This window comes from Rattus rattus, chromosome 2 (genome assembly GCF_011064425.1).
Source record: "Rattus rattus isolate New Zealand chromosome 2, Rrattus_CSIRO_v1, whole genome shotgun sequence".
In the NCBI taxonomy this organism is placed as follows: domain Eukaryota; kingdom Metazoa; phylum Chordata; class Mammalia; order Rodentia; family Muridae; genus Rattus; species Rattus rattus.
The window spans coordinates 199,518,281-199,662,459 of NC_046155.1; the positions used below are offsets into that span (position 1 = coordinate 199,518,281).

The following is a 144,179-nucleotide window of genomic DNA, read 5'->3' on the forward strand; positions in this document are numbered from 1 at the left end:
ACTGCAGTGTGTAAGCGAATTCTCTTCGTTCCAAGCGGAACTCATTTGTCGCAGACGTAGATTTCAGGATGTAGAGTAAGGAAGCGTTTAGCGAATGGAATCGCAGTTTCTTGGTGAATTAACTTCATTCCAAGTGGGACTCAGTTGTAGCAGGCATAATTTTCAAGATATAGACTAAGCAAGCATTGGACGAATGAAATCACAGTTTCTTGTTGACTTAACTTCGTTCCATGCGGGACTCATTTGTAGCAGGCGTAGTTTTCAAGATATAGACTAAGCAAGCATTGGACGAATGAAATCACAGTTTCTTGTTGAATTAACTTCGTTCCATGCGGGACTCATTTGTAACAGGCATAGTTTTCAAGATATAGGCAGGGCAAGTTTTTGCGAATGTACTTGCAGTTTCTAAGCCTATTTTCTTTGTTCCAAGCGGGACCCACTGGCTTGCTACAGGTGCGTCCAGCTTGGAAAGAAGAGAATTCTACTCAAAGTGTAATTCTGTATCTTGAAAAGTTTGCTTGCTACAAGTGCGTCCTGCGATTAATGAAGAGAATTCGCCTAGAGAGTGCAATTCCATTCGGGAAACGATTGCTCTGTCTATATTTTGAAAAGTAAGCTTGCTACAGGGACGTCCTGCTTGGAAGGAAAAGAATAAGCCAAGAAACTGCCACTGTGTATGGGAAAAAATTCCTGTGTCTATACCTTGAAAAGTAGGCTTGGTACAATCCTGTCCCTCTTGGAACAAAGAGAAATCACCAAGAAAGTGTGATTCCGTTCAGGAAATGCTTGCTGTCTGTTTATCTTGGAAAGTACGCTTGCTACAAGGGCGTCCCACTTGGTACAAAGAGAATTCGACAAGAAAGTGGGATTCCATTTGGGAAACGCTTGTTTGTGATAATCTTGAAAAGTAAGCTTGCTACAAGCGCGTCCCATTTGGAACGAAAAGAATAAGACAAGAATGTGCCATTTTGTAAGGGAAAAGTTTCCTGTTTCTGTACCTTGATAAGTAGTTTTGCTACAAGCATGTCCCAGTTGGAATGAAGAGATTTCGATAAGAAATTGCATTTCTCTGTGGGAAATGCTTGCTGTGTCTATATCTTGAAATGTACACTTGCTACAAGTGCGTCCCGCTTGGAAAGAAGAGAATTCGCCTAGATAGTGCGATTCTGTATGGGAAACGCTGGCTGTGTCTATATCTTGAAAAGTATGCTTGCTACAAGGGCATCCTGCTTCAAACAAAGAGAATTCGCCTAGAGAGTGAGATTCTGTATGGTAAACGCTTACTCTGTGTTTATCCTGAAAAGTACGCTTGCTATAAGCGAGTCCCACTTGTAACGCAGAGAATTCGCCAAGAAATTGCGATTCTGTTCAGGAAACGCTTGCTGTGTCTATATCTTGAAAAGTAAGCTTGCTACAAGGGCGTCCTGCTTGGACCAAAGAGAATTCAACACAAAAGTGTAATTCTGTATGAGAATCGCTTTTTGTGTCTATATCTTGAAAAATATGCTTGCTACAAGCGTGTCCCACTTGGAAGGAAGAGAATAAGCCAAAAAAAGTGCCATTCTGTATGGGAAAAGCTTGCTGTGTCTCTGTCTTGAAAAGTACGCTTGCTACAAGCGTGTCCCACATAGAACGAAGAGAATTCGACAAGAAAGTGCGATTCTGTATGGAAAAACCTCGCTGTATCTATATCTTGAAAAGTAGTTTTACTACAAGCACATCCCACTTGGAACGAAGAAATTTAGCGAAGAAAGTATGATACTGTATGAGAAACGCCTGCTGTTTCTATATCTTGAAAAGTACCCTTGCTACAGACGCGTCCTGCTTGGAATGAAGAGAATTCGCCAAGAAAGTGTGGGGACTGCAGCAAAGAATTTGCTAATCATTATACCCTTTCTCAACACAAGGCAGTTCATTTTAGATGAAAATCTTGTAAAGGTCGTATAAATCTTGTAAAGGTCAATAAGTTTATACTTATTCAACCCTTAAAAGCCATCAAATAATTCATTCTGAACTGAAGTACAAGTGTGTGTGTGTGAAATGTAGTAAGGTTTATACTGATCACTCAGAACTTACACATCACATGTTTGCCCCGAATAGAGGGGCCATGCACACATGAAAAATGGTGAGTACTTTACCACTCAACAGGAAAGTTCATTCTGGAGAGTAACTATCCAAATGTGAAGGGAATGATATGTTTTAGTGTTTCTTCATATCTTAAATAATGATGATCTTCATCCTAAGCATCAGAGCTGTAATGTGAAGGATGTGGTGAATGTTTCAGTTATCATTCAATCCTGGTTGAATATATTCTAGAAAATATTTCATCTCAATTAGGGGCTTCTACCCCACCTTTGATTATTCTGTTCCAGAAACAAGAAACACAACCTGTTTGTTTATGTTAAGCCTCAATAAGCACTAGAGCTGGGCAGATATCTACCCTCTAGGCTATGAAAATCTATTTCCCCATTAATAATCCCAAGGGATAATTTGACATGTTCTATCTGGGCAGCACTTAACTAATTGGCTAGCCCTTGTGAATAGGTTTTCATGATTCACCTACCCCTGGTGGCCTCCTCCTGTTTCCACGGAGTAGAAACAAAAAGGACTATAAAAAGTATCAACAAAACCAAGGGCTTGTTTTTTTGAGAAAATCAGCAAGATAGACAAACCCTTAGGCAAACTAACCAGAGGGCACAGAGGGTGTGTCCAAATTAACAAATTCAGAAATGAAAAGGGAGACATAAAACAGAATCTGAAGAAATTAAAAAAAATATATCAGATCCTACTACAAAAGCATATATTCAACAGAACTGGAAAATCTGGTGGAAATGCACAATTTTCTAGACAGATACCAGGTATCAAAGTTAAATCAGGAACAAATAAACCAACTAACAATCCCATAACTCCTAAAGAAATAGAAGCAGTTATTAAAAGTCTCCTAACTGTTGGGGATTTAGCTCAGGGGTAGAGCGCTTGCCTAGGAAGCGCAAGGCCCTGGGTTCGGTCCCCAGCTCCGAAAAAAAAAAAAAAAGAACCAAAAAAAAATATCCCTGCAACAAAAGTCTCCTAACCAAAAGGAGCCCAGGACCAGATGGGGTTAGTGCAGAATTCTATCAGACCTTCATAGAAGACCTCATGCCAATACTGTCCAAACTATTCTACAAAATTGAAACAGACAGAGCACTACCAAATTCCTTCTATGAAGCCACAATTACTCTTATACTGAAACCACACAAAGACCCAACAAAGAAAGAGAACTTCAGACCAATTTCCCTTACGAATATTGAGGCAAAAATACTCAATAAAATTCTGGCAAACCGAATCCAAGAACACATCAAAACAATCATCCATCATGATCAAGCAGACTTCATCCCAGGGATGCAGGGATGGTTTAATATACAGAAAACCATCAATGTAATCCACTATATAAACAAACTCAAAGATAAGAACCACATGATCATTTCCTTAGATGCTGAGAAAGAATTTGACAAAATTCAACACCCCTTTATGTTAAAGTCCTGGGAAGATCAGGTATTCAAGGCCCATATGTAAACATAGTAAAAGCCATATACAGCAAACCAGTAGCTAACATCAAACTAAATGGAGAGAAACTTGAAGCAATCCCACTAAAATCAGGGACTAGACAAGGCTGCCCACTCTCTCCCTACTTATTCAATGTAGTACTCAAAGTCCTAACCAGAGCAATCAGACAGCGAAAGGAGGTCAAAGGGATACAAATTGGAAGGGAAGAAATCAAAATATCACAATTTGCAGATGATATGATAGTGTACTTAAGTGACCCCAAAAGTTCCACCAGAGAACTACTTATCCTTAAACAACTTCAGCAAAGCGGCTGGGTATAAAATTAACACAAACAAATCAGTAGTCTTCCTCTACTCAAAGGATAAACATGCTGAGCAAGACATTAGGGAAATGACAACCTTCACAATAGTCCCAAATAATACAAAATATCTTGGTGTTACTTTAACCAAACCAGTGAAAGATCTGTATAATAAGAACTTCAAGTCTCTGAAGAAAGAAATTGAGGAAGATCTCAGAAGATGGAAAGATCTTCCATGCTCATGGATTGGCAGGATTAATATAGTAAAGATGGCCATTTTGCCAAAAGCAATCTATAGATTCAATGCAATCCCCATCAAATTCCTACGCAATTATTTATAGAGATAGAAAGAGGAATTTGCGAATTCATTTTAACAACAAAAAACCCAGGATAGCAAAAACAATACCCAACAATAAATGAACTTCTGGGGGAATCACCATCCCTGACTTCAAGCAGTATTACAGAGCAACGGTGATAAAAAACTGTATGGTATTGGTACAGAGACAGGCAGATAGATCAGAGGAACAGAATTGAAGACCCAGAAATGAACCCACACACCTATAGTCACTTGATCTTTGACAAAGGAACTAAAACCATCCAATGGAAGAAAGATAGCATTTTCAACAAATGGTGCTGGTTCAATTGGAGGTCAGCATGTAGAAGAATGCAAATCAATCCATTCTTATCACCATGTACAAAGCTTAAGTCCAAGTGGACCAAGGACCTCCACATCAAACCAGATACACTTAAACTTACAGAAGGAAGAGTGGGGAAGAATCTCGAACACACGGGCCCTGGAGAAAATGTCCTGAACAAAACACCAATGGCTCCTGCTCTAAGATCAAGAATCGACAAATGGGACCTCATAAAACTGTAAAGCTTCTGTAAGGCAAAAGATACTGTCATTAGGACAAAATGGCAACCAACAGTTTGGGAAAAGATCTTTACCAATCCTACATCTGATAGAGGGCTTATATCCAAAATATCTAAAAACTCAAGAAGTTAGACTCCAGAGAGCCAAATAATCCTACTAAAAAATGGGTTGCAGAGCTAAACAAAACATTCTCAGCTGAGGATTATCGAGTGGCCAAAAAGCACCTACAGAAATGTTCAACATCTTTAGTCATCAGGGAAATGCAAATCAAAACAACCCTGAGATTCCACCTCACACCAGTCAAAATGCCTAAGATAAAAAAAAACTCAGGTGACAGCAGATGCTCTCAAGGATGTGGAGAAAGAGGAACACTCCTTCATTGTTGGTGGGATTGCAAACTGGTACAACCATTGTGGAAATCAGTCTGGAGGTTCCTCAGAAAATTGGCCATTGAATTACTTGAGGTCGCCCTCTCCTGGGCATATACCCAAAAGATGCTCCAACATACAAAAAAGACACATGATCCACTACGTTTATAGCAGCCTTATTTATAATAGCCAGAAGCTGGAAAGAACCCAGATGCCCTTCAACAGAGGAATGCATTAAAAAATGTGGTACATCAACAAAATGGAATACTACTCTGCTATCAAAAACAATGACTTCATGAAATTCATAGGCAAACGGAATGAATTAGAAAATATCATCCTGAGTGAGGTATCCCAATCACAGAAAAACACACTTGGTATGCACTCATTGATAAGTGGATATTAGCCAAAAAGCTCAAATTATCCAAGATGCAATCCACAGACCACAGGAAGCTCAAGAATAAGGATGACCAAAATGCAGATGCTTCTACTCCTTATTAAAGGGGGAAAAATATCCATAGGAGGGGATATGGAAGCAAAGTTTATAGCAGTGACTCAAGGAATAGAAGGAATGGCCATTCAGAGCCTGCCCCACCTGTGGCCCATATATCTTCAGCCACCAAAACTAGATAAGATTGATGATGCTAAAACATGCTTGCTGAAAGGGACTGGATATAGATCTCTCCTGAGAGACACATCCAGACCATGTCCAATACAGAGGTCAATGCTCGCAGCAAACCACTGAACTGAAAACAGGACCCCTTTGTGGGTGGAATTAGAGGGAGTATGGAAAGAGTTGAAGGAGCTTGCAACCCCATAAGAGCAACAATGCCAGCCAATTAGATCTTCAATAGACTAAACCACTACAGAAAGACTATACACGGACTGACCCAGGATTCCACCTACATATGTAGCAGAGAATAGCCTTGTTGGGGCCCTATTGGAAGGGGAAGCCCTTGGTCCTACCAAGGTTGGACCCCAACTGTAGGGGAAAATGGGGCGGGAGGCAGTAAGGGGGATGTATGGGGGAGAGGGAAGGGAGAGGTTGGGGACTTATGGACAGGAAACTGGGAAGGGGAATAACATTTGAAATGTAAGTAAAGGAATATATCTAATAAAAAATTAAAAATTAAAAAAAAAATCCAGGGTTGGGGATTTAGCTCAGTGGTAGAGCGCTTGCCTAGCAAGCACAAGGCCCTGGGTTCAGTCCTCAGCTCCGGAAAAAAAAAAAAGAAATACCCAGCTTTCCTTGCCATCCTTGCCATGTGAATCTCAGTTCGGCAATCTGTCTGTACTCCTTGAGATAGTGCTTTGCCTTCTCATAGCTGAGCTTCCTCCTTGCCTTTGGCAGTGTCTTCAGGGCAAACTTCTTCCTCAGGCGCTTCACCTTCAACTCTGTGAAATTCCTTTGCTTTTTTTTAAGGGTTCCTGGCGCAGCAGCAACCTTCTTTTTTTTTCTCTGGTACAGGCCCCATGGTTCCAGCAGAAAAAGAGAGTTAACTTTGCATTTTTGTCAAGATAGATAATACAGCTTCTTACATACACTGGGTTTTAGAAAGGACTGATGAATTAGATCAGTCTATGTATGTGTTAACTTCAGAATGGAAGGAAGGAAATGTGTTGCATTGGGAAGAGTTCTGTCTTTGTTTCAACAGAAGAAATGGTATTAGTTCCATCAAAATTAATAAAAATTAGACTTGATAAGGAGAGAAATCCTAAAAATCTTGGCTGCTGACAAGAAGGAAATAAAACAAAAAACAAGAACAACAAAACAGGTAACATGAACACTGATCCCTCTAGATGAGAACAGCTCTAACTTTAGTATGTATAGTCAATAAATCTGTTTTCCACAGAGTCCTCAGGACTTACCATGTGGCATGGATGAAAATATGTATTATGATTTGCTTATATAGTCCAAACTAACTTTCAAAAAAGGACAGATGCCTTTCCTGCTCAAACAAGGATGAGAGAATCATCTTTAGTTGATCTCCGTACACTGTACATTTCATATGTGTATTAGTGCTGAAATGTGTATTACCTTTAAAAGTTTGTATGTTTACAGAACGAACAACCAGACATCAATGAAGTTAAAGTGGCCCTGACAATATACAAGATTCATCTTCCAGGATGCTATGAAGGATGCTGATGCTGATATATGTATACATAATACATGTATATACATATTAAATATATGTATATGATGCTCACACACACACACACACACACACACACACACACAGCATCATACTTTATGCAACCTCAGACTGCCTCAAAACCTGCTTCTAGGGCAGCTGATCCAGCCTCCCAGTTAAGCCCTGACTTTTACATCACACATTGAATAGTAAATGTTACAGTAACTTTCTTAAGACCAGTCAATTTCCTATGGGCCCCAAAAGATGCCTTTGTCTGGAGATAGCTGGAAGTAATTTTAATAGAATGATGCTCCATTCCAAAAAAAATGGATTGTATGATTTTTGGCCATTCAATCGGCGATGGATGTTCGCCATTGTTTAAGGGGAGCTGGTCACTAGTTGTTAATCATCTTGGTCAGAGAGGAAACAAAGTATAAGAAGTTAGATTCAGAGATCACTTTTTCTTCTATCCTTTTTCTCCAGTAGCTAGCATTGGGGGGAAATGGGAAAAAGTGATAAAAAGAAAAACAGCAGGATATAGGAATGATAGGATGAAAGGTTAGATTATTGAATATACTTTAGAACTTGAGAATTTCAACAAGCAAAACATTTTTGCATTGGTATGGAATTTTGTGTATTTGATATAAATTTAAGTTTGATTTTTACAAAGTGTATATATATATATATATGTTTATGTTTTAACTTTTAAGGTATTGCACCTTTAAAATTCATTTAAATATGCAATGTGAAGTTCTAGTCTTTGAAAGCTGTTATTGCAAACTGTTCAGGATAATTAAATGCAAGTTAGTAGTCAATCAAACCTTGTGGTCATGCTAGGTAATAGTTTAGTCAATTACAGAAATAAGTTTCATTTAGCTTCCTATAGAAAATTTCAAAGTTAAATAGATACTAGATAGCTAGAAACAAGCAACAATTTTCCATTCAGATGTACGGATAGGTGATCTTCAAAACCTCAGAGATCTACAAAATATGATATTTAACGTTTTTTTGTTAATTGAAGGCTTCACATGGTAGTAAAACTTCTGTTCCTGTCAGCACCCCTAGAATACTTAAAAGAAGATGAAGAGCATCAAAGAACTTCCTTATGGAGTTTACTTCAAATGTTGCAAATCTACCACTGGGCAGAACTGCCCTTGCCATGACTGCTGATCATAAACCTAATGGAGGTAAGTCAACTACTGAGTTTTTCCAAAACAAAGTACGCAAGTCCTACAGTGTTCCTCCTTCACAATAAAGCCTGACAAACATTCTGTGGCAGAAGGCCAAGGATGATTATCCAACAACACAGAGAAACCTATGGAAACTCTCCAGGTGTCAGCAATCTCTTTCATTTGTATAGTTTTGGAAGCTGCTTGCTCTATTGTACTTCCTGCACACTCAGGTAATATTTATTCTTTTCAAATCTCTGATGGGGTTGAAGATTAAATAGTTATAGTTTCACACTTAAGCTTGTCTAGGATTCTCCATCCAGACTCAGAGGAAGTCTATGTATGAAACTAAAGAGAGGTATGTGACAAACATGTGAGTTTATACGTTTTATTAAAGATTTATGTTAATTTTCTGTGAGGTTTTGTTGCTTGCATATGTATCTGTATATTACGAATATGCATTGCCTGAAGAAGCCACAAGTGTGCTTCAGATCCCCAGGAACTGGAATTACAGACGGTTGTTAACTACCATGTTGATGCTGAGAATAAAACCTCAATATTCTGGAAGAGCAGCTGGTGCTCTTGACCCCTCCCTGGTTCATCTCTAACTTCCTAAATGTGTAGCCCAGGCTGTCCTTGACTCCTAGTCTTTGTTCTTCCATATCATTAGCATAACCTAACAATGAGCACTATTTCAACTGTATATATTTTTCTTTGTTCCTCCTAAAAATTAATATTTCTTTTATGTTTTGAGATTATAACTACGTTGTTTCTCACTTTCTGTTTCTCTCTGCAAAGCATCCCATATATCCTTCCTTGTTATCTCAAACCAATGGCCACTCTTTCATAAATATACACATGCATATGTTACTAAATACACAATACAACCTTCCAAATCTGAATTGTGCTGTTTGTGCTTACATGTTTTTAGGGCTGATCATTTGGTTTTGGATAACCAGGTAGTATGCTCATCCCTGAGGAAGAATACTCCTCTATCAGCATTCCATGGTTGCCAATAGTTCTTTCTGTAGGGTTGAGGTCTAGTGAAGGTTTTCTTATGCAGGTTAGAATGTCCTTGATGTCCTCCTTCAGGTCATGTTTAGTTAGTCTTGTTGAGACTATGTTGTAGCATCTGATATTCCTAGGAAAGGATCTCACAGCCAGTTCCCTGTCCTATTGACTCTTAGAGTCTTTCGCCCTCCTCCGGAAGGATAGCCTTAGGTATGAGAGTTGTCTTATAGGTGTAGCCATTGGTCTGAGTTCCAAGTTCTGCATGTTGATTCTGTCTGTTGAAAAGGGAGTTTTCCTTGATGAGGGGTGATGCCTACACTACCAAGCCAGCTCAGTCAGTCAACAGGGTTCTCTAGGGCAGGAGTGAGGAATAAAAAGTAAATGGACAATTAGACAACACTGTAGCAAGGTCCAGACAGTTCTGAGGCTGAAGTGGGTTTTTTTTTCAGTCTGTCTTTATACCACTTTAAGTACTTGCAAAATGATAAGATCAGTTCTGGGTCAAGAAACAAGCAAGGCAATAAACAAAGTCCTATAAACAACTTTCTAGGGACTACTAAGGATGACTGAGACAAGAGGATTGTGACACATACCTCACCTGAGTCAAATATGAACTTTGCATTAACTTAAATGTAAATGTTCTTAATCTGGGCCTATTTCCTGAGTTGTGACCCAAAGTCAGATTCCCATCTTGAGCTTACTTGTCCTAGGCCCAATGTCAAATTCCTGTCAAGTTTCTAGAATCAAGTGACCCTAAAAAGGCTCTCCACAACTACACTTCCCTGTTGGTGTACTGACAAATAATTAGAATGTAGTTAGAGATTATGCTGCTTTAGAAAAGTGCTGGTTGTAGATTCTCCTCCATGGTTTCCCTAGGTAGTTGGCTAGGTTTCTAGCAACAGGCATAATTTCCCTCCTATGGAAGTCTAATTAGAGTTGTGTGTGCTACTACTACATATTGTGGGTTATTTTGTCATGCTGTTCATTGATGTAGTTTATAGGCCTCATACCTGTATATGACTACTGGTTGCTTCTATTTGGAAACTTATGATGCCTTCTGTTACCATCAAAGCTAGTCCAAAGGGTAGAGGCATTCAGGTTCTATGTTAGTTGTCTCTTGGCCTTGTGTATTTAAGTACATGATGTTTGGCTTACTGTCTTAGGTTTTCTGTTTCTGCAACAAAACACCATGACAAAAATACAAGTTGGGAAAAGAAGGTTTCATTTGGTGAAAAAAATCTGGACAGGAGCTCAAACAGGGTAGGATGCTGGAGGTAGGAGCTGGTGAAGAAGACATAAAAAGGTGTTGCTTTCTGGCTTGCTCCCCACGGCTTACTCAGCATGCTTTCCTCTAGAACCCAGGATGGCACCACCCACTATGGGTTGGGGCCTTCCCCTATTGATCACTAATTATGAAAATGCCTTACAGCTGAATCTCGTGGAGTTTCTTTGACTGCGGTTCCTTCCTTTCTGAGGACTGTAACGTGTCAAGTTAACAAATAAAACTAGCCAATACATTACAAGCAATCATAATAATAGCCTATATTAGGAGTCTGTTGGATAATCTTGATCAATAAGTGAAAACAGGGCTTCCCATCCCCAGTGTTGGGATTTTTGTTAGATGGTCTTTGGGTTTTGAAGAAGCATTAGTCCAGATGGGAAAATTTCCTTTAAAGTACTATTTTGTATTTATGCATCAACTTGGGTGTATTATAGATATTATAAGGTGGAGGGTTAATAGTGTGATGCTTTATGATGTTTTCAGACTTTATTACTGGTATCCTACCTGCCTTCCTCGTGTATTTATGGGCCCCTTTCCCTAGTTAGAGTCCACTTCCCGATCAGACTACTTATATCCTGCTATTTTCCTCTCTGTTGCCTCCTGTCCCTTCTCAACCCTAGGAATGGTCCCTTTTAACTTTCCTCATTTCTGCAGTCAATCCAGTATATGTACGCACATCTGATCATCTGGAATTAGGACTCCAGAGAAAACATATGATATTTGTTTTTCCAGGTTTGAGTTACCTTGCTCAATATAGTCACTCTTTCCTAGTTCTGTTTACCTGTAAATTTCATTATCCTTTTTTCTTTTCAGCTGAACAGCATTCCACTCACTAGCTATTATGAATTGAGCAGCCATAGTTGCGGATGAGCAAGTATTTGTGAAGTAGAATGGAGAGTCCTTTAGACATTTGGTAAGAATTAGTATATCTGAGTCATTTGGTAAGTGTCCTAGTTAGGGTTACTGTTGCTGTGATGAGACACCATGATCATAAAGTAAGTTGTGGAGGATTGTAGTTCACCATTCTAAAAAGCCAGGACAGGAATTCAAACAGGGCAAGAACCCTGGAGTCAGAAGTCGATGCAGAGGACCTGGGGAAGGGAGTGCTACTCATTGGCCTACTCATAATTGCTTGCTTACCCCCCTTTCTTATAGAACATAAGATCACTACCCCAGGGATAGATCCAAGCTCGTGTCAAGTTGACATAAGACTAGTCAGGACAACTGTCCCATTTCCTTTTTCATTCCTTCCCAAGATCACACAGTAACATTAACATTACCATATAAAACATTTTATAAACTTAAAAGTCCCAAAGTCGGGGATTGAGGAGATGGCTCGGTGATTAGGAGCAATGGCTGCTCTTCCAGTGGACCTGGGTTCAATTCATAGCACCCACATGACAGCTCACAACTGCAATTTCAGTTCCAGGAATAAAACATCCTCATACAAAACACTGATGCACATAAAATAAGAATAATAATTAAGAAAGTCCCAGAATCTTTACAAATTCAGATACTTTGAAATTCAGAGTCTTAAAAATCTAAAGTTTCTCTTAAGCCCTAAAATCTTTAAAAAATATTCTCTCAATTATGAGCTCCTATAAAATAAAAAATGTAAGTTAAATATGTTTCTTCCTAAGAGGAAAAACTAGGGCACACTCATAACAAAGCAAGAGCAAACTCCAAAAGTGTAAATAACTTAATTTCCAATTATCTGAGATTCATTTCCAATCTTTGGGGTTCCTTCAAAAGGTTTGTGACACTTCCCAGGCTCCTCCTCTTGTAGCACACAGTTTGTTTCTTAAGCTTAGGCAGCTCCACTCCACACCTGATGCTGTCCTTGGGGGTCATCCCATCCATGGTATTGGCACTTTGAAACTTCTGGGGCTGTCTGCTGCAACTGGGCTGCACTTTCACCAGTAGTATCTCCTAGACTGTCTTCATGATATCAAGCCTCAAATTTTCTTCATGACCCCGTCAATCTGAGGCTTCAATAGCTACTGAGACTGCACCCCTCTCAAATGGCCTCTCCTAGTCTTTCACGGTGCCAAGCCTCAGTTGCTCTTCATGGCCTCTTCATGGCTGCAAAACCAGCAACACCTGGGTGACTCTTACCCTACCACGTTCTGCTGCCAGCATGAGGTACAAGCCATGGCCACAACTCTCAGGAAACACTAAATTTTGTCTCCATGATGCTGGTCTCTTGTTAATCACATCAGATTCTTCAGCTTCAGCTCCAGCTCACATGACACCACATGTTCTTGGTTGCTTGGTCGAGTCTTTGTTTCTCTCTGAAACTCCACAAGCCATGTCACCATCACCTGTACTGCTTTCAACATTCTTTTTTTTTCTCATATCTGTCTCTATCTTATTTTTTTCCTCCATCTTTATTAATTTGGGTATTTCTCATTTACATTTCAATTGTTATTCCCTTTCCCGGTTTCCAGGCCAACATCCCCCGAGCCCCTCCCCCTCTCCTTCTATATGGGTGTTCTCCTCCCCAACCTCCCATTACCACCCTCCCCACAACAGTCAAGTTCACTGGGGGATTCAGTCTTGGCAGGACCAAGGTCTTCCCCTTCCACTGGTGCTCTTACTAGGCTATTCATTGCTATCTATGCAGTTGGAGCCCAGGGTCAGTCCATGTATAGTCTGTGGGTAGTGGCTTAGTCCCTAGAAGCTCTGGTTGCTTGGCATTGTTGTTCATATGGGGTCTCAAGCCCCTTCAAGCTCTTTCAGTCCTTTCTCTGAATCCTTCAACAGGGGTCCTATTCTCAGTTCAGTGGTTTGCTGATGGCATTCACCTATGTATTTGACGTATTCTAGCTGTGTCTCTCAGGAGAGATCTACATTCGGTTCCTGTCAGCCTGCACTGCTTTGTTTCATCCATCTTATCTAGTTTGGTTGCTGTATATGTATGGGCCACATGTGGGGCAGGCTCCTTCTGCTCTGTTCTAAACTTTGCCTCCCTGTTCCCTCCCAAAGGTATTCTTGTTCCACTTTTAAAGAAGGAGTGAGGCATTCATATTTTGGTCATCCTTCTTGAGTTTCATGTGTTCTGTGCATTTAGGGTAATTCGAGCATTTGGGCTAATAGCCACTTATCAATGAGCGCATACCATGTGTGTTTTTCTGGGATTGGGTTACCTCACTCAGGATGATATTTTCCAGTTCCATCCATTTGCCTATGAATTTCATAAAGTCATTGTTTTTGATAGCTGAGTAGTATTGCATTGTGTATATGTAACACATTTTCTGTATCTGTTCCTCTGTTGAAGGGCATCTGGGTTCTTTCCAGCTTCTGGCTATTATAAATAACGCTGCTATGAACATAGTGGAGCATTTGTCTTTGTTATAGGTTGGGGCATCTTTTGGGTATATGCCCAAGAGAGGTATAGCTGGGTCCTCAGGTAGTTCAATATCCAATTTTCTGAGGAACCTCCAGACTGATTTCCAGAATGGTTGTACCAGTCTGCAATCCCACCAACAATGGAGGAGTGTTCCTCTTTCTCCACATCCTTGCCAGCATCTGCTGTCACCTGAGTTTTTGATCTTAGCCATTCTCATTGGTGTGAGGTGAAATCTCAGGGTTGTTTTCATTCGAACATTCTTATCTTCAAATCTCAGAACAGCTCACTGAGCTCCAAACACTCAATGGCTCTTCTAGGACAAAGTTCCAAAGTCCTTTCACACTCCTCCCCCAAGCAATATGGTCATATCTGACACAGCATTATCCTACAAGCCTAGTACCAACTTCTGTCTTAGAGTTACAGTTTCTGTGGTGAAGCACTGTGTCCAAACGCAAGTTTGGGAAGAAAGGATTTATTTGGCTTACAATTCCATATTACTGTGAGTCTTGGAAGGAAGTCAGGCTAGGAACTCAAGTAGGGCAGGAATCTGAAACCAGGAGCTGATGCAGATGCCATTGAGGGGTGTTTCTTAGAGAACCCAGGATGCCCAGCCCATGGTTGGCACCACCCACAATGCCCTAGGCCCTCCCACATCAATTATTGAGGAAATGAAATGTCCTACAGGTTTGTCTACAGTTTGATATTATAGAAGTATTTTCTTACTGCACCTCACTCTGATGACTTTAGCTAGTGTCGAGATGATGTAAAACCTGGCACACTGTGTTCCTTCTGGTGATGAAACACAAGAGACTAATCTGATCTTCCCACTGTCTCATCTGAGAAGTGATCTCATTGTGAATCAATGACCATGACACGAAAACAAACTCTTCTCATTGGGTTTGTAGTTGGGTCTCAGATGTTACCAGTACAGGGATAAACACACACATGAGATGGGTGTTCCATCACTCCATGGTGTCAGTCTAGCCCCTTTCTTGCAATGAGCTCATTTTACATGATCAGGAACATATTTCTTGGTAACTTTATTTTAAAGAAAGAACCATTCCTGTGTTATGAAATGGGGGAGTAGAGTGAACTTCAAGTACAAAACAAACCAACAAAAAACCCTAAATACTTCCATATGGGAGTCAGGAGTCCAAAAAGAAACTGGAAGTTGAGTAGGGCAGATCTGACTTAATACAGAGAGAAATGCTATGATGGATGATGAATGATGGGTCAGGAGTCAGTTCAGACACCATGCTGATGCTGAGACCAGTTTTCCCTCCCAGTGGTAGAGGAACAGGGAGCTGAGAGAACACCTGGCAGTGAATAGTTATCTGAGTTTGTGAAAGAGAATCTGGTGAAGCTGTGGTAAGAGGCATTTGTGTCCCCTGGCTCACACACCAAACTGGGTACATACTAAAACTGTTCACTTTTTTTTTCTCATTGATTTGGTGTCATAATGGGTGTTAAACCAAGGTCGTCTTCACTCTAGGCAAGTGTTTTACCAGTAAGTAGCCCCCTATCTCTTTTCTTTCAATACTTCCTCTAATTCTTTTGGTACTTTGAATTTGGCACATAGACTTGTGATTCTTCTGTCTCAAGCCCCAGAGCGTAAGACTCTCAGAGAGAATCTTCCCTCAGGAGGGAGATCCTCGAGCCCAATGACCAGTCCGAGTCCACAGGCTGCAATCTGCAAGAGGATTTTTATTGATCAGGATACACAGGTATCTGTGGCAGTCAATTTGGAAGACTGGCGCGCCTAACAGAACCAGGGACGGGTTTTTATAGGGCTTGGGGAGCAGAAGCAGGCTTACAGAAGCAGATGCATGGTTATAGGGATGTGATTGGTGGAGTATATGAGGCATAAGTGCATGTTACCTAATTTGGCTATAATCATAACAGTGAGTTAGCAAAAAGTACATGGTGGTCAGGGCGTCCAGGAAGTCAGGGACTTTTTCTTTTTCTTGTCAGGTGGCCTATGGAGCAATGTCTATAATTTAGTCTGGTTCCTGTATTTTATTTCATTTTCTGGGCTATTTTGTCTAAATGTTGGGTCAGCTTGTCCCACAAGGCTTGGACACATTTGAACTTCTTGAACTTTCTCACAAGGCTTATTTTAGTTCTGAGTCTGTGTATCTAAAAATTTACTTTTTACTTCTATAGTTGAGGGCCTTGGGCTTGTACAATTCTCTTTCTGGGAGGGGGTCTTTCAAGAGTAGCCGAGATTCGAGATTTCAGAACATTTCCAGGTATCCTAAAGAGTTTATGGTGTATCCCAATGTAGCTTCTTGCTCCATTATTTAAAGTAAAATTGAGTCAATGTGATTATTTTTTCCTACTTGCCGTAAGATTCTAGGTACACCTGAGCTTTTTAAGTCACAACACTGATCAGAAAAAGAAGTAAAGTTAATACACGTTGCAGTTAAAGGCTGGACTCGTACTCCCACAACGCCCTTTGTAAATTTGGGACTTTAAAAGCAGCTTAATTCCAATAATAGTCCATGGGCAATGAACTCTTTGCCTTCTTGGGTTCAGGGCAGTCCTTCGCATAGACTTCTGGGAAATGTAGTCTCTCTCAGCATGACCTCGCTAAACAGAACTCTGCTCTCTGTGCTTCCGGGTTCATTTTGCATTTGTGTTTCTCCAAACTCTGCGGCGTTCTCAAAGTTGGGACAGTGTGGCTTGTGCTCAGCGCAGGACATGGAGGTTGGTCCGGGGTGCAGCCCAGCCTTGAAGACCTCAGGAACTCTGCGGGTGGGCGGGTCCGGTGTGCAGGGAGCGGGGAAGGGCTGGGCGGGAGGCGAAGAGAAGCCCGCTGGATGCGCAGTGCAAACCTACACGTGACCAGAATGCCAGGGAGGGATCGCACGCATGGTGCAAGGAAAATGCTCTGCTAGGACAGAGCGGCTGCCAGAGTCAATCTGGTGTTTCAGCGATCCGAGAGATGGCTTGCTAGTGCAAGAATGGAGATCAGAAAGCAGTGTCCTGCCTAGTGACGTCATGATTAGAGAGACTGCATCTCCCACAAGTCTATGCGAAGAACTCCAAAAGAGGACTGTTGCCCAAGGATTTTCACTGGAATTAGGCTGCTTTTAAAATACCAGATTTTAAAAGGGTGTTGTAGGAATATGATTCCACCCTTTAACCGCAATGCATATTAAGTTTACTTCTTACTCTGATCGATAATGTTGTGACTTTAAAAGCTCGGGTGAATCTTATGGCAGGAGGAAAAATTCAGGTTGACTCAATTTTACGTTAAAACAATGGAGCAAGAAGCAACACCGAGACACACCACATGCAGGATGACTTGGCTGACCGTGTGGGAGGCAGGCTGTGATGAGAGCTCACATTCCACCTTGGCTGGGGAAGCTAGCTGTTTTTAGCTTTCAGATTGCTGTTGTCAGATTTCTCAGGACATCTAGAGCAAGTGGGTTTTTCTGGGCTCTCCTGTGTTCTACGACTGGCATAGATTCTGGTTTTTTAGTTCATGTAGCGCATAGTTTCCAGGACAAGGAGTTCCGTGGGGGAGTTTGGTGTATGGGATGTTCGCCCCATTTTCTTTGGAGTAGTTAGTTTTCTGGGCGGCTTACTTTGGATAGGAATTCCTCGTTTACCCACTGCGACCAGAATCCTCACACTCACACACCCGCATGAGGCAAAAACAAAAAACAACCAACCAACCAAACAAACAAACAAACAAAACTTCATAAAAGGGGACAGTCTAAGCTTTGCATCATATGAGCAATCACTGATCCTATACTGTAGAGTGGAAAATACTAGAAAATGTTATTACATACAATTGAGACTGCGATGTCAGAAATTTGGACTCCTTTTGTGAAAGGAGAGATTTAGTTGGTGTACAGATTGTTAGTGGAGGGGGCTTGAATGTCTCTGGGGAGGAGAAATAGTCTTGCATACCTGACAGGCCGTCTACATTGCTCCCTAATCACATTTTTTTCTTGGTGTATCTAGAAACTGAAACCAACAACTCCAAGTGCCGTGATGTTCCCTCTACAGTTATTCCGGGGTGGGCGGTGCCCAGGATTTATACTGTGTGGAAAGATTGAGAGATGAAGTTGAAGAGCTGTGGCTCATTCAAGGTCCTGTGATTGTACACTCAAGCTTCACCCTGACATTTGTACTGTTTTTGCCACACTTCAGTCAAATTGATTTGTGTACTGGAGACTGACTTACAGCATTAAAACCTCTCCTAAGAAACATAGGCTTTAAACTACATTGCGACAAATACCAATACTTTCTATGTATTAGATAACTATAATTCAAATAATAGGGACACTCTCTGGTTAATGTCACTAATGTTCAGGAAACTAAGACTCTGCCATTTTACACTGTTTAAGGTGTGAAAAGTACATTTCCTTGTACCTTAAGCCTGTTTCTTAAAAAGTAGAGGTGATAAATCAATATGCTTATATCACTGGTCACACACACATATTTAATATATATGCATACACATTTATATTTTATATATATTATCAAACAGTCCTATTTAAAAAGAAACCGCCAAATTCAAAGCTACGTGGGCTAAATGAGATTGTCAAAAGAATTTATTTTTTGAATAGAAACACTTGTTTCTCTAGCAAAGGAACATTGTTCCGTCCCCACCACACGCATAGTAGTTCATAACTGTCTATCACTGCAGTTCCAGGGGAACCACTACCTTCTTCTGGCCTACCAGGTTGTACACCAGCAAATAAGCTGGAGACAACTTATGCAAATAAATAAATAACCAGAAAATTAAACATCACAAGGCATAGAGAGTTAGCTCTAGGGTTGAGAGTTCTTGTGTTTACGGGTAGATGTATGCATATGATGTATAGTGTATAATTTTTGCGAAGTATGAACTAATATGATTTCGTGAGGTTTGGTGTTATTTGTCCTTCTGACCCCTTCTCCATCTGTGTTGACCTCCTTCCCTCTTCCCAATTGAAGCACCACCCCCACCCCAGGTTTTCCCTTTCCCACTTCAGAACACCTGCATCCCAACTCCTCTCTCACGCCCTTCCCCACATGCTCCCCTTATACATTCCTGGTTTCCATGGTTACTTTGTGCTTATATAACTCACACCTGAAAATTTGGAGCGAGAAACTACTGAGAAAGAACTTGTGGCATTTGTCATTCTGAGTCAACATAGTCTTTCCTGGGTCCACAAACTTACTTTCATTTTGGTTTTTTTTTTTTAATTAAATATATTTCTTTTTACTTACATTTTCAAATGTTATTCCCTTTCCCAGGATTCCTGTCCAAAATCCCATCCCCTCCCCTCCCCCATGGGTATTCCCCCCCACGATCCCCCTTACTTACCCGTCCCATATTCCCTGCACTGGGGGTCCAACCTTGTCATGACCAACGGCTTCCCCTTCCACTAGTGCCCCAACAAGGCTATTCTCTCCTACATATGCAGGTGGAATCCTGGGTCAGTCCATGTATAGTGTTTCAGTAATGATTTAGTCCCTGGAAGATCTGGTTGGTTGGCATTGTTGCTCTTATGGGGTTGCAAGCTCCTTCAACTCTTTCCATACTTCCTCTAATTCCCGTCCAAGGGGGTCCCGTTCTCAGTTCAGTGGTTTGCTGCGAGCATTGACCTCTGTATTGGGCATGCTCTGGCTGTGTCTCTCAGGAGAGATCTTTATCTGGTCCCTTTCAGCATGCATTTTTCAGCATCCTCAATCTTATCTAGTTTTGGTGGCTGAAGATATATGGGTCACAGGTGGGGCAGGCTCTGAATGGCCATTCCTTCTATTCCTTGAGTCACTGCTATAAACTTTGCTTCCATATCCCCTCCAATGGATATTCTTCCCATTTTAATAAGTAGTGGGAGCATCTGCATTTTGGTCATCCTTATCCATGAGCTTCCTGTGGTCTGTGGATTGCATCTTGGGTACTTCGAGGTTTTTGGCTAATATCCACTTATCAATGAGTGCATACCAGTGTGTTTTTCTGTGATTGAGTTAGCTTACTCAGGATGATTCCATTTGCCTATGAATTTCATGAAGTCATTGTTTTTGATAGCTGAGTAGTACTCCATTGTGTAAATATATCACATTTTTTAATGCATTCCTCTGTTGAAGGGCATCTGGGTTCTTTCCAGCTTCTGGCTATTCTAAATAAGGCTGCTGTGAACATAGTGGAGCATGTGTCTCTGTTGTATGTTGGAGCATCCTTTCAGTATATGCTCAAGAGTGGTATAGCTGGGTCCTCAGGTAGTGGAATGTCCAATTTTCTGAGGAACCTCCAGACTGATTTCCACAGTGGTTGTACCAGTTTGCAATCCCACCAACAATGGAGTAGTATTCCTCTTTCTCCACATCCTGACCAGCATCTGATGTCTCCTGAGTTTTTTATCTTAGCCATTCTGACTGGTGTGAGGTAGAATCTCAGGATTGTTTTGATTTGCATACTTCTGATGACGAAGGATGTTGAACCTTTCTGTAGGTGCTTTTTGGCCACTCAATAATCCTCAGCTGAGAATGTTTTGTTTAGCTCTGCAACCCATTTTTAATAGGGTTATTTGTCTCTCTTGAGTCTAACTTCTTGAGTTCTTTGTATATTTTGGATACTATCCCTCTCTCAGATGTAGGATTGGTAAAGATCTTTTCCCAAACTATTGGTTGCCATTTTGTCCTAATGAAAGTATCTTTTGCCTTACAGAAGCTTTGCAGTTTTATGAGGTCCCATTTGTCGATTCTTTATCTTAGAGCATAAGCCATTGGTGTTTTGTTCAGGACATTTTTCCCCAGTGCCATGTGTTCGAGACTTTTCCCTACTCTTCCTTCGGTAAGTTTGAGTATATCTGGTTTGATGTGGAGGTCCTTGATCCACTTGGACTTAAGCTTTGTACATGGTGATAAGAATGGATCGATTTGCATTCTTCTACATGCTGACCTCCAATTGAACCAGCACCATTTGTTGAAAATGCTATCTTTCTTCCATTGGATGGTTTTAGCTCCTTTGTCAAAGATCAAGTGACTATAGGTGTGTGGGTTCATTTCTGGGTCTTCAATTCTGTTCCACTGATCTATCTGCCTGTCTCTGTACCAATACCATACAGTTTTTATCACCGTTACTCTGTAATACTGCTTGAAGTCAGGGATGGTGATTCCCCCAGAAGTTCATTTATTATTGAGTATAGTTTTTGCTATCCTGGTTTTTTTGTTGTTAAAATGAATTCGCAAATTCCTCTTTCTATCTCTTTAATTGAGTAGCAATTTTGTTGGGGATTGCATTGAATCTATAGATTGCTTTTGGCAAAATGGCCATCTTTACTATATTAATCCTGCCAATCCATGAGCATGGAAGATCTTTCCATCTTCTGAGATCTTCCTCAATTTCTTTCTTCAGAGACTTGAAGTTCTTATCATACAGATCTTTCACTTGCTTGGTTAAAGTAACACCAAGATATTTTATATTATTTGGGACTATTGTGAAGGTTGTCATTTCCCTAATGTCTTCTCAGCCTGCTTATCCTTTGAGTAGAGGAAGGCTACTGATTTGTTTGTGTTAGTTTTAAACCCTGACACTTCGCTGAAGTTGTTTATCAGGTTAAGTAGTTCTCTGGTGGAACTTTTGGGGTCACTTAAGTACACTATCATATCATCTGCAAATTGTGATATTTTGATTTCTTCCCTTCCAATTTGTATCCCTTTGACCTCCTTTCGCTGTCTGATTGCTCTGGTTAGGACTTTGAGTACTACATTGAATAAGTAGGGAGAGAGGGGACAGCATTGTCTAGTCCCTGATTTTGGTGGGATTGCTTCAAGTTTCTCTCCATTTAGATTGATATTGGTTACTGGTATGCTTTTTACTACATTTACTGCTTTTTACTACATTTAGGCATAGGCTTTGAATTTCTGATCTTACCAAGACTTTTAGCATGAAGGAGTTTAGAATTTTGTCAAATTCTTTCTCAGCATCTAATGAAATAATCATGTGGTTTTTATCTTTGGGTTTGTTTATATAGTTGATTATGTTGATGGATTTCCATATATTGAACCATCCTTGTATCTCTGGATGAAGCCTACTTGATCATGATGGATGATTGTTTTGATGTGTTCTTGGATTCAGTTTGCCAGAATTTTATTGAGTATTTTGCCTCAATATTCGTAAGGGAAATTGGTCTGAAGTTCTCTTTTGTTGGGTCTTTTGTGTGGTTTCAGTATAAGGTAATTGTGGCTTCATAGAAGGAATTTTGGTAGTGCTCTGTCTGTTTCAATTTTGTAGAATAGTTTGGACAGTATTGGCATGAGGTCTTCTATGAAGGTCTGATAGAATTCTGCACTAACCCCATCTGGTCCTGGGCTCCTTTTGGTTAGGAGACTTTTAATAACTGCTTCTATTTCTTTAGGAGTTATGGGATTATTAGTTGGTTTATTTGTTCCTGATTTAACTTTGATACCTGGTATCTGTCTAGAAAATTGTGCATTTCCACCAGATTTTCCAGTTTTGTTGAATATATGCTTTTGTTGTAGGATCTGATATTTTTTTTTAATTTCTTCAGATTCTGTTTTATGTCTCCCTTTTCATTTCTGATTTTGTTAATTTGGATACACTCTCTGTGCCCTCTGGTCAGTCTGGCTAAGGGTTTATCTATCTTTTTTATTTTCTGAAAGAAGCAGCTCCTGGTTTTGTTGATTCTTTGTATGGTCCTTTTCATTTCTACTTGGTTGATTTCAGCCCTCAGTTTGATTATTTCCTGCCTTCTCCTGCTCTGAGGTTTATTTGTTTCCTTTTGTTCTAGAGCTTTTAGATGTGCTGTCAAGCTGCTGTTCTCTCCTGTTTCTTTTTGCAGGCACTCAGAGCTATGAGTTTTCCTCTTAGCACCGCTTTCATTGTGTCCCTTAAGTTTTGGAATGTTGTATCTTCATTTTCATTAAATTCTAAGAAGTCTTTAATTTCCTTCTTTATTTCTTCCTTGACCAAGTTGTCATTGAGTAGAGCATTATTCAACTTCCATGTACATGTGGGCTTTCTGTCATTATTGTTGTTATTGAAGACCAGTCTAAGTGTGTGGTGATCTGATAGGATGCATATGATTATTTCTATCTTCCTGTATTTGTTGAGGCCTGTTTTGTGTCCGATTACATGGTCAGTTTTGGAGAGGGTACCATGAGGTGCTGAGCAGAAGGTATATTCTTTTGATTTAGGATAGAATGTTCTATAAATATCTGTTAAATTTATTTGGTTCATAACTTCTGTTAGTTTCTATATGTCTCTGTTTAATTTCTGTTTCCATGATCTGTCCATTGATGAGAGTGGGGTGTCAAAATCTCCTACTATTATCGTGTGAGGTGCAATGTGTGTTTTGAGCTTTAGTAAGGTTTCTTTTATGAATGTGGGTGTCCTTACATTTGGAGCATAGATATTTAGGATTGAGAGTTCATCTTGGTGGATTTTTACTTTGATGAATATGAAGTGTCCTTCCATGTCTTTTTTAATGTCTTTTGGTTGAAAGTCAATTTTGTTTGATATTAGAATGGAAACTCCAGCTTGTTTCTTCAGGCCATTTGCTTGAAAAGGTGTTTTCCAGCCATTTACTCTGAGGTAGTGTCTATCTTTGTCTCTGAGGTGTGTTTCCTGCATGCAGCAAAATGCTGGGTCCTCTTTATGTATCCAATCTGTTAGTCTATGTCTTTTTATTGTGTAATTGAGCCCGTTGATGTTGAGAGATATTAAAGAATATTGATTGTCGCTTCCTGTTACTTTCATTGTTAGAGATGTAATTATGTTTGTTTGTCTCTCTTTCAGTTTCATTGCAGGAAATTATATTCTTTCTTTCTGTATGGTGTAGTTTCTCACCTTGTGTTGGAGTTTTCCATCTTTTATTCTTTATAGGTCTGGATTTGAAGAAAGATATTGTGTAAATTTGATTTTGTCATGGAATATCTTGGTTTCTCCATCTATGTTAATTGAGAGTTTTGCTGGATAAATAACTTGGGCTGTCATTTGTGTTCTCTTAGGATCTGTGTGACATCTGTCCAGGACCTTTTGGCTTTCATAGTCTCTGGTGAGAAGTCTGGTGTAATTCTTATAGGTCTGCCTTTATTTGTCACTTGACCTTTTTCCTCTTAGTGCTTTTAAAATTCTTTCTTTGTTTTGTGCATTTGGTGTTTTAGCTATTATGTGGTAGGATAAATTTTTCTTCTGGTCCAAACTATTTGGACTTCTGTAGATTTCTTGTATGTTTATGGGCATCTCTTTCTTTAGGTTAGGGAAGTTTTCTTCTATAATTTTGTTGAATATATTTACTGGCTCTTTAAGTTGGGAGTCTTCACTTTATACCTATTATCCTTATGTTTGTTCTTCTCATTGTGTCCTGGATTTCCTGGATGTTTTGGGATAAGAGATTTTTGCCTTTACCTTATCTTTGACAGTTGTGTGTATGTTTTCTATGGTATCTTCTGTACCTGAGATAGCTCTTGTATTCTGTTGGTGATGCTTTTATCTACAGCTCCTTGTCTCTTCCTTAGGTTTTCTATATCCAAGGTTGTCTCCCTTTGTACTTTCTTTATTGTTTCTATTTCCATTTTCAATTCCTTCACGTGTTTGGCTGTGTTTTCCTGTAATTCTTTCAGGGATTTTTACGTTTCCTCTTTAAGGGCTTCTACTTGTTTACTTGTGTTTTCCTGCATTTCTTTAAGGGAGTTCTTTATGTCTCTTAAAGTCCTCCATCATTATTAAAAATGTGATTTTAAATCTAAATCTTGCTTTTCTGGTGTGTTTGGATATCCAGTATTTTCTTTGGAGGGAGAACTGGGCTCTGTTGATGCCAAGTACTCTTGGTATTTTTTGCTTAGGTTCCTGTGCTTGCCTCTACACATTGGTTTGTCTCTGGTGTTTGCTTATCTTGCTGCTTCTGAGAGTGACTTGACACTGCTGTAGGCTTCTGTGTCAGCACTCCTGTTGAACTGTTTTCCTGTTTTCTTTCAGCCTTTTCTGAGAATAGGTGCTCTGATTTCAGGTGTTTTGGTGCTCCTGGAGACTTTCAGCTTTAGGCAGGGACCAGTATCAAAGGGTCCTGCCCCTGATTGCTCCTAGGTCCTTGGACCCAGGGGGCACAGTTGGCACTATGCAATTCCCTCTTGAGTCTGGACTGTGGGTAGAAGGTACTCTCCTCTGACTTCTCAGGAATGTCCACATTTCTGAGGGTCCAGCTCTCTCCCTCAGGGGATTTGGGTGCAGGGAACTGTTTGGCCGGTTCAGTTCAGTTCTGTGCACAGACCAGAACCTCGGGTACTGGCAGCTGTCTGTTCCTATATCCCTGTGTCCAGAGGCACTGTGCAGTTTCCCCTTGGACCGGGGATGTGAGCAGAGGTGTTCAGAGGTGGCAGTTTGTCCTGTGGTCTCAGGATGTCTGTACTCCTGGATGTTGAGCTCTCTTTCCCATGGGATTTGGGTGCAGGGAACTGTGGGATGGTATCAGTTCACAAACTTACTTTCAAAGTACACGATTCATTTTTACTTATAGCTTAATAGTATTCCACGGTCTGTGCATATGACATTACTCATTTGTCAGATCAAGGAAATTTAGATCATTCCTATTTCCTGTGTATCATAAACAGAGCAACCAACATGGTGAAGCTAGTTTTTGTGGGGTAGGATGTCCTTTGGGCACATTTCAAGGAGTGGTGTAGCTGACTTTTAAGGTACATTAACGTTTAGCTGTTCATTTGTTCTCCATACTGATTTCCAATGAATGGGGGTTCCTTTTCCTCCAGTCCTTGCCAGCATTTGTTGTCAGTTACTTTATTGATCTTAGAGCCTTTCTAGCTATGGTGAGACAGAATCTTGGCATTGTTTTGATTTCCCGAATAGCTAAGAATGATGAACATGTTTTGAGATACTTTTGTTTTTTAGCTACTTTACTTTCTTCTACTAAGAATTCTTTTTAAACCCCTATCTCATTTTTATTGTGTCCTTTGTTTCCTTGAATATTTGTTTTTTGAATTCTGTGTATATTTTGGAAAATAATCCCCAGTTAGATGTGTAGATGCCAAAAATTCTCTCCCACCCTGTGGGGTTGTGCTTAGCTCAGTTAGTTGTTTCCTGAGTTGCTGGAAACTGCCTGTCAGTCAACATGGGAACCATGACTGGGGGAGTGGGGATGATTATAGGAAAGTCAGAAAGGAGATGCAAGAAATGGATTATGGGAGGGCTGATGGTCAATACTATGCTAGCTGCGAATGTATTTTCTCAGTGTCTTTCAAAGGCAAACAACAGAAACATGACCGATTCCAGGAAGCTAAACGATGACCACAAATGATTACATGGCAAGTTTATGGTGCACAGTGTCGAAATTTGACTAAAGCCATTTTGTGCAGGCTTGGGCAGTCTTTCCAGGATGTATTCGTAAGCACAGGGACTTGGCAGGATATAATGCACTTCTCAGCTAAAAACAAAGACAGGTGTTGACAGACTCATTCATGATTAACCGTAAGCAAGAAGTCAGCCAAAGTTAACTCCTCTGATGGCTCCTTGCTCCCCATACTTACCTGTATCTATGTATTCTATGTATTTAGTTCTATGAAATCCCATTTGTTCATTGTTGGCCTTAACTTCTGGGCATATGGAGTACTGTTTAAAAAGTCCTTTCCTGCACCTGTGTCTTGTCAGGTACCATTTATATTTTCTCTTAGCAGTTTAGTGTTTCAGGTTTCAAACTGAGGGTTTTGATCCACCTGGATCTAACTTTGTGCAGGACTGTAGATGCAGGTCTAGTTTCATTCTTCTGCATGTGGTCATGCAGTTTTCCAAGCATCATTTATTAAAGGTGTTATCTTTTCTCAAGTGTATGTTTTTTTTTGCCTCTGTCAAATATCAGATTGAAACAACCCTAAATTTCCAGGATAAAAGCAACATGATCATGGTATATGACCTTATGAGATTTGCTTGTATTTGTTTTCCATGACTGTCATTCGTGGGGTCTCCACTGCAACTGAGGCTGTACTTCCCACCAATGGCCTCTCCTGGCCTTTCACAGTGCTAAGCCCCAGCTGCTTTTCATCCCCTGCATGTCTTCAAAATCAGTACCATGTGGGAGACTCAGCCATTATCAAGTCCAGCTGTTAGTTTGAAATGTACTCCTAATCTTTTCCACCACAGTTTCCGTGTGCTAACCCTGAAGAAATACTCTCCTGAGATAGTACCTCAATGATGCTGGTCTCCATCACAGCTGATTTCTTAGTTCCAGCTAAGCTGCATGAATTGTCCCAGGAAAGTAAAGAGTGCATGTACCATAGTATACTTTGAGCTCTGTATGCACAAAACAGAAAAAAACTTGTAGGGTTCTTTGAATGAAAATGGCACATACTTGAATACTTGATCTCCATTGGTGAACTGTTTGGGGAGGATTAAGAGGTGTGGCTTGGTTTGAGATTGGAGGCAACCTTGAGGCATCAAAAGACTCCCACAATCCTCAGTGCCCCCCTTCCTCCTTCCCTATCTGCTGCTTTTCTTCATCCAGCGCTGAAGAATGAGCTGTGATTAACAAGAGACCAGCACTACTGACATGAACCTGTTACTTTACTGGGACAGTTAGTGTTTGTTACTTGGGACTGAAAAATCAGCTGGGATTAAAAAGGGGCTGGCAACATTGAGGTTCGGTCTTCTGTGAGTATTTCCACAGCACCTAGAGCTGTGTGGAGTGTTGTGGAGGGGGCTAAGGCCACCTTGCAAGCTAGTTGCTGTCCTTGGTAGCGTATGAGTCTCTCCATGGTATTGATTTTGGAGGCATGAAGAGCTAATGGAGAGGAGCTAAAACTTGGCACTTCAAGGGGCCTGGAGAGGTCACTTGAAAGTGCTGCCTCATTGGCAATGCAGACCTGGAGAGTGACAGTGTCATGGAAAGTGGACACATGCAAATATCAAGACAACCCACCACGACCAACTTGCTTTTTTCCTGGAAATGCAAGTTTGTTTCAGTTCCTTTGGAGCTGTCTACCTGGGATTTGAGTAGCTGGATCATTTAGGTAGTTATAGTTTTAGGTTTTTAAAAAAGAAGGTACAGAGTGGTTTTTCACAGTGGCTGCTCCAATTTACTTTGGCACCAGTTAAGTATCAGTGTTGCCATTATCCATGATCCTTTTTAACAGCTTTGCTTTGCACATTCTGAGACTAGCCTGCAGACTGCTGTGGGAACCCCGTGACTTTGCATTATGCCGGCACCACCAGAAAATCATTTGACAGGCAGCAGATCTAAATCAAGGAAATAGAGGCACTACATTTGTTTATATGTGTAATGCATTTATGTGCGGTGCAGTCCAATTGAATCTCAAAACATGGAGGATTGTCTGTAACAATATAGATGGGATTATTATTTCAGACCTGGAAAGGGAAGTCATAGAGAGATTCCAAAGAATTTGATCTCACCAAAGTTGAAAATAATACAGGTGTTTCCAATGGGTCAGTGGTCTGAGGAAGATAGGCACAGGAAGAATTGAGCAGTGTATGCACAATGAAGTTAGGTAGGAGCGTGACGCTTAGAGTACTCTTGCACAGAATCATGACTGAATGTAAAAGTGCTGTAGTGTGTATTTTAGAAGCCTGGGAAGACAAGCTTTTGAGCATTTTAAATGTAAAAGTATTTTTCAAGAACATATTTAAACTTATTTTACATGCAAAGTAAACACATAGCACTATCTAACAAAGTATATATGTAAAATTTTCTAATGTTATATGATCATACATTAATATGTAAATATCTCATTTTTATAAGTTTATCATAAAAATAAAAATATTAGTATCTTCAGATCATTGTGGAACTTTATACACTGAGAGAACAAAAACAGGTGAGTTGAAATGTAGAAAATTTTAAAATAGGAGAAAAAATAAAGTGTAGTGTCATGTATTGATAACACTAAACCTTTGAAGAGCAATGCAGTGGGTTCATGAGTTCAAACTCTGCCTTAGGAACATAGCAGATGCCTGAATACCTGACAGAGAGAGGGAGAAAAAGAACAAAGTATTAGAATTACATTTAGTGTATATAAAGGTTAGGTTCACATTTAGTGTAAATATATTCTAAGTGCTATTTTTGCTGCTCGAAATGTGTAAAACCCTTGCACTTAAATTTCATCTCTGAGTTCTTCCTTTATTCTCCCCTTGGGTGCTCAAATTCCTGTCCCTTACTGCACTTGTCCATGCTCCACACTTGGGATTTCTAGTGCACACTCAGAAACCTCAGCCCAGCACCGCTGCATTGGTGTGCATCTTCCCTGCACCTTGCTTTCAGGATGGTGTATACTAAGTGTTGAGAAGCCTTCTTACCGTGCCATTCCCCTGTGAGGATGTATGTAATACCTGGCATAGAATGTAAGCATGCCACAATAGATGTGTTTATTTGTGGGTACCTAATTTTACATTTTGTATTTATAAAACTATATCCGTGTAAGTTTGTTAGCCTTTCTATTATTCTCTTTTCTTTAAAGTAGAGATGATTTTGAAGAATGTAATTAACATTATGTAACAATTTCAGAAACATTTCTAGCTCTCTCTTTACCTTGGGCAAACAGTGGCTGCGAGTTTGTTGACTTCAGTATTTACATCATTACTTGTCCTGTTTTATTAATTTATACTATTCATTTATTTTTATTTCAGGATCTTCTGTCATTCACAGATGTGGCCATTGATTTTTCTGCAGATGAATGTGAATGTCTGGAGCCTGCTCAGTGGAATTTGTATAAGGAAGTGATGCTGGAGAATTACAGCAACCTTGTGTTCCTGGGTGAGGATCACTTCCATGGTGAACTCTTATGTCACTGTCAACATGTGATTGCCTCTGTGCCTTTGAATAACATCTCATGGGAGCTTGTGCTTTTGGTTAGCTCTCTCTCTCTCCATCCCTCCCTCCCTCCCTCCATCATCCCTTCCTCCCTCCTTCCTTCCTACCTTCCTTCTTTCTCCCCATTACCTTTGATTTTGCAAGACGGGTTATCTCTGAGTGCTACTGGCTTTCCTGGGCTTGTTGATTAGTTTCATATGACCTTTTAAAAAGGAAAGTCTTGTTCATATAGCCAAGAAACTCGCTTCTTTTTTGTGTTTTTAACAGATTTGCTTTCAAGTAATCATCTGCAGTGGCAATGTTAGAAGCTCAGTGGCATGAGGCACAGAGTACACATGTTAAATAAAGTATCTCATGCATGAGCTTTAATATTTTCCTTGTAATGAGGCTCAGGATCAGCAGGTTGTAAGTTACTCCTAAGCATTCTGTCTTTCCGGAAACGTTTGGACATAAAATTTCCCACAGTCTTTTATCATCTCTACACTTTTTTTCTATTCACAGAACTAGGTTCAGATATTAATTTCCTGGAGGGAAAAATACAAGCATCTTGTTCCTTTTCCAAATAGGTCTTGCTTTTTCTAAGCCATACCTGGTCACATTTCTGGAGCAAAGTTCAGATCCATGGAACGTGAAGAGAAAAGCATCAGCGGCCATCCATCTAGGTGTGTAGGAATAAGTGAGCAGAGCTCACAAGTTACAAGTGAATTTGTAAAATATGTATTGAGAAGTTATATCTTGGTGGAAATCTCTTAGTGTCAAGTGGTTTTCCTGCATGATGTTTACTATAATCTTCCTCTTTTCCTCAAAAAAGCTATGCATTTACAGTGGCTGCAAAAGTCCATTATTTAACTTGTTTTCCTGTATCTGTGTGCATCATGTTCCTGTCTGCGTACATATTTGCATGTGTATGTTTGCCTGTGTATGGGTGTATGTGTGCACACACACTCACATGTACATATGTGCCTGTGGAGGACCAAAATTGATGTTAAGAATCCTCTTTCATGGCTCTTCTACCTTATTCAGTGAGGCAGGGTCTCTCAGTTGAACTCAGAGCTAGCCTTCATAGCCTTTGCTCTAGGGATTTCCATGTCTTCACCTTCCAAGCCTAGAATGACAAGCTGGCCACATTGCCCACTCTGAATTTACAAAGGTTCTGGATCTGCAAACTCCAGTCTTCATACTTGTATGGCAGCCATGTTGACTGCTAAGACTCCAATCTTCCCTTGTGTGGCAGGTGTGTTCACTGCTGAGACTCCAGTCTTCATATTTGTGTGGCAGGCATGTTGTCTGCTGAAACTCCAGTCTTTATACTTGTATGGCAGCCATGTTGACTGCTGAGACTCCAGTCTTCCCTTGTATGGCAGCCATGTTGATTGTTGAGACTCCAGTCTTCATACTTGTGTGGCAGGTGTGTTGACTGCTGAGCCATCTCCATGGTCCCAGTCCTTTCATTTTTCCTGGAAGCATCTAAATTACAACATACTTTCTATGACTCAGAAAATAGGAACACAATTCTAACAGACTAGTAACACATTAACACCACAGATGAACATCCCTAACTTCATTTACATGCCCATTAGCTAAACTAGTGTCATAAGGCTGTGTGTGTGTGTATACATGTGAGTACACATGTGTGTGCACCTGACACTGCTCATTTTGAGGTCAGATGACAAAACACCAGGGTTGATTTTCTACTTCCAGTCTGTGAGTTGTGGGGATGAAGAAGAGATGTTCAGGCTTGGAGTCAGTGAGCCTTACCTTCTGAACCATCTTACTGGCCCTATGAGGGTTGGTTTATTTTATTTTTTTGCCACTTACTCAATGATAGCATTTTAAAATGTTGGGTGTTTATAAGTCATAGCTGAAAATTACACATCTAGATAAATTTTGCTTAGTAGAGCTTTGATAGTCTTTCAACAATTTCTGGCTCCCAAATGTATTCTCTTTTTCTTATTTGCAACTCTATTTTCTATGTTTCAGTTTTTAGGTTGAGAGTTCTTTACATTATATGATAATATGCTTAGCTTTACCTAATATATTTTTTAGATTACAGTATTAATTATTATACTCTTTATGGACAATATAACACATTAAGATACCTATACCATAAGTCTATTGCCAAGTGTTGTTATCACTTTCTTATAAAAATATTATTCCTGATTTCAAGCCATATGTATTTTCTTTCTTCATTGGTTAATAGTTGTTGTAACCTTCTAAATGAGTGCTCCTAGAAATTGTGCAACTTTTGTGTTTACTGACAGACATGTTTCCTCAGCAAAGCCTTAAGCTGCTTCTAGATTAACTAGAAATTTTTGCATTATTTGATTTTTAAGGTGATTATATTATTTTTGGTAAGACATAGCACTATATTCATATTAAGAATGAGCAGAGTAATATAAAGTGTAATGGTATCTTTTACTGATACTTCAATACTTTTTTAACAGGATTGAAACCCCATAAATGTAAAGAGTGTGGGAAAGCCTTTGATAGAAACTCAGTCCTTATTCAACATCAAAGAATTCATACTGGAGAAAGACCCTACAAATGTGATGAATGTGGCAAATCTTTTAACTATTCTTCCAGCCTTAAACAGCACCAAAGGATTCATACTGGGGAGAAACCCTACAGATGTGATGTGTGTGGCAAAGCTTTTAACTGTTCTTCATATCTGGGTAAGCATCAAAGAATCCATACTGGAGAGAAACGCTACAGATGTGAAGAATGTGGCAAAGCTTTTACTAATTGTTCAGGGCTTATTGTTCACCGAAGAGTTCATACTGGAGAGAAACCCTACAAATGTGAAGAGTGTGGTAAGGCCTTTAGTGTTCGTACAACGCTCTCCAAACACCAGAGAATTCATACTGGAGAGAAACCTTACAAATGTGATGAATGTGGAAAGACTTTCAATGTACACTCCACACTTTCTAAACACCAGAGAATTCACACTGGAGAGAAACCCTACAAATGTGAAGAATGTGGCATGGCCTTTAATGTTCGCTGCATTCTTTCTAAGCACCAGCGAACCCATACTGGAGAAAAACCCTACAAATGTAAAGAATGTGGCAAAGCCTTTAACTGTTCTTCCAGCCTTCACCAACACCAACAAATTCATAGGGGAGAGAAACTCTATAAATGTGATGACTGTGGGCAGGCCTTTAGCTGTTCCTCATATCTGTATAAGCATCGTCGAATCCATACTGGCATGAAACCCTACAAATGCAAAGAATGTGGCAAGGCCTTTTACTGTTCTGTAAACCTTATTTACCACCAGAGAGTTCATACTGGAGAGAAACCATATAAATGTAATGAGTGTGGGAAAGCCTTTAGCATTTGCTCAACGTTTATGAAACACCAGCGAATACATAGTGGAGAAAAGCCCTACAAATGCAAAGAATGTGAGAAAGCCTTTAATAATTGTTATAATCTAATTCAACACCAAAGAATTCATACTGGAGAGAAACCCTACAAATGTAAAGACTGTGGCAAAGCCTTTAATTATACTTCAAGTCTTGCTCAACACGAAAGAATTCACACTGGAGAAAAACCTTACAAATGTGAAGAATGTGGCAAGGCTTTCAATTCTTCTTCAAATCTTAAACACCATTGGAGACTCCATACTGGTGAGAAGCCCTACAAATGTGAACAATGTGGGAAAGCCTTTAAAAATTGTTCAGGCTTTACTCGACACTATAGAATTCATACTAGAGAAAACCCAGATTAGCACAACCACTGTGGCAAAGCCTCCTGTAATCATTTACTGATAATTCGACACTAAAGAATTCATATAAAAGAGGAACCTTATAAATGAAAGGAACAAGGGAAGACCTTTAAAAACAGCTCAGCCCTTGCTCAATATCCTCATTACACAATGGAGAGATCTTGTAATGTGAAAAAAATGGATGCAATGAGCAATTTATACTCATGTAACATCAAATTTTTCATTTTTGAAAAACCCTACAAATGCAAGTAATAGGTGAAATGCTCATTTGCTGTGAGTGAATTATAATCAGACTGTGTACATGCAGAATGACTTGGGAAGGAACACTGTCATATATATAAAACTGAGAAAACCAAACTTTTACAGTAAAATGCAATGTGTAGGTGATGTTGCAAGACTTTACCCATCACATAGATCTTAAGAGATATTCAGGAATGATCATAAGAGACAAATTCTAGGAGCTGTATAGAATTTAGCAAAGCAACAAATACTGCTTATAATTAGTAGGGAAATGTTTGATATAATATAACTCATTACACTCTTTAAGATCATGCAGATAAGTTTGTGAGGACATCAATGTGTTATAAATCCAAATTGTAAGCTCAATTTTGAAGAGTGAAAAGATCACAACAACTAGTGATTTTATCAGAAGATCAAGACTGAGTCCTGAGGTTTCAGAGTCTGTTTTTCCCCCCAAAGACCACAGATACATTATTGGAATATGAAGTTTAGTAACTTTTGTAAATAAAAATAAGCTGTTCTTAATGTATTGTCAGTGTCATGTTTAGTATTGCATTCTTTTTTTTTTACTAAATTTTACATAGTTTTTATTTTATTTTATTTTATTTTATTTTACTGAGATAGAAAAACTACCTTAGTGAGGCATGAAGGCTAATATTGGCTGTCCATCTGACACACCTAGGAAGGGGGCACCTCAGTTGCATAATTGTCTACCAGATTGACCTGTGAGTGTGACTGTTACATTTTCTTGAATGCAGTTGATATAGAAGGGTCCAGTCCACTGTGGGGAACAGCATCCCTAGGCTGTGGACCTGGGCTGTATAAGAAAGATACCTGAAAACGAGACCAGGAATGAACCAGCAAGTAGCATTCCTCCAGGATCTTTTCTCAGGTTTCTGCCTTAAGTACCTGCCTTGGATTCCTTCAGTAGTGGACTATAATGTATAAGACAAAATAGACCCTTTCTTCCCCAAGTAGTTTTTGGGTCATGGGATTTATCAAAGCAAAGAAAGAAATCAGAACATAAAGGACCTAGGTAACATTTTAATTGTACACTACCAGGGATATATGGGATGTTTAGTCTGTTCCCAATGTTGCTGTGCTATGCCTAATTTATAACATCTTTTATGTTATATCATTATTTATCCACTTATAATTACTTTTATATCATGTATTTTATAGAAATAAAGTGATGCCCTTTTGACTCTTGTATTTTACATCGAATTCTAACAAAAATTTACTGTAGAACTTCTTCAGCCTTACAGTGCACATTTCTGGTAGTCATTCACATTGGCTGAAATACTCAATTATAACATGATGAATGTTAGTTAGCTCTGAGAGAACTCTTGAATGTATTTTCAGAAGAAAGTTGAGAACTGCTGAAGTAGAAGGTAATTCTGATATAATTGACTCCTTGTTATCCAATGGTCAACCATACATCCTGAAACACACACACACACACACACACACACCTGATCTTCATAGAACTTTGATAAATGATTGCTTTTCAATTTTGATGCTAATTCTAATATTATTGTATTCATTTATCACATAATACATTATTTATTAAAGTACATGAAGTTTTTTTTACCATTTATATGCTTTGTAATATTATTTAATGATTTTCAGAAATGATTTTCATATTTTAGTGCCATAGTGAACATTGTAAGACACATTCATTTATTATTTCATCCCATATAAAACTTCCTCCTTTTTATTTGGTAACATGCATCATAATGTTTGATGTTTATAAGATGCTATGTAGAGGTGAATGCTTGGAAAGCCTTATACATATTATTATTAGAAACAACAGAAACAAAATAATCTTGCATAGCAGGTAGAAAAACTCAATGAGATTCTTGCTTATTTGGGAAAGTATGTGATGAAAAACTGGTGTAAGCTCTGCATATGAAGATGACTGTGCTGTCATTCCAAAGAAAACACCAAGCTTAGGAAGGGACTTCATTTCCTACTTATCATGATATTTTTGGCTATTCATCCTAACCTCTAGCTGCATGTGTAGCAGCCATTGTCCATTAGAACCAATGTTCCAGCTCTTCTTTCTTCTCCCCACTCAACTTCATCTTATCAAAAACTGAAATTTCTGTAGCACTTGGGTAGTTTTATTTAGGTATTCATGGGATTCTTCATTTTCAGAGCTTATTCCTAATTGACTCAGAGTCACTAGTTGTATTTGTGTAGTGGTGAGTTTTTGTTACACCGCTTGTGTTCCCAGCGGATCACATGTGTGTAGCCACCCAGGAGCTATGTTTGTATCCGAGCATGAAAGATACACACATTATCTTATTTTTAAAATGTGTTGGCTACTCCAAAGGCTGGACAGTCCTAAACCTTCCCCCACTATCCCAGGCCCAGTCTCCAGCATATACGCTGTATGGTTTCAATACATTTCTCAATTATGTAATCGATAAAAGTAGCAAATCTAGCTCCTCATACAATTATGATTTTTCATGGTAAGAACATTTAGGCCCCTTTAGGCTACTGTGTTATGGATTGCAAATTATTATTAGCGGACAGTATCTTGTAGTGATAGTGCTTCCTCTGTGTGTGTGTGTGTGTGGTGTGTGTGTGTGTATGTGTGCGCGCGCGCGTGTGTTTTGGAGGTTTCTGGGTGTCCCACATGGGGTACAACAACAAAGACAGAGACATCTATAAGGCTGTTGCATGGGGCAGTTCCTCAGCTATCTATCTAGCTCCACCTGGCCTCCCTGCCCTGCTCTTCTCTGCTTCCATTCCTCTGCCCCAGCTCCAGTGGCCAGCTCTTTATTCATCAAAAGCCACATTCCTTTCTCATACAAAAACAAACAAACAACTACTAGCACAGCAGGAGAGGTTTCACAGTTTACTCATTCTGAAGCAATTAGCAGCAGGACTGTCCTGTTCTGTCCATGAGGTAGGTGAGTTAGTGTTACCTTCTGGACAGATTAGAGGAAATGTGACCTTCCGTGACCTCCCCATGGCAACTTGCTTATTAACATGATAATCTCAGAGGATCCTCCTTTGGGGCAGGAAGTGACAAATATTTACATGTAAGAAGCAGGTCTTGTTGCTGATAGTAAAGACCTCATATCCTGACAGTGCTGGATGCTGCCTGCAGAAGTATTAGCAACTGTGGATGTAGAGACTAGCTTTATAGCCAATACATGAAGATCTGTGGGAATAGCTCACCTCCCAAATCCAGGCATGTTGGTGCAGAAACAAAGGCAGACCACAGGCATAAGGCAAAGGAATCTAAGAGACAGAATATCCTGTCTCAGAGGAAGTAGGCTTAGAGTTCTAGCAGAGACAAGAGGCAGTAGGAGCCAGTAACGTTTCTCTAACTTGAGAACCAAACAGGTAAGGTGCCCTCTGGTACAGAAATCACCACCCCACATCCCCTAGCTCCAGTGAAGTTGGGCCCTGGCCCCCATGGCTGGTTAGCTGTCCTGTTTGCTAAGGTCTCAGAAAGGTAAAGAAGTACAGAATGGAAGCTCCACTCCAGCCACCGCTGCAGCTCTTGCTCAGGAGGCTCCTGGAGCCAACACAGGTGGACGTGTCCTGCCTCCCTTACCTCAGGATGTGAGCACAAGAAAGCATCACTAGTCCAGAATGCTCACCTTGCACTGGGTTCCTTTAAGGTAACTGGACACTTAGTAAACACCCAAGGAATCCTCTTGACCTCATGAGTACAAGCAAGTGAGAAAAGTAAATGCATACTGGCAATACTTTAACAGGAGCTCTTGTTTCAATAACACCACGACGAATAGTAAGATTCAAAACAGTGTCAAGTGTGCCAAAGTTGAAAGGCCACTGGATATGGGGCTGAACAAATATTTTGTAAGTTTGTGAGAATTTTGGTGCCATCTCAAACAGGACATTATCAGTGAGTGTGAGAATCAAAGAGGAATCAACTGGGAGTTAAAAGAAATTAATGAATCGTAAGATAATTCTCTTTCCCACATTAGTGTATTGCTTCCTTATTTAAAAATACAACTGAGACACCTCCCAGACCTGAAGGGACCCAGTCAAATAGCTCCTGCACTCAAATCCCGTGGGAGGGAGAGCTAGATCTTCGGGGGGGGGGGCGGCAGACATGCATGGGAAGGCAGAGGAGACTACATTTCTGATGCTAGAGGAAAACACCTAGCGCCATCTGGGGCCTCTGTGCACAGGGTCCCAAGCGAAGGCAGGGCAGGCCCTTCTGGTTGCTGCCCTCACAGAGGGCTGAAACCCGGATCTGAGAAGCAACTCAAAGCCTGAGACCAGAAGTAAGACCAACTTTTCTGCTCCAAGTGACCTGCCTGGTGGCTCAGGACTCACAAAGGCAAAATTCCTCTGGAACCAGGCATTTCCGGTTTCTAGCTGGGGCCCAAACCTTGCTGATCCCGGCCCACAGCTCCCCGCTCCCAAACCCTGTGGGAGAGAGAGCTCACCGCCCAGACAGGTGGGCACTCCTGAAACTGCAGGGCAGGAGAGACTGCTAGTGCTGCCCACCCCTGCCCACATCCCTGGCCCAATAGGAAACCTTATAGGGCCCCTGGGAACAGGAAGATAGGGGCTCTCATTGCTGCTGTCCAGACACTGCCTGGATCTGAAGGGACCCAGTCAAACAGCTCCCTGAACCCAAATCCCATGGGAGGGAGAGCTAGACCATCAGAGGGGCAGACACGCCTGGGAAGCCAGAGGAGACTACTCTCTGCCCACATTTCTAAAGCTAGACGAAAACGCCTAGCACTGTCTGGGCCCCCTGTGCACAGGGTCCTGAGCGAAGGCAGGGCAGGCCCTTCTGATTGCTGCCCACAAGCAGAGGTGAAACCTGTATCTGAGAAGCGATTCCAGGCCCGAGACTAGAGGCAAGACCAACTTTTCTGCTCCAAGTGACCTTCCTGGTGGACTCAGTACACATGCCCACAGGAACACCTGAAGACCAGTAGACAGGAAAGACTACATGCTTGAAAGCAGAACACTCTGTTCCCATAACGGGCTAAAGGAGAACAGGAAAACAGGTCTACAGCACTCCTGAAACACAGGCCTATAGGACGGTCTAACCACTATCAGAAATAGCAAAATAAGGTAACACCAGAGACATTGTGATGGCAAGAGGCAAGCACAGGAGTCCAAGCAACAGAAACCAAGACTACATGGCATCATTGGAGCCCAATTCTCCCACCAAGGCAAATATTGAAACACACCAGAAAAGCCAGATCTAGATTTAAAATCACATTTGATCATGATGATGGAGGACTTCAAGAAAGACATAAAGAACTCCCTTAGAGAAATGCAGGAAAACACAAATAAACAAGCAGAAGCCTAGAGAGAGGAAATGCAAAAATCCCTGAAAGAATCAATCAAACAGGGGAAGGAATTAAAAATGGAGATAGAAGCAATAAAGAAAGCACAAAGGGAGACAACCCTGAATATAGAAAACCAAAGGAAGAGACAAGGAGCCGTAGATACAAGCATCAAAAACAGAATACAAGAGATAGAAGAGAGAATCTCAGGAGCAGAAGGTTCCATAGAAATCATCTACACACCTGTCAAAGATAATGTAAAACAGAAAAAGCTACTGGCCCAAAACATACAGGAAATCCAGGACTCAATGAGAAGATCAAACCTAATGATAATAGGTATAGAAGAGAGTAAAGACTCCCAACTCAAAGGAGTAAATATCGTCAACAAAATCATAGAAGAAAACTTCCCTAACCTAAAGAAAGGGATGCCCATAAACATACAAGACACCTACAGAACTACACATAGATTGGACCAGAAAAGAAACTCCTCCTGTCACATAATAGTCAAAACACCAAATGCACAAAACAAAGAAAGAATATTAAAAGCAGTAAGGGAAAAAGGTCAAGTAACATATAAAGGCAGACCTATCAGAATTACACCAGACTAATCACCAGAGACTATGAAAGCCACAAGATCCTGGACAGATGTCATATATACACTAAGAGAGCACAAATGCCAACCCAGGTTACTGTATCCAGCAAAGCTCTCAATTAACATGGATGGAGAAACCTAGATATTCCATGACAAAACCAAATTTACACAATATCTTTCTACAAATCCAGACTTGCAAAAGATAATAAATGGTAAAGCCCAACAAAAGGAGGCAAGCTATACCCTAGACAAAGCAAGAAACTAATCGTTTTGCAACAAAACAAAGAGAAGACAAGCACAAACATAATCTCCCATCCAAACACGAATATAAGAGGAAGCAACAATCACTATTCCTTAATATCTCTCAACATCAATGGACTCTATTCCTCAATAAAAAGACACAGGTTAACAATCTGGATACGCAATGAGGACCCAATATATTGCTACCTACAGGAAACACACCTCAGAAACAAAGACAGACACTACCTCAGAGTAAAAGACTAGAAAACAACTTTCCAAGCATATGGTCTGAAGAAGCAAGTTGGAGTAGCCATTCTAATATCAAATAAAATCAATTTTCAACCAAAAGTCATCAAAAAAGATAAGGAAGGACACTTCATTTTCATCAAAGGAAAAATCCACCAAGATGAACTCTCAATCCTAAATATCTATGCTCCAAATACATAAAAGAAACCTTACTAAAGCTCAAAGCACACATTGCACCTCACACAATAGTATAATGGACAGATCATGGAAACAAAAATTAAACAGAGACATAGATAGACTAAGAGAAGTCATGAACCAAATGGATTGAACTGATAATTATAGAACATTTTATCCTAAAACAAAAGGATATACCTTTTTCTCACCACCTAATGGTATTTTCTCAAACATTGACCATATAATCGGTTATAAAACAGGCCTCAAAATACACAGAAAGATAGAAATAATCCCATGTGTCCTATCAGACCACCACAGGCTAAAGCTGGTCTTCAATAACAGTAAGGAAAGAATGCACACATATACGTGGAAGTTGAATAATGCTCTACTCAATGATAACCTGGTCAACGAAGAAATAAAGAAAGGAATTAAAGACTTCTTAGAATTTAATGAAAATGAAGGGACAAAATACCCAAACTTATGGGACACAATGAAAGCTGTGCTAAGAGGAAAACTCATAGCTCTGAGTGCCTGCAGAAAGAAACAGGAAAGAGCATATGTCAGCAGCTTGACAGCACACCTAAAAGCTCTAGAACAAAAAGGAGCAAACACACCCAGGAGGAGTAGAAGGCAGGAAATAATCAAACTCAGAGCTGAAATCAACCAAGTAGAAACAAAAGGGACCATACAAAGAATCAACAAAACCTAAAGTTGGTTCTTTGAGAAAATCAACAAGATAGATAAACCCTTAGCCAGACTAACGAGAGGACACAGAGAGTGTGTCCAAATTAACACAATCAGAAATGAAAAGGGAAACATAACTACAGAATCAGAGGAAATTGAAAAAAATCATCAGATCCTACTACAAAAGCCTATATTCGACAAACTTGAACATCTGGAGGAAATGGACAATTTCCTAGACAGATACCAGGTACCGAAGTTAAATCAGGTACAAATAAACCATTTAAACAACCTCATAACTCCTAAGGAAATAGAAGCAGTCATTAAAAGTCTCCCAACCAAAAAGACCCCAGGTCCAGATGGTCTCAGTGCAGAATTCTATCAGACCTTCATAGAAGACCTCATATCAATACTATCCAAACAATTCCACGAAATTGAAACAGGTCGAGCACTACCGAATTCCTTCCATGAGGCCACAAATACTCCTATACCTAAACCACACGAAGACCCAACAAAGAAAGAGAACTTCAGACCAATTTCCCTTATGAATATTGAGGCAAAAATACTCAATAAAATTCTTGCAAACTGAATCCAAGAGAACATCAAAACAATCATCCATCATGATCTACATGATCTACATGATCTACGCTTCATTCCGGGGATGTAGAGATGTTAATATACGGAAAATGTAATCCACTATATAAACAAACTGAAAGATAAAAACCACATGATCATTTCATTAGATGCTGAGAAAGAATTTGACAAAATTCAACACCCCTTCATGATAAAAGTCCTGGAAAGAACAGGAATTCAAGGCCCTTACCTAAACACAGTAAAAGCCATATAGAGCAAACCAGTAGCTAACATTAAACTAAATGGAGAGAAACTTGAAGCAATCCCACTAAAATCAGGGACTAGACAAGGCTGCCCACTCTCTCCCTACTTATTAAATATAGTTCTTGAAGTTCTAGCCAGAGCAATCAGACAACAAAAGGAGATCAAAGGGATACAGATTGGAAAAGAAGAAGTCAAAATATCACTATTTGCAGATGATATGATAGTATATTTAAGTGATCCCAGAAGTTCCACCAGAGAACTACTAAACCTGATAAACATCTTCAGGAAAGTGGCTGTGTATAAAATTAACTCAAATAAATCAGTAGCCTTCCTCTACACAAAAGAGAAACAAGCCGAGAAGGAAATTAGGGAAACAACGCCCTTCATAATAGTCCCAAATGATATAAAATACCTCGGTGTGACTTTTACCGAGCAAGTGAAAGATCTGTATGATAAGAACTTCAAGCCTCTTTAAAAAGAAATTGAAGAAGATCTCAGAAGATGGTAAGATCTCCCATGCTCATGGATTGGCAGGATTAATATAGTACAAATGGCCATTTTACCAAAAGCAATCTACAGATTCAATGCAATTCCCATCAAAATTCCAACTCAATTCTTCAGAGAGTTAGACAGAACAATTTGAAAATTCATCAGGAATAACAAAACACCCAGGAGAGCTAAAACTATCCTCAACAATAAAAGGACTTCAGGGGGAATCAGTATCCCTGAACTCAAGCAGTATTACAGAGCAGTAGTGATAAAAACTGCATGGTATTGGTACAGAGACAGACAGATAGACCAGTGGAATAGAATTGAAGACCCAGAAATGAACCCACACATCCATGGTCACTTGATTTTTGACAAAGGAGCCAAAACTATTCAATGGAAAAAAGATAGCATTTTCAGCAAATGGTGGTGGTTCAAGTGGAGGTCAGCATGTAGAAGAATGCAGATCGATCCATTCTTTTCACCCTGTACAAAGCTTAAGTCCAAGTGGATCATGGACCTCCACATCAAACCAGGTACACTCAAACTAATACAAGAAAAAGTGGGGAAGCATCTCGAACACATGGGCACTGGAAAAAATTTCCTGAACAAAACACCAATGGCTTATGCTCTAAGATCAAGAATTGACAAATGGGGTCTCATGAAACTGCAAAGCTTCTGTAAGGCAAAGGACACTGTTGTTAAGACAAAATGGCAACCAACAGATTGGAAAAAGATCTTTACCAATCCTACAACTGATAGAGGGCTTATATCCGAAATATACAGAGAACTGAAGAAGTTAGACTACAGGGAGACAAATAAACCTATTAAAAAATGGGGTTCAGAGCTAAACAAAGAATGGCTGAGAAACACCTAAAGAAATGTTCAACATCTTTAGTCATAAGGGAAATGCAAATCAAAACAACCCTGAGATTCTACCTCACACCAGTCAGAATGGCTAAGATCAAAAACTCAGGTGACAGCTGATGCTGGCGAGGATGTGGAGAAAGAGGAACACTCCTCCATTGTTGGTGGGATTTCAAACTGGTACAACCATTCTCGAAATCAGTCTGGAGGTTCCTCAGAAAATTGGACATTGAACTACCTGAGGATCCAACTATACCTCTCTTGGACATATATCCAAAAGATGCCCCAACATATAACAAAGACACGTGCTCCACTATGTTCATAGCAGCCTTATTTATAATAGCCAGAAGCTGGAAAGAACCCAGATGCCCTTCAACAGAGGAATGGATACAGAAAATGTGGTACATCTACACAATGGAATACTACTCTGCTATCAAAAACAATGACTTTATGAAATTCATAGGCAAGTGGATGGAACTGGAAAATATCATCCTGAGTGAGGTAAGCCGATCACAGAAAGACATACATGGTATGCGCTCATTGATAAGTGGCTATTAGCCCAAATGCTTGAATTACCTTAGATGCCTAGAACAAATGAAACTCAAGACGGATGATCAAAATGTGAATGCTTCACTCCTTTTTTAAAAGGGGAACAAGAATACCCTTAGGAGGGAATAGGAAGGCAAAGTTTAGAACAGAGGCAGAAGGAAACTGCCCCACATGTGGCCCATACATATATAGCCACCAAACTAGATAAGATGGATGAACCAAAGAAGTGCAGGACGACAAGAACCAGATGTAAATCTCTCCTGAGAGACACAGCCAGAATACAGCAAATACATAGGCGAATGCCAGCAGCAAACCACTGACTGAATTGAGAACAGGACCCCGGTTGAAGGAATCAGAGAAAGGTCTGAAAGAGCTTGAAGAGGCTTGAGACCCCATACGAACAACAATGCCACTCAACCAGAGCTTCCAGGGATTAAGCCACTACCCAGAGACTATACATGGACTGACCCTGGGGTCCAACTGCATAGATAGCAATGAATAGCCTACTAAGGGCACCAGTGGAAGGGGAAGCCCTTGGTCCTGCCGAGACTGAAGCCCCAGTGAACGTGATTGTTGGGGGAAGGGAGGTAATGGGGGGAGGATGGGGAGGGGAACACCCATATAGAAGAGGAGGGGCATGGCTTAGGGGGATGTTGGCCCTGAAACCGGGAAAGGGAATAACATTCGAAATGTAAATAATACCCGTTAATAAAGATGGAGAAAAAAAAATACAACTGAGCCAGCGTGATTTTTTTAAGTAAGATTAAAATTACACCATATGGTCCAGGAATTACTTGTACTCCTAATATTTCTGTTTCTTTTTTTTCTTTTTTTTTTTTTTTTTTTTTTTCGGAGCTGGGGACCGAACCCAGAGCCTTATGCTTGCTAGGCAAGCGCCCACCACTGAGCTAAATCCCCATTTCTGTTAAGACTCGACTCATTCACTTAATCTCCTGTTGTGGATCCGCGGATGAAAACCAGCCTGACTCCCCAAGACTGTGCTACAGACTCTGCTTCTTTCCATCTACTCTCTACCTTGGGTTGCCAGAGACAAATTCAAGAATCAGAGGAATCACCCTAGCAGGTGCAATACTTGGGTTCCAGGCATTCCTTCGCATAGACTTCTGGGGAATGTAGTCTGGAAACCGGGGCATCACAGGGAGTCAACCAGGAAATCCCCACCAGGCTTTTGCTCAACACATGCCGGTCTCCCCTTAAGTTCTGCAAGAGTCCTGTGTGGCTGTGTATTTCCGTTGTCTGTGACATGGAGGTTGGTCCTGGAAACAGCACAGCCTGGGGCTGTGTTCCGGGAACAGGTTCTGTCTCAGAGGGAGCGAACCTGAGCTGGGTGGGAGGGCAAGGAGGTTGCTGCTTGGACTTGCTGGACCGAAGTGGCTGGGACATGTGAGGTTGTAGATCAGGGTAACTGGAATTGTACCCTAGGTAATGGTTTCCTTAGGACACCGCGTGCAGCCCGAGTTCGCCCTGTACTTCTGGCACACCAGAGCAGCCTGCAATCCCAGGAGTGGATAACAAGTGCAAGGGTCAGGACTTCATCTGTCTCTGAGGTGGTTCAGGAGTTCATGTAACAACTTTACCAGGGAGCATCCTTCACTAGCTGCTGCTCCATTCTCACTTGGATGCAGATTCCTCGATATCTTTAGAGAAAATGGCTTTCTTGTTCCTCCTGTACTCTGTAACTGGCTGATTGTAGTGGTCTTGGGGTCTGATTGTGTTCATTTTCTGTGTCAGTGAAAGAACTAAGTTAGGGTAAATCCCAGGTGCAACGGGTAGCAGGTGGCAAATTCTTGAATATAGGAGACTAATGAGCCAGAATGAACTGCTATAAAAAGGTTTTGACCAGGAGTGAGAGCATACACATGCGCCAGAGAGATCTTCTTGTGGGGAATCTGAACCCTGTTTCACCTTGAGGACTGGAGTAAAAGGTCCTCCTTACCTAATTTAGGGTTGAGTAATTATTAAAAAAAAAAAAAAAAAAGAATGTGTGCTTGACCCACAATGGTTATGTCAGCATGTCACATTGTTTTGCTTTTTGTTTTTGATTTTTTTCAAGACAGAATTTCTCTTGGCGGTCGTGGAACTAACTTTGTATACCATACTAACCTGGATCTCGCAGAGATACCCCTGACTCTGCCTCTCTAGTTTTGGGACTGAAGGCATGCACCATGACACCCAGAGTGTCAACATGTTCTCATCACACATTGAAATCGTTGAGAGATTTTTAAATTAAAGATACAGAATCGTAACTTATAGAAGAAGGAGATAAAATAGTTTTTTATTATGGACCAGTGATGTGAGAAAGCCAAGGCTCAGGGATATCCTGAGCAATGGATGCTCTGGAACAGTGGAGTAGAGAGAAGCTTGCAGTCCTGTTGCCCTGAGTGCTGGAGGTGTGTAAGGATTATGCAGGGTACATCTTAGAATCTGAGAAGATAGTGTTTGGGATGAGCATAGCAATACTTAGACAATCTAAAGCTTACCCATGCAATTATTTAAAAATACCCCATTAATTCATAAACTGCTAATATTTTCATGTATCAATAAAAAGAAAAGGGAATGTATGATTATTCTTGTAGGTCATTCTTGGACATTACTCAAAGAGATGTAAAAATATATATATTCTATAACTAGAAATTTTTGAAATATAGAACAACATAGCAAACTTGTTGCTCAACTATAGCACACTGGTACATAGTGGCATATGTGCAAAACACACTTTAGGAATTCCACAAACATCATTCAGTACCCATCAGAGAAAGGACAGAGAGGGAACCTGCCTAAAGAGCACAGAGGCTTCTGCTCTATTTTAAATCTCTGTGTGGTTAGTCCTAAGCATGCTGATTTTCCCATATGTTCAGATACTTAAATGACATTAGTCTCTGAGTTCTTCATTTACAGTTCTACCCGTTGACTCCTCCATCCCCTGTCACTTGTCACCATGCTTTGTGTCACACTGCTGAACTCTGGACAAATTCAGAAACCCAGACAACAGCCAGAGCCACCTCATCAGAGTCTGATGCATTTTTATTTCATTTCACATTCATGACTCTGCATGTTCAGGGGTGACAGTACCTTCTCCCTCACCAGGACTTCCTCCTCTGAGAAATGTTTACATGTGCGGTGTTCAATCCAAGCATATGGCAGTAAATGCATGTTCTGTGGATGCACTCATTTTACATTTCACCTGTCTTCAATGTATAGACTCCACATGGTCTCATAGCATCTTTTGCCTTGTTTTACCTTGAAGATGGGTCCATTGTGAGGTCACGTGAGCACCTTTGACGTGTCTGAGGAATGTTACTCAGTGATATAAGAAGCACTTCTAGCTCTCTTTCATCCTTACACAGAATCTAGGTTTGTGTCCACAGCACATGATGCCTGTGTTAAGGTTTGCATCACTGTAATAAAGACCACAAGGAAAGACGGCTTGGAGAAGAAAGGGTTCATTTCAGCTTACAACTTGAAGTAACAGTCCATCACTGAGGGAAGTCAAGGCAAGAACCTGGAGACTGGAACTGGAGCAGAGGCCACAGAGGAATGTTGCTCTCTGGTTTGCTGTCCATGGCTTCCTCGGCCTGCTTTTCTATACTTCCCCAGTGGGGTCCCACCCATAATGTGCTGTGGGTATCTCATTATCAACACTAATTAGGAAAATGCCATAGGCTTGGCTATAAGACAATCTCATGGAGGCATTTCTTTCACACAGTGCCTCTCTCTCTCTAGTGTGAAGTTGACTGGAGAACTGTCCAGCATAGTCCATCTTAAGACTAAAGAACATATCTCAAAAAAAAATTTTGAAGTCAATTTGAAGTTTACTTAATATGTAATAATATTCAAAATCAGACGTATTTTTTTAAAAAAAAAAAACCTAACTAATGAAACACTTGTATGGAGGACACACCTATGATCAAATAGTACACTTACCCTTCTTTGCAACATAGACCTATCAGAGTAAATGGCATGCTAGCCTCATCACGGGATAAGGATGCATGAGGAATAGGACTTGCCAGCATCTGCTGCTCCTGACTCCCTCTGGCCTGTAAGCCACTGTAAGGAACTCCTACTCCTTATGTGCAAGGAAAATGAATTAATTACTCCTGTTTCAAAAGACAGGGGGATGGATCTTCTCATGCTGAGGTGGTTCTTAGACTTAGCACCAACTGTCTTAAAGTCTCAAATGGAAGCACTCATTGAAATTATTCTCATTCAATGTCTCTTGATCTGATAATTGAGGATACAGTATACAGGGAACACACTGCCACGGTACCGAGAACTGGGGATAGGCCTGTGAGGTTTAAGAAAAAACACATTCGTGTTATGAGAATGCCAACGTTTTTACTGAGGTTCACAAAATATATATATCCCAAGTTCACTGGGTGAAGAAGTCCAGGAAGCACAGTGAAAAACATGCTTACGCCCTCAGGAACAAAGAAACAGGAACAGAAAACAGGAATCAATTTAACAGTGTTACAACTCAGGTACACCACCCAGGGCAAACAGAAAGGTCAGGGCGTTCCTTCCTTAGGAACAAAGGCTTCCACATGCATCAGCAAGGCTCACCAGGGGTCAAACACTGATGGGGGCCCAGGAGCGTCTGACACCTCATTAACAACACTGCCACCCAAATGGTATGGGAACTAGATGATAGTTCAAATGGCCATGCTTTGATTTCTCTTCCTCCTAACAAAGCTAATGCCTGATTCTGTAAGCAGTCCTTAGCACAGTGTGAAACAGTATATGACAGAGGCTCTACCACAGGGCCAGTTAGCACAGCAGGCTGAACTGTGGGAATTCCCTTCAACGAAGGTACATGTGCCACATGTGGACCCACCACAGCCAGGTAAAGGGAAGCAATATGGCCTAAGGAGAGGAGATGTGAACTGTGAAAGCCCACCCAGAGCAGTCTCTCTGAGTCATATTTCAGAGACAACTGGACTGGCTCCTCAGCCCTGCTCCTGTTATAGACCTGAGAGCCTATGCACACATGGAGGAAGCTTGCAGAATTCAACAGGAGAACTTGGAAGTAGGGACCATAGGATCTCTTCCTCCCATGAGACTTATGGTAATATTAGCCATAATGTTACCTATAAGACTATGTCTAATAAAAACTCTGACATTTTACTAGCTCTGATGTGTCTGGACACAACAGGTTAATAAATGTTCTGGTATCTTTAATGGATTATGATGAATTAATATTACCTGTGCACATACTGTTAAACTGTTATGCTTTGAATGACAAGATGCCCCCCAACACACGCACCTCAATCTGGACCAGACAAATATACCCACCTATTTCCTTGGAGGACCAGAAGGACTATGCTGGATTTTGGTGTCAGGAAATACATTGGTCATTTCAATTGATTGGAGAACTCCTTCCATGGGTCCTGTAAGAGTAAACATGTTGACTAGAGAAGCAATGGTTAATCACCTTATGTCATTTCTGTAGATGCTGAACGAGTGATTGAACAATCTGCTTAATGTATGCTGTCTCAACTGTTGTTTTGTGCCCTGTTTTGTCCCTTTCCCAAGCAGACAACTACTAATACCAAAGCCAGGCCAGGGGCATAAAATTTCAAAAGTTTCTCTTCCATTGCTTCAAACTACTTTCTTTATGTTGTAAAACAGTAGATCTTCCAATGCTGCAGGTAAGGCTCCATGACAATATTTTCTCAGCAGGAATGGCTAGCTTGGGTGAACAGTTCAGTTACTTCCCTTTTACTGTTTCTGTGCCTCAGAAAATTGCACACTTTCTAACATGCCTAGGTGTGAAACCATTGTAAGACCGTAACCTCACACAAGTCTCTTCATATGTCCTTCATGTTAATGAAAGTCACTTCATCTGAGTTCTTTGTGAGTGACAAAGATATCCTCTAAAGGTTTTTTTTTAATCACACACTCAGTAATAAGGATTTAAAAAGCATGCCATTATGAAGCAAAGAAGTGCAGGCCGACAGGAGCCGGATGTAGATCTCTCCTGAGAGACACAGCCAGAATACAGCAAATACAGAGGCGAATGCCAGCAGCAAACCACTGAACTGAGAATAGGACCCCCGTTGAAGGATTCAGAGAAAGGACTGGAAGAGCTTGAAGGGGTTCGAGACCCCATATGAACAACAATGCCAACGAACCAGAGCTTCCAGGGACTAAGCCACTACCCAAAGACTATACATGGACTGACCCTGGGCTCCAACCTCATAGGTAGCAATGAATATCCTAGTAAGAGCACCAGTGGAAGGGGAAGCCCTGGGTCCTGCCAAGACTGAACCCCCAGTGAATGTGATTTTGGGGGGGAGGGCGGTAATGGGGGGAGAATGGGGAGGGGAACACCCATATAGAAGGAGAGGGGGAGGGGTTAGGGGGATGTTGGCCTGGAAACCGGGAAAGGGAATAACACTCGAAATGTAAATAAGAAATACTCAAGTTAATAAAAATAAAAATTAAAAAAAGCATGCCATTTGTGGATATATAGTCAAAGATCGAAACTGTCTGCAACTAGGAGGATATGCTTAACAGCTCACCAATAAGCTTTCAGAATTTTGTGGATCTAAAGTTTTCTTTCTACTTTGCAATTTTATATTCTGTATTGCTACATGGAAGTATGCATTGCCTATAGTTATTTGTTTAAAGTAATGCATCTCTGTGGGTCGGTAAAGCACATCAATAAAAACACATAAGGAGGGGTTGGGGATTTAGCTCAGTGGTAGAGCGCTTGCCTAGGAAGTGCAAGGCCCTGGGTTCGGTCCCTAGCTCTGAAAAAAAAAAAAAAACATAAGGGCAGTGCAAGATCACTGAACTCTGCTTCTATGGATTTCCACTTCACAGAAAATAGAAGTCTCTAGTTTTTATGTTTTATACATTGTCTCTCTCCAGTCAGTGCTCAGGGGTTGTTTAATCTTATAAATGAATAAATCTTATAAATATGCTGCGGTGCTGAAAGGTTGGTGGAGACAGGTTGAATCCTCGGGTGGCCCTGAAAGGGATGGCAGATACATTCCCATTCTCTGAGAATATCAGGGTGTCACATAGCTGTGCACCCTAGGTTTGAGACAGACGACTCATGTGGAGCAATGCCCCAAGCCCCTCCTTCACAGGTGAGGACATGACCACAAGTCATGTAGGCTCAAGACAGATCAGTCACAGAAACAGGACCATATCCCTGAATATGTAGATGAGGTCTTCCCAAGTTCTCAGGACAAACCAATAGGAAGTACCTGCTGTCAGACACTGACCCATCCAAAAAACTATTTAACTACTGTGTTCAGAATTAAAGGTATGCAGGAATTATTCCATTGTCTGAGAGCTTCTGTCATAAGAACTGTAAGGCAGCTGCTTGTGAAGAGATCAGCTCTCCCAAAATCGAAATCGCTGCCAGAAGCTCCCCTGCTCTCACTGGCTAGTCAGTCTCCTGCTGGCTTAGCCTGGCCCAAGCAACCAAAGCTGCAGCACCTAGCTGGGCGAGAGATCTCTATAGGAGAGCACCCCAGCGCTGGGAACCCTACAATATGTTATTTTTATCACTGGGGTATGGCAGCTCACTCCATTAACCCCAGCACTTGGTAGGTAGAGGTTCTCTGAACTTGAAGCCAGCCTTGTTTACATAGCCAAGGGTAGTCAGGACTACTCAGACAAACCTGGTTTCAAAAACCAACAACAAAGAAACAAAGATTAGGTAATTTTGTCATCTTTATTGACAGAGATGCAAAACTTCTGTTATTCCCATGGGAAATTTAAGATTTATCATAACTTCACATCTTTCAGATAAATATTTTCTTTTCAGCAAAAGAAAACAAAATACCATCTTGAGTTGTTAAGATATATTATCTAGTCTTTTGGAAAGTCTACTTCTATGCTGTGTACCTTTTGTATCTTCAAAACTGAATATGAAAGTTGTATATTTCAGTGTTCATCCAATCTCATATAAGCACAATGAACATTTTCTTCAGGCTTGGCTATTTTATAATTTCATGGTTATCTGGCCATATAATAACTATATTGCTTGATGGACATATTTCTGTTAGAAAACTGCCCTTACAACTTGCTTAGCTATTTGTCTTTGAATAATATGCCACGATTTCCATGTTCTATTTGGTTGTCCAGTAGAAGTATAGATTATTTCTACCTACTCTATTCTGTTAATTATCCTCTGTGCCTACAGGTATGGAAATATACTGCAGAATTTTATTTATGATTAAATATGTATACATTAATGTTTTCATTTTAAAATTAAGCATTGTAAATATAGAGAATATTCCTTAATTCTTGTTCATATCTCAACTTTAAGTCAACAGAAAGAATAAACAGTAAGTTTAATGATCACAGCAAGACCACTGAACATAAGTTATGACTTATTCAACAACAGAGAATTCATTCAGAGGAGAAACCCTAGAAGTGTGGAGAATGTGGTAAAGTTAGTTCTCTCTCAACACTTTCTATACACAAGAGACTTCATACTGGAGACAAATTCTACAAATATAAAGAGTGTCATATGACTTTACTAGTTGCTTATCAGTTTTTATACACCAGAAAAATCATTCTGATGAAAAAAAAACTACAAGTGTGAAGAATGTGGCAAATCATTTTACTATCCTTCATTGCTGAAGCAACTAGACTTCTATGAAATCTAGAAGATCCTGGGCAGATGTCATACAGACCCTAAGAGAACACAAATGACAGCCCAGGCTACTATAGCCAGCAAAACTCTCAATTACCATAGATGGAGAAACCAAGATATTCCATGACAAAACCAAATTTACACAATAGCTTCACACAAATCCAGCCCTACAAAGGTTAATAGATGGAAAACTCCAACACAAGGAGGGAAACTACAACCTAGAAAAAGCAAGAAAGTAATCTTTCAACTAACCCAAAAGAAGATAGCCACACAAACATAATTCCACCTCTAACAACAAAAGTAATAAGAAACAATTATTTGTCACTAATATCTCTCAGTATTAATGAACTCAATTCCCCAGTAAAAAGACATAGAATAACAGACAGGATATATAAACAGGACCCAGTATTTTGTTATATACAGAAAGCACTCCTCAGTGACAAAGACAGACACTGCCTCAGAGTAAAAGGCTAGGAAAAAATTTTCCAAGCAAATGGTCTCAGGAAACAAGTTAGAGTAGCCATTCTAATATAAAATAAAAAGGACTTTCAACCAAAAGTTATCAAAAATGATAAGGGAGGACATTTCTTATTCGACAAAGGAAAAATCCACCAAGATGAACTCTCAGTTCTGAATGTCTATGCTGCAAATGCAAGGGCACCCACATTCATAAAGAAACTTTACTACAGCTCAAAGCATACATTGCACCATACACAATAATAGTAAGAGACTTTAATATACCACTGTCATCAAGGGACAGATAATGGAAACAGAAACTAAAGAGAGACACGGTAAAACTAACAGAAGTTATGAACCAAATGGATTTAACATATATCTACAGAATATTTCATCCTAAAACAAAAGAATATACCTTCTTCTCAGCACCTCATGATACCTTCTCCAAAATTAACCATAGAACCAGTCTCACAACAGGCCTCAAAAGATACAAGAAGATAGAAATAGTCCCATGCATCTTATCAGATCACCATGGACTAAGGCCGGTCTTCAGTAACAATCAAAACCGCAGAAAACCCACATATACATGGAAGATGAACAATGCTCTAATCAATGATAATTTGGTCAAAGAAGAAATAAAGAAAGTAAAAACTCTTTAAGAATTTAATGAAAATGAAGATACATCATACTCAAACTTATGGAACACATTGAAAACACTGCTAAGAGGAAAACTCATAGCTCTGGGTGCCTCCAAAAAGAAACTGGAGAGAGCATACACTAGCAGCATGACAGCACACCTACAAGCTCTAGAACAAAAAGAAGCAAATACACCCAAGAGGAGTAGACAGCAGGAAATAATCAAACTCAGGGCAGAAATCAACCAAGTACAAACAAACAAACAAACAAACAAACAAACAAACAATACAAAAAAATAATACAAAAAATAAACAAAACCAGGAGCTGGTTTTTTGAGAAAATCAACAAGATAAATAAATATTTAGCCAGACTAACCAGAGGGCACAGAGAGAGTAACAAAAGTAACAAAATCAGAAATGAAAAGGGAGCCAAAACAACAGAATCTGAGGAAATTCAAAAAAATCATCAGATGCTACTACAAAAGCCTATACTTAAGAAAACTGGAAAATCTGAATTAAATGGACAATTTTCTAGAAAGATACCAGGTACCAACATTAAATGAGATCAGATAAACCATCTAAACAGTCCCACAACGTTTAAAGAAATAGAAGCAGTCACTAAGAGTCTCTCAACCCAAAAAAGCCCAGGACCAGATCCAATACTGTCCAAACAATTCCACAAAATAGAAACAAAAGGAACACTATCCAAATCCTACTGTGATGCCACAATTACACTTATACCTAAACCACAAAGAAAGACAATTTCAGACCAATTTGGCTTATGAATATCAATGCAAAAATACTCCATAAGATTCTCAGAAACCAAATTCAAGAATGCATCAAAAGGATCATCCATCATGATCAAGTAGACTTCATCCCTGGGATGTAAGGATAGTTCAATATATGGAAATCCATCAATGTAATCCATATATAAACAAACTCAAAGAAAAAAAACCCATGATCATCTCATTAGATACTGAGAAAGCATTTGACAAATTCAACACCCTTTCATGATAAAAGTCCTGGAAAGATCAGGAATTCAAGGCCCATACCTAAACATAGTGAAAGCCATATACAGCAAACCAGTAGCCAACATCAAACTAAGTGGAGAAAAACTTGAAGCAATCCCACTAAAATCAGGGACTAGACAAGGCAGCCCACTCCCTCCCTACCTATTCAACATAGTACTTGAAGTCCTAGCCAGAGCAACTAAACTACAAAAGGAGGTCAAAGGGATACAAATTGGAAAAGAAGTCAAAATATCACTATTTGCAGGTGATATAATAGTATATTTCAGTGACCACAAAAATTCCACTAGAGAACTCTTAAACCTGATAAACAACTTCAGCAAAGTGGCTGGATATAACCTTAACTCAAACAAATTAGTAGCCTTCCTCTACTCAAAGGATAAACAGGCTGAGAAAGAAATTAGGGTAATGACAACCTTTACAATAGTCACAAATAACATAAAATACCTCGCTGTGACCCTAACCAAGCAAGTGAAAGATCTGTATGACAAGAACTCTAAGTCTCTGAAGAAAGAAACTGAAGATTTCAGAAGATGAAAAGACCTCCGATACTCATGGATTGGCAGGATTAATATAGTAAAAGTGGCCATCTTGCCTAAAGCAATCTACAGATTCACTGCAAACCCTATCAAATTTCCAAGGCAATTCTTCACAGAGTTAGAAAGAGCAATTTCAAAATTCTTGGAATAACAAAAAAAACCCAGGATATTCTCAACAATTATAGAACTTCTGGGTGAATCACCATCCCTGACCTCCAGCTGTATTACAGAGCAATAGTGATAAAAACTGTATGGTATTGGTACAGAGAGAGGCAGGTAGCTCAGAGTAATAGAACTGAAGGCCCTGAAATGAACCCACACAACTCTGGTCACTTGATCTTTGACAAAGGAGCTAAAACCATCCAGTGGAAAGGTAGCATTTTCAAAAAAAATGGTGATAGTTCAACTGCCAGTCAGCATGTAGAAGAATGCAAATTGATCCATTCTTATTGCCCTGTACAAAGATCAAGTCCAAGTGGATCAAGGACCTCCACATAAAACCAGATACACTCAAACTAATAGAAGAGAAAGTGGACGAGAACCTTGAACACATGGGTACTGGGGACATTTTTCTGATCAGAACACCAAATGGCTTAGGTTCTAAGATCAAGAATTGACAGATTGGACCTCATAAAATTGCAAAGCTTCTATAAGGGAAAGGACACTGCCACTGGGACAAACGGCAAGCAACAGATTGGGAAACGATCTTTCCCAATCCTCTAATAGAGAGCTAATAGCCAAAATACACAAAGAACTCAAGAAGTTAGACTCCAGAGAGCCAAATAACCCGATTAAAAATGGGGTACGTTGTTATGGTTTGCCCTGGAGTTATCTGTATTTTGATGCTAATTCCACTACCAAAAGGACAGCTGCCTAGTCATGTACTCAGGACTCAGGTGACTTCACCAGAATCTTCTCCCCATTGAATCTGTAAAATACAGGTAAGGGGCAGGTACAGGATAGAAGGAGGCCTGTCATTGGATGAGAAGGAAGGATGGGTGGGAGAGAACTTTAAGGAAGAGGAAGAGACTGGAAGGGAAATGAGAAGAGACAAGAGGGAGAGGGAGAGAAGCCATGGAAGTACAATGGAGGCTGACATTAAGATTCCCTTCTGTGGGGCACAAGGGGGGAGGGTTACAGGAAGGGGAGGGGGAGGGGATGTTAAACCGGAAAGGAATAATGTTTAAGAAATACTTTTTTCCTTTTCTTTTTTTTTTTTTAATTTTTTTTTTTTTTTTTGCCTTGGACATGGTGTTTATTCACAGAAGTAAAACCCTAACTAAGACACCGACTGTATACTATTTTCTTCTTTTCTACATCCTCATATTTTTTTCTCCATCTTTAATAAATTGGGTATTTCTTATTTACATTTCAATTGTTATTACCTTTCCCGGATTCCAGGCAAACATCCCCTAACCACTCCCTATGTATTTGCTGTATTCTGGCTGTGTCTCTCAGGAGAGATCTACATGCGGTTCCTGTCAGCTTGCACTTCTTTGTTTCATCCATCTTATCTAGTTTGGTGGCGTGTATGTATGGGCCAAATGTGGGGCAGGCTCTGAATGGCCATTCCTTCAGCCTCTGTTCTAAACTTTGCCTCCCTATTACGTCCCAAGGGTATTCGTGTTCCCCTTTTAAAGAAGGAGTGAAACATGTGCATTTTGGTCATCCCTCTTCAGTTTCATGTGTTCTGTGCATCTAGGGTAATTCGAGCATTTGGGCTAATATCCACTTATCAGTGAATGCATACCATGTGTGTTTTCTGTGATTGGATTACCTCACTCAGTATGCTATTTTCCAGTTCCATGCATTTGCCAATGAATTTCATAAAGTCATTGTTTTTTATAGCAGAGTAGTATTCCATTGTGTAGATGTACCACATTTTCTGTATCCATTCCTCTGTTGAAGGGCATCTGGGTTCTTTCCAGCTTCTGGCTATTATAAATAAGGCTGCTATGAACATAGTGGAGCACGTGTCTTTGTTATATGTTGGGGCATCTTTTGGGTATATGCCCAAGAGAGGTATAGCTGGGTCCTCAGGTAGTTCAATTACCAATTTTCTGAGGAACCTCCAGATTGATGTCCAGAATGGTTGTACCAGTCTGCAATCCCACCAACAATGGAGGAGTTCCTCTTTTTCCACATCCTTGCCAGCATTTGCTGTCACCTGAGTTTTTGATCTTAGCCATTCTGACTGGTGTGAGGTGAAATCTCAGTGTTGTTTTGATTTGCATTTCCCTTATGACTAAAGATGTTGAACATTTCTTTAGGTTTTTCACGGCCATTTGGCATTCCTCAGCTGTGAATTCTTTGTTTAGCTCTGAACTCCATTTTTAATAGGGTTATTTGTCTCCCTGCAGTCTAATTTCTTGAGTTCTTTGTATATTTTGGATATACCGCCTCTATCTGTTGTAGGACTGGTAAAGATCTTTTCCCAATCTGTTCGTTGCCATTTTGTCCTAACCACAGTGTCCTTTGCCTTACAGAAGCTTTGCAGTTTTATGAGATCCCATTTGTCGATTCTTGATCTTAGAGCATAAGCCATTGGTGTTTTGTTCAGGAAATTTTCTCCAGTGCCCATGTGTTCGAGATGCTTCCCTACTCTTTCTTCTGTAAGTTTGAGTGTATCTGGTTTGATGTGGAGGTCCTTGATCCACTTTGACTTAAGGTTTGCCCATGGTGATAAGAATGGATCTATTTGCATTCTTCTACATGCTAACCTCCAGCTGAACTAGCACCATTTGTTGAAAATGCTATCTTTCTTCCATTGGATGGTTTAAGCTCCTTTGTCAAAGATCAAGTGACTATAGGTGTTTGGGTTCATTTCTGGGTCTTCAATTCTGTTCCACTGATCTACCTGCCTGTCTCTGTAACAATACCATACAGTTTTTAACACTATTGCTCTGTAATACTGCTTGAAGTCAGGGATGGTGATTCCCCAAGAAGTTCATTTATTGTTGAGTATACTTTTGGCTATCCTGGGTTTTTTGCTATTCCACATGAATTCACAAATTCCTCTATCTCTATAAATAATCGAGTAGGAATTTTGATGGGGATTGCATTGAATCTGTAGATCGCTTTTGGTAAAATGGCTGTTTTTTACAATATTAATCCTGCCAATCCATGAGCATGAGAGATCTCTCCATCTTCTGAGATCTTCTTCAATTTCTTTCTTCAGAGGCTTGAAATTCTTATCATACAGATTTTTCACCTGCTTGATTAAAGTCAGACCAAGGTATTTTATATCATTTGGAACTATTATGAAGGGTGTCGTTTCCCTAATTTCTTTCTCGGCTTGTTTCTCTTTTGTGTAGGGGAAGGCTACTGATTTTTTTTGAGTTAATTTTATACCCAGCCACTTTGTTGAAGGTGTTTATCAAGTTTAGTAGTTCTCTGGTGGAACTTGAATCTTGGGATCACTTAAATATACTATCATACCATCTGCAAATAGTGATATTTTGACTTCTTCCTTTCCAATCTGTATCCTTTGGTCTCCTTTTGTTGTCTGACTGCTCCATCTAGGAGTTTGAGAACTATACTGAATAAGTAGGGAGAGAGTGAGCAGTCTTGTCTAGTCCCTGATTTTAGTGGGATTGCTTCAAGTTTCTCTCCATTTAGTTTAATGTTAGCTACTGGTTTGCTGTATATGGCGTTTACTATATTTACGTATGGGCCTTGAATTCCTGTTCTTTTCAGGACTTTTATCATGAAAGGGTGTTGAATATTGTCAAAGGTTTTCTCAGCATCTAATGATCATGTAGTTTTTAACTTTCAGTTTGTTTATATAGTGCATTACGTTGACGGTTTTCCGTATATTAAACCATCCCTGCATCCCTGGGATGAAGCCTACTTGATCATGATGGATGATTGTTTTGATGTGTTCTTGGATTTGGTTTGCAAGAATTTTATTGAGTATTTTTGCCTCAATATTCATAAGGGAAATTGGTCTCAAGTTCTCTTTCTTTGTTGGGTCTTTGTGTGGTTTAGGTATAAGAGTAATTGTGGCTTCATAGAAGGAATTAGCACTCCATCTGTTTCAATTTTGTGGAATAGTTTGGATAGTATTGGTATGAGGTCTTCTATGGAAGTCTGATAGAATTCTGCACTAAACCTGTCCTGACCTGGGCTCTTTTTGGTTGGGAGACTTTTAATGACTGCTTCTCTTTCTTTAGGAGTTATGGCGTTGTTTAAATGGTTTATCTGTTCCTGATTTAACTTTGGTACCTTGTATCTGTCTAGGAAATTGTACATTTCCTCCTGATTTTCAAGTTTTGTTGAATATAGGCTTTTGTAGTAGGATCTGATGATTTTTTTAATTTCCTCTAATTCTGTAGTTATGTCTCCCTTTTCATTTCTGATTTTGTTAATTTGGACACACTCTCTGTGTCCTCTCATTAGTCTGGCTAAGGGTTTATCTATCTTGGTGATTTTCTCAAAGAACCAACTTTTGGTTCTGTTGATTCTTTGTATGGTCCTTTTTGTTTCTACTTGGTTGATTTCAGCTTTCAGTTTAATTATTTCCTGCCTTTTACTCCTCCTGGGTGTGCTTGCTTCTTTTTGTTCTAGAGCTTTTAGGTGTGCTGTCAAGCTGCACATATATGCTCTCTCCTGTTTCTTTCTGCAGGCACTCAGAGCTATGAGTTTTCCTCTTAGCACAGCTTTCATTGTGTCCCATAAGTTTGGGTATGTTGTCCCTTCATTTTCATTAAATCTAAGAAGTCTTCATTTCTTTTTTTATTTCTCCCTTGACCAAGTTATCATTGAGTAGAGCATTGTTCAACTTCCATTTACATGTGGGCGTTCTTTCCTTATTGTTGTTGAAGACCAGCTTTAGCCTGTGGTGGTCTGATAGGACACATGGGATTATTTATATCTTTCTGTATCTATTGAGGCCTGTTTTATGACCAATTATATGGTCAATGTTTGAGAAAGTACCATGCGGTGGTGAGAAGAAGGTATATCCTTTAGTTTTAGCATAGAATGTTCTATAAACATCTGTTAAGTCCATTTGGTTCATGACTTCTCTTAGTCTGTTTATGTCTCTGTCTAATTTTTGTTTCCATGATCTGTTCATTGATGAGAGTGGACATCTCCAACTATTATTGTGTCAGGTGCAATATGTGCTTTGAGCTTTAGTAAGGTTTCTTTTATGAATGTAGGTGCCCTTGTATTTGGAGTATAGATATTTAGGATTGAGAGTTCATCTTGGTGGATTTTTCCTTTGATGAATATGATCTGTCCTTCCTTATCTTTTTTGATGACTTTTAGTTGAAAATCTATTTTATTCAATATTAGAATGGCTACTCCAGCTTGCTTCTTCAGACCATTTGCTTGGAAAGTTACTTTCCAGGCTTTTACTCTGAGGTAGTGTCTGTCTTTGTCTCTGAGGTGTGTTACTGTAGGCTGCAGAATGCTGGGTCCTCATTGCATATCCAGTTTGTTAATCTGTGTCTATTTATTGGGTAAATTATGTCCATTGATGTTGAGAGATATTAAGGAATAGTGATTGTTGCTTCCTGTTATATTCATATTTGGATGTGAGATTATGTTTGTGTGCTTGTCTTCTCTTTGTTTTGTTGCAAAACGATTAGTTTCTTGCTTTTTCTATGGGGTAGCTTGCCTCCTTTTGCTGGGCTTTACCATTTATTATACTTTGTAGGGTTGGATTTGTAGAAAGATTTGTGTAAATTTGGTTTTGGCATGGAATATCTTGGTTTCTCCATCTATGTTAATTGAGAGTTTTGCTGGATACAGTAACCTGGGCTGGCATTTGTGTTCTCTTAGGGTATGTATGACATCTGTCCAGGATCTTCTGGCTTTCATAGTCTCTGGTGAGAAGTCTGGTGTGATTCTTATAGGTCTGCCTTTATATGTCACTTGACTTTTTTCCCTTACTGCTTTTAATATTCTTTCTTTGTTTTGTGCATTTGGTGTTTTGACTATTATGTGACGGGAGGAGTTTCTTTTCTGGTCCAATCTATTTGGAGTTTTGTAGGCTTCTTGTATGTTTATGGGCATCTCTTTCTTTAGGTTAGGGAAGTTTTCTATGATATTTACTGGTCCTTTGAGCTGGGAGTCTTCAGTCTCTTCTATACCTATTATCCTTAGGTTTGATCTTCTCATTGTGTCCTGGATTTCCTGTATGTTTTGGGCCAGTAGCTTTTTCCATTTTACCTCATCTTTAACAGTTGTGTTGATAATTTCTATGGAATCTTCTGCTTCTGAGATTCTCTCTTCTATCTCTTGTATTCTATTTTTGATGCTTGTATCTACGGCTCCTTGTCTCTTCCTTTGGTTTTCTATATCCAAGGTTGCCTCCCTTTGTTCTTTCTTTATTGCTTCTATTTCCATTTTTAATTCCTTCACCTGTTTGATTATGTTTTCCTGTAATTCTTTCAGGGATTTTTGTGATTCCTCTCTGTAGGCTTCTACTTGTTTATTTATGATTTCCTGCATTTCTCTAAGGGAATTCTTTATGTCTTTCTTGAAGTCTACTCTTGCTTTTCTGGTGTCTTTGGTTATTCAGTGTTTGCTTTGGTGGGAGAATTGGGCTCCAATGAAGCCTTGTAGTCTTGGTTTCCGTTGCTTGGGTCCCGGCGCTTGCCTTTCACCATCAGGTTGTCTCTGGTGTTACCTTGTTCTGCTATTCCTGATATTGGCTCGACCATCCTATAGGCCTGTGTGTCAGGAGTGCTGTAGACCTGTTTCCTGTTTTCTTTCAGCCTGTTATGGGAACAGAGTATTCTGCTTTCAGGTGTGTAGTCTTTCCTGTCTACTGGTCTTCAGCTGTTCCTGTGGGCATGTGTCCTGAGTCCACCAGGCAGGTCACTTGGAGAATGAAAGTTGGTCTTACCTCTGCTCTTGGGCCTGAAGTTGCTTCTCCGGGGCTGTGATTCAGCTCTCCATGAGGCCAGCAACCAGAAGGGCCTGCTCCGCCTTTCCTCGGGTCCCTTTGCACAGGGGGCCCAGATGATGCTAGGTGTTTTCCTCTAGAGTCAGAAATGTGAGCAGAATGTAGTCTCTTCTGGCTTCCCAGGCGTGTCTGCCCCTCTGAATATTTAGCTCTCCCTCCCATGGGATTTGGGTGCAGGGAGCTGTTTAACTGGGTCCCTTCTGATCTGGAAGCAGTCTGGACAGCAGGGGACCTGCAGCTTGAGTGCCCCTATCTTCCTGTTCCCAGAGGCCCTATATAGTTTCCTTTTGGGCTAGGGATGTTGGCAAGGGTGGGCAGTACTGGAAGTGTCTCCTGCCCTCCAGTCTCAGGAGTGCCCACCTGTCTGGGCAATGAACTCTCTCTCCCACTGGGTTTGGGATCAGGGAGCTGTGGGCCATGATCAGGGAGGTTCGAGCTCCAGCTAGAAACCAAAAGTGTCTGGTTCCAGAGTAATTTTGCCTTTGTGTGTTCTGAGTCAACCAGGCAGGTCACTTGGAGCAGAAAAGTTGGTCTTACCTCTGGTCTCAGGCCTGAAGTTGCTCCTCGGGTGCTGCATTTCAGCTCTCCGTGAGGCCAGCAACCAGAAGGGCCTGCCACGCCTTTTCTCTGGTCTCTGTGCACAGGAGCCCCAGATAGCGTTAGGTGCTTTCCTCTAGCGTCAGAAATGTGGACAGTGTGTAATCTCCTCTGGCCTCCCTGGTGTGTCTGCCCCTCTGAATATTTAGCTCTCCCTCCCACGGGATTTGGGTGCAGGGAGCTGTTTAACTGGGTCCCTTCTGATCCGGGAGCAGTCTGGACACCAGGGGACCTGCAGCTTGAGTGCCGTTATTAATGTTATTAAGGGATGGATGGTACTGGGCTTGGTATGTTTAAGTGGGCAATTATATCTTATCAATTGGGTCAAAGATTATTGTGTTGTGCGTTTTTTTTATTGTGTTGTGCGTTTTTTTTATGTGACAGTTTGAGTATAGGAAAGTGTGTGGCGGCACGACACTGGGCACAGCTGAGGAGTGGGAAGGTGTTTCTGCCAAGATATCTAGCAAATATTTTGGAGCACTGCAGTGCTGGACCTAGTGGGATAAAAGACCAACATACTTTTTTTATTTTTTATCTTTTTACAAGAACAGTAACAAAGAATTCTCAAATGAGGACTTAAGAATGGTCATAAAGCACCTAAAAAAATGTTCAACATCTCTAGTCATCAGGGAAATGCAAATCAAAACAACCTCGAGATTCCACCTTGCACCAGTCAGAATGGCTAAGATAAAAAACTCAGGTGACAACAGATGGTGGCAAGGATGTGGAGAAAGAGAAACACTCCTCCATTTTTGGTGGGATTGCAGACTGGTACAAACACTCTGGAAATCAGTCTTGCATTTCCTCACAAAATTGGAACCAGCTATACCACTCCTGGGCATATACCCAAAAGATGCTCCAACATATAACAAGGACACTATAGCTCCACTATGTTCTTAGCAGCCTTCTTTATAGTAGCCAGAAGATGGAAAGAACCCAAATATCCTTCAACAAAGGAACAGATGCAGAAAATGTGGTACATTTACACAATGGAGTACTACTCAACTATTAAAAACAATGACTTCATGAAATTCTTTGGCAAATAGATGGAATTAGAAAATATCATCCTAAGTGAGCTAATTCAATCTCAAAAGAACTCACATGGTATTCACTTAGTGATAAGTGTATATTAGCCCAAAATCTTGGAATACCCAAGATACAATTCACAAACCACATGAAGTTCAGAAGGAAGACCAAAGTGTGGGTGCTTCAGTACTTCTTAGAAGGCTGAACAAAAATACTCACAGGAGGAAATATGGAGACAAAGTTTGGAGGAAAGACTGAAGGAAAGTCCATCCAGAGACTGCCACACACAGGGATCCTTCCTATATACAGTCACCTAACCCAGGCACTATTGCAGATGCCTAGAAGTGCATGCTGACAGGAGCCTGATATAGTTGTCTTCTGAGAGGCTCTGCCAGAGCATGACAAATACAAGCCAACCATTGAACTGAGAACAGGGTCCCCATGGGAGGAGTTAGAGAAAGGACTAAAGGAGTGGGGTTTGCAAGCCCATAGGAAGGTCTTCCTAGATTGTTGGTTCCAAGATTTCATAGGAACATTCAGAGGTGAGCCAAAAAGGGTAAGGAACTGATTCAAGTTTGAGATATCGTGATTATGATGGGGGAGATGCTACATGCCAATAATTAAATCAGAATTTTCTTGGTAATTATCTATCACATCTCTTACTGTGACCACAGTTGCTGCCAACCAGGTTCGCTTGGTCTTGTACCAATGTGCTGGGTTTGATATTAACTGCTTGTTGAAGCTGTGTTTGCTCTTTCTTGATACAGTTCATGGGTTAGCAGGAAACCACAGGGACTGAGGAGGAGAGGGAGGGGAAAAGTACTGTGTCCACATTATTGTTGTTATGCCCAAGTCACAGGAACTCCAAAGACCACTAAGGAGCCAATTCCAATGCAAACACTTAAGGGTCTTTCTTATGAGCTCGCAAGCAAAGACTCTCACAGTAATCATCTCAGTGGGTCAGAATTTCGAGCCTCAACTCTAGCAGTGTAAGGTATTTATTGTGGTTACATCAAGCTTGGAAATTGATGGACATGAGAAACACTTTTTAAAATTTTTATTGGATATTTTTTTATTTACATTTCAAATGTTATTCCCTTTCCCGGTTTCCCATCCATAAGCCTCCTATTCCACCACCCCCCCTTCTTCTATGAGGGCCTTCCCTCTCTGCAACCACCCTACCCTTCCCCCTCCCTGTCCTGAAATTCTCCTACACTAGGGGGTCCAGCCCTGGCAGGACCAAGGGCTTCTCCTCCCATTAGTGCCCAACAAGGCCATCCTCTGCTTCATATGCAGCTGGAGCCATGTGTCTGTCCATGTGTACTCTTTGGGTAGTGATTTAGTCCTTGGGAGATCTGGTTGGTTGGTATTGTTATTATGGGGTTGCAAGCCCCTTCAACTCCTTCAATCCTTTCTCTAAATCCTCCAATAGGGACACCATTCTCAGTTCAATGGTTTGCTGCTAGCATTTGCCTCTGTGTCATGCTCTGGCTGAGCCTCTCAGGAGACAGCTATATCAGGCTCCTGTCAGCATGCACTTCTTGGATTCATCAATATTGTCTAATTTTGGTAGCTGTATGTATATGGTCTGGATCCCCAGGTGGGGCAGGCTCTGAAACACTTTTCTATCATTCATTTCATGTTTCTTAGAGAAAGCACCTTGAGAGAAACGCAATCAGCACTTTCCTGACTTACAAACTTTGTGTACTTCTGTTGACCCATTCAATGTGTAATTTTAACCTTTTTCACTAGCCTACTCTTGTAAAAGACATTAAATTTTGGTGACTAGATACTTCTTTGCATTTACTGTGTAAGGACTGATTCTCCTCTTTCTTGTGCTTTAATATTCCTCCTATTTGCAGTGAATGTTCATTCCCTTTAGAAAGTAGTTTGTGTTAGATTCTGCCATGACCTGATAATGCTTTCTTCTGGTCCTCCCTAAATTCTTCCAGTTTACTCCTTTCATATCTAAGCTGAGACTTATCATTTCTTTATTTTCTTTCCGACTGATGCAGGCTGCTGTTGTTTACATTCCTGTGTCTTTTTCTAAAGCTACATTGGACATGCCTTCCCGTGTCCCTGTCCCAGAGCTTCAGCTGTGTGCAGATGCTGCTTCCAGTTACCAGGAACAAAACCACTTCCTCCACTGTCCCTCACATGCATACTGCCATCTCCAGCCAGTAAAGCAAACTGCTAGTGTGGGACGCCTTCCTCTTCACAGGTTTAAGCCCAGTTCCCCTTGGTGGGTTGTTCTATGCCCTCCCAGTCTTCCTTCATTGTATTTTAGTATGAGGGAAGGAGTTACTTGTCTTTACAGCTCATGCACGAACCTTGCTGTGTTGGACATGTCATATCTGGGAAACTCTGAGGGGATCTGTGCTAGGTGCTGACATTCAGATCCTGCTGATGTATATAATTATGTCAGAGGCCATGAAGAGAATTTACAAAGGAATGGAACAGGAGTCAAACACATTTGCAAGTAATAAAGCAGAGGAACCCAGATTCTCAGGACATTGTCATTTTCTGGTATACAGGTGTCCATCATAATGTCCTCCATAGTCATTATCAAATGCCATAACATATAGTGCCAATTCTCTCTTTTTTTTTTTATTCATTTATTATATATAAGTACACTGTAGCTGTTTTCAGATACACCAGAAGAGGGCACCGGATCTCTTTACAGATGGTTGTGAGCCACCATGTGGTTGCTGGGAATTGAACTCATGACCTCTGGAAGAGCAGTCGGGTGCTCTTAACCGCTGAGCCATCTCTCCAGCCCCGTGCCAATTCTCTTTACATCTTCATTCCATTATTCTCTTCTTTCCAGAATCCATGTAAACATAAGTCAGATGGATCAGAGTGCAAGTCCCCACTCTTCACTGAATACACTCCATGTCCAGGTGCTTTAAGATTCAGAACAATATATGGGCTCTTTAAAATCCACAGATTCATCTAGAACAAAGCATGCAATATTTATGTTCAAGTTAAAATTATAATTGCATCATGTTTCCAAAGCAGATTCTATATGTGTTCTCCTATATCCTTTCATGGTGTATTCCACTTTCTGAGTCATAAAGTTGCAAAACCATAAAGTTGGGGAGAGTTAATTATTCAGATACTGTGGCCCATCAACCTTTAAAGCTTGATTAAAGCAAAGTAACTACCTTAAATGACTTTCAAAGGACTTTAGGGAAATTAATTGGATTCATCTTTTCTTTTTTTTTTTTTTTTATTAACTTGAATATTTCTTATATACATTTTAGTGTTATTCCTTTCCGGTTTCCGGGCAAACATCCCCTCCCCCTCCCCTTTCTTATGGGTGTTCCCCTCCCCACCCTCCCCCCATTGCCGCCCTCCCCCCAACAGTCTAGTTCACTGGGGGTTCAGTCTTGCAGGACCCAGGGCTTCCTTCCACTGGTGCTCTTACTAGATATTCATTGCTACCTATGAGGTCAGAGTCCAGGGTCAGTCCATGTATAGTCTTTAGGTAGTGGCTTAGTCCCTGGAAGCTCTGGTTGCTTGGCATTGTTGTACATATGGGGTCTCAGCCCCTTCAAGCTCTTCCAGTTCTTTCTCTGATTCCTTCAACGGGGTCCTATTCTCAGTTCAGTGGTTGGCTGCTGGCATTCGCCTCTGTATTTGCTGTATTCTGGCTGTGTCTCTCAGGAGCGATCTACACTTCTGCACTTCTTTGCTTCATCCATCTTGTCTAATTGGGTGGCTGTATATATATGGGCCACATGTGGGGCAGGCTCTGAATGGGTGTCCCTTCAGTCTCTGTTTTAATCTTTGCCTCTCTCTTCCCTGCCAAGGGTATTCTTGTTCCCCTTTTAAAGAAGGAGTGAAGCATTCACATTTTGATCATCTGTCTTGAGTTTCATTTGTTCTAGGCATCTAGGGTAATTCAAGCATTTGGGCTAATAGCCACTTATCAATGAGTGCATACCATGTATGTCTTTCTGTGATTGGGTTAGCTCACTCAGGATGATATTTTCCAGTTCCAACCATTTGCCTACGAATTTCATAAAGTCGTTGTTTTGATAGCTGAGTAATATTCCATTGTGTAGATGTACCACATTTTCTGTATCCATTCCTCTGTTGAAGGGCATCTGGTTCTTTTCCAGCTTCTGGCTATTATAAATAAGGCTGCGATGAACATAGTGGAGCACGTGTCTTTTTTATATGTTGGGGCATCTTTTGGGTATATGCCCAAGAGAGGTATAGCTGGATCTTCAGGCAGTTCAATGTCCAATTTTCTGAGGAACCTCCAGACTGATTTCCAGAATGGTTGTACCAGTCTGCAACCCCACCAACAATGGAGGAGTGTCCCTCTTTCTCCGCATCCTCGCCAGCATTTGCTGTCACCTGAGTTTTTGATCTTGGCCATTCTCACTGGTGTGAGGTGAAATCTCAGGGTTGTTTTGATTTGCATTTCCTTATGACTAAAGATGTTGAACATTTCTTTAGGTGTTTCTCAGCCATTCGCATTCCTCAGCTGTGAATTCTTTGTTTAGCTCTGAACCCCATTTTTTAATAGGTTATTTGTCTCCCTCTTGTCAACTTTTTTGAGTTCTTTGTATATTTTGATATAAGGCCTCTATCTGTTGTAGGATTGGTAAAGATCTTTTCCCAATCTGTTGGTTGCCGTTTTGTCCTAACCACAGTGTCCTTTGCCTTACAGAAGCTTTGTAGTTTTATGAGATCCCATTTGTCCATTCTTGATCTTAGAGCATAAGCCATTGGTGTTTTGTTCAGGAAATTTTTTCCAGTGCCCATGTGTTCCAGATGCTTCCCTAGTTTTTCTTCTATTAGTTTGAGTGTGTCTGGTTTGATGTGGAGGTCCTTGATCCACTTGGACTTAAGCTTTGTACAGGGTGATAAGCATGGATCGATCTGCATTCTTCTACATGCTGACCTCCAGTTGAACCAGCACCATTTGCTGAAAATGCTATCTTTTTTCCATTGGATGGATTTGGCTCCTTTGTCAAAAATCAAGTGACCATAGGTGTGTGGGTTCATTTCTGGGTCTTCAATTCTATTCCATTGGTCTATCTGTCTGTCTCTGTACCAATACCATGCAGTTTTTATCACTATTGCTCTGTAATACTGCTTGAGTTCAGGGATAGTGATTCCCCTGAAGTCCTTTTTTTATTGTTGAGGATAGTTTTAGCTATCCTGGGTTTTTGTTATTCCAGATGGATTCATCATTTTCTTAAATTAAACACTGAGGAGCTTAAGCCTTTATGTGACCTTAGAGGTGATTCCAACCCACTGTCTTCTTGCTTCTGAACTGAGGAAGCAAAAATGCATTAATGAATATGAAACAGGCTATTAGTAGACAACAATTGCAGAGGATAAGACGATGGTTCATGGGGCTTTATGGACTGCCCACTACTATTCATACACCTACATGAGCGTTATGGCAGAATGGTCCCTTGGAGTGGATCCTTCTGCCTGTCACTCTAGAAAAAAATGGCACTTCCTATATTACTCTGGTGATTCATGTGATTTCCAAAGGGCACAAGTGCTGTAAGGAAATAATGGGTAAAGATGCTTCTAAAATTATAGTGCCTTACAAGAATGAACAACTGACTGAGCTCCTGTTAGATCCAGAAGATTGACAGATTATGCTAATTAACTTTACAGGCCAGAGTTTACACTATTTGCCCAGTCATCCTTTGTTACAACTTTTGAAATCTCTACAGATTATCTTCCCCTTACAGTAGTCTGTTGAGTCTTTGCCCAATGCAGCTTTTGCTTTTACTGATGGAACTGCAAAAGGCAAGGCTGTAACTATCATTAATGGTGAAACTTTTACTCAAAAAAACCTTTGAAACTTCTGCACAGAGGACAGAACTAATCACTATAATTTTTGCCTTTACTAAGTTACAAGACTGTCCTTTTCTTCTCTACTCTGATTAACAATATGTAGTTAAAGTTTTCCCAGCCATTGAAACCACTACTCTGGCTCTAAACAAAACTACCATATCTTCACTTTTATTTAAGTTGCAACTTTTTTACACAGCAGAATTTCCCTGAATTTTGTAAGGCATCTTTAGACACACATTAATCTGGGCCCTTACAGAAGGCGATTGGCTAGCTGATCCTGCTACATGCCCTGTGTTTGCTCAGCTTAGAGCAAGCAGAAACTAGTTATAAAATTCATCATCAAAACTCTTATGGTTAATGTTATCTATTAGTTTAACAAGACAGGCTGCCAGAGAAGAACAATTTCCCAGAAGCCCACCATTCTCTGCTTATGGGAGTAACTGCAGAATACTCAGGCCTAAGGACATTATGCATGATCCTTCTTTAGGCAAACTTTCTTTTGTCCATGTATGTGTGGAAACCTTCCTACATGCCATATTCATCTCAGCAAGAACAATATTATTAGAAAACAAATTCATGCTCTGTAAGAATATTAATTACTCTCAACTACTGAACAATCTCTTTCGCTTATGTAAACATAGATTTTAAAGGAATTTGGCCAAAAATCACAGTTAATGCAGAATGTTTTTATGGAAGAAACTTAAATGATCGAGATGTTATAAAATGGTAGTATACGTAATAAAGTTGAAACTGCCAACATAGTCTAACCAAAGGACGAGGATTGGGCTATGGTAAACTTTCCCTAAGTATGGCTGGTCCCTAATATCATGCCAAACAAGGCTTCCTCTAGAGTCTGCATATTCACTTTGTGCCTGCACCACATTAAGTTACTCCTTCTCCTCCTCTTAAACACTCTCACTAGGAGGGAAAGGATATTGCAGAACAGTTGAGAATGAAGGCTGCATCCTCACAGATCAGTGCCTCTCATACGAGTCAGTACACTTTCAGGTAGGTTTCCATGTAACAGACATGTATGTACACAGTTATTTCACATATTGAAAATCTAGCTATGTTCAGAAATTCTATCCTTGTGGTTACTGGCAATGCCCTCACTGCAGCATTCAGGAGGAGGACAGACCACTACTGACCTCATTCTAAACAGACTTGCGAATCAAGTGTCTAGGTGAATGTACTGCTTGTTGACTCTAGTTTCTCTAGCTGTATCACTGGGTTAACACACTGCCTGGAATAGAAGAATTGAATAGGAACTTAACACAGTCTCGGCTCTGAAACAGATTTCTTGTCAATCAGTATGCATTATGGAAGCATGAAGTCTTCCTTGTGATGGGGTTTGTACCTTTGTCTCAAGCATGAACTGCACTGGAACAAACCTTCCCAAGAAGAGACGGGCATTCTTAGTGCTCAATCGTTCCAATGTAAGGTTCAATGTCTCTACCACAGTGAGCTCATTTGACAATCCTAAGGACATATTTCTGATGCCTTTGTATTCAAGGAAGAATCATCTCAGTGCTCTGCTTAGAAGTGAGGGAAGTTCGAGACAGATACCAAATGTTTAAATAGTGTCATACATGAACAATGACATGATCAGTGGAGAGAGAAAATTCGATAAGGAACATCAAAGGGAACAAGGGAAATCCTATAGTGCACAGTGTACCAAGAGTCGATATACACACCAGTGTGAGCCCAGGAGCTCTGTGTCTCTTCTTGGGAGATGACGACGATGAGAAAAGCCTGTGCTCAGAGAACACCTGGTGGTGACTAGTTTTGAATTCCCATTCTTCTGTCTTAAGCACCTGAAATGCTGTATGTCAGGCAGGGTTATCAAGCATGGTTCAATAAGAAATTCGCAGTCCTAATTAGTTTCCTGCTTCCTTATTTTTAAGTAAAGCAAACCATGGAAGATTTCCCTTGTGTTAGTATGATTTTATAAGTCGATTTGAGCTTTAAAATCGAGTTTTAGCAGAAATAACTAGTAAATGTGATAAACATTACTTGAAAGGCTCGACTCATAGACTAACATCGTGCGCTGATACCACAGCACTTTCAAAAAGCACGAATGCCCTGTGGCTGCCCATGTGCGGAAGACTCCTTTCATAACAACTTCACTTGCACACAGCAGGTCAGATACCCAGGCAGTACACAGAACTCCTCTGGCTTCTTCCTGGAAGTCCTTTGCACTGACTTGTGGGAAATGTAGTCTCAACAATTATGACGTCACCAAAAGAGGCTGTTGGTATCAAACTTCCGGATTCTTCTTAAACCTCGCTTCTCCCCAAAGTTAAGCTTGCTCAGACTGGGTTTGGATCTCTGACATTGAGGTTGGTGCAGGGAGCAGCGCCGTCCTGTAGATCTGATGGGCTGTGCAGTGTGGCGGGTTGGGTGAGGAGGGAGCTGACTTGGGTTTGTTGTGAAACAAGGGAAGCTGCTGACCTGGAGGTGCTGACCTAGGCTGGGCCACTGCGCCTGGGCGCAGGTTTGACCGGGGAGAATGTTTGAAACAAGAGGATTGCAAGAGCAGGCTGGGTCTGATGACTGCATGTGCAAAGATGCTAAAGGAAGCTCACTCAACTTTGCTGGAGAGCCTGCTCTGCCTAGCTGACCCCGTGCTCACTTGACTATAGTCTCAAGACTTACAGAACTTCCCTAACTTCCTAGTGTCCAGGGACAGAGAGTCGTGTGAGAGCAACTGTTGTGTGGGATGTTGGTTCCTTTTCCTTAGTAATGAATTGTTAGATTTATGGATGCCTCGGGTTGAGTAGGAATTTCTAATATACGCCGCTGTGACCTGAGTCTTAGGTATGTCTCCACAGAATAATCTTGGAATTGGTATGAACCTGTGTTTGCACAATCCAAATAATTGTGGATTTTATACTTAAGATTAAATATCATTAGACAGTAATACCCCAATAATCCTGAGTATGTGTTTTTTTTTTCCAAAATCTGGACTGCTTTTCTGATAGGATAGGTGACTGGTGTGATGAGAGAAAGAACACTGGGAGGGGCTGGAATGTCTGAAAGGGAAGGGGGAAATGCCTCTGCTAATCTGCGGGCTCTGTTACCACATGATTTATTTCTGTCTATTCACATTATCAGCAGTAGACTCTCTTAAATGTACCCTGTCCCTCAACGTGAATTTCTGGTTCACTGTTGCTCCCTGAATAGTTCTAGAAAGGATTCCTCAAGTTTTTGTACTGTGTTTGAGAGACTTTCAAAAGCCATGGCACACTGGGGATCTTATGATTTATACATAGTAGGTTTCTGTTCATGCAAAATGCACAGCTCTCCTCCTGAAGGGTTAAGAGAACTGTTTAGTCCAGAGCCATTTGGCCATGATCTGAGAACACAGATTTAGTTTAATCCAAATTCCATGCTCCAACGTGGAATCAGTTTCATGGCTTTACAGAACAAATAATTTCATTGACCAAGGAAAGTTTAAAATACATTGGTATGCATCCGCTAGAGGCATGTACTATGAGACATGGGAGATACCCTATTCACCTAAGATACCATCTGATGAGATTTTAGGTTTTGCACTGATAGAATCTCATGTTCTGCCAAGTTAGATTATGACCGGTTTTAAATCTATTGTCACAAGCCGTGAGGTCCACTACAGAGTGAGGCAAGAACTTATGATCTCTACAGGGTCAAACCGGCCCAAGGTAAGGCGGCTAGCTACCCCTGAACCTGCAAAATTCCAGGCTCTGACCCTCAATGAACTTGCACATGGGTCATCAGTCTCCACACATAGACTCCTTTCAAGAGATTTTCATTCACAGCCAGACACAGGGTTTTGTTTTTCAGGATTTCTCCTCTACAGACCCTCTCCCTATCTCGGGTGACCTTCCTTATATTGTCATTCTTCAGTCACACAGAGTGTTAGTGAGCCGGAACTTGGCTTACGGCATTCAAGTCTACTCTCAGGAAGCATGGGCTTCAGACCACCTTGTCCTATCTACTGGGATTTCCAATGAGTTTGTAAACATATATAGAATGACTAGACATTTCCTAGTTAATGTTACTAATCTTTAGGAAAAATATGAATGAACAGTGTATGAAGTTGGAATCGCATGCTACCTTAGACATCAAAGCACACTCCTTACAGCATAGAGAGGGTACAGCAGCCTGGGCCATTTTATTTTTTAATATGAAGTTGAATTGTTCATTCAAGGTCTGTAAAGAATTATATGGGAGTTTTGATGAGAAGTGCAATGAATCTGTAGATTCCTTTTGATAAGATGGCCATATTCACTGTTAATCCTTACCCATGCTCATGGGAAATCTTTCAAATGATATCTTGTAGGATACTGAGGGGAAATGCCAGTTTGATCTTTTGTATTGTTTATTTTTTTCTATGAGATCTTGTCATATGGTTTTTAGGAAAAAAGTACAGGCAGGACCTACCAGTCAACCTACCTGCTGCAAAATTAATTGTTGTTTTATTTCTTTTGTGTGTCTGACTTAATAACAGCTTCCTTTAAGCTCTACATTCCTAAACCCAAATATATTATTTTTATTTATATTCTCCTTTTCTGTGATTCTGAGGTCATCTTTATGTGGTTACAAATGAATGTCTTTAGTTTGAATTAATTTTTAAGGATATCATAAAAGGAAAAGAATTAGGAAATTGTGGTACACAGTTTCTCTCTGTTATATTCCTTAATTCACAGCTTAATTTGTGATCTTATTCAGTGATCACAGGATGCAATATGGTCATTTGTGAAAATATAGACAATGTTAGACTTTTGAGCACATTATAAAAAAAGAAAAAGGCAGGGAAGAGGTTGAGAACAACAGATAAGGCTGCCTATTAGTATGCACAGAGATGGTCACTAACACTGGAATCATGGGATGGGGAGGTATGTTGGGAAGAACCTAGTTTAAACCTTTTAGAGACACAGGTGAGGGGCTTGGGAATGAGAAGATGGATGCTGCTCTAGGAGCCCATCAGAGATTTGTAAACAAATTCTTCATGTATTATTCTACTCACTGGCTGCTCACGCTGAGGTCTCTTGGTGCCCTGTCATTTGCATCTCTCTGTACATACTCAGGATGCTGACCTCAGCCCAGAGGTGCTCATCAGATCTGCATCTTCATTGTATTTGTCATTATGAGTGTGCATACTAGGTTAAGAAGTACCTTCTCCATTACCATAGCTCTCTAATGTGAGAAATATGTGTAATGTGCACTGTAATATAATGCAAGGAGGGGACACTAAAGTATTTTTTTTTTTGGAATTTCCTATTTTTTATTGTGCTGGCTAGATTATTGTGCACTTTAAACAAACTTTACTTATGTGACTATAGGAAATAACAATTTAGGAAACATCTCCCTAAGATCGGCTGTGTGTCAGCCTGTATAACATTTTCCTAGTGAAGGACAGAACATGGCACAACCTGATTTGTGAGGTGCTACACCTGGGCTGGTGGCTCTGGGTTCTATAAAGAAGCTAGCTGAGTAAGCCATGTACAGAAAGCCCTTTAATAGAACTCCTTCATTATTTCTAAAGCATCTCCTGCCTGCAGGTTTCTCTCCTGTTTGAGACCCTGTACTGACTTTCTTCAATGATGAACCATGCTATGGAAGTATAAGCCCAATAATCCCTTTCTTCTCAAAGCTAATTTTTGATCAGAGTTTCATGACAAGAATAGAAGCTCTAACTAAGGTATTTATGTGTTTGTATTTTGTTACCTTTTATGTCTAAGAGATTGTCCAATTCTTTGTAACTGGAGTTACACACAGTTGTGAGTACCCATGTGACATCTAGGAATCAAACCCATGTCCTTTGGAAAAGTAGCCAGTAATCTTTTTGTTTGTTTGTTTTTTGTTTTTTTTTTTGTTTTGTTTTGTTTTTTGTTTTATAGCCAGTAATCTTAACTGCTGAGCCATTTCTCCAGCCCCAACACACTGTTTTGTAGTTGACCTTTTTCTCCAGTTTACTGTTCTTAGATGTATTATACTGTAGAAGTTTCTAATATTTTCTGTGATCTACTTCACTTAAAACAACACCAGATGAGAAGTATTTTAGGATTCTTCCTTACTTATATCAGAAGTATTTACAGCTCTCCTCTCACTTAGGGCCACCTTTATATTTATATGCAGAAGCACATGATGCCTCTTTGTATACATGTTATTGATGGTTCTAACTTGCATAATGTGTAAGTTAATTGTGGTTATTTCTATCCCAGTTTAGCTTCCAAATGAATGAGACTCATACTATGATTGAGCTTTTGCTCAATTACTGGGGGATTAATGCCTAATCTATTTTTCTAAAGCTAGACTATTTCCCCTGCTGTTCTTCCCAATTCCTTGCTGACAGTCTTTCCTGAATAAATTCTGCTCCATCAATGTTTCCTGAGGTTTGAGGATCCTTTCACTTGGGCATGTGCTACTGATCTATCATGTCTAACGGAGACCTCATGTCTTCCCATCTTCCCCTTCTCCTTATTTCTCCTCCTCATCATGATCCTTACTTTGACTCCCAGCCTGGTCACTGAAGCCCTATCAACCTCTATTTTTTCCACATAATTAGCTGTTACCAGTTTTATTTAACCAATAGTTTTAAATTTGAGAGCAAGGTTTACAAAATAAATGAAGGTGTACTTTAGAATTTGCTTGTCTTGTGACAGAAAGATCTTATGGTATTGATATAGCACTTGAACATGTAGAAGCACCAGATCGACCTCCAACAATGTGTGGTGTTTCTTCATTTTTTGTTTTTCAGGAAATGCTTTCATTCAGGGATGTGGCCATTGATTTCTCTGCAGAGGAGTGGGAATGCCTAGACCTTGCTCAGTGGAAATTGTACAGGGATGTGATGTTGGAGAATTACAACAACCTTGTATTCTTGGGTGAGGAAAACTTCCATGATGAATTCTTAATTAATTGTCACTATGAAACTTGTTCCCTTTGTACAATACCTCATGGGAGCTTGTGCTTCCAACAATATCTGTTTACAGGGCTACTTTTAAAGAAACTTAACATTATTCATATACCTTAGAACTATTTCTTCTGGTGTTGGCTCCCCCTCCCCCCATAAAAGTCTTTTATTAGAAAGTAAGTTGTCACATACTTCAGTTTTAAGAGTTGTCCTGGTAACTAAGGGATATGAAGCTTAGGACCTAGAAGTGCTAAGTTTCTCCTAAGGATTCTGGAGTGCCCATCAGAAAACATGTGAAAAATTAATCCCCTATACTCCTTTATTGTATCTTCTCATTCCTTATACACATAGTCCTGGAAAGGACCATTTTATTCCCCAGGAGAATTGCTGTTGTTCCCTTTTCCCGAAAACAGGTCTTGCTTCCTGTAAGCCATATCTCGTCACATTTCTGGAGCAAATACAAGAGCCTTCAGATGTGAAGGGAAGAGCAACTACCACTATGCACCCAGGTATGTCTGAAGGGAGCCTATCACAGAACAGAGTGGGAAATTCTAAGATCTAATATAAAGCCACTGAAACACAATATTGTGGTATAAGTCATCTTTTAAAGCTCTAATATTCTATATTTTTATGTGAAAGGACATTATCTAATGTTACGGATGCTTTGAGTCTCATAAGCTTTGCTATCTTCTACCATGAGATTAACTTGAGACAGCCAAGTCTCTGTCATTTCTAAGTAGTCTTTAACTTGGATGTTTATTTTTTTTTTTATGTAAGATGTAAAACCTGCATTTAAAAATGTGTACATGCACTTTTTAAAGTGAAGATTTGTCTCTATTCCTGGCTAGCTCCAAAATGAAAGAGACATAAACTGTAAGATTTATTTGATAAGATTCACAAGTCAATGACTGGGCGGTTAATAATCAATTCTAATCTTCTAAATTAATTTGGCTACCTCCCAGCCAAAATTCTAAGAATACTTGCATTTTTTTTTTTTTTATTGCTCTGGCTCTCTGGGCTTCATGTGTCCTTACCTGTTGTTTCTCCGGACCCCTTCCTTATAGTGATTTCTTTCCTCCCCTCCCCTTTCTCTCCTTCCCCCCTCCCCCCCTTTTCTCTCTCACCTCCCTCCTCCACATTCTCTCTGTCTCTTCTTCCTTGGGCTGGCAGGTGATCAACTCTTTCCTCCCTGCAGTTGGTCTACTGGCTGGTCAGTTTTTTTGGTTTTTTTGTTTGTTTGTTTTTTGTTTTTTAAGAAAAAAATGGATTTTAATTCTAATCTTAGTACCTAATATAAGTTGTACTTTTTTCTTTATTAACTTGAGTATTTCTTATTTACATTTCTTTTTTTCAGATTTAAATTTTAATTTTTTTCCCATCTTTATTAACTTGAGTATTTCTTATTTACATTTCGATTGTTATTCCCCTTCCCGGTTTCCCGGCCAACATCCCCCAACCCCTCTCCCTCCCCTTCTATATGGGTGTTCCCCTCCCCTTCTATATGGGTGTTCTCCACCCCATCCTCCCCCCATTACCACCCTTCCTCCCAACAATCACGTTCACTGGGGGTTCAGTCTTGGCAGGACCCAGGGCTTCCCCTTCCACTGGTGCTCTTACTAGGATATTCATTGCTACCTATGAGGTTGGAGCCCAGGGTCAGTCCATGTATAGCCTTTCAGTAGTGGCTTAGTCCTGGAAGCTCTGGTTCGTTGGCATTGTTGTTCATATGGGGTCTCAAGACCCTTCAAGCTCTTCCAGTCCTTTCTCTGATTCCTTCAACGGGGGTCCCGTTCTCAGTTCAGTGGTTTGCTGCTGGCATTCGCCTATGTATTTGCTGTATTCTGGCTGTGTCTCTCAGGAGAGATCTACATTCGGTTCCTGTCAGCCTGCACTTATTTGCTGTATATATATGGGCCACATGTGGGGCAGGCTCTGAATGGGTGTTCCGTCTGCCTCTGTTCTAAACTTTGCCTCCCTCTTCCCTCCCAGAGGTATTCTTGTTCCCCTTTTAAAGAAGGAGTGAAGCATTCGCATTTTGGTCATCCTTCTTGAGTTTCATGTGTTCTGTGCATCTAGGGTAATTCGAGCATTTGGGCTAATATACACTTATCAATGAGCGCATACCATGTGTGTTTTTCTGTGATTGGCTTACCTCACTCAGGATGATATCTTCCAGATCCATCCATTTGCCTATGAATTTCATAAAGTCATTGTTTTTGATAGCTGAATAATATTCCATTGTGTAGATGTACCACATTTTCTGTATCCATTCCTCTGTTGAAGGGCATCTGGGTTCTTTCCAGCTTCTGGCTATTATAAATAAGGCTGCGATGAACATAGTGGAGTACGTGTCTTTTTTATATGTTGGGGCATCTTTTGGGTATATGCCCAAGAGAGGTATAGCTGGGTCCTCAGGTAGGTCAATGTCCAATTTTCTGAGGAACCTCCAGACTGATTTCCAGAATGGTTATACTGCTCTGCAATCCCACCAACAATGGAGGACTGTTCCTCTTTCTCCACATCCTCGCCAGCATCAGCTGTCACCTGAGTTTTTGATCTTAGCCATTCTCACTGGTGTGAGGTGAAATTTCAGGGTTGTTTTGATTTGCATTTCCCTTATGACTAAAGATGTTGAACATTTCTTTAGGTGTTTCTCAGCCATTCAGCGTTCCTCAGCTGCGAATTCTTTGTTTAGTTCTGAACCCCATTTTTTAATAGGGTTATTTGTCTCCCTGCAGTCTAACTTCTTGAGTTCTTTGTATATTTTGGATATAAGCCCTCTATCAGTTGTGGGATTGGTAAAGATCTTTTCCCAATCTGTTGGCTGTCATTTTCTCCTAACAACAGTGTCCTTTGCCTTACAGAAGCTTTGCAGCTTTATGAGATCCCATTTGTCGATTCTTCATCCTAGAGCATAAGCCATTGCTGTTTTGTTCAGGAAATTTTCTCCTGTGCCCATGTGTTTGAGATGCTTCCCTACTTTTTCTTCTATTAGTTTGAGTGTACCTGGTTTAATGTGGAAGTCCTTGATCCACTGGGACTTAAGCTTTGTACAGGGTGAAAAGAATGGATCGATCTGCATTCTTCTACATGCTGACCTCCATTTGAACCAGCACCATTTGCTGAAAATGCTATCTTTTTTCCATTGGATGGTTTTGGCTCCTTTGTCAAAAATCAAGTGACCATGGATGTGTGGGTTCATTTCTGTCCTCAATTCTATTCCACTGGTCTATCTGTCTGTCTCTGTACCAATACCATGCAGTTTTTATCACTATTGCTCTGTAATACTGCTTGAGTTCAGGGATACTGATTCCCCCTGAAGTCCTTTTATTGTTGAGGATAGTTTTAGCTATCCTGGGTTTTTTGTTATTCCAGATGAATTTGCAAATTGTTCTGTCTAACTCTTTGAAGAATTGGATTGGTATTTTGATGGGGATTGCATTGAATCTGTAGATCGCTTTTGGTAAAATGGCCATTTTTACTATATTAATTCTGCCAATCCATGAGCATGGAAGATCTTTCCATCTTCTGAGGTCTTCTTCAATTTCTTTCTTCAGAGGCTTGAAGTTCTTATCGTACAGATATTTCACTTGCTTGGTTGAAGTCACACCGAGGTATTTTATATTATTTGGGACTATTATGAAGGGTGTCGTTTCCCTAATTTCTTTCTTGGCTTGTTTCTCTTTTGTGTAGAGGAAGGCTACTGATTTATTTGAGGTAATTTTATACCCAGCCGCTTTGCTGAAGGTGTTTATCAGGTTTAGTAGTTCTCTGTTGGAACTTTCGGAAGCACTTAAATATACTATCATATCATCTGGCAAGTAGTGATATTTTGACTTCTTCTTTTCCAATCTGTATCCCTTTGGTCTCCTTTTGTTGTCTGATTGCTCTGGCTACAACTTCAAGAACTATATTGAATAAGTAGGGAGAGAGTGGGCAGCCTTGTCTAGTCCCTGATTTTAGTGGGATTGCTTCAAGTTTCTCTCCATTTAGTTTAATGTTAGCTACTGGTTTGCTGTATATGGCTTTTACTATGTTTATTTAGGTATGGGCCTTGAATTCCTGTTCTTTCCAGGACTTTTATCATGAAGGGGTGTTGAATTTTGTCAAATGCTTTCTCAGCATCTAGTGAAATGATCATGTGGTTTTGTTCTTTCAGTTTGTTTATATAATGGATCACGTTGATGGTTTTCCATATATTAAACCATCCCTGCATGCCTGGGATGAAGCCTACTTGATCATGGCGGATGATTGTTTTGATGTTCTCTTGGATTGGGTTTGCAAGAATTTTATTATTTTTGCCTCAATATTCATAAGGGAAATTGGTCTGAAGTTCTCTTTCTTTGTTGTGTCTTTCTGTGGTTTAGGTATAAGAGTAATTGTGGCTTCATAGAAGGAATTCGGTAGCACTCCATCTGTTTCAACTTTGTGAAATAGTTTGGAATTGGTATGAAGTCTTCTATGAAGGTCTGATAGAATTCCGCACTGAAGCCGTCTGGACCTGGGGTCTTTTTGTTTGGGAGACCTTTAATGACTGCTTCTATTTCTTTAGGAGTTATGGGGTTGTTTAAATGGTTTATCTGTTCCTGATTTAACTTCGGTACCCGGTATCTGTCTAGGAAATTGTCCATTTCCTCCAGATTTTCAAGTTTTGTTGAATATAGGCTTTTATAGTAGGATCTGATGATTTTTTGAATTTCCTCTGATTCTGTAGTTATGTCTCCCTTTTCATTTCTGAATTTTTTAATTTGGACACACTCTCTGTGTCATCTCGTTAGTCTGGCTAAGGGTTTATCTACCTTTTGGTTCTGTTGACTCTTTGTATGGTCCTTTTTGTTTCTACTTGGTTGATTTCAGCTCTGAGTTTGATTATTTCCTGCCTTCTACTCCTCCTGGGTGTATTTACTTCTTTTTGTTCTAGAGCTTTTAGGTATGCTGTCAAGCTGCTGATATATGCTCTCTCCTGTTTCTTTCTGTAGGCACTCAGAGCTGTGAGTTTTCCTCTTAGCACAGCTTTCATTGTGTCCCACAAGTTTGGGTATGTTGTCCCTTCATTTTCACTAAATTCTAAGAAGTCTTTAATGTCTTTCTTATTTCCTTCTTGGTCAGGTTATCATTGAGTAGAGCATTCTTCAACTTCCATGTATATGTGGGCGTTCTTCCCTTATTTTTATTGAAGACCGGCTTTAGCCTGTGGTGGTCTGATAGGACGCATGGGATTATTTCTATCTTTCTGTATCTGTTGAGGCCTGTTTTATGAACAATTATATGGTCAATATATGAGAAAGTACCATGCGGTGGTGAGAAGAAGGTATATCCTTTTATTTTAGGATAGAATGTTCTATAAATATCTGTTAAGTCCATTTGCTTCATGACTTCTCTTAGTCTGTCAATGTCTCTGTTTAATTTCTGTTTCCATGATCTGTTCATTGATGAGAGTGTGGTGTTGAAATCTCCTACTATTATTGTGTGAGGTGCAATATGTGCTTTGAGCTTTAGTAAGGTTTCTTTTACGTATGTAGATGCCCTTGTATTTGGAGCATAGATATTTAGGATTGAGAGTTCATCTTGGTGGATTTTTCCTTTGATGAATATTAAATGTCCTTCCTTATCTTTTTTGATGACTTTTAGTTGAAAATCTATTATTAGAATGGCTACTCCAGCTTGCTTCTTCAGACCATTTGCTTGGAAAGTTGTTTTCTAGCCTTTGACTCTGAGGTAGTATCTGTCTTTGTCTCTGAGGTGTGTTTCCTGTAGGCATCAGAATGCAGGGTCCTCATTGCATATCCAGTTTGTTAATCTCTGTCTTTTTATTGGGGAGTTGAATCCATTGATGTTGAGAGATATTAAGGAATAGTGATTGTTGCTTCCTTTTATATTCGTATTTGGATATAAGATTATGTTTGTGTGCTTTTCTTCTCTCTCTTTTTTTTAAAGGTTTATTTACTTATATATAATAAATACACTATAGCTGTCTTCAGACACACCAGAAGAGGGAATCGGTTCCCATTACAGATGGATGTGAGCCACCATGCAGTTGCTGGTATTTGAACTCAGGACCTCTGGGAGAACAGACAGTGTTCTTAACCACTGAGCCATCTCTCCAGCCCGCTTTTCTTCTCTTTATTTTGTTGCCAAGATGATTAGTTTCTTCCTTTTTCTAGGGTGTAGCTTGCCTCCTTATGTTGGGCTTTACCATTTGTTATCCTTTGTTGGACTGGATTTGTAGAAAGATTTTGTGTAAATTTGGTTTTGGCATGGAATATCTTATTTTCTCCATCTATGTTAATTGAGAGTTTTGCTGAATACAGTAACCTGGGCTGGCATTTGTGTTCTCTTAGGGTCTGTATGACATCTGTCCAGGATCTTCTGGCTTTTATAGTCTCTGGTGAGAAGTCTGGTGTGATTCTGATAGGTCTGCCTTTATATGTTACTTGACCTTTTTCCCTTACTGCTTTTAATATTCTTTCTTTGTTTTGTGCATTTGGTGTTTTTACTATTATGTGATGGGAGGAGTTTCTTTTCTGGTCCAATCTATTTGGAGTTCTGTAGGCTTCTTGTATGTTTATGGGCATCTCTTTCTGTAGGTTAGGGAAGTTTTTTCTATAATTATATTGAAAATATTTACTGGTGCTTTAAGCTAGGAGTCTTCACTCTATTCTATACCTATCATCCTTAGGTTTGATCTTCTCATTGAGTTCTGTATGTTTTGGACCAGTAGCTTTTTCCGTTTTACATTTTCTTTGACCGTTGTGTCGGTGATTTCTATGTAATCTTCTGCTCCTGTGATTCTCTCTTCTATCTCTTGTATTCTGTTGGTGATGCTTGTATCTATGGCTCCTTGTCTCTTCCTTTGGTTTTCTATATATCCAGGGTTGTCTCCCTTTGTGCTTTCTTTATTGCTTCTATTTCCATTTTTAATTCCTTCACCTGTTTGATTGTGTTTTCCTGGAATTCTTTCAGGGATTTTTGTGATTCCTCTCTATAGGCTTCTACTTGTTTATTTATGTTTTCCTGCATTTCCCTAAGGGAGTTCTTCATGTCTTTCTTGAAGTCCTCCCATCAGCATGATCAAATGTGATTTTAAATCTAGATCTTGCTTTTCTGGTATGTTTGGATATTCAGTGTTTGCTTTGGTGGGAGAATTGGGCTCCCATGATGCCATGTAGTCGTGGTTTCTGTTGCTTGGGTTCCTGAGCTTGCCTCTCACCATCAGGTTGTCTCTGGTGTTACCTTGTACTGCTATTTCTGACACTGGCTAGACCGTCTTATAGGACTGTGTTTCAGGAGTGCTGTAGACCTGTTTTCCTGTTTTCTTTTCTGACTGGTCAGTTTTATTGACAAGTTAGATAATACAATGAGAACAATCTTTACACAAAATTCTTAGAATAAGCACTACAGTACCGTGTATGGATGGCAAGTAGATATGAGGCAGAAAAATCGGTATTTGAATAATTCAAGGATAATCTTTAAATACTGCACCAACACATCATGCCTAAACATTGCAAAAACTTCTTTCTTGAACCCTTGAAATTTATTATTCATAACTATGCAAACTAAACTCTTTACTAATACTTTATCCCTACATCATATACATACAATATATTATATACATATAATATATACAATATAGAAGCATTGTTTGTTCCAGTATGTTGAAAGTTAGAATATTTTATACTTTGTTTTCAACTAGTCATAAAATTTCTGTATTTGTTAGGGGCTGATTTGCAATTACAGAATCGGTTTTCTTAGTTAATATTTTGTTTTGCTTATATTTTGATTAATGTTCCTTTGATTAATATTCCTTTGTTTCCACGTTCTGTGTGGTCATGCTCTTCTTTTAATGGAAGGTTGTTGTATAATTAAAAAACAACCCATGCTATCACTGGCTACTTTCCAGCCCTTGTAGTTTCCCCTCTCCCATGGCTAATGTCATGCAGCTTCCATCCAACTTCTTTCAGTTCGCTTTCCTCCCAACAGCTTGTATCTTTCCAGCTATCTCCTCCCTGTGGTTAACTGTCACAAATTCCCATAAGGCAAGACCTTCCTTTGTGCATCAAAACTCTACAGGATTGTAATTTATTAATCAGATATAAATTCTCAACTCACAAAATGCCCACACAGTGAAATCAGAGCCAATTGATATTGACATGAGCCTCCCTCCTATGTTGGACAAATTGTCCTATATTATTCTATCCCATTTCTGACATTCTATTTCAAGCCACATGAATCTGGTTTGCCTTCTTCCTCCATCTTCTCTGTCCTCTATCAGTCTCTCCCCTGTCCTCTCTCCTTGAAACTCTCAGGACCGCCTTCCTTTTTCATTGCCTAATCACAGACTCTAGTATTATATTTCCCCAGCTTTCACCTACATATCAACAGCAATCCACAGAAGGTTACATGATTTTCACTTATTCTGTTTTAACTCAGGCTTCATTGAATACAGGTTTAGAAATTTGAATGTAGCTTATCATTTATAAAGACAAATTCAAGTATGAGTATATGTTTGTTTTTAAAAAAAAGAAATATTGTAAATGTACAGAATTTTGCTCTGCTTCCATTCATTTCTCAATCCTTCCTCACCAGGGGGAAAATGTTGTACCTGCAAAGTATGTGGCAGAGTCTTTGAGTGGACAAAAGTGTTTCAAAATCACCAGATAATTGATTTAGGAGTGAAGGGCTACGAGTGTGAAGAATGTACCAAGTACACCCATATTCCATCATTACTTCCTGAAGAAAAAACAATTCATACAGTAGAAAAACCTTACAAATGTGAAGTTTGTGGAAAGGCCTTCTGCATCCCATTATTACTTTCGAAACACAAGATAATTCATACAGGAGAGAATCCCTATAAGTGTGATGTGTGTGGCAAGGCCTTCCAACATCCTTCAAGACTTTCCAGACATAAGAAAATTCATTCAGGAGACAAACCATACAAGTGTGAAGTATGTGGGAAGGCCTTCCACTTTCCATCGTTACTTTTGGTACACAAGAGAATTCATACTGGAGAAAAACCCTACAAGTGTGAAGTATGTGGCAAGGCCTTCCATTATCCATCAATACTCTCTAAACACAAGCGAATTCATACAGGAGAGAAACCCTACAAGTGTGAAGTATGTGGCAAGGCCTTCCACATTTCTTCATTTCTTTCCAAACACAAAATAATTCATAGAGGAGAAAAACCATACAAGTGTGATATATGTGGCAAGGCCTTCCATTATCCATCAAGACTTTCCAACCATAAGAAAATTCATTCAGGAGAGAAACCATACAAGTGTGAGGTATGTGGAAAGGCCTTCCGTATTTTATCACTACTTTCTAAGCACAAGATAATACATACAGAAGAAAATCCCTACAAGTGTGAAGTATGTGGCAAGGCTTTCGATTATCCATCAAGACTTTCTACCCATGCAAAAATGCATACAGGAGAGAAACCATACAAGTGTGAAGTCTGTGGAAAGGCCTTCCGCTCTCTGTCATCGCTTTCTAAACACAGGAGAATTCATACAGGAGATAATTACTATAACAGGGAAGTATGTGGTAAGGCTTTTATTTATCCTTTAAGACTTTCTAAACATAAGAAAATTTGTACAGGAGAGAAGCCCTACAAGTGTGAAGTATGTGGCAAGGCCTTCAATGATTCATTAGTACTTTCTAAACATAGGGCGATTCATACAGGAGAAAAACTTTACAAGTGTGATGTATGTGGCAAGGCCTTCTATTATCCATCAAGACTTTCCAATCATAGGAAGATTCATTCAGGAGAGAAACCATACCAGTGTGAAGAATGTGGCAAGGCGTTTTGTTTTCCATCATCACTATCTAAACACAAGAGAATTCACACAGGAGAGAAACCATACAAGTGTAAAGAATGTGGCAAGGCCTTCCGCTCTCTGTCATCACTTTCTAAACATAGGAGAATTCATACAGGAGAGAAACCCTACAAGTGTGAAGTATGTGGCAAAGCCTTCCACTACCCATCGTTACTTTCTAAACACAAAATAACTCATACAGAAGAAAAACCCTACAAGTGTGAAGTTTGTGGCCAGGGGTTCCATGTTCCATCAAAACTTTCTCATCACAAGATAATTCATACAGGAGAAAGCCCCTACAAGTGTGAAGTATGTGGCAAGGCCTTCTGCATTCCATTATTACTTTCTAAACACAAGATAAGTCATACAGGAGAGAATCACTATAACAGTCAACTATGTAACAAGGCCTTCATTTATCCTTCACGACTTTCTAAACATAAAAAGATTCATACAAGAGTAAAACCATACAAGTGTGAAGTATGTGGAAAGGCCTTCCGCTTTCCATCATTACTATTAATACACAAGGGAATTCATACTGGAGAAAAACCCTACAAGTGTGAAGAATGTGGGAAGGCCTTCTATTATCCATCATTACTTTCTAAACACAAGAGAGTTCATACAGGAGAAAAACCATACCAGTGTGAAATATGTGGCAAGGGCTTCCATGTTTCATCATCACTATCTAAACACAGGATAATTCATACTGGAGAGAAGCCATTCAAGTGTGAAGTATGTGAGAAGGCCTTCCGCTTTTCGTCATCACTATCTAAACACAAGAGAATTCATACAGGAAAGAAACCCTACAAATGTGAAGAATGTGGCAAGGCCTTCCATTTTCCATCGTTACTTTCTAAACACAAGATAAGTCATACTCGAGAAAAACCCTACAATTGTGACCTATGTGGCAAGGCCTTCCATTATTCATCATTACTCTCCAAACACAAGATGATTCATACAGGAGAAAAACCTCACAAGTGTGATATTTGTGGCAAGGCCTTCCATTATCCTTCAAAACTTTCCAACCATAAGAAAATTCATACAGGAGAGAAACCATACAAGTGTGAAGTATGTGGAAATGTCTTCTGTTTTGCCTCGTCACTTTCTAAACACAAGAGAATTCACACAGGAGAGAATCCATACAAGTGTGATGTGTGTGGCAAAGCCTTCTATTACCCATCATTACTTTGTCATCACAAGATAATTCATACAGGAGAAAAACCCTACAAGTGTGAAGTTTGTGGCAAGGCCTTCCATTATCCATCATTACTTTCTAAACATAAGATAATTCATACAGGAAAGAAACCCTACAAGTGTGAAGTATGTGGCAAAGCCTTCCATTATCCATCACGACTTTCCAAACATAAAAAAATTCATGGGGCTGGAGAGATGGCTCAAGAGTTAAGGGAACTGGCTACTCTTTCAGAGGTCCTGAGTTCAATTCCCAGCAACCACATGGTGGCTCACAACCATGTATGATGGAATCTGTTTCCTCTTATGCTATATAGGTTTTCATGCCAGTAGAGCACTCATATAAATAAAATAAAAAATCATACAAACCATATTAGTGTGAAGCATTGGAAGCAATTACTTCCAATGTCCAGCATTATTTTCTAACCTCAAGAGAAGTCATTCAGAGAAACCCTGCAAGTATGAAGTATATATCCTGGCCTTCTGTTGTCAATAATTACTCTCTGAACACAGAATTCACACAGCAGAAAAACTTTACAATTGTTAAGGGCAAGTCAACTCCTTTAGAATTTGCCAGATTCTACTCATTTCAAACCATACATATATGAGGAATGTGGAAAAGCAATCTCTACAAATATATACCAATGTTTACACAAATTAACTCACAATGTGGTGACATTTACAAATGCAAAGAACACATCCAAATGCTCAACAAAAACATTAGGGGTCATCAAGAAATCCATTCTGCCTAGAAACCATACAAATCTAAAGAATGTGGCAGATACTTTAGAAGTTCCATAGCATGGTCCCAACTCAGGATAATTCCTACTGGAGAGAAACATTACAATTGGATAATGTGGCCAAAACTATTACCAGTCTTCTGGTCTTAAGCAACAGTCAAGAATTTCTCTGTGAGAGAAACCACACAAGTCTGAAGAACATTCCAAGGTCTTTTTTACTTACTAAGAACTTGTGAAAAACCTCATAATTCCACCTAATAATTCCACATGTGAAAAATGTTGCAAACCCTTGAGTAAACTTTCTTATATTTCTCAACACAAGATAGTTCAAACTGGAGTGAAATAATACAATGTTAATATGTTAGCACATCTACAAACCCTAAAAGTTATCAGCTTCCTGCTGAATAGAAACCATACAAGATTGACAAATGTGGTAAGTAAAACTTTTGGAGTCCTTCACACAATCATGTCAAAAGTACAGCTGTCAGAGTGTGGTTTTTCCTTCTGGATTTGAGCCTAATCCTCCCTTGCTGTCTTTTGTTTCTTCTCTTTTAGAATCAGAACACTTATTCTATACCAGTGAGTAGTAAAATTAGTCACTTGTTCTTATGTTGTAGGAGATCACAGTTAAGAGATTGCCTTTAGTCTCACATGACACATGGATTGTAGTCTTTCATAGTGTTATAATTGTTAAATACTTTGTGGCCTATTTTACTTATGAGGTAAGGGTAAAGTTGGGGAAAAGAGAAGAATTGTTATGATTAAAGCTTTGTGGCTAAAGCTAGCATGATGACTTTGGGAACAAACTTAATTGCCAACAAGACCCATTCCCATGATATTGTTCCCAGTTCTTACAAAATATAAAGAGGTAATTACCTGTGAATGCTGTCCTCTGATCTCCATGCATGGGCTGCCACATTTACATACATACATACATACATGTGCCAAGACAAAATAAACCTAAATTATATTTTGAATTATGTTTGTGTTTTATATTGATGGGTCAAGAGATTACCTCTTATATCTTATATCTCATTTGTTAACTCCATGAGTTCTAGCATGTGAGAAGCAAGACTGATTGTTGATTTGCAATTTCTTCATTAGTTTAATGGACAACAGAAGATCTGGTGATTGTGCTTGGAAGCATAAGCTGGAAATGCTGCAGTATAAAAAAATACCCTGATAACAACTATTCATCGATCTCCTGCTTCCTGACTGTGGATGGAACATGACTACCTGCTTTAAGCTCCTGTTGTCTTTACTTTCTTACATGTGTGGTAGTTGGAGTAAGAGTTGACCTAAGGGCTCAGAGATTTGAATGCTTAGTCATCAGGCAGGAATACTTCTTTAAAAGGATTAAGCAGTGTGGCACCATTGGAGTAAGTGTGTCACTGGGGGTTGTATTTAAGTGTTCAAAAGCTCAAAGCCAGTGTTTCCCTTTTCTTACTGACTATGGATCAAAATGTAAAATTCTCAGCTACTTCATCATATCTGTCTCCACCATGTTCCCTAGCATGCTCCCTACAATAATGATAATGTTCAAAACTTCTGAAACTGTAAACAAGCCCAATAAATGCTTTCTTTCTAATAGTTAACCTGGTTTGGTGCTTCTTCATAGCAATAAGATACACTGCATAAGATACCATGGTAGACAATGACCTTGAACTATGATGCAGATTAACCCCTTTAACTTGCTCCTTACTAAATAATCTTGCCAAATGCAGTTTCAGTGTGACATTTAATACATATGAATCTTATACTTTCTCCCCTTTCCTATTATTGTCCTCCATTTACCCACTTCTCTGTGGAAAGTGTTCTTTCTTCTCTTCACTTATATCTCTACATACACATCTAAATGAACAAGCACATATGTAGTACCAGTATAACCTTTTGCATTATAAATCCTTTTCTAAAATGTAGATACCATATGTGTTTTCTGTGTACATTTGTGTTTGGTATTAATATATCATTTTGTTGCATTTTTAGGGTTAAATAATGAGTCATTTTGAGTTGATTTTTCTGTAAGGTGAGCAACATTTTGTTTTTCCACAATTGGACATCTAGTTTTGCCAGCAGTGTTTATTGAAAAGGCTGTTTGTATCAGAATATGGTTTTGATGTCTTGGTCAAAAATCTCACATCACTTAACTTACTGATTTAGCTTAGGATTTTAACCTTAATGTACTTTGGCCTACATGGTTAATTTATGTGACTATTAATATAGCCATTTTTTACAGCATGACATTTGGAAATCCTGGAACATGTAATATACTTCTCTTTTGCAATGTGGTCTTTGGGTATTTTTTTTTTAAATTTTTATATGTGCAAGTCTTTCTCCTTTGGTACGTTGCTCCTGTATTTTTTTCCTGGGGGCTATTGTAAATAGTCCTAACGATGTTTTTTCTCTAATTACATTCTCAGCAAGTGAGTTCCTGCTGTTATATAAAGGGTGATGATTTCTATAAGGTTACTCTTTTGAACTGCCATTTTGCTGAAATTAAGTTCATGAGATTTTTATGTGTGGTGTTGAACCTTTTACGTATAAGGTTAGGGATAGTTTAACTTCCCTCTTCCCCATTTTTACATTTGCTACTTTCTATTCTTATTTCTTTAATGATTACTTGACACAATTGTTGCATTGCAATGTAGATAGGGTATCCTTACCTCATGCCAAATTTTATAGGACTTGTGTTCACTTTCTCCTCCTTTTACTAAGGATTGGCTGTGGGTTTGTCATGCACAGCCCTTACCCTAGTAAAAGATTCTCCATCCATTTCTACTTTCCTCATAATTTGTTCTATAGGTATTGTGATGTTTCACAACTGCCTTGTCTGCAGCTATTGAAAGAATTGTGTGAATTCTGTTTTTCTCTGTCAGTGTGGCTTATAACACAAGATTTGTACAAGTAGAGCAAACCTTTTGTCATAGACATAAAAGCAGGTCAGTTATAAAGTATGATATTCGAAGGAATTCAGTTGAAGTCTTTGAAATTTTTTATGTTAATTAGGGAAATTCTGTAGTGGTTGGGTGGTTTGTTGGTTGGTTGGTTGTTGCAATTTTGGATTTTTTTTAAATGTATTTCTTCCCTTATCCCTACCATAGCTACTCTTCCTACCCCTCCTCCCATCTTTCTGACACCCATCTGTCCTTAGTATCCCCTCAGACAAGAGCAGGACTTTCAGGACATCAACTGAATACTTCACAAGATTCAGGTACACACCCTCAAATCCGGCACGGGCTAGAACAAAGTGGTACCAAGAGCTGGAAAGAGATGAGAAAGTTCCCCACTTGGATTGTCAGGAGCCCCACAAACATAAAGCCAACAACCATAAGGACCTAACACAGGCCCAAGCTGGCTCCATGATTCCCACTTTAGTCCCTGTCATGAGCCCTGCTTAAATGATTCCACAGGGTCTTGCAGTGTCCTGAATCCTACTGGTTCCCAGAATTTACTTATGGTAACTCACTGTCAGCTGGTTGCTTGCTCTGCCTCTTTACCTAGGATTGAATTTATTTGACTCTTGGGTTAAAAGTTTGTGCTAGGGCTGAGTCACACACTACAACAATTTTTTTCCAGTTCACAATCTTGGAGCTCAAAATGAGATCAAATATCCTGCAACTTTCCTGCTTTTTTTTAAATAAAAGACCCATGCTAACATCAATAAGCAACATACTGTATGGTAAGAATTGCATTCACACTATCCAGTCCATTTCTATTTGGTAACTTTGGAGAAAGTACTCTATCTATTCTATCTTCTTGAATCCAAAGTTTTGTACAGTTGTGCATAGTTTTATGCTCTACTTACCTTTACTCAAGAGAGTTGACAGTGCTATCAGCATCCCTCCTGGCTTCCCTTGAATCCTTGGACAAAACACACACACAGTTTGTACCATTTCAACTTGTCATGATACAATCGCTCGGTGTTACTATCTCCTGCCTACAAAAATGTACACTTAACAATAATATTTTTATCTCTGCTCTTCCCACTTGCCCTAAACTTGAGTGGCTAGTCCTACCTTGCCCCTGCCAAACATTCATGATCAGCTACCTGTAGTAGTGGCCACAGGCCCCAGCTCCTCCTGAGTCCTCATGGCTTCTCCTCCCTCCAAAGCATGGCAGAGACTGCTCTCCTTCTTTCATCTGCCTTTTCCTCCTGGGACATGGAAGTCCCAGCTGTCCTTTCTGGCCATCATTTATCCATGTCTTTCTTTACTTAGAGATCAAGAACTAATTGGGGAACAGACATTAACATCAGAACCACCCTTTATACCTCTCCATTTCTGTCCAATAAAATTTTTTTAAAAAAATCTCTTCTCCTAGAAATAAATTGAAAAAAACCATAACAATCAGCTAAATTACACAGTATGATAAACAAATGGCATCCAGTCCATACCTGTCAATTATATAAAGCACTCTATCATCTGAAAGGATTATGATTCTATCCCTGGATTATGTTTATATTTTAGCCTATAATGCCATCAGAAACCATGTCTTCTCTATAATCTCTTTCTCAATTGTAAACAACTTGAGTTTGATTATGAGACAAAAACTAGTTTACAACCCCATCAGGAATATGAGAACGACTTAAACATCACCTAGGTATATAGGAAGCACCAAACAGCTTCTTAAACAACTGTAGAGACAGCTGACTACCTGGACAGCTCCTTAATTCCTTAAGACTTGGAGCATCAGTCCTTGGCCTTCTGGCCCAGGATCATCTGACAGACCCCTGCAAAGCAGAATTATTAAGGATGGTTTGCCATGACTAAGGAGAGTCAACAGCCAACTATTCTGCATAATGTGTCCTTTTCCTGGACAGTGTTTCATTTGCAGATGAAATAGGCAATTTCTGCCCGGTGGCTGCTTTGCCGTGATAAGCAACCTTACCTGAATGTTCAATATTTGGACCAAGAAGGGCGTGCTGTCAGGAACAGATATGTCTTATTGTCAAATGATTAAAAAACATTAAATGTCACATTGTGAATTTCTGATGGTTTTGAAGATCATAAATATATAGGTACATATATATATATACATATATATATATATGAACTGTTAAACCTCCATGACTCAGCTATTTCTAAATGAAATACATTGAAAACTCCCTTTTATAATTAAATCAGAATCTAACACAACCATGACTTTGCTATCTTGCCCTTAATTTGCATTACTCAATCATCTAAAAGCGGTTTGTAGTAGCAGTCATAGAAGGACTGGGTCTAAGCTTAGTATTCTTGAATGTGTTGCATAGGCACAATGCCTATCAAAGATTAACAGTACAAATTTTGTATCAATATAACAAGCTCACACTATTGAAAACCTTAAATTTTATCAAAATAAATTCTGTTCCAATGTAAGAAATTATAACTTCAACTTTACATCAATTATAGAGATTTTTTTACCAATTAAGATTATGCTACACAATCAATACCAGCTATTTCCTTTCTGTTCAAAATTATGGCTATTTCTAAATTATCTCCTAAAATGACATCTTTTCTATAATTTGTAAAACAAATATTACCAGACCTCCAAACCCATGGAATTGGACTAACAACTCTCCACAAATTTTGGCTGAACAGGGGCAATGAAAAATTCTTTAAAGGGGTAAGGAGGAGTAAGAAAATTAGAAAATTTGGTTAGACTGGAAGAGAGATAACTTTAGGAACCGAGGAGCAGTCTGGGACAGGATCCTTCCGGTTTCTACTGGAGCCCAGAGCTGACCCTGTGCCACAGCTCTCCTTGCCCAAATCCTGAGAAAGAAAGCTGGTCTCCCAGGAATGCTGACACGCAGACTTACAGGAGGGTCAAGCCACTGTCAGAGACAGTAAGACCACCTAACATCAGAGATAACCAGATGGTGAGAGGCAAGTGCAAAAAACTAAGCAACAGAAACCAAGGCCACTTGGCATCTTCAGAACCCAATTCTCCCACCACAGCAAGTCCAGAATACCCCAACTCACCATAAAAGCAAGGTTATGATTTAAAACCACATCTCATGATGTGAGAGGACTGTAAGAAGGACATAAATAACACCCTTAAAGAAATACAGGAGAACACAGGTAAACACGTAGAAGCCCTTAAAGAGGAACCACAAAAATCACTTAAAGAATTATAGGAAAAACAAACAGGTGAAGGAATTGAAAAAAAAACTATCCAGGATCTAAAACGGAAATAGAAAAATAAAAAGAAATCACAAAAGGGAGACAACCCTGAGATGAAAACCTAGGAAAGGGATCAAGAAGTCATAGATGCAAGCATCCCCATCAGAATACAAGGAATGAAGAGAGAATCTCAGGGGCAGAGGATACTGAAAAAAACATTGGCATGACCATCAAAGAAAATGTAAAACTCGGAAGATCCTAACCCAAAACGCATCAGAAATAAAAAGACACAAAGAGAAGATCAATTATAGAGATTTTTTTTACCAATTAAGATTATGCTACACAATCAATACCAGCTATTTCCTTTCTGTTCAAAATTATGGCTATTTCTAAATTATCTCCTAAAATGACATCTTTTCTATAATTTGTAAAACAAATATTACCAGACCTCCAAACCCATGGAATTGGACTAACAACTCTCCACAAATTTTGGCTGAACAGGGGCAATGAAAAATTCTTTAAAGGGGTAAGGAGGAGTAAGAAAATTAGAAAATTTGGTTAGACTGGAAGAGATAACTTTAGGAACCGAGGAGCAGTCTGGGACAGGATCCTTCCGGTTTCTACTGAGCCCAGAGCTGACCCTGTGCCACAGCTCTCTGCTTGCCAAATCCTGAGAAAGAAAGCTGGTCTCCCCAGGAATGCTGACACGCAGACTTACAGGAGGGTCAAGCCACTGTCAGAGACAGTAAGACCACCTAACATCAGAGATAACCAGATGGTGAGAGGCAAGTGCAAAAAACTAAGCAACAGAAACCAAGGCCACTTGGCATCTTCAGAACCCAATTCTCCCACCACAGCAAGTCCAGAATACCCCAACTCACCATAAAAGCAAGGTTATGATTTAAAACCACATCTCATGATGTGAGAGGACTGTAAGAAGGACATAAATAACACCCTTAAAGAAATACAGGAGAACACAGGTAAACACGTAGAAGCCCTTAAAGAGGAACCACAAAAATCACTTAAAGAATTATAGGAAAAACAAACAGGTGAAGGAATTGAAAAAAAAACTATCCAGGATCTAAAAACGGAAATAGAAAAAATAAAGAAATCACAAAGGGAGACAACCCTGGAGATAGAAAACCTAGGAAAGGGATCAGAAGTCATAGATGCAAGCATCCCCATCAGAATACAAGGAATAGAAGAGAGAATCTCAGGGGCAGAGGATACTGTAGAAAACATTGGCATGACCATCAAAGAAAATGTAAAACTCAGGAAGATCCTAACCCAAAACATCCAGGAAATAAAAGACACAAAGAGAAGATCAAACCTAAGGATAATAGGTATAGAAGAGAGTAAAGATTCCAACTCAAATGGCCAGTAAATATCTTCAACAAAATTATAGAAGAAAACTTCCCTAACCTAAACAAAGAGATGCCCATAAACATACAAGAAGCATACAGAACTACAAATAGAGTGGACCAGAAAAGAAATTTCTCCTATCACGTAATAGTTAATGCACCAGATGCACAAAATAAAGAATATTAAAAGCAGTAGGGTGAAAAGATCAAGTAACATATAAAGGCAGACCTATCAGAATTAGACCAGACATCTCACCAAAGACTATGAAAGCCAGAAGATCCTGTGCAGATGTCATACACACCCTAAGAGAACACAAATGACAGCCCAGGCTACTATATCCAACACAACTCAATTACCATAGATGGAGAAACTGCAACACAGGGAGGGGAAACTACACCCTAGAAAAGCAAGCAAGAAAGCTCCTTTCAACTAACCCAAAAGAAGATAGTCACACAAACATAATTCTATCTCTAAATACAAAAATAATAGGAAACAAAAATCATTGGTCCTCAATATTTCTCAAGATCATTGGACTCAATTCCCTAAGAAAAAGACATAGATTAATAGACTGGATATGTAAACAGGACCCGGCATTTTGCTGCATACAGGAAACATACCTCAGTGACAAACACAGACCGTTCCTCAGAGTAAAACATGGGGGGGGCGGATTCTAAGCGAATGGTCCCAGGAAACAAGCTGGAGAAGTCATTCTAATATGGAATAAAATCGATTTTAACAAAAAGTTATCAAAAGGACCTAGGAGTAGTCAGGGGCAAGAAGTTTCAGGTTTCTGCCTGCACCTAGAGCTGAAAGCCAGTCACCAGGAGTGCCTACACACCTGAAAGCAGAGGTAAGACCAACTTTTCTGCTCCAAGCGATCTGCCTGGTGGACTCAGGACACATAAAGTCAGAAGTCCTCTGGAACAGGGCACTTCTGGTTTCTGACTGTGCCCAGAAATTATCTGAACTGATCCATGACCTCCCTGCACCCAAATCCCATGGGGGAAGAGAGCTGAAAAATCAGAATTTGGGACAATCCAAAGAATACAGGGCAGTCTGCCACTTCTGCCCACCTTTCCCACAACCCTGGCTGAAGAGGAAACTTCATCATGCCTCTGGATACAGGAATATAGGAGCAGTCAGCAGCAGGAACCTGCTGGGTCTGGCCTGAGCCAAGAACTGAACCAAAGTGGTCACATGGCTCCTTGCACTCAAATCCTATGTGAAAGACCTGGACCCTCAATGTCCACACTCCTCAGAATTCAGAGGAGACTACTCTCTGCCCACATTCCTGACCCAAGAGGAAATTGCCCAATGCCATTTGTGCCCCTTGGGCACAGGGACCTAGGGGCAATAAGGGGCAGGATCATTCAGGTTTCTGTCTACACAAGAACTGAAAGCCAATTGCCAGGAGCACCTAAATACCTGAAAGCAGAGCTTTCTGTTCCCAGATCCGGCTGAAAGAAAACCGGTCTACAGGAGTGCTGACACACAGGCCTAAAGGAGGGTCAAGCCACTGTCAGAGACAGCAAGACAAGCTAAGACTAGAGATAACCTGATGGCAAGAGGCAAGCGCAGGAACCTAATCAACACAAACCAAGACTACTTGGCATCATCAGAGCCCAACTCTCCCACCAAAGCAAATACTGGATATCCAAACACACCAGAAAAGCAAGATTTAGATATAAAAATCACATTTTATGATGATGATGGAGGAATTTAAGAAGGACATAAATAACTCTCTTAAAGAAATACAGGAAATCACAAGTAAACAAGTAGAAGCACTTAAAGAGGAAACACAAAAATTCCTTAAAGTATTACAGGAAAACATAACCAAACAGGTGAAGGAATTGAACAAAACCGCCCAGGATTTTAAAAAAAAAATGGAAATAGAAAGAATAAAGAAAGCACAATGGGAGACGACAACCCTGGAGATAGAAAACCTAGGGGAGGTATCAAGAGTCATAGATGCAAACATCACCAACAGAATACAAAAGATAAGAGAGAATCTCAGGGGCAGAAGATACCATAGAAAACATCGACACAACTGTCAAAGAAAATGTAAAAATGCAAAAAGCTCCTATCCCAAAATATCCAGGAAATCCAGGGCACAATGAGAAGATCATAACTAAGGATAATAGGTATAGAAGAGAGTGAAGACTCCCAACTTAAAGGGCCAGTAAATATCTTCAAGAAAATTATAGAAAAAACTTCCCTAACCTAAAGAAAGAGATGCCCATAAACATACAAGAAGCCTACAGCACTCCAAATAGATTGGACCAGAAAAGAAATTCCTCCTGTCACATAATAGTCAAAACACCAAATGCACAAAACAGAGAAAGAATATTAAAAGCAGTTAGGGGGAAAGGTCAAGTAACATATAAAGGCAGACCTATCAGAATTACACCAGACTTCTCACCAGAGTCTATGAAAGCCAGAAGATCCTGGACAGATGTCATACAGACCCTAAGAAAACACAAAGGATAGCCCAGGCTACTACATCCAGCAAAACTCTCAATTAACATAGATGGAGAAAATAAGATATTCCATGACAAAACTAAATTTACACCGTATCTTTCTACAAATCTAGCCCTATGAAGGACAATAGATGGAAAACTCCAACACAAGGAGGGAAACTACACCCTAGGAAAAGCAAGAAAGTAATCTCCTTGCAACAAAACCAAAAGAAGAGATACACACAGTCATAATTCTACCTTTAACAATGAAAAATAAACAGGAAGCAACTATGACTGTCCTTTAATATCTCTCAACATCAATGGACTCAATTCCCCAAGAAAAAGACATAGACTAACAGACTGGATATGTAAAGAGGACCCAGCATTTTGCTACATACAAAAAGCACACCACAGAGACAAAGACAGACACTACCTCTGAGTAAAAGGCTGGAAAACAACTTTCCCAGGAAATGGTCTGAAGAAACAAGCTAAAGTAGCCATTCTAATATCAAGAAAAATTCACTTTCGATCAAAAGTCATCAGAAAAGGTAAGGAAGGACACTTCATACTCATCAAAGGAATAATCAATCCTCCAAGGTAACTCACAATTCTGAATACCTATGCTCCAAACACAAGGACACCCATGTTCATAAAAGGAACTTTACTAAAGCTCAAAGCAGGCATTGCACCTCACACAATAATAGTGGGTGACTTCAACATCACATTCTCATCAATGGACAGATCATGGAAACAGAAACTAAACAGAGACACAGTGAAACTAACAGAAGTTATTAATCAAATGGATTTAACAGATATCTATAGAACACTTCATCCTTAAACAAAAGAAAATACCTTCTTCTCAGCACCTCATGGAACCTTCTCCAAAATTGAACATATAATCTGTCACAAAACAGGCCTTAACAGGTAAAAGAAGATAGAAATGATCCCATGCATCCTATCAGATCACCATGGACTAAGGCTGGTCTTCAATAACACCAAAAATGACAGAAAGGCCACATAGAAGATGAACAATACTCTATTCAATGATACCTTGATTGAGAAAGAAGTAAAGACTTTTTAGAATTTAATGAAAATGAAGGCACAACATTCCCAAATTTATGGGACAGAATGAAAGCAGTGCTAAGAGGAAAAATCATAGCTCTCTGTGCCTCCAAAAAGAAACAGGAGAGAGAATACATTAGCAGCTTGACAGCACACCTAAAAGCTCTAGAACACAAAGAAGCAAATATGCCCAAGAGGAGTAGAAAGCAGGAAATAATCAAACTCAGGGCTTCGATCAACCAAGTAGAAACAAAAGAACTATACAAAGAATCAACAAAACCGGGAGCTGGTTCTTTGAGAAAATCAGCAAGCTAGATAAGCCCTTAGCCAGACTAACCAGAAAGCACAGAGAGTCAATCCAAATTAACAAAATCAGAAACGGAAAGAGAAACATAACAGAAACTGAGGAAATTTTAAAAAATCATCCAATCCTACTACAAAAGCCTATACTCAACAAAACTGAAAATTCTGAATTAAATGGACAATTTCCTAGAACAATATCCCCTAAAGAAATAAAACTAGTGATTAAAAGTTGCTCAACAACAACAGCAGCAACAACAACAAAACAAAAGTCCAGGAACATATGACTTTAGTGCAGAATTCTATCAGACCTTCATAGAAGACCTAATACCAATACTTTCCAAATGATTCCCTAAAATAGAAACAGAAGGAACACTACCTAACTTGTTCTATGAAGTCACAATTATGCTTATACATAAAACTACACAAAGAACTTACAAAGAAAGAGAATGTCAAACCAATTTCCTTATGAATACCAATGCAAAGCTACTCAATAAAATTTTCACAAACTGAATCTAAGAACACTTTAAAATAATATTCACCAAGATCAAGTAGGCTTCATCCTGGAGACGCAAGGATGGTTCAATATATGGAAATCCATCATTGTAATCCACTATATGAACAAACTCAAAGAACAAAACCACATGATCATCTCATTAGATGCTGAGAAAGCATTTGACAAAATTCAACACCCCTTCATGATGAAAGTCCTGGAAAGATCAGGAATTCAAGGCCCATATCTAAATGTAATATACAGCAAACCAGTATACAACATCAAGCTAAATGGAGAGAAACTTGAAGCAATCCCACTAAAATCAGGGACTAGACAAGGCTGCCCACTCTCTCCCTCCCTATTCAATACAGGACTTGAAGTCCTAGCCAGAGCAATTAGGCAAGAAGATGTTAAAGGGAAATTGGAAAAAAGAAGTCAAAATATCACTATTTGCAGATGATATGACACTATACTTAAGTGACCCCAAAAATTCCAGCAGAGAACTACTAACCATGATAAAAAAAAACTTCAGCAAAGTGGCTGGATATAAAATTAACTCAAACAAATCAGTAGCCTTCCTCTACTCAAAGGATAAACAGGCTGAGAAAGAAATTAGGGAAATGACACTCTTCCCAATAGTCACAACTAATATAAAATATCTTTGGGTGTCTCTACCAAGCAAGTGAAAATCTGTATAACAAGAACTTCAAGTCTCTGAAGAAAGAGACTGAAGATCTCAGAAAATGGAAAAATCTCCCATTCTCATGAATTGGCAGGATTAATATTTTTTTTTAAAAAAAGGCCATTTTGCCAAAAGCAATCTACAGATTCAATGAAATCCCCCATCAAGTTCACAAGGCATTTCTTCACAGAGTTAGAAAGAGCAATTTGACAATTCATCTGGAATAACAAAAAACCCAGGATAGTGAAAAATATTCTCAACAATAAAAAATTTCTGGGGGGAATCACCATCCCTAACATCCAGCTGTATTACAGAGCAATAGTGATTTTTAAAAAAAAAAAACCTGTATGGTATTGGTACGGAGACAGGCAGGTAGATCAGTGAAATAGAATTGAAGACCCAGAAATCAAACCACACACCTATACTTTTTCTTTGACAAAGGAGTTAAAACCATACAGTGGAAAAAAGACAGCATTTTCAACAAATGATGCTGGCAGTCAGTATGTACAAGAATGCAAATTGACCCATTCTTATCTCCTTGTATAAAACTCAATTCCAAGTGGGTCAAGGACCTCCACACAAAACCATAAACACTGAAAGTAATAGAAGAGAAGGTAAGGAAGAGCCTCAAACACATGGGCACAGGATTAAGTGGGTTTTTTTTTTAGTTCAAACTTCTGTAAAATGTTCCTGTCAGTCTCATTTGAACTTACCAATTTTAATGTCCTGAGCAGTTTGTAGTCTTAAGCTGATCTTTGGGTGTTATTTGTCAGCTTAATGTCAATCCTGACTGGGTAGAACTTCTGGGCAGTTACCCAGAAGGTGTCCATTGTTTGCATAAAACCTGGTAGCAAGGGAGTAAGGGGAAATTTTAAACTGTTAGAATTACCACAGTCCATGTGGATTTATCAAAATGGGTTATCATCATTTTGAAGACTTCAAAGGTTACATTTGTCCAATTTATTCTTTTGCATGGGACATATTCTTTTGATTCGTCCTCTTCAGATGTTTTACTTGTCCAGTGGTCTACAGATTCTGTTGTTGGATGCTTTTATTCTGCAATAATAAAAGCAAAACCCTGTCCCAAATCTAACTTTGGGGGTATTCCCTTTTCTTAATCTTTTGTAGAGCAAAATATCTTGAACAATAGAAAAAAAACATAATCATTCAATTGAAATAAAAATTCTTATGAACAATTGAAACTAAATATAACAGTGGATAAATATATCTATTTCCCCTTTCTCTTTATTGTTATGGTCTGAACCCCCTAAAAAAGCTCCATTGTTGCTATAACATGACTGCCAGTCACTGACACACAGAAGTGACTTAGCTCAAGGACATACAGACCACAGACCCTATTTTGTTCTGTATGTTCTAATTGTTTGGTGTAGGTTTGCTAATCTTAAGAAATTCCACAACACTTTACATAGGAACCATCAAAACAAAAGTCAATATGAACTGCAATGTCTAAAAAGACTTGAGTCAGAACTGACCACTGGGCAATCTCTCCTGCACCTACACACTTACTCAGGACCAATCAGTTTAAAGGTTAGCTGATAATACTTCGCCTAGTAAGCCAACTGTTCCCCTTCTTGTTCTTTAACTTTTGAACCTGGTTTTTCCTATTAAAATGTCTACATTGAGGGCTGGAGAGATGGGTCAGCAGTTAAGAGCACTGACTGCTCTTCCAGAGGCCCTGAGTTCAATTCCCAGCAACCACATGGTGACTTGCAACCATCTGTAATGGGATCCAATGCTCTCTTCTGGTGTGTCTGAAGACAGCTACAGTGAGCTCATATACATAAAATAAATGAAGAAATCTTTTTTTTAAAGCCTACACTGAAAGAAGACTAGGACCACAATTAAGTCTTTCCTTCTCATGGATCTGAACATTCTGTATTATGGTATGCATGCAATAATCTATTCTTGTTTAACTAGGATCAGTCTTTGTTTGGTTTGGGTGGCAATTCCTGAACCCCTAACATTTTTATTTTTAGATAAATAAAGGCATTCAATCTGAATTTTAGCTTGCTTTTTTCAAGTGCTTTTAAATTTAAATAACTGCAATTTTTATACACCTACCTCTGCTTCCAAAATGTTGGAAGCCAGGGTGTATTCCTCCCAGGTACTGGGATTAAAGATGTGAACCACCATCACCTTGTTTACTGTAATGCTAGGATTTCGAAAACAACTAACTTAAAGAGATCTGACTATCTCTGCTATGATTAAAGGCATGGGCTCAAATATTTTAGCTCCAAATCACTCCAACTCATAGAGATTAAAAAAACAAGTTTGAATTGTAGTTACCCTTTAAATTTATTTAAATTGAAATCTCTATTTCTTACTTTTATTTTTTCATGCCTGATCAAATGGAATGTATCTTTGGTCTTTATAAATTAGTTTGGACTGAATGATCAAGCTGTCTGATGAACTATTCTCTTTTCTTTTTCAGTTGTCTCCTGTTCTAATATAATCTTATCAGTTTTGATGGTAACACAGCAGTCTGGACCTGTTGAAGAGACTTCCTCTGTTCCAGGCCCCACACGGAGCTAGCAGCTTCCAAGTCACTTGGTCTATGAGCCTGAGTAACCTACCCAAGTGAGGAATGTGCTGTGTCAGGAATCCAAATGGACCTACTAAACATTGTGCTTCTTTCTTGATGGTGGGAGAGGCCAGGTGCAAGTACTTATCCTTCACATTAGAAGAAATATCTCTACACGCCCCCACTAGACTCCTCAGAATTTCACTGAGGTAAACAGTCCTTCGATTTTGGTTGGATGTATTTCCTGTGCACTGATATGCATATGTGTTGCCAATGAGTTCAAAGTGGTTGCTACTTCCTGTTCACTTGGTTATGACATGGGGCAAGAGAGTTCATTCATATTTGAGGAAAATCTACAAAGATATATTTCTGGCCTTGCAAACTGAAGGCAAATTGCTTCTGGGGGTCCTTATGGACAAAACTGAGAAAAGTATTCATTTGCTATATCAATAGGTACATACCATGTAGCAGGAGATGTGTTAATTTGCTCAATTAAGGACACCACTACCTTTAATTAAGGACACAGGAGCTGCAGTAGGAGTTACTACCTGGTTTCATATTCAATATTAACTGTCATTTTCCATGATCCATCTGTCTTCTGCACTGGCCAACAGGAGAGTTAAGGGGAGATCCTTTGGGGACCACCATTTCTGCTTCTTTCAAGTCCTTGATTTTGGCATTAATTTATGCAATTTTCTAGGATACAAAAGAAAAGGTTACTGGCTTGGAGGAAAAAATGATTCACTATTTTCTTTTAAGCCTTAGAGGCAACTAGGAAGGCTTCCGTTTATAGTAACAACTATAGTAACCTTCACTCCACAGGCTGGTGACCCACCAAAACCTGAATGAATTACAACTTGAGTGAGGAAGCAACTGGCCACTTCTATGTCACATATCTATCCCAGTTATTCAATCTGGAAGTGAGAAATAACCACATGGAGTTCAGGGAGCTATGGGACCTACTGTGAGTCAGACTTCAGCCAAAGCTCCATTATCACCAGGTCTCCAAAAGTCCCTACTTTATGTCACAGGCCACAATGTTTCATGGAATCTCCCAGAATCAGCATCAAGTCAGAACAAGTATCCAATAGATCCTGGATAATCTGATTTTTCCCCCAGTGTATTGTTATCCTTCTAAAAGCACATAGGCCCCTCTGTGGGAAGAATCTGTTACTAGGCTGATTCTCCAGCATCACACTGAGGTGGAAGGGACAGGTGCCACGACTGAGTGAAAAATAACAGATCATGTGGTAGATGTGGACTAGAATATGCAGGTTAGGGCCAGAGAGATGGCTCAGTGGTTAAGAGCACTGATTGCTCTTCCAGAGGTACTGAGTCCAATTCCCAGCATCCACATGGTGGCTCACAACCATCTGTAATGGGATCTGATGCCCTCTTCTGGTATGTCTAAAGACAGCTACAGTGGACCCACATACATACAATAAATAAATAAAAATCTTTAGAATACTCAGGTTAAGTTAGAAGAGCTACCTTGGAGGTAGCCAGCTAAGCCCTAAGATAAGATAAATATTAATAAGTGCCTGTGTCATTATTCTGAAATTTGCTGGTCCTAGAGAGTACTAAAATACCACTTTCTGATATCTTCTTTAGTATATTTTTTCAATGATGTCGTGTTTTGTCAAAAGAGTCTTCCATTTCACTGTTAGAATTTACACAAGATATTTTATATTATTTGTGGCAATTTTGAAGGGTGTTGGTCTCCTGATTTTTCCTCATTTCATTTGTAGTTTTGTATTGCTCTGCAAATAATGATACTTTGATTTCTGATTTTCAATCCCCTATTCCCTTCAGTATTCTAAATATTCTAACTACAACTTCAAATATTGTATTGAACAGATATGAAGGGAATGGAGAACCTTTTCCTCATTCCTGATTTCACTGAAATTACTTTGAGTTTCTCTCCATTTAATTTGATGTTGGCTGTACTGGCTGGTTTTGTGTTTCAACTTGACACAAGCTGGAGTTATCACAGAGAAAGGAGCCTCCCTTGAGAAAATGCCTCCACAAGATCTAGCTGTAAGGCCTTTTCTTAATTAGTGATCAAGGGGGTGGTGATCAGTTGTGGGTGGTACCATCCCTGGGCTGGTCGTCCTGGGTTCTATAAGAAAGAAAGCTAAGCAAGCCAGGGAAAGCAATCCAGTGAGTAACATCCCTCCATGGCCTATGCATCAGCTCCTGCTTCCTGACCTGCTTGTGTTCCAGTTCTGACTTCCTTTGATGATGAACAGCAATGGGAAGTGTAAGCTGAATAAAACCTTTCCTCCTCAGCTTGCTTCTTGGTCATGATGTTTCTACAGGAATAGAAACCTTCACTAAGACGTCGGCTAAAGGCCTGATGTAAATCACCTGTATTATATTTAGTTATGTCCATTGTATCTCCACTCTTTCCAAGACATTTGTCATTGAGTTGTGTTGAATTTTGTCATTTTTGGTGTCTAATGAGATGATCATGTGGTTTTATTTTAAGTTTGTTTATATAGTATATTACACTGACTAAATTTTTTTTAATGTGGAACCATTATTCTTCATGTCTTTGAGGAAGCCCTACTTGGTCATGCTGTATAACATCTTTGATGTGTTCTTAGATTGGGTTTAAAGAATGTTCTTGAGTATTTTTGCAGCTATGTTTATGTGGGTTATTTGTAATTCTCTTTCTTCAATGAATCTTTGTGTGGTTTTGTTATCACGGTTACCATGGGTTCATAAAATGAATTTTGAAACATTTCCTTTATTTCTATTGTTGTTGAATAATTAAGAATTATTGGCCTAGGTGTACTTTAAAAGTTTATTTTCATTCAGGAGAGAGTTTAGTTTCCCTTTAGACTTTAGCCTTTGTGTTTTTCTTGAAATTCTAGTTTAATCCATGGTGGTCTGAACAGATGCAGTGGGTTATTTCTATTTTTTTATGCCTATTGAGAGTTGCTTTGTGACAAAGTATGTAATTAATTTGGAAGAAAGTTCCACGAGAGCTGATAAGAAGGTATATTCTTTTGTTTTGGGGAGAAAGGTTCTGTAGATATCTGTCAGGCCCATTTGATATAATGAGTGTCAGTGACAGTATTTTTTTGTTTGTTTAACCTTTGGCTGGACAACCTGTCCATTGGTGAGAGTACGGTATTGAACTCTCCAACAATTATTGTGGTAGGACCAGTATGGGATTAAGCTTGGCAATCCAACATTTTCTTACAGACATGAGTGTCCTTGCATTTGCTATGTAGATGTTAAGAGTTGAAACATCTTTGTGGATTTTTCCTTTGATGAGTTTGAAGTGTTCCTCCATATTTGGTTTGTTTGTTTTAGATTAATTTTGATTTGAATTCTATTTTGTTACATGTTAGAATAGCTACACGAGCTTACATCTGAGGTTCGTTTGCTTGGAAAACATTTTTTATAAAACATTACTCTGAGGTGACAGCTATCTTTGATGTTGAGGTATGTTTCTTATAGGTAGCAGGATGGTTTTTTTTCCCTTGTATCCATTCAGTTAATTTATGTCTTTTTATTGAAAACTTAGTCTATGTCTATTTACTGAGGAATTGATTCTAATCTTTAGTGCTTTGATTATTATGTGACAAGGATATAGATGGTGGTAGTTTCAACATGCTTGGTCCATTGGAAGTGGCACTGTTAGCAGGTGTGGCCTCATTTGAGGTGTAGTACTGCTACAGGAAGCAGGTCAGGAGGTGGGGTCTCTCCCTTGCCGTATGCAGAAGAGCCCATGGCAGCTCTGTCCTCTTTTCCCCATTCCTGGTCTTTCCCCATTCTTTTCCTGGTCTCTCTATTCTCTACCTCCTACCAGGTAACTCAAAACCCACCTCCCTCTAATCCCCCCAGTAATTGGCTGTAGACAATTTGATTTAACTAATAGTTTTAAATCAAGGAACAAGGTTTGCACAACAAAATCTTGTAAATGTGAAAAGTCCACGGTAGGCTTCGACCTTTGGATATAGAATTTAACATTACGATCCACAGCAACAGACCAAACCTCAACACATACACATACTGGAAAACTAGCTATGCTCAGAAATGCTAAGTCCTTGTGGTTGATGCCTTATGATCCCAGGAGTTGTGCCCTGCTCTTGGAAGACATACTGAGCATGTGCTCAGAAAACGCCTGGTGGTAACTAGCTCTGATTTCCAACTCTTCTGTCTTGAGCACCTGGGATGGTTTCAATAGCATCTTAAAGAGATAATGCTCAACCCTACGTTAACTTTCTGCTTCCATATTTTAATTAAACCATCAAAGCATGAATTTTCCATTTGGTAGATTCTATAATTAGATCTGAGCTTTAAAATCACAATGTTTTAGAAGAAATAACAAGGAAAAGAAATGTGATAAACATTATTGTGAAAGGCTCGGCTCATAGGCTAACATTGTGTGCTGGGATCAAGGACTTTTAAAAAGTCCGATTTCCCTGTGGCAGCCCATGAGCTGAAGCCTGTTTCTTTCCATCTTCACCTGCTCATCCTTGGGCTTGAATCCAGGCAAAGCACAAATCCTCTTCTGTGACTTCCTGAAAATCCTTCCAACTGACTTGTGGGAAATGAAGTCCTTACTGCTGTGACGTCATCAGAAAGGGCCCCTGGCATCAAACTTCCGTATTCTTTCTTCAAACTTCATTCCTCAAATTTTTGCAACTGTCCTGTTGAGCGGTGAGTTTGGATCTCTGACATGGAGGTTGGTGCAGGGAGCAGCACCGTTCTACATATCTGAGGAAATGTGCAGGGCGGCGGGTAGGACGCGGAGGGAGCTAACTTGGGCTGGTTGGGAGACAGGGGAAGCTGCTGACCTGGAGGTGCTGTGCTGAACTAGGCTGGGCCACTGCCCCTGGACGCAGGTTTGACCGGGAACGAGGTTGGAACAAGAGGATTGCAAGGGCAGGCTGGGTCTGCTGAGGGCCTGTGCTGAGATGCTGAAGGGAACTCGCTCATCTTTACTGGGGAAATGTGCTCTGCCTAGCTGTCAGATGCTCACATGGCTGTAATCAGATACTCAGGGCATACAGAACACGGGGACATTTAGCGCCTTATATACTTAATGCCCTTGGAGACTACTCCTTGTTTGAGCTCACACAGCTTCCTAAAGTTCCTACTGTCCAAGGAGAGAGAATCCTCTGAAGGCAACCTTTGTGTGGGGTGTTACTTTTCTTTTTGATGAACTGTTAGAGTTATGGATGTCTCAGTTTGAATGGGAATTTCTAATAGATATTTCTGTGACCTGAATCATCACAATTTATGTCTATATAGCCATAGGATAATCTTGTAATTGGTATGATCTTGTGTTTGCATAGTCCAGATAATATGAATCTTACACATCAGAATAAAACTCACTAGACAGTAATACCTCAACAGTTTTGAGTAGGTGTTCTGTCCAGAATTTGGACTCCTTTTTAGATGTGAACGTGACTTGGTGTGATGAGAGAAAGTTCGCTGAGTGGGGCTGAAATGTTTGAAAGGGAAGGGGGAAGTAGCCCTGCTAATCTGCCCAACTCTGAGCACTGTTCTCTCTAATCTGCCAGGACTTGTACGTTGTTTTCTCATCACATGATTTTCTTCCGTTTGCTCACATTATCAGCGGTGTCTGAACTCTCCTAAATTTTTCTTTGTCCCTCAATGTGACATTCAGGTTTACTGATGCACCTGTAATAGTTTAAGGAAGAATTCCCCAAGTTTTTCTACTGTGAAAGGCTGTAAGATAAATTTGGAAAGCCGTGGCACACTTGGGGTCTTATGATTTACACATAGTAGGTTCCTGTTCATGCAAAATGCACAGCTCTCCTCCTGAAGAGAACAGTTTAGTCCAGAGCCATTTGAGTAGCCATGATCTGAGAACACAGATTTAGTTTAATTCAAATAACATTCTAAAACATGGAATCAGTTTCATGGCTTTACAGAAAAATAATTTAATTGACCAAGGGAAGTTTAAAATACATTGGTGTGAGTCTGATAGAGGCATGTACTATGAGACATGGGAGATACCCTATTCACCTAAGATACCATCTGATGAGATTTTAGCTTTTGGATTGATAGAAGCTGTTCTGCCAAGTCAGTGGGTTCTGAGAGGTTTTTATCTATTGTCACAACCTGTGTGGTCCACTACAAAGTGAGGCAGGGGCTGACTGCCCTGAAGAGAAAACCAGCCCAAGTAAGACAGCTACCCTGAACCTGCAAAATTCTAGTCTCTACCCCTCAATAAACTTCCACACAGGCCATCAGTCTCTGCACACACAGACTCCTTCCAAGAGTTTTTCATTCACTGCCAGATACAGGGTTTTGTTTTTCAGGATTTCTCCTCTACAGACCCTCCCCCTATCTTGGGTGACCTTCCTTATATTGTCACTCTTCAGTCACACAGAGTGTTAGTGAGCCAGAGCTTGGCTTACAGCATTCAAGTCTACTCTCAGGAAGCATGGGCTTCAGACCACCTTGTCCTATCTACTGTGATTTCCAATGAGTTCGTAATCATATCTAGGATAATAGACATTTCCTAGTTAATGTTGCTAATCCATAGGGGGAAAAAAGCAGTATATGAAGTCAGAATCATGTGCTACCTTGTACATCAAAACCCACTCCTTACAACATAGAGAGGGTACAGCGGCATGCTTATATATAACTCACAGGTACCAAATAAGTGTATATTTTGTACTAAACAACCCTATGGTAGAAAAGTGAGCTAAAACTTAATCTGTGTTTCATTTCTGAGTTTTCAGGAGGAGTCAGGAATCCTGGAGTTCAAAACCAATTCAAGGTGAGCCTAGGCTATATGAGTCCCCATGTTTTAAAAGATTATTAAAATGTAGTATATTGGGTATAGTAATTACTTCTTCTGATTGCCCTCAGTTTTGAGCACCAGTGACCTGACAGAAATCTTTCTAATTGACATCTTCCTAATCATGAAACCTTACAAACCTAACTTTTCACTAGCATCCTTTTGCTAATACCTTGTGTTGAAGATTAGGATCTTGTTTATGTTTACTGTGCAGGGACGTGGGGAGACTGGGGGAGAGTTATTCTCTCTGCCCTGCTTCACTAGCAGGGAAAGTTAGCTTTCTTTGTGTCCTGTTCTGCATTATTTTCTGTCATGACCTCATGGTTGTTTCTTCTGATGTTGCATGAATTTTTCCAGAACAGCATTCTGGCTCTACAGATGGAAAATACCAACCACATCTACCACTGTTCTTCATATATGCTGTCACCACCATCCAGCCAATAAACTATCAAGGTGGGATTCCTCCCTCTTCCTCAGGGAGGAGATGTGTGCATTCCTGCCCTTTTCCTTGAAGACTCTTTTCATTTCATCCAAATGTTACTGTGAGTGATGACATGAATGAAGGATTTACTGATTTTTAACAGACTCAAGCAGGAACCTTGTCATGTTTCATAAGTTGTTCTGGGAAACTCTGAAGAAACCATGTGTTAAGTGATGTCATTCAGTTCCTAGTATTGGCGGTGTGCATGTCAGAGGTCACAAAATGAATACAGAAACCTTATTTGTATTGATTTTGATGGGCATCAAAAGAAGAAAGAAATACACCTGAGAAGTACAGGTTGTTGTCATTTTCTGCCTTTAAGTTAAAATATTTCTGTCAGTGAGTTCAAGGACACTTTTCTTTCCTTCTTTCATTTCCATTCATTTGTGTATTTATTCACTTTTCATCCCAATCACAGCCCCCATCTTCTCCAAGTCCCCCCTCACATAGCCTCTCTCTCCATGTTCTACTCTCCTTCTCTGAGGAGGGGGAGCCCTCCCCCTCTAACAAACCCCACTGGCATATTAAGTCCAGAGGGGTAGGCACATACCTTTCCAATGAAGCTAGATGAAGCAATCTAGATAGGGGATCAGGATCCACTGGCAGGCAACAGTCAGGGATAACCCCCACTTCAGTCCTGGGGGGACCTGCATGAAGACCTAGCTGCCATTCTGCTACAAATGTACAGGAGTCATATGGTGAGTCCAGCCCATGCATGTCTGTAATTCGTGGTTCCATCTCTAGGAACCCCCCAAAGGTCATTTGACTCTGTTGGTCTTTTGTGGAGTCCCTACCCTCTCCCATTACTGTGATCCTTCCCTCTTCTCTTCCACAATACTCCCTCAGCTCTGTCTAATGTTTGGCTGTAGGTCTCTGCATCTATTTTGGTCAGCTGCTGGATGGGTCCTCTCAGGCTTGTCTACAAGCCTAACAGAGTATCAGTAGTACTTCTTACCCATGGAAAGGGTCTCATGTTGGGCCAGTCATTGGTTGGCTATTCTCTCAGTCTCTGCTCTATCTTTGTCCATGTACTTTTTGTAGGCAGGATAAATTTTGAGTTGAAGGTTTCCTGGTTGAATTGGCATCCTCATCTCTCCACTGGGAGTCCCGCCTGGCGACAGGAGGTGACCCCTTCAGGCTCCATATCCCCTAGTGTTAGGAGTCTCAGCTAGAGTCACCCTTATAGGCTCCCAGGAGCCTCTTCTATCTCAGGTCTCCAGAATGCTACAGAGGTGATCCTCTACCCCAACCCAGCCCACCACCAAATTTTATTTACTCTTTCAACCCTCTCTCTCAAGCTTTCTCTACACCTGATCCTTCACTCCCATACCCCTCCCAATTCCTTTCCCCTCCCATCTTTATTCCTCCATCCACTACTGATAACTATTTTATTTCCCTTCCAAGTGAGAATCAAGCATCCTCCCTTGGGCCCTCCTTTTTATCTAGCTTCTTTGGATCTGCAAATTGTATCATGGTTATCCTGTACTTTGTGGCTAATATCCACTTATATGTGAGTATATACTATGTATATCCTTTTGGTTCTGGGTTACCTCACTCAGGAAGATGAAGTGGAAATTTTTAGTTTCTTTAAAACTCAATTGTGTCGTCTAATGTTTTGCTGGAAGCTGTCTTGTCAGAGGGTATGAGATATTTTGCTGAAAGTTGGCTTGTGAAAAGGCATGTGATGTTTTGCTGAGAGCCAATGCTTGAGAAGCTGGGTGATGTTTAGACAAAAGATAAATAGAACCCCACAAACAGTGAGAGGGTGCTCTTGCATTGATATGACTTGCAAAGCTCTGCTGGTCTTAACTACACAGTGAGAACTTCACCAATAAACTTCTGTGGTGTTCTGGCTGCTTCCACTGTTTCCTATGAATTCAGTGGTCCCTTGTGCTTTCTGTTGGATCTTGCCACCTGTACTGACTCATGCTTGAGGATTTGTAACTGGAGTGCTGATATTCTGACAACCAAGAGTGGAATTGTCCCCGAGGAACTAGTTCTAAACAGGGCCATAACCCCTGTTTCCTATCAACCTTTTTTGTCTCCTACCACTGGCATGTGGGCTAGAAGGAAGGTTGAAACATTCAAGAACTCTACTTAAATTAAGTTTTGAAAAACCTAAGTTTTCTAGTTCCACCAATTTGCCTGCAAATTTCATGATATCCTTGTTTTTAATAGCTGAGTAATATTCTGCTGTGAAAATGGGACAATTTCTTTATCCATTTGTCCCTTGAGGGGTATCTGAGTTGTTTCCAGTTTTTGACTGTTATGAGTAAAACTGTTACAAATGTAGTAGAGCAAGTGTCCTGGTGGTAAGAGTGATATTGATGACTCTTGAGGTAGAACTATTCCCAATATTCTGAGAAACCACCACATTGATTTCCATACTGATTATATAGCTTAGCACTCCCAAGGAGTGTTTCCATTGCTCTATATCCTTGCCTGTATGTGCTGTGGCTTGAGTTTTTGATCTTAGCCATTCTGCGGGGTGTAAGGTAGAATCTCAGAGTCACTTTGATTTGCATTTCCCTGATGACCAAAGAAACTTTTTAAAGTGTTTCTCAGCTATTAGAGATTCCTCCAATGAGAATTTTCTGCTTAGCTCTGTACCTCATTTTTTAACTGGGTTATTTGGTTTGCTGGTATCTAATTTCTTAAGTTCTTAATAAAATTGGATATCAGCCCTCTGTGGGATATAGGATTGCTGAAACTCTTTTCCCATTCTGGAGGCTGCCATTATGACAGTGTCCTTTGCCTTACAGAAGATTTTCAATTTAATGAGATCATATTCATTAATTGTTTATCTTAGTGCCTGAGTTATTGGTGTTCTGTTCAGAAAGTTGTTCCTATACCAATGCACTCAAGGCTACTCCCTACTTTCTCTTCTATTAAATTTAGTGTATCTGGCTTTATGTTGAGGTTTTTGATCCACTAGGACTTGACTTTTGTGCTGGGTGATGAATATGAACCTATTTTTATTCATCTACATGCAGACATCGAATTATATTTGTACCATTTCTTGAAGATAATTTCTCTTTTCCATTGTATGGTTTTGACTTCTTTGTCTAAATTCAAGTGTCCATGGGTGTGTGGGTTTATTTCAGGGTCTTTTGCTCTATTCCATTGATCAACCTGTGTGTTTCTGTGACAATACTATGCAGTTTTGTTTTGTTTTGTTTTTATTACTACACCTCTGTAGTTCTTGAAATCAGGGATGCTGATACCTCCAGGAGTTCTTAGCTATCCTGGGTTTTTTGTTTTTTGTTTTTTGTTTTTTTTTTTAGTTCGAAATTGAGAATTGTTCTTTCAAGGTCTGAAAGAATTGTGTGGGAACTTTTAAAGGATGTGCATTGAATCTGTAGATTGCTTTTGATGAGATGGCCATTTTCACTGTTAGTCCTACTTACCAAGGATCATGGGAAATCTTTCCATCTTATGATATCTTCTTCAAATTCATTCTTCAGAGACTTGAAGGTCTTGTCATACAGGTCTTTCACTTGCTTTGTTAGAGTTACATGAGATTCTTTATATTATTTGTGGATATTGTGAAGGATATTCTTTTCCCTGATTTCTCAGCCAGTTTATGGCTGGTATAAAGGAGGGCTACTGTTTTTTTGTTTTGTTTTGTTTTGTTTTGTTTTGTTTTTTGGTATTTATCAGCTCTAGGAGTTCTATGGTAGAGTTTTTGGGGTGACTGATATATACTATCATATTATATGTAAATAGCTATTCTTTGACTTTTTCTTTTCCAAATTTTATCCCCTTGATCTCTTTGAGTTTTATTGCTCTAGCTAGAACTTCATGAAGTGTATTATAGAGACATGGAGAGAGTGGACAGCCTTGTCTTGTCCCTGATTTTAGTGGAATTGCTTTAAGTTTCTCTCCATTTAAGTTAACATTAATTTAATATTGGCTTGCTGTATATTGTTTTTATTATGTTTAGGTATATATCTTGTATCCCTAATCTCTCTAAGACTTTTAACATGAAGGAGTTTTGGATTTCTTTTCAAAGGGTTTTTCAACATCTAAGGAGATTGTCTACATAATTTTTAGTTGTCTCAGTTTGTTTATATGAAGGATTAAATTGACAGATTTTCATATGTTGAACCATCCCTGAATTCCTGGGATGAAACCTACTTGATCATGATGTATGATATTTTTCGTGTGTTCTTGGATTTTCTTTGTATTTCACTGAGTATTTTTGTATCAGTGTTCATAAGGAAAGTTGCCTGAAATGCTCTTTTTTTGTTGAATCTTTGGATGGTTTTGGTATCATCATGACCACTGCTGGGTTGCCTAGAGTGGCTGCAGGCTATTAGAGAGCTGGGGTAAGAGCTCCATGGTTCCTTTTCAGATCCATATTTATGTTTTTCCACTTTCCTAATTAATTATCACCCCACAATTCTTCCCAATTTCCCCATGAGGTCATATGTACTCTCCGTTCTCTTTCTTATGCTTCCAGACAGCATTCCTGCAGGGTTCATGGCTTCATGACCAGCAAAACAGCAGGGCAGGGGAGGCAGGAAGGCAATTTGCCCGGCACAACTCACCAGCAGTTGTTTGTTCAAATGGGGGGGACTCTGACCTCCACTTGTTTGTTTTAGGCATATTCATGCACTAGCACAATTAGGTGTAAGCTCTTCTGGTGATAATTACCTCAGTACTGTAAGCACCACAAAATATACATCATGTCCTAGAGGAACCAAGTCAGTGAGATACACATCATAACTGACTAAATAGATGAGTGATATGCTCTAAGCTTTGTAGGGAAAACAGCTTTAAATTTCTACCCTTGAAGGAGCAATCCTCTAGCCTTAATTCTGTAGCACTTTTACCCTGAAAGCATGTTGGAGTTTGTCCTAGGCTTTTTGGCCCCTCTTGAGGTGACCGTGTGTTTCTTGTCTATATTCTATGTCATTTATTGCATTTATTCACTTGCATATGATAAACAGTCCCTGCATTTAAGGGATAAAACCAACTTAGTCATGGTGGATAATGTTTTTGACATGTGTCTATAATATATATAATATATAATATAATATATATTTACATATATATGTAAATTTTTTGTTTGTTTGACAACTTTGATTCATTATGGATATTGGCTATTAGTGTTCTTTATAGTTTTTGTCTTGTTTCTACCTGATTTTGTTATTAGAGTGATACTAACTTCATCGAAGTAGCTTGTTCTGTTCATTTTAATTTAATGGTTAAAGAAAGATTACTTGCAGGTCTTTTAATAAGGACATAAGTTTTTTTTTTAAGCTGGAAAACTTATTACAATTTCCCCATTTTTTGAGTCCATTGAGGCTGTTAATTTCTTCACCTTTAATTTTGTTTATTTATCTGTAAAACATACATAGCAATGAAAATGAAATCACAAGAAAACTAAACCTCTAGGATTGAAAGCAATCCTGTGGGTGAAGATTATAGCTCTAATTGCCTACATGAAACTATAAGAAAGAAATACTCAAGTTAATAAAGAAGAAAAAAGAATCAAAAACAAAAACAAAACAAACAAAAAACAGTTATTTGTATCAGCGGAGGTGTATGAATTAGGCAGTGAAAAAGACAGGTGTTGCTTTTCAAAAATTCTTTTCTTCCTAAAGCATCTTAATGGACAAGCCATGAATGTGTGGGATGTTCTCCTCTTGGAACGAGTTTCGAGTTGGCTGGGGTAAGTTGAGTTCAGTGAGGATATTTTAAACTTCCAGTGTGAGGAAAGGAGCTCTGTGGAGCATTTACAGATGGCAGTCATGTCAGCGGAGTGAGCAGCAGAAACACAGCTTCTTGACTGGTGGATGGCCGGGCCCACGTGAGTCCCAGCCTGGGCTTTTATTGGCTATTTAATGACCTGAAAAAACTCTGAGGCCTCTCAGAGCTTCAGGTTTGTTTTCTTTCAAATGGAGAAAAGCAGAGTTGTACTCTCTGGGCTGTGGTCAGAACTCTCTGAAGATGTATGTGGAGAGCACATGCCTGGTACCTTGGGACTAGGGAACGGGAAATGGTAGCTCCCTTCATGACTGTTGATTGTTGCGGGCTGAGTCATGCCCTTCCGAAAATGTATTTTTAAAGTCCTAATTCCTAGAATCTCAGGTTGTAAATTATTGAGAAATAAATTCTCCAATGGAAATCAAGTTAAAAATGAAAAAAAAAAAAAAGAAAGAAAGAAAGAATATACACAAATGACTGAATGATACAATGAAGAAATTGTGTGATCCAAAGATCCAAATCCTCTCAATGGCAGTAATAATAATAATTAAACAAAAAGACCCAGAAGATAAATAATTGAAAGTAGATCAAAGAAAAAGATTCAAACGATCAACAAATTCACAATAGGTTCATTAACAAGGTAAACAACATTGAGGGACACATGACCCAACTAACCAATGGAAACAGGATCCAGATGATCAGGATCAGAAAGGAACAAGCGACATTACAATAGATAACAAAGAATTCAGACTATCACAAGGGAATATTTTGAAAACCTGTCCTGTTTGGAAAATGTAAAAGATATCACTCATATCTCCTTCTTATAGACAACATAAAAGTCGATTTGTTTTCTGACCATTTGTCCCCACCTGTGTTTTTTGAATGTACAACAGAGCATCACTTGTTCTGATATGTGAGTATTAATTGTCGCTGTGCTCCTCATTTTGAGTATTGTTTGTGTTCTCAGTGGCCCTTTGTGTTTTAGTAATTTTGGCTTCTGATTCCTTTCCACAGTGTCTTGGCTATGCCCATTTCTCTCTTGAGCCTAAAGTGGTGCTCTCTGTATTTTCTTTATGCTTGGTTTGTAAAATATAATTTTTAAATTCTCTTTCTTTTCTGATTGTTTTCTCTCCTTCAGCTACTGCAGGTCCTTGTGTGGTGTGCAATAGCTTAGGTTGGATGTCATTGTCTTTCGGAGGTAGAATACATTACTCCAAGCTCTTTTGGCTTTCAAAGTTCCACATAGGAAATGGCTGATATCCTAATAAATGTGTTCTTTCACTTGCAGGTCTCAGTGTACCATGAGGATTTTATTTTCTGATCTTGTCCAATTAGTGGCGTGTGTGTGTGTGTGTGTGTGTGTGTGTGTGTGTGTGTGTGTGTGTGTGTGTGTGTGTGTGTGTGTGTAATTACTATTGGTGTGTAGTTCCTTAGTTTAGGGAAGATTTATTTTATGGCCTTGAAGCTCATATTTATGCCATTGCCTGGGAGTTTTTTTCTCCCTCATCTAAGTCTGTAATTTGAAGATTTGGTCTTTTCACAGTATCTGACATTTTCCATATATTTCCTTTCTGCAGATTTTTTTCTTATTTTATTTCACATTCTTAGCTTATTTTATCTAGATCATCTAATTTATCTGTAAGCCCTTATATGCCATCTTCTGCTGATTTACTCTATTCTTAGTTTTTCTTTTAATTTTCTTTTGGATTATTGGCTTTTGGACTCCGTCTTCACCTCTGCTAGAGTCTTTTTCAGTGTTTCTTTTTATTGAACTCCAGTTTCAAACCATAGATTATTTTGTCATTTCCATCATTCTGATAATTTTGTTTTCTTGGCCATGTATATTGGCAAATGTTTCTAGAAATCTTGTAGGCTACTGAGGGGAAATGCCAGCATGATCTTTTGTATTGCGTATTTTTTTCTATGTATGTAGTCATATGGTTTTTAGGAAAAAAATACAGGAATGACCTACCAATCAGTGTACCTGCTGCAAAATGTTTTTTATTAGTTTTGTGTATCTGCCTTAATAACAGCTTCCTTTTTTCCCCATTATACAACAGCTTTATATTCCTTAACATAAATACATTATTTCTCCTTTTCTGTGATTTTGAAGTCACCTTAATGTGGTTACAAATGAACATCTTTAACTTGAATTTTAATGACATCATGAAAGTAAAAGAATTAGGGAATTGTGATACTGTTTCTCTCTGTTATGATCCTTAATTCACAACTTAATTTGTGATCTAATTCAGTGATGTTACAGTGTGCAATATGGTCATTTGTGAAAATACGGATGATGTTAGATTTTAGATTTGTGAGCACAGAACAAAGAGAAGAAAGGCAGGAAATAGGATAAGAACAGCAGATAGGGCTGCTTGTTAGTGCACACAGAGATGGGCACCAACTCTCCTAGAAACATGGGATGCCCCATGTTTATATGAGGGAAGAAAACTTGCTTGAACACTTTTAGAGACATAGGTAAGGGGCTTGGGAATAAGGAAATGGATGCTGCTCTAGGAACCCCATGCAGGTTTGCAGACTCTCCTTTCTGGTATTGTCTGCTTAGGCAAGACAGATTATTTTGAGAGACAGGTGGTCCCCTAAAACATAGCTCTCTGGCTTGTAGCAGACAAATAAGATTGAGGAAGTAGTGGTAGTCAGCTGTAGTCACATAGTAATCCTGTTTTTACAAGCAAAACTCCATCAGATGGGGCAGGACATTACTATTTCAGACATAAAAAGACAGGTGCCACATGTTCTGTGACCAAGCTTCTTGTGGCTTACTCACCTATATCAGGAGCACTTCTGGCTGAGATCACTGAAACTGCTCCACTCTGCTTGGTAATAAAGTCGGACTGTTCTAAGGTCACAGGTGACTTTGCCAACTTACCCACCTTTTCAAGAAACAGATGTCTGAAGGGTTAACCTGTGTCTACTTTGGAAAACAGTTTGATCAAGGAGAGTCTTCAGGAGAGAAAGCTGGACTTTGTGCCTCATTCCCAAGCCCCTCATTCTGCCCCTGTCAATGGTTGCAGATTTTCATGCTGTCCTAAAAAGCATTGCTCTTAACAGACAAATGAGGTTGCGGAAGGTCAGCTTTATTCCCATAGGATTCCTGTTTTTAAAAGCAAGACTCTATCAAATGGGAAAGGACATTACTGTTTCAGGCCTAAATAGACAAGTCCCACTTGCTGTGTGACTGTGCTTCTTGTGCTATCAGACTGACTTACCTATATCAAGAGCTTGTCTGGCTGAAGTCACTGGAACTGATCCACTCTGCTTGGTAGTAAAGCAGGATTGCTCTGAGATTACTGGTAACTTTGCCAGCCTTCTTACTCTTTCAAGAGAGATCTGAATGGTCAACCAGTCTCAACTTAGGGAAACAGTTTGATAGAGAAACTTCAGCAGAGAAAAGTGGCCTTTGTGCTACAAATTTCCTCACTCTCAAACCCCTCATTCTGCCCGGATAAATGGTTGCAGCCCTCTTTCTCCTCTGTTTTTATATTCCTCACTTTCCCATGACAATGGGTCTGTCAGTGTGTGAACTAATCAATGTACTCCTGTGTGTCAAAGATCAGACTCCTTTTCTATCTTCTGTCTGTTTATGCTGCCCCAGAAATGTAACAATATCAGTCAGATGTTGAATGTAAAGGATTGTAAATCGAGTGGGAGATGTGAGATGTAATTTTTATCCCGTTGGCTGGTAATTTAAGAAAAGGAAACCTGGCAGAATATTGATCAATGAATCTCCTTCTTTATTTAGATAAGATGAAGGAATGCTAGGGTACAGATGCTGTCCTGAATCCAGTAGACTTAAGATCGCAAATGGCAAGGTGTGGAATGGGTAGACCAGGGTTGAAAGACATAAAGAAGACAAAAACGATATCTGGGAGCAGGATGTTTTGTATAAACTGATGACAAAAAGGCAAGTGAGTTTATTAAGAAGTACAACAAGTGATATAGTATTAATAGATGGGAAATGGCCAAGGTCACCAGAGACCTAAGTCACACAATCTTGGCAATAAGAGCACAGGATACCTAGCTCACACAGCTGCCTTAGGGCAGATATCCCTAGGTCCAGGAGAAGAGTTGGCTCTCCTGCAATAGTGACTCCTTCATGACACTGCATCCTATGTCAGATTTGTCTGGCCACTGCTGTAAGAAGACAGACTAAAGTACCCATTGTCCGTTCATGGGGCCTCTGAGACAGCTTTGGGTCTGGATAGATCCTGACTGACTCGACTCATTGCTAAATTTTTCAATTATTATTTTGTTAGTATAATTTATTCCATTTGCAAACAAATTCTTCATGTATTGTTCTACCCACTTGTTGGCACCTGCACCACCACGGTACCAAGAATTAGGTAGACCTGTGAGGTTTAACCAAAACCACATACTTGGGTCATTCTGTTACTTGAATGCCAAATCTTTTACTGAGATTCAGAGAATATATACCTCAAGTTCACTGGGTGGAGAAATCCTGGAAGCACAGTAGAAAAACAGGCTTACACCCTCAGGAACAAAGAAACAGGAACAGAAAACAGAAACTGATTTTACAGTGGTGTACCACCCAGGTCAAACAGAAAGGTCAGGGTGTTCCTTTGTTAGGAACAAAAGGATTCCATACACTGACAGGTCCCAGGAGGGTCTGACTCCCTCTGGCTGCTCATGCTCAGGTCTCTTGGTGCCCTGTCATTTGCATCTCTCTGTACATACTCAGGATGCTGACCTCAGCCGAGAGGTCAGATCTGCATCTTCATTGTATTTGTCATTGTGAGTGTGCATACTGGGTTAAGAAGTACCTTTTCCATTACCACAGCTCTGTACTGTGAGAACTGTGAGCAATGTGTGCTGTATTATAATACAAATGGGATACTAAAGTATATTTATCAAAATTTTACTGTTAATTAATTCATTTATTTATTGTATATGGGAAGGGTACATGTGAACTTGAAAGGAAGTGAAAGACCCCCAGAGTGAGGAGACCCTCACTCAAGTCTCAGGATGACACGACCCCCCCAAGAACTCACGTGAGACTGTCCTTGCTGTAATAACACGAGGCTTATTAATAGGAACCAGTGCACTTAGGTTGAGACTCCACTGCAGGGGCAGTGGAGTTCAACGCTGAGTAGCTAAGAGAAGGGGTATTTAAAGAAAGAAGCCACAACCCAAGGGGGTATGGCGTCACTAGAAAATGTCTAGAATACCAGTGAAAAATCACAAGGAGACGCTTGTCTCTCAAGATTGCTTTTAAGATTGTAATCTAACTTTATGGCCAGCTAGTTCCTGGGAGAAGTTTCCTGTTATCTTTACTAGGTCCAATCAAGTATTTAAGAGCCTTATCTTATGCCCTTTTATCTAGTTCCTGAGAGACTGGGCTCAAGAAATGTGACCTACTTATAGGCAGAGAGCAAGGTCTGGAATTTGAGGTATTTAGGGCTTCTTGGGGGTGAGATAGCATTTTTAAACTTCTGACTTCTTGGCTGCAGTTTTTATTCTTTCATTCCCCACTTCTTCTAGTGGCTAGTTCTAATCATAGAACTAAATTTTAGTATACACCTGAATGGTCTCTATAAAAACAACACTCTTCTCTGAGAGCAGCGCATAATCCTCCGTCTTTTAAGAATAAAACAACCCCAGAATGATCTAGGTAGAAACAACATTTTTCCTCTAGTGTTGCACACAGACCTCCTTCTTTAAGGAACATCAGGTCTAATCTTCTCGTATTTTGAAGGACTACCTCTGAGAGGGAGATTAGGGATTTTTGGAGGTCAGCTAAAAAGTCTTTTTTTTTTTTTTTACTCTTTTTTATATCTAAGTTAATGGCAGCTCTGAATTCTCTATAAGCCTTGTGTTGTAGGGCAACAGCAGATGTCCTTGTAGCTACCCTTGCAGCACCTAAACTCAGCCCTAAGATAATTGCCAGAGTAATTCTCAACTCTCTTTTGTGTCTTACTAAGTCTTTAGCATCAGGATTCCAATCTGGACACTATCTGAACCTACACACAAAAGTCATGACTGCCTTTTAGAACTTCTAAACTTACACAAGTTGTGATCCCTGAGGCACAGTCCCAAGAAGTGTTAGGAATACTAACATATGCAATGTTACATCATTTGCAATAGAAATCAAGCCTACCCCCACACCTGCGATTGAGGGAACCTATCTCGATGGAACCTAGGGGAAACATAAAATTCTTGTTTCTAAAGCACATTCCTCAAGTGAGCATTACAGTAACCCCGCCAGTCACATCTCTGATGTATCCACTTACCTGATGTGCAGGTCCAGGGAGCTTTTTGAAGATCGTAGTATCCCTTTAGGTTCCAGCTCCCAGCCCCAACAGCTAGTATGAGGCTGGTGAGGGCTGAGACTTGACGGTGTACAGAAAATGTCAATTTAGGGAATGCTGTGTGTTAGCCTGTATACCATTTTCCTAGTGGCTGATGGAACATGGCATAGCCTAATATGTTAGGTGCTACATCTGGGCTGGTGGCTCTGGGTTCTATAAAGAAGTTGGCTGAGCAAGCCGTGTATGGAAAGCCTGTAAACAGAACCCCTCAATTATTTCTAAAGCATCTCCAAGTTCCTATCCTGTTTGAGACCCTGTACTGACTTCCTTCAATGATAAACCATGCTATGGAAATATAAGCCCAATAAACCCCTTCCTCTGTAAGCTGGTTTTTGGTCATGAAGTTTCATGGCAGGAATAGAAGTTTTAACTATGGCATATATGTGTTGTATCCTGGTAACTTTCATGTCTAAAAGATTGTCTCAATCCTCTGTAACTGGAGTTATACACAGTTGTGAGTATCCGTGTGACATCTAAGAATCAACCCCATGTCCTTTGGAAGAGTAACCAGTGCTCTTAACTGCTTTGCAATCTCTCCAGCCCTAACACACTTTTGTAGTTGCCCTTGTTCTCCAGTTTATGGTTCTTAAAAGTATTATACCATCGATATTTCTAGGACCTTCTGTGATCCACTTCCTTTAAAGATGAATCTTGTGTTGCTCCCAATACCACATGAGGAGTATTTTAGTGATGTTACCTATTTTAGGGATGTATTACCTATATCAGAAGTACTTACAGCACTGCTCTCACTTAGGGCCACATTTAGATTTATATGCAGAAGCGCATGATGCCTCTGTATGTATCCTATTAGTGATGTTGATAATTATCCTGATATGTAAGTTAATTGTGGTTATTCCTATCCTAGTATAGCTTCCAAATGAATGAGACTCATACTATGATTTATTTATTTGGCTTTTGCTCAATTACTGGGGGATTAATGCCTAATGTTTTCCTAAAGCTAGACTATTTCCTCTGCTGTTCTCCCTAATTCCTTGCTGACAGAGTCTTTCCTGAATTATCTCTGCTGTATCAGTATTTCTTGAGAGTTGGAGGTCATTTTACTTGGGCATGTGCTATTGATCCATCATGTCTAATGAAAACCTCATGTCCTCCCATCTTCCCTATTTCTCCTTCTCCTCATTTTGGTCTTTATCTTTGACCCCCAGCCCAGTCACTGAAGCCCTATAAATCTCTATTTTTTCCCCATAATTGGTTGTTGCCAGTTTTATTTCACCAATAGTTTTAAATTGGGGAGCAAGGTTTACACAGTAAATACTCGTGTACGTTAGACTTTGCTTGATTTGTGGCTACCAGATCATGTGGTATAGTATTTAGCATTTGAACACATAGAAGCTCCAGACTAACCCAACAGTGTGTGGCATTTCCTCATTTTTTTGTTTTTCAGGAAATGTTGTCATTCAGGGATGTGGCCATTGATTTCTCTGCAGAGGAGTATGAATGCCTGGACCCTGCTCAGTGGAAATTGTACAGGGATGTGATGCTAGAGAATTACAGCAACCTTGTGTTCCTGGGTGAGGAGGATACTTCTATGAAGAACTCTTTTTTTTTTTTTTTAAATTCATCATTCCATTCATTTACATCTCAAATAATATTCTCTTTCCTGGTTATCCCTCCACAACCCCCTCCCATCCCATCTGCCCTCTTCTCCCTTCCCTTTGCCTCTATGAGGGTGCTCCCCTGCCCACCCACCCAATCCCACCCCACCACTCTAGCATCCCCCTACACTGGGGCATCAAGCATCCCTCCCCTCTCATTGATGTCAGATAAAGCATTCTATGCTACTTCTGTATCTGGAGCTATGGATCCAACACTCCTTGGTCTAGTCCCTGGGAGCTCTGAGTGGTCCAGCCAGCTGATATTATTCTTCATATGGGGTTGCAATCCACCTCTGCTCCACCAGCCCTTCCCCCATGTCCCCCCCATCAGGCTCCCCAAGCTCAGTCTGATGGTTGGGTCTGAGTATCTGCATTGGTCAGTTGCTGGCAGAACCTGCCAAGGAACAGCCACAAAAGGTTCCTGTCATCAAATGTCTTTTGGCAACAGTGTTAGGTTTGGTGTCTTCAAAAGGGATGGATCCCTAGATGTGGGGGTCCCTGGATGGCCCCTCCTTTATCTCTGCTCCATTATTTTGTCCATGTGTATCCTTTGGACAGAAACATTTCTGGGTTAAAAACTTTGAGATGCGGGGGGGGGGGGTGTAACATCCCTTGACAGGGGATCATGCCTATCTATTGGAGATGGTCTCTACATGTTCTATACCCACTGCATTGTGCATTTCAGCTAATGTCCCCATTCAGTCCTGGGAGCCTCTCACTTCCCTGGCAACTAGGACCCTCCAATGGTTACCTCCAGTTCTGCATTCCCTACTGCTACATGGAAATGAAGAATTCTTAATTAATTGTCAGTATGAAAGTTGTTCCCTTTGTACAGTACCTCATGGGAGCTTTTGCTTCCAACAATGAGGTTCATAAGACCACTTTTTAGGAAAATTAAAATTATTTATATACCTTATAACTATTATTTCTGGTGTTGATTTCTCCCCTCCCCTTTTAAATGACTCATTTTTATTAGAAAATAAGTGGTACACCTTACAGAGACGGTCACATACTTTGGCTTTAAGAGTTGACCTGGTAACTAAGGGATATGAAGCTCAAGACCCACAAGTCCTAAGTTTCTCGTCAGGATTCTGGAGTGCCCATCAGAAAACGTGAAAAAACTAATCACCTATACTCCTTTATTTTATCTTCTCTCACTCCTTATACACACAGTCCTGGAGAGGACCATTTTATTCCCCAGAAGAATGCCCTAACAATGTTCTTCCCTTTCTCCACAAGCAGGACTTGCTTCCGCTAAGCCATATCTCGTGACGTTCCTGGAGCAAACACAAGAGCCTTCAGATGTGAAAGGAGGAACGGCTACCATTAAGCATCCAGGTATGTCTAAAGGAAGGTATCAGAGAACAGAGTGGGAAATTCTAAGATCTAATATTAAGTCACTGAGACATAATATTGTGGTATAAATCATCTTTTACAGCTCTACTTTTCTATCATTTTCTGTGAAAAGGACATTATCTAATGTTACAGATGTGTGTCTAATAAGCTGTGTTTTCTTCTACCATGAGATTAACTTGTGTTCTTATGACAGCCAAAGCTCTGCCATTTCTAAGTAATCTTAACTTGAATGTTTATTTTTTATGTAAGTATGTGTTCCTGCATTTTTAAAAGTGAAGATTTGTCTCTCTCTCTCTCTGGCTAGTTCCAAAATGAAAGAGATATAAAGTATAAGATTTATTTGATAAGACTCACAAAGCATTTACTGGGCAGTTAATAATCAATTTTAATCTTCTAAGTTAATCTTCCTACCTCCCAGACAAAATTCTCAGGATTCTTACATTTTTGTATTGCTCTGACTCTCTGGGCTTCATGTGTCCTTACATGATGTCTCACAGGACCCCTTCCTTATAGTGAATTCTTTCCTTCCCTCCCCTCTCTTTCTTTTCCCCTTCCCTGACCTTCTCTCTGTCTCTCCTTCCCCCCTTCCCCACCTTTTTTCTCTCTCTCCTTCCCCCTTCCCCCACCTCTCTGTCTCTCCTTCTGCCCTATGCCACCTTCTCTCTGTCTCTTCTTCCTTGGACTGGCAGGTATCCAACTCTTTCCCCTCTGCAGTTGGTCTATTGGCTGATCAGTTTTATTGACAAGTTAGGTAATAAAATGGGAACAATCTTTACACTAACTTGATGAAGGAAATTCTGAGAATAAGCTTTACAGTACCATGCGTGAATGGCAAGTAAATGTGAGGCAGAAAAATCAGTGTTTGAATAATATGGGGATAATCTTTACATACTGCACCAACATATAATGCCTGAAGATATGCATGAACTTCTTTTTTTTTTTTTCATCTTTATTAACTTGAGTATTTCTTATTTACATTTCGATTGTGATTCCCTTTCCCGGTTTCCAGGCCAACATCCCTCTAACCCCTCCCACTCCCCTACTATATGGGTGCTTCCCTCCCCATTCTCCACTTATTACTGCCCTCCACTCACCAATCACGTTCACTGGGGGTTCAGTCTTGGCAGGACCAAGGGCTTCCCCTTCCACTGGTGCTCTTACTAGGCTGTTCATTGCTACCTATAAGGTTGGAGCCCAGGGTCAGTCCATGTATATAGCCTTTGGGTAGTGGCTTAGTCCCTAGAAGCTCTGGTTGGTTGGCATTGTTGTTCATATGAGGTCTCAAGCCCCTTCAAGCTCTTTCGGTCCTTTCTAAGATTCCTTCAACGGGGGTCCTGTTCTCAGTTCAGTGGTTTAATGCTGGCATTCACCTATGTATTTGCTGTATTCTGGCTGTGTCTCTCAGGAGAGATCTACATCCAGTTTCTGTCAGCCTGCACTTCTTTGCTTCATCCATCTTGTCTAATTGGGTGGCTGTATATGTATGGGCCACATGTGGGGCAGGCTCTGAATGGGTGTTCCTTCAGTCTCTGTTTTAATCTTTGCCTCTCTCTTGCCTGCCAAGGGTATTCTTGTTCCCCTTTTAAAGAAGAAGTGAAGCATTCACATTTTGATCATCCGTCTTGAGTTTCATTTGTTCTAGGCATCTAGGGGTAATTCAAGCATTTGGGCTAATAGCCACTTATCAATGAGTGCATACCATGTATGTCTTTCTGTGATTGGGTTAGCTCACTCAGGATGATATTTTCCAGTTCAACCATTTGCCTACTCTAATTTCATAAAGTCGTTTTTTTGATAGCTGAGTAATATTCCATTGTGTAGATGTACCACATTTTTCTGTATCCATTCCTCTGTTGAAGGGCATCTGGGTTCTTTCCAGCTTCTGACTATTATAAATAAGGCTGCGATGAACATAGTGGAGCATGTGTCTTTTTATATGTTGGGGCATCTTTTGGGTATATGCCCAAGAGAGGTATAGCTGGATCCTCAGGCAGTTCAATGTCAATTTTCTGAGGAACCTCCAGACTGATTTCCAGAATGGTTGTACCAGTCTGCAACCCCACCAACAATGGAGGAGGTTCCTCTTTCTCCGATCCTCGCCAGCATTTTACTGTCACCTGAGTTTTTGATCTTAGCCATTCTCACTGGTGTGAGGTGAAATCTCAGGGTTGTTTTGATTTGCATTTCCCTTATGACTAAAGATGTTGAACATTTCTTTAGGTGTTTCTCAGCCATTCGGCATTCCTCAGCTGTGAATTCTTTGTTTAGCTCTGAACCCCATTTTTTAATAGGGTTATTTGTTTCCCTGCGGTCTAACTTCTTGAGTTCTTTGTATATTTTGGATATAAGGCCTCTATCTGTTGTAGGATTGGTAAAGATCTTTTCCAATCTGTTCGTTGCCGTTTTGTCCTAACCACAATGTCCTTTGCCTTACAGAAGCTTTGCAGTTTTATGAGATCCCATTTGTCGATTCTTGATCTTAGAGCATAAGCCATTGGTGTTTTGTTCAGGAATTTTTTTCCAGTGCCCATGTGTTCCAGATGCTTCCCTAGTTTTTCTTCTATTAGTCTGAGTGTGTCTGGTTAGATGTGGAGGTCCTTGATCCACTTGGACTTAAGCTTTGTACAGGGTGATAAGCATGGATCGATCTGCATTCTTCTACATGTTGACCTCCAGTTGAACCAGCACCATTTGCTGAAAATGCTATCTTTTTTCCATTGGATGGTTTTGGCTCCTTTGTCAAAAATCAAGTGCCCATAGGTGTGTGGGTTCATTTCTGGGTCTTCAATTATATTCCATTGGTCTATCTGTCTGTCTCTGTACCAATACCATGCAGTTTTTATTACAATTGCTCTGTAATACTGCTTGAGTTCAGGGATAGCGATTCCCCCTGAAGTCCTTTTATTGTTGAGGATAGTTTTAGCTATCCTGGGTTTTTTGTTATTCCAGATGAATTTGCAAATTGTTCTGTCTAACTCTTTGAAGAATTGGATTGGTATTTTGATGGGGATTGCATTTAATCTGTAGATCGCTTTTGGTAAAATGGCCATTTTTACTATGTTAATCCTGCCAATCCATGAGCATGGGAGATCTTTCCATCTTCTGAGGTCTTCTTCAATTTCTTTCTTCAGAGGCTTGAAGTTCTTATTGTAGAGATCTTTTACTTGCTTGGTTAAAATCACTCCGAGGTACTTTATATTATTTGGGATTATTATGAAGGGTGTCGTTTCCCTAATTTCTTTCTCAGCTTGTTTCTCTTTTGTGTAGAGGAAGGCTATTGATTTATTTGAGTTAATTTTATACCCAGCCACTCTGCTGAAGTTGTTTATCAGGTTTAGTAGTTCTCTGGTGGAACTTTTGGGATCGCTTAAATATACTATCATATCATCTGCAAATAGTGATATTTTGACTTCTTCTTTTCCAATCTGTATCCCCCTTGATCTCCTTTTATTGTCTGATTGCTCTGGCTACAACTTCAAGAACTATATTGAATAAGTAGGGAGAGGGGGGGCCTTGTCTAGTCCCTGATTTTAGTGGGATTGCTTCAAGTTTCTCTCCATTTAGTTTAATGTTAGCCACTGGTTTGCTGTATATGGCTTTTTACTATTTTAGGTATGGGCCTTGAATTCCTGTTCTTTCAGGACTTTTTCATGAAGGGGTGTTGAATTTTGTCAAATGCTTTCTCAGCATCTAATGAAATGATCATGTGGTTTTGTTCTTTCAGTTTGTTTATATAATGGATTGTTGATGGTTTTCCATTATATTAAACCATCCCTGCATGCCTGGGATGAAGCCTACTTGATCATGGCGGATGATTGTTTTGTTGTGCTCTTGGATTCGGTTTGCCAGATTTTATTGAGTATTTTTGCATCGATATTCATAAGGGACATTGGTCTGAAGTTTTCTTTCTTTGTTGGGTCTTTGTGTGGTTTAGGTAAAAGAGTAATCATGGCTTCATAGAAGGAATTCGGTAGCACTCTATCTGTTTCAATTTTGTGCAATAGTTTGGATAGTATTGGTATGAGGTCTTCTATGAAGGTCTGATAGAATTCTGCACTGAACCCATCTGGACCTGGGCTCTTTTTGATTGAGAGACCTTTAATGACTGCTTCTATTTCTTTAGGAGTTATGGGGTTGTTTAAATGGATTATCTGTTCCTGATTTAACTTTGGTACCTAGTATCTGTCTAGAAAATTGTCCATTTCCGCCAGATTTTCAAGTTTTGTTGAATATAGGCTTTTGTAGTAGGATCTGATGATTTTTGAATTTCCTCTGATTCTGTAGTTATGTCTCCCTTTTTCATTTCTGATTTTGTTAATTTGGACACACTCTCTGTGTCCTCTTGTTAGTCTGACTAAGGGTTTATCTATCATGTTGATTTTCTCAAAGAACCAACTTTTGCTTCTGTTGATTCTTTCTATGGTCCTTTTTGTTTCTACTTGGTTGATTTCAGCTCTGAGTTTGATTATTTCCTGCCTTCTACTCCTCCTGGTTGTATTTGCTTCTTTTTGTTCTAGAGCTTTTAGGTATGCTGTCAAGCTGCTGATATATGCTCTCTCCTGTTTCTTTCTGCAGGCACTCAGAGCTATGAGTTTTCCTCTTAGCACAGCTTTCATCGTGTCCCATAAGTTTGGGTATGTTGTCCCTTCATTTTCATTAATTTCTTTCTTTATTTTTTTTTGACCAGGTTATCAATGAATAGAGCATTGTTCAACTTCCACGTATATGTGGGTGTTCTTCCCTTATTGTTGTTGAAGACCAGCTTTAGCACGTGGTGTTCTGATAGTACGCATGGGATTATTTCTATCTTTCTGTATCTGTTGAGGCCTGTTTTATGGCCAATTATATGGTCAGCTTTGGAGAAAGTACCATGAGGTGGTAAGAAGAAGGTATATCCTTTGTTTTAGAATAGAATGTTCTATAAATATCTGTTAAGTCCATTTGGTTCTTGACTTCTCTTAGTCTGTCTATGTCTCTGTTTAATTTCTGTTTCCATGATCTTTCCATTGATGAGAGTGGGGTGTTGAAATCTCCTACTATTATTGTGTGAGGTGCAATGTGTGCTTTGAGCTTTAGTAAGGTTACTTTTATGTATGTAGGTGCCCTTGCATTTGGAGCATAGATATTTAGGATTGAGAGTTCATCTTGGTGGATTTTTCCTTTGATGAATATTAAATGTCCTTCCTTATCTTTTTTGATGACTTTTAGTTGAAAATCTATTTTATTCGATATTAGAATGGCTACTCCAGCTTGCTTCTTCTGACCATTTGCTTGGAATGTTGTTTTCCAGCCTTTCACTCTGAGGTAGTGTCTGTCTTTGTCTCTGAGGTGTGTTTCCTGTAGGCAGCAGAGTGCAGGGTCCTCATTGTGTATCCAGTTTGTTAATCTATGTCTTTTTATTGGGGAGTTGAGTTCATTGATGTTGAGCGATATTAAGGAATAGTGATTGTTGTTTCCTGTTATAATTGTATTTGACTGTGAGATTATTTTTGTGTGCTTCTTCTCTTTTTTTGTTGCCAAGACGATTAGTTTCTTGCTTTTGCTAGGGTGTAGCTTGCCTCCTTTGGTTGGGCTTTGCCATTTATTATCTTTTGTAGGGCTGGATTTGTAGAAATATATTGTGTAAATTTGGTTTTGTCATGGAATATCTTGGTTTCCCCATCTATGTTAATTGAGAGTTTTGCAGGATACAGTAGCCTGGGCTGGCATTTGTGTTCTCTTAGGGTCTGTATGACATCAGTCCAGGATCTTCTGGCCTTCATAGTTTCTGGCGAAAAGTCTGGTGTGATTCTGATAGGTCTGCCTTTATATGTTACTTGACCTTTTTCCTTACTGCTTTTAATATTCTTTTCTTTGTTTTGTGCATTTTGTATTTTGACTATTATGTGGTGGGAGGAGTTTCTTTTCTGGTCCAATCTATTTGGAGTTCTGTAGGTGTCTTGTATGTTTATGGGCATCTTTTTCTTTTGGTTAGGGAATGATTATATTGAAGATATTTACTGGTCCTTTGAGCTGGGAGTGTTCACTCTCTTCTATACCTATTATCCTTAGTTTTGATCTTCTCATTGAGTCCTGGATTTCCTGTATATTTTGGACCAGTAGCTTTTTCCATTTTACATTATCTTTGACCGTTGTGTCGGTGATTTCTATGTAATCTTCTGCTCCTGTGATTCTCTCTTCTATCTCTTGTATTCTGTTGGTGATGCTTGTATCTATGGCTCCTTGTCTCTTCCTTTGGTTTTCTATGTCCAGGGTTGTCTCCCTTTGTGCTTTCTTTATTGCTTCTATTTCCATTTTTAATTCCTTCACCTGTTTGGTTGTGTTTTCCTGGAATTCTTTCAGGGATTTTTGTGATTCCTCTCTATAGGCTTCTACTTGTTTATTTATCTTTTCCTGCATTTCCCTAAGGGAGTTTTTTATGTCTTTCTTGAAGTCCTCCAACATCATGATCTAATGTGGTTTAAGATCAAGATCTTGCTTTTCTGGTATGTTTGGATATTCAGTGTTTGCTTTGGTGGGAGAATTGGGCTCTGATGATACCATGTAGTCTTGGTTTCTGTTGCTTGGGTTCCTGAGCTTGCCTCTCACCATCAGATTGTCTCTGGTGTTACCTTGTTCTGCTCTTTCTGACAGTGGCTAGACCGTCCTATAGGCCTGTGTTTCAGGAGTGCTGTAGACCTGTTTTCCTGTTTTCTTTCAGCCAGTTATGGGACCAGAGTGTTCTGCTTTCAGTGTGTAATCTTTCCTGTCTACTGGTCTTCAGCTGTTCCTGTGGGCATGTGTCCTGAGTCCACCAGGCAGGGTCTAGGAGCATAAAAGTTGGTCTTACCTGTGGTCCTGCGGCTGAAGTTGCTCCTGGGGCACTGCTTTTGAGCTCTCTGTGAGAGCGGCAACCAGGAGGGCATGCGCAGCCTTTTCCTGGGGCCCCCATGCACCACGGTTCCAGATGGCATTAGGTGTTTTCCTCTAGAGTCAGAAATGTGGGCAGATTGTAATCTCTTCTGGCTTCCCAGGCGTGTCTGCCCCTCTGAAGGTTTAGCTCTCCCTCCCAGGGGATTTGGGTGCAGGGAGCTGTTGACTGGGTCCCTTCAGGTCTGGGAGGTGTCTGGACCGCAGCGGACCTGCCGCTTGAGTGCCCCTATCTTCAGCTTCCCAGAGGCCCTATACAGTTTCCTCTTGGGCCAGCGATGTGGGCAGGGGTGGGCAGTATTGGTGGTCCCTCCCACTTTGCAGTCTCAGTAGTGCCCACCTGTCCGGGTGGTGAGCTCTCTCTCCCACAGGGTTTGGGAGCAGGGAGCTATGGGTGAACTTCTTTCTTGAACCCTTGAAACTTTGAAAACCAAACTCTACAGTACTACACATATGTGTATAATATTCATATAAAATATTACATATATAAAATATAGAAATATTGTATATTTTGGTGTTTTCACAGTTTGAATTTTTTATACTTTGGTGTTATCTAGTCATAAGATTTCTGTATTTGGGTAAGGGGCTGATTTGTATTTCCATAATGGGTTTTCTTACTTAATTTTATGTTTTCCTTTTATATGTGACTTTGATTAACATTCCTTTTTCCCCTGTTCTGTGTTTTATGGTATTCTTTTTTCAATGGATCACTATGTAATTTTGACTTCTGTGTTTTAAATTAGGCTTCATTGAATGCAGGTATTAAAAATTGACTGTAGCTTATCATTTATAGAGACCAGTGCAGGTATGAGAATATGTTGATTTTTAAACAGAAGCATTGTAAGTTTACAGAATTTTGCTCTACTTTTATTCATTTCTCAACCCTTCCTTCACAGTGGAAAAATACTGTACCTGCAAAGAATGTGGCAAAGTCTTTGAGTGGACGAAAGTGTTTCAAAATCACCAGATAATTGATTTAGGAGTGAAGGGCTACAAGTGTGAAGAATGTACCAAGTACATCCATATTCCATCATTACTTCCTGAAGAGAAAACAATTCATACAGTAGAAAAACCTTACAAATGTGAAGTTTGTGGAAAGGCCTTCTGCATCCCATTATTACTTTCGAAACACAAGATAATTCATACAGGAGAGAATCCCTATAAGTGTGATGTGTGTGGCAAGGCCTTCCAACATCCTTCAAGACTTTCCAGACATAAGAAAATTCATTCAGGAGACAAACCATACAAGTGTGAAGTGTGTGGCAAGGCCTTCCACTTTCCATCGTTACTTTTGGTACACAAGAGAATTCATACTGGAGAAAAACCCTACAAGTGTGAAGTATGTGGCAAGGCCTTCCATTATCCATCAATACTCTCTAAACATAAGCGAATTCATACAGGAGAGAAACCCTACAAGTGTGAAGTATGTGGCAAAGCCTTCCACATTTCTTCATTTCTTTCCAAACACAAAATAATTCATAGAGGAGAAAAACCATACAAGTGTGATATATGTGGCAAGGCCTTCCATTATCCATCAAGACTTTCCAACCATAGGAAAATTCATTCAGAAGAGAAACCATACAAGTGTGAAGTATGTGGAAAGGCCTTCCGCTTTTTATCACTACTTTCTAAGCACCAGATAATTCACAGAGAAGAAAATCCCTACAAGTGTGAAGTATGTGGCAAGGCTTTCGATTATCCATCAAGACTTTCTACCCATGCAAAAATGCATACAGAAGAGAAACCATACAAGTGTGAAGTCTGTGGAAAGGCCTTCCGCTCTCTGTCATCGCTTTCTAAACACAGGAGAATTCATACAGGAGATAATTACTATAACAGTGAAGTATGTGGTAAAGCTTTTGTCTATCCTTCAAGACTTTCTAAACATAATAAAATTTGTACAGGAGAGAAGCCCTACAAGTGTGAAGTATGTGGCAAGGCCTTCCATGTTTCATCATTACTTTCTAAACACAGAACAATTCATACAGGAGAAAAACTGTACAAGTGTGATGTATGTGGCAAGGCCTTCTATTATCCATCAAGACTTTCCAACCATAAGAGAATTCATACAGGAGAGAAACCATACCAGTGTGAAGTATGTGGAAAGGCCTTCTGTTTTCCACCATCACTATCTAAACACAAGAGAATTCACACAGGAGAGAAACCATACAAGTGTAAAGAATGTGGAAAGGCCTTCCGCTTTCCGTCATCACTATCTGCACACAAGAAAATTCATACAGGAGAAAAACCCTACAAGTGTGACGTTTGTGGCAAGGCCTTTCATTATCCATCATTACTTTCTAAACACAAGATAATTCATACAGGAGAAAAACCCTACAAGTGTGAAGTATGTGGCCAGGCATTCCATGTTGCATCAAAACTTTCTCATCATAAGATAATTCATACAGGAGAAAAACCCTACAAGTGTGAAATATGTGGCAAGGCCTTTCATTATTCATCATTACTTTCTAAACACAAGATAATTCATACAGGAAAAAAACCCTACAAGTGTGACATATGTGACAAAGCATTCTATTATCCATCAAGACTTTCTAGCCATACAAAAATGCATACAGGAGAAAAACCATACAAGTGTGAAGTCTGTGGAAAGGCCTTCTGTTCACCATCATCACTTTCTAAACACAAGAGAATTCATAAAGTAGAAAAAGCCTACAGTTGTGAGGTTTGTGGAAAGGTCTTCTGTATTCTGTTATTACTTTCTAAACACAAGAGAATTCATACAGGTGAGAGTCACTGTAATAGTGAAATACGTAGCAAGGCCTTTGTTTATCCTTCAAGACTTCCTAAACATAAGAAAAATCATACAAGAGAAAAACCATACAAGTGTGAAGTATGTGGAAAGGCCTTCGATTATCCTTCAAGACTTTCTAAACATAAGAAGATTCATACAAGAGTAAAACCATACAAGTGTGAAGTATGTGGAAAGGCCTTCCACTTTGTATCATTATTATTAGTACACAAGGGAATTCATACTGGAGAAAAACCCTACAAGTGTGAAGAATGTGGGAAGGCCTTCTATTATCCATCATTACTTTCTAAACACAAGATCATTCATACAGGAGAAAAACCATACCAGTGTGAAATATGTGGCAAGGGCTTCCATGTTTCATCATCACTATCTAAACATAGGAGAATTCATACAGGAGAGAAGCCATACAAGTGTGAAGTATGTGAGAAGGCCTTCCGCTTTTCATCATCACTATCTAAACACAAGAGAATTCATACAGGAAAGAAACCCTACAAATGTGAAGAATGTGGCAAGGCCTTCCATTTTCCATCATTACTTTCTAAACACAAGATAAGTCATACTCGAGAAAAACCCTACAATTGTGACCTATGTGGCAAGGCCTTCTATTATCCATCATTACTCTCCAAACACAAGATGATTCATACAGGAGAAAAACCCCACAAATGTGATGTATGTGGCAAGGCCTTCCATTATCCTTCAAAACTTTCCAACCACAAGAAAATTCATACAGGAGAGAAACCATACAAATGTGACATATGCGGAAATGTCTTCCGTTTTCCATCATCACTTTCTGAACATAAGAGAACTCACACAGGAGAGAATCCATACAAATGTGAAGTATGTGGCAAGGCCTTCCATGTTCCATCAAAACTTTCTCATCACAAGATAATTCATACAGGAGAAAAACCCTACAAGTGTGAAGTTTGTGGCAAGGCCTTCCATTATCCATCATTACTTTCTAAACACAAGATAATTCATACAGGAAAGAAACCCTACAAATGTGAGGTATGTGACAAAGCCTTCCATTATCCATCAAGACTTTCTAAGCATAAGAAAATTCATGGGGCTAGAGAGATGTCTCAAGGGTTAAGGGCACTAGTTGCTCTTCCAGAGATTCTGAGCTCAATCCCCAGTAACTACATTGTGGCTCACAATCATCTATAATGGGATCTGATTCCCTCTTCTGGTATGTACATGCAGATAGAACAGTCATATACATAAAATAAATATATCTTTAAAAATATTGATGTATGTTGCTTGGTGCCAAGAAAAGAAAATTCACACAAGAGCGAAGTGTGTTAAATATGTTGAAAGGCCTTGAATTTCAGCATCACTTTCAGTGTATACAAGAAAATTCATACAGGAGAAAAACCCTACAAGTGTGAAGTATGTGGCAAGAATTTCCATTGTACAACATTATTTTCTAACCACAAGAGAAGTCACTCAGGAGAGAAACCCTGCAAATATGAAGTATGTATCCCGATCTTCTGTTGTCTATAATTACTTTCTGAACACAAGAAAATTCACACAGGTGAGAAACCTGACAATTGTGAAGTGTAGAACTTTTAGAACTAGCCAGATTCTTTATACTCATTGGAAACCATACAAATGTGAGGAATGTTGATTATCCTCTAAAAATTCATACCCATGTCTACACAAAGTAACTCATAATGTGGTGACATTTACAAATGCAAAGAATATGTCGAAATGCTCAACAAAAACATTAAGTATCATCAAAGAATCAATTCTGCAGAGAAACCATATAAATCTAAAGAATGTGGCAAATATGTTAGAAGTTCTATAGCATGGTCCAAACATGGGATAATTCCTACTGGAGAGAAACATAGTTGTGGAGAATGCAGCCAAAACTATTAACAGTCTTCTGGTCTTAAGCAACATTCAAGAATTCCTGCGTGAGAGAAAGCACACAAGTGTGAAGAATATTCCAAGGTCTTTTGTACTTACTAAGAAGCATGTAAAACATCTTAATTCATAGAGACTAAAATTCCACATGTGAAAAATGTTGCAAATCCTTTAATAAACTTTCTTATATTTCTCAGCACAAGGTAGTTTGAACTATAGTGAAATAATACAAATGTTTAAATATTCAGAATATTTTAATACTTCTTCAGACACTAATATTTGTGGAAACCTTCATGGTAAATAGAAACCATATAAGATTGAGGAAATAAAGCCTTTGGAATCATTCACATAATCCTGTCAAAAGTACAGCTATCAGACTTTTTTCTTCTGGATTTTGGGCTGATCCTTTCTTGCTGTCTTGTTTCTTCTGTTTTGGAATCAGAACACTTCAATTATACAATTGTGTTGGAAATGTAGTCACTCATTTTTATGTTGTAAGAGATCACACATAAGAGATTACCCTTAGTCTCACATGACACATGGACTGTGGCCTTTCATAGTGTTATAATTGTTGAATACTTTGTGGACCTTTCAAGTTGTAGCCTATTTTACTTATGAGAGAAGAGTAATGTTGGGGAAAGGGGAAGAAATGGGGATTAAAGCTCTGACTATGGCTAGCATGATAAGTTTGGGAACAAAGTTAAAAGACAAGACTCATACCCATGTTACTATTCCAAGTACTTACAAAATAGAGGAAATTACCTCTACAGATTGTTCTCTGACCTCCATACATGGGCTCCCACGTATACATACAAACTGAATTATATCTGTGTTTTAAACAGAGGTCAAGAAGTAATGCTTAAATTTTGTTAACTCCATGAGTTCTAGCATCATGTGAGAAGCAAGACTGATTGTTGATTTGCACTTTCTGTTTAGTTTATTTGACATCAGAAGATCTGGTGATTGTGTTTAGAAGCACATGCTGGAAATAACTGCAATATAAGAAACCCTGCAATCTCCTGCTTCCTAACTGTGGATGGAACATGACTACCTGCTTTAAGCTCCTGTTGCCTTTACTTTCTTACATGTGTGGTGGTTGGAATAAGACCCTAAGGGTTCAGAGATTTGAATGCTTAGTCATCAGATAGGAGCACTTCTTTAAAAGGATTAAGCAGTGTGGCATCATTGGAATAAGTGTGTCACTGGGGGTTGTATTTAAGGTTTCAAAAGCTCAGACCCAGTGTCTCCCTCTTCTTATTGACTACGGATCAAAATGTAAAATTCTCAGCTACTTCTCGAGCATCATGTTCCCTAGCATGCTCCCTACAATAATGATAATGTACAAAACTTCTGAAACTGTAAACAAGCCCAATAAATGTTTTATAAGAGTTATCCTGGTTTGGTGTCTCTTCATAGCACTAGAACACTGCATAAGATATCATAGTAGACAATTGCCTATGTTAGGACTGAACCACACATCAAGTTTTTTTTTTTTTCCTGTTCACAATCGTGGAGCTCAAAAATGTGATAAAATATTCTGCAGCTTTCCCACTTTCTGTCTAAATAAAAGACTCCATGCTAACATCAATAAGAAACACACTGTATGCTTAGAATTACATTCACACTGTTTATTAACCTTGGAGAAAGTACTATCCTATCTACTTGAGTCTAAAGTTCTGTACCTAAATCGCCTTCTATCATAACTTGCATTAACTGAAAACACATTTCTAAACTTTAAAGCATTTTCTTAAATCCTAAACAACTTTGATACTACAACTGTCTAGTCTTCTCTATCAGAAACTTGGGAGAGATAAATATTTCCTGAATAAATAGGAAGTACAGGTCAAACAGCTTCCAAAGCTAGACATATTAGGGGCTTCTGATCGCCAGTCAGTTACCCAAAAGTCTTCTGTAATGTTGGCATATTTATTTCTTCATTATGCTGGCCCATAATATCTGACAGATTTTTCTGTGAGGCAACAAATAGAACTTCTTTACTTTGTCCTGGCAGTTTGATATTCAACTTTCTTTGTGACCAGCAGGTCCACAGCTTAGAGGACATATGGTGAGCAACTGAGGCAAGGGCAGTTTCATGCCCATTGACAGTTTGCCACATTTGCAGCAAATTCCATAGAAAGGTTTTTCAATGATCTTCATCTTATTTGAAGCAGTATTGAGGTGCTGCCATACTAGTAAGCTGACATTTCTCATTGTCAAAAAGTAATACATTTTGAATGCCATATTAACAGATTTCTGATGTTCCTGAAAACCATCTGACATTCTCAGTGTCAGGAGCTGATCTAGGAGGGGCTAAAGGCTACCAGGTGACATTCCTGAAGGTGGCCCACCATTTTTGCATTGTCTGTGATAGATGAGCTCTACGAGGCAAGGTCCCAGTGAGACTTCATCTCAGGATTGCTTCCTGTAGCTGATATACCTTTTCTCTCATTATTCAATTAATACAGTAATCCCTGGGCGTAAACCCACCCTACTGAGCAGATTTTGTGCACATCAATAAAAAGATGAACTTTCATCCATTAATGCTGTTTAGATGAGCTTCTGCCTGGTCCTTTCTGCTGGGAAAGATGGCTAACTAGTCTACTCCCCTGGAAGAGGCTATATGCTGGTATTTGGTAAGAAGCCTCCTGAAGTCCCACAGCTGCCACTGGGAACCCAGTGCACTCAGGGAATCACCATCCCCCGACCCCCATCCCACCCACCAAATACCACTCCCATTCTGCCAGGTCCACAATTTGAAGACCTCCCTGGGACTCTGTGGCATACAGGGCAACTGACTCAAAAGACTGAAAGCCTCGCTAGAGTTCTACTGCAAATGGAAACAGAAACCACATTACATAGGCCCTCCTGGAGAACAGCTTCACACATAACAAGAAAGAGACAGCTATAAAGGTACAAGAAGCCTATAGAACACCAAATAAGTGGGACCAGAAAAGAAAATCCTCTCAGGATAACAGTTTGACTGCTCCTTTGAGGAGGCAACAATCTGAAGCTCTCTTAGGAGATCTACTGCAGCCTGGGCAACTAATCAGCAGCTGCTTTGCCTCACTGAAGACTCTCCAATTGGAAGGCACCACAGCAGATCTGCTATAGCTAGTGCAGCAGGTCTACCAGGAGACCTGTAGCAACCCAGTGACAAAAGAGGCAAACTCCAGATAAAGTCACCCAGACCAGTAAACACCGGGGATAACCGGATGGTGAGGGACAAGAGTAAGGCCATAAGCCACAGAAGCCAGTGTACATGGTCATTATTAAGAACCCAGTTCTCACACCACAGCAAGCCCTGAATATATCAACAGACCTGAAAATCTGGAAGCTCACCTACAATCCTATCTCATGAAGATAAGAGTCCTTTAAAGAGGATATAAATAACTCACTGAAAGAAACACAGGAAAACGCAGGTAAGCAGATAGAAGCCATTAAAGAGGAAACAAATTCCTTAAAGACATACAGGAAAACACAATTAAACAGGTGAAGGAATAGCATAAAGTGGTCCAAGACCTAAAAGTGGAAATAAAAACAATAAAGAAAACACAAATGGAGGCAAACCTGGAAATGGAAAATCTAGGAAAGAGGTCAGGAATTACAGATGTAAGTATCACCAACAGAAATTCAAGAGAGCATATCAGGTATAGAAGATACCTTAGAAGAAATTGATACAACTGTCAAAGAAAATTCAAAAAAAAAAGCAAAAAACTCCTAACCTGAAACATCCAGGAAATTCAGGACATAATGAAAAGACCAAATCCAAGAATAATTGGAATAGAGGAGAACAAAGATTCCCAACTCAAAGGACCCAAAAACATCTTCAACAAAATCATAGATGAAAACTTCCCCAACCTCAAAAAAGAGACAGCTATAAAGGTACAAGAAGCCTATAGAACACCAAATAAGTGGGACCAGAAAAGAAAATCCTCTCATCATGCAATAATCAAAACACTAAACCCACAGAACAAAGAAAGAATATTAAAAGCTGCCAGGGAAAGACGAAATAACATATAAAGGTAGGCCTATTAGAATTACACCAGTCTTCTCAACAGAGACTATGAAAGCAAGAAGAGGGAGCTGATCCAGCCAGGATAGAGCTGGATTCTCAGGAGTGCAGACAATCCTGAGAGCACAGGTGAGAACACCACTTCTGCTCACATTCCTGGCCCAAGAGAAACCCCACTAGAGCACTCAGGACATAGAAACTAAGGAGCAGTCTGGGACAGGATCCTTCCAGTTTCCGCCTGTGCCTGGAGCTGACCCTATGCCACAGTTCTCTGTAACCAGGTCCTGCCAGGAGAAAGCTGGTCTCCAGCAGTGCTGACACACAGGCTTACAGGAGGGTCAAGCCACTGACAGAGGCAGAAAAACCAGATAACACAAGAGATAAACAGATGGCAAGAGGCAAGGACAATAACCTAAGCAACAGAAACCAAGGCCACTTAGCATCATCAGAACTCAGTTCCCCCACCACAGCAAGCCCTGGATACCCCAACACACTGTAAAAGCAAGATTTTGATTTAAAACCATATCTCATTATGAGGTTAGAGGACTTTAAGAAGGATATAAATAATTCCCTTAAAGAAATACAGGAGAACACAGGTAAACAAATAGAAGAACTTAAAGAGGAACCACAAAAAATCACTTAGAGAATTATAGGAAAACGCAAACAAACAGGTGAAGGATTTGAACAAAATCATCCAGGATCTAAAAATGGCAATAGAAACAATAAAGAAAGCACAAAGGGAAACAACCCTGGAGATAGAAAACGTAAGAAAGAGATCAGGAGTCATAGATGAAAGTATCACCAATGGAATACAAGAGATAGAAGGAAGAACCTCAGGGGCAGAAGATACCATAGAAAACATTGGCACAAACATCAAAGAAAATGCAAAACGCCAAAAGCTCCTAACCCAAAACATCCAGGAAATTGAGGCACAACAAAAAGATCAAACCCAAGAAGAGACTAAAGATTCCCAACTTAAAGGGTCAGTAAATTTCTTCAACAAAATTATAGTAAAAATCTTCCCTAACCTAAAGAAAGAGATGCCCATAAACATATAAGAAGCCTACAGAAATCCAAATAGATTGGACCAGAAAAGAAATTCCTCCTGCCACATAATAGTCAAAACACCAAATACAGAAAACAAAGAAAGAATATTGAGAGCAGTAAGGGAAAAAGGTCAAATAACATATAAAGGCAGACCTATCACAATTATACCAGACTTATTAAAGAGACTATGAAAGCTAGAAGATCCTGGACAAGTAAATATTTTAATTTCCCCAAGCCAGAAATATGGTTAACATCCATTTGCCATAATTGATTAGGTATAAGTCCTCAAGGATCAACACCATTATATGGTACAAGAAGAAATTGAGGGCATTCAGGACAAGTCTTTACAATTTAACTTGCACATTGTCTAGAAATGCCTGTTTGTTGTCTCAAGCTACAATTATTTTGATGGTGTAAAGAATAAGAATGTTTGGCTAATTGTTCCTGTGTAAAGCTTATAACCTCCTGGGATACAAATCTGCTGTGGCATTGCCCTCACTAAGGGGTCTGGGCCATCCAGTATGAGCTCTTAAATGTCCTGTAAAGTGAAGAAACAGTATATCCTCTTAAATTAGGTTGTATTTATGTAAATAATTGCAAAATCTGAGAATTAGTAGTATCTAAAACAAACAATTTCAAGCAATTGAAAACCATAAGTTATATATTAGTTATCACTATACAAATTGAAAGCCTGACTTTCCAACATTTCAAGAAACAGTGGCTACGGCACATAATTCAATAATTTGTGCTGAAGCAGGGGGAAATTCAAGAGAATAAACTTGTGATCCAATGATATATGTTGTCCTCCCATTAGATGAGCCATCTGTTAATACAGTAAGAGCATTCTCTGTGGGTTGCATGTGTAAATTTACAGAAAATACAAAAGCATGCATAAAGGAAAATTGTAACATCTTCTCTTTTGGATAATGATTATCAATTTTGCAAATGCAATAGGCCAAGTACCAGTATTCTTGCAATAACCAATTTAATTGCTGTTTAGAATAAGCGATAAATATTTCAGCAGGTTCTTTCCCAAAATACTTTCATGATTCCATCCTATAATTTTGTATTAACATAGTAACAGCTTCATAATAAGGTGTTAAAACTTTCTTTGGAGAAGAAAGATGAATCTACACCAATGGTCTTTTGCCAAAAGACTACTTTGGGTGCAAACATCCAACAATTAATCATAATCTATATAATGTATCTGGTGTTGACTAATAGCTTCCTCTACTTTCTGCAAAACTATTTGTCCCTCAATAGTTAATTTTCAAGGGGCATTAAAATTTGCATCCCCTTAAGAATATCAAACAGAGGTTTAAGTTCTCCTGTGGTAAGCTTAAGATGAGGTTTTAGTCAAATAACATCTCCTAAAAACTTTTGAAAATCATTTAAAGTAAGTAAAATGTCCTTTTTTTATTTGAATTTTCTGTGCCACAATTTGTTTAGGATATAACCTGATGTCCCAAATATTGAAAAGGATATTGCCTTTGAATCTTGTCTTGAGCAACAACCACTCCCCAAAAATTTAAAGTTCATTGATTGCTGCAGACCACCCAAGGGAGTGTGTCAGCAGAGGGATCAAGGCTTGGATTTCAGGTACAGAACAGATTCGGCAGACACAAACTCGAGGTGTGTGCTGCTGCGAAAAGCTTTACTTCTTGGCATAGATTTAAGCAGTTAGAACAGGTCCATCATAATTGGCAATCATCCAGCTCTTATTCATTACCCCACCAATGTCCCTTGCAAGGAGGAAAGCTGAACGTAGAGTCTAGGAAACAATTCTCAGCCACAAACAATAGTTTAGAAAACTGCAGTTATACTGCCAGACTTGTGGGCACCAGATATCCATTCAACATTTACCTTTGTTTTAATAAAATTTAAACTCTATATTTATGGCCCCTCAGAATAATATGGAAACTTTTGTGACCATTCTATAATTTCTTTCATTTCTTGTTCAATGTTAATTTCTCTTTTCCTTCTAGTTAACTCTTGATAAGTTTGTTCAACTTGTTGGAACTTATCCACCTTTCTAAAAGAGTCACTATTATTCTGAATCATGCTAAACAAAACTTTCCCAAAAGGGGGAAAAGACTTTTTTTGGAACAGTCATGTTCTTAATAGCTGCAATTAATTTCTCTCCTGTCTGCTGGGAAATAATGGATGCAGCAGTTGAATTCATCGCAGCTGTTGAGTTCATCAGGATCATGATGGTGTGAGACATTTCCGTCTCTGAACTTTCAG

At 39.6% G+C, this 144,179-nt stretch overlaps 2 protein-coding genes across 5 annotated transcripts; both read left to right on the forward strand.

Moving 5' to 3' along the window:
• The first annotated feature begins 20,775 nt into the window (after window positions 1-20,775).
• On the forward strand, window positions 20,776-89,629 carry LOC116892895 (zinc finger protein 728-like). Of its 2 annotated transcripts, XM_032894807.1 has the most exons (6): window positions 20,776-20,822; window positions 29,637-29,763; window positions 30,387-30,482; window positions 32,265-33,508; window positions 85,033-88,467; window positions 89,139-89,629. In XM_032894807.1, exons 1-5 carry the CDS (start codon window positions 20,790-20,792, stop codon window positions 87,580-87,582), a joined length of 4,050 nt encoding a protein of 1,349 aa, XP_032750698.1. In that variant the 5' UTR covers window positions 20,776-20,789; the 3' UTR covers window positions 87,583-88,467; window positions 89,139-89,629. The 2 variants fall into 2 exon arrangements, with proteins under 2 accessions (XP_032750698.1, XP_032750697.1); XM_032894806.1 differs by lacking the exons at window positions 20,776-20,822; window positions 29,637-29,763; window positions 30,387-30,482; window positions 32,265-33,508 and adding exons at window positions 71,646-71,735; window positions 76,139-76,265; window positions 76,708-76,803 and having other exon boundaries at window positions 84,881-88,467.
• A 17,995-nt stretch (window positions 89,630-107,624) lies between these two features.
• On the forward strand, window positions 107,625-138,268 carry LOC116892894 (zinc finger protein 728-like). 3 transcript variants are annotated; one of them, XR_004386984.1, is made up of 5 exons: window positions 107,625-107,706; window positions 123,768-123,894; window positions 125,218-125,316; window positions 133,140-136,544; window positions 137,813-137,838. XR_004386984.1 is itself a non-coding variant. In XM_032894803.1 (4 exons), exons 2-4 carry the CDS (start codon window positions 123,771-123,773, stop codon window positions 136,175-136,177), a joined length of 3,261 nt encoding a protein of 1,086 aa, XP_032750694.1. In that variant the 5' UTR covers window positions 107,625-107,706; window positions 123,768-123,770; the 3' UTR covers window positions 136,178-138,268. The 3 variants fall into 3 exon arrangements, 2 of the variants coding, with proteins under 2 accessions (XP_032750694.1, XP_032750695.1); XM_032894803.1 differs by having other exon boundaries at window positions 133,140-138,268; XM_032894804.1 differs by having other exon boundaries at window positions 125,221-125,316; window positions 133,140-138,268.
• The last annotated feature ends 5,911 nt before the right edge of the window (window positions 138,269-144,179 follow it).

Excerpts from the sequence above, each read along its gene's own strand:
- LOC116892895 (XM_032894807.1), top strand. The coding sequence starts at position 20,790 with ATGTGTTCGAGACTTTTCCCTACTCTTCCTTCG. Across the intron at positions 30,483-32,264 it reads ATCAGCGGCCATCCATCTAG|GATTGAAACCCCATAAATGT; the intron begins GTGTGTAGGAAT and ends CTTTTTTAACAG. Across the intron at positions 33,509-85,032 it reads GTTCAGGCTTTACTCGACAC|AAAACAATTCATACAGTAGA; the intron begins TATAGAATTCAT and ends CTTCCTGAAGAA.
- LOC116892894 (XM_032894803.1), top strand. The coding sequence starts at position 123,771 with ATGTTGTCATTCAGGGATGTGGCCATTGATTTCTCTGCAGAGGAGTAT. Across the intron at positions 123,895-125,217 it reads CAGCAACCTTGTGTTCCTGG|CAGGACTTGCTTCCGCTAAG; the intron begins GTGAGGAGGATA and ends TTTCTCCACAAG. Across the intron at positions 125,317-133,139 it reads GGCTACCATTAAGCATCCAG|TGGAAAAATACTGTACCTGC; the intron begins GTATGTCTAAAG and ends CTTCCTTCACAG.